Raw genomic sequence first — 138587 nt, forward strand, 5'->3', positions numbered from 1 at the left:
CTCTTCATCCTCCTCCCCAAGCAGTGCCGACACTAGTGGATGGTTGGCAGATGTTGTTACCCCCAAATTGGGGATTTTGGTGATCCATTCCGACCTCTTCTGAAAAAATGGTTGGCGGAGTTTGTTATATTTCTGTTCTACTTTCAAAATCTCACTGGCTTGTTCATTAAGTCTGTCTGTTTCATCTTGTACTTCATCAATATGTTCAGTTGCTTCTTGCTGTTCTTCTTCTCCCTTATGCAACTGCTGAGATGTTGATGTCTTCCCTGACTTGGGGGCAGGAGGGAGTCTCGGTTTCTTCCTTTGAGGCGGGAGTGAAGACTGGCGTTTGGGAGCCATGCTGTGAGGAAACTCCACGAAACCAGGAGAGGGGCACATCTGGAAACTCTGATTGCTCGCTATGCTAATTTTTAAAGCTTCTTGTTTTGAAATACTCTGAAACTTTCTGGAGAAGGTGGTTCAAAGAACTTCAGTAAACCCATCGCTCCTCTTGAGCTCTTGTTAATGTTTTGCCAAGTTTCTTCTATTTTCTGCTTTCATTTTCTCCTTCCCTCCTTGTCTCTTGAGTACACACACTCATATGTGTTATCATCACTGTTGTTTTGAACCGCTTGCCAGTGAGTTGTATAGGTCTTATCTGCTTGTAGTCTGTGAAAGAGCCCAGTCACTGGGCATCGCTGGGAGCCACAGCCCAGTGGGGAATCAGCCTGATGGGGTAGGTGGGGATCTAAGTAGAGTGATCAATTTACTGGGGACACTGGGGGACCCTGTATCTCATGGTTTTCATCTCCTCAATGAGCCTATGGAGTAGGCTGTTTGCATCCCTCAAAAGGCAGGTAACCACCCCCCCACAACTCTGTCGGGGGGGGGGGGTGCCCAGCCAGGGAAGGAAGCCAGCTCTAGTCCCCACATCAGTGAACAGCTCCCATTCAGGGGCTGGAGCTGGGGAAGGGGCTGAATTATCCTGCTGCCACTTCCTGACCACCACTGACCATTTTCAGCAGTGTGATCTCTCTTCAGGAGGACCAGATTCTTGGCACAGGGATTGGAAGTAGGAAGTGAGTCCTGTCTACACATAGTAGGACACCCACACGGGCCCTATTGAGACAGTGTGTTTGGTTTTTCTTTTTTTTTTTTTTTTTTTTTTTTTTAAAGATCTTTTTTTTTTTTTTGTCAGAGAGAAATCACAAGTAGGCAGAGAGGCAGGCAGAGAGAGAGAGAGAGAGAGGAGGAAGCAGGCTCCCTGCTGAGCAGAGAGCCCGATGCGGGACTCGATCCCAGGACCCTGAGATCATGACCTGAGCCGAAGGCAGCGGCTTAACCACTGAGCCACCCAGGTGCCCAGTGTGTTTGGTTTTTCTTGAGTCTGGGGCAAAGTTTTGTCACTTTGACTCCCCAACCCCCCCAACCTCCCTCTTCTCCATGGCTTACTTATTCTTCAGTGACTCTGGCCTCTGGCTTCTGGTTATAATGGATTTTTAAAAAAATATTTAATTAATTTATTTGAGAGAGAGAGAGAATGAGCGAAATGAGGGGGAGAGGCAGAAGGAGAGGGAGAAGTGGACTCTCCAGTGAGTAGGAAGACTGACGTGGGGCTTGATCCCAGGACCCCGGGATCATGACCTGAGCTGAAGGCAGACGTTTAATTGACTGAGCCACCCAGGCACCCCTGCTTATAATGGATTTTGTTGCTGTTTATCATCTGCAGTCTCCCCTTGGGCAGCCTCTGTCTCCAGAGAGGCACTGGGCAGCTGGTCAGAGCACTCAGGTAAATTCTAAGTTGGAGATCCCGTGAACGCAGGAGGGCAGGCAGTGGGACCCACTGGGCCTTCACAGGGCTGGCTGGTTTTATCTACCTTTTACTCCTACATGGTGGCAGTGAGAGGGCCAGGTGCACCTGGCCTCGTAAGCATTCACGAGGAGGTTTGGAACTCCAGGTTGGAAGGTCATCCCACTCGCCACCAAGCAGTCTTTGCCACCCTGCCCAGGGGAACCCACAGCAACGGGGGCTCCAGGTCAGTCCAGGTAAAGCCACAGGTGGGATGGCAAGACGCCTCGGAATGGCCAGATCCTGAGCTCCTCAGAAAATGTCCAGAGGGAATAACAGAAATCATTAGAAGCAGGAATGACAGGAGAAGCCTGTGCAGTGCCGAGGGGGCAAGAGCCAGCCATCTCTTCAAGCTACGGGTGGTTCGAGGGTTATTTCTCAAGGTCATTTCTGAGTTCTTTGGTGCTGACTTTAGGATATAACCTTTATGGAAAATACATTCAAACCTTTCCTGGAATGCTGGGCTCAGATCAGAGACAGATACCTAACAGCTCTAATGACATTTAAATTTTTCTCTTTTTTCTGTTTGAAGCTGAAATTATTAGCAGCTAGTTCCTGGCTGACCTGGAAACATATCTGGAGGCTGCTGGCGGTTGCTGCTTTCACCAACTCTGCGTAGCGTAGGGAGTATCTATCGGGCGTGGGGAGGCAGGAAGGAGACTCGGCCCCATACAGGCCTGAGGTGGAAGGATGGCTCTGTCACGGAAACCTGGGTGACTTCAGGTGAGTCACTGCACCTCTTGGGTCTCATGTTCCTCCTGTATGTGGGATCCAACCCACCCTGCAGCCTTCCCTCTGGGAATTGTCTTAGGCCACCGTACTCCCAGGGCCCGTGCTAAGGCTGCACATCTTCCTGACCTCTGTCCGTGTCCCTTACAGGCTGTGTCCACTGAGCGTCAGTGAACTCAAAGCCCAAAGTGAGATTGGATTTATCACATCAAATCCTGCTTGGAAAGCACAGGTCCATTCGCTGGAGATCTATTCTAGCCAGAGACTTTCCATGGGGTCATTTTACTTAGAATTTCTTCAAATGTTCAGATGAATTAGGGGATAATTTGCATTTTGCGTACAGAGGATTAGCATTCCATTACTTAGGTACTCTTTGACGTTTTTCTAATTGATGGGTAATTTCCTCGATGACATCTTATGACAGCATTTTTACAGATTCCCCATGAGCTCTTTGGAAGAGAACAGTGCAATCACTCAGGGGAGGCCAAAATGAAAGGTGACTTAAAATTTTGGCTGGGGAGAAAGTAGGAATTTGGCACAGAGTTACTTTTGAAAGGGAACCAAACCTTAGTTTTTAATAAAGAAAACATTTCCAAATGATAAAATCTTTTATGTGGTTTACCTTAATTATACCAAAAACCGAAATGTTTCAAAACAACCATTTGGCAGTAAGCAAATGTCATGTCAAGTTTTCTTTCCACAAGGAATCTGTCGCCTTGAGTAGCCCCATATGTCTATGGAGATGGGTGAAGGCTTGAATGGTTAAAACATTTCAAGGAGCACAGGTCTCTGTAAACTTCAACAGGTTCTTGCCTTGGAACACGTTCCCTTTTCTCTGAGCCCTTTGAGAGATACACACCCTTTTCTCCTTAGTTCCTCTGACCCCCTACTCATTTATTGGGCTGATATTTCTTAGAAAAGTATCACACCAAAATTTCTCCCAAAAGGAGAAAATAATTTTAGAATTTGATGGTAGTGATCAAAATAGCCAAACCAGGAGAATTAAATGGCCCTTTAATTGCTCCATCTCTGACCCAAGTCTGGGGACCCTGATCGTTTATTCCTATTGGGTCAGCTACCTTCCTCTTTACAGGCAAAAACCTCAACTGATACGGGTAGAACCCGCAGCACATGCCCCATCAAGATTCAAATTAAGGTTCTACTAAAAATAACCATGCTTTGGGGCACCTGGCTGGCTCAGACAGCAGAGCATGCGACTCTTGATCTCAGGGCTGTGAGTTTGAGCCCCACACTGGATGTAGAAATTACTTTAAAAACAAATTTCTGTTTGGGGTGCCTGGGTGGCTCAGTGTGTTAAAGCCTCCGCCTTCAGCTCAGGTCATGATCTCAGGGTCCTGGGATTGAGCCCCGCAGGGAGCCTGCTTTCTCCTCTCTCTCTGCCTGCCTCCCTGCCTACTTGTGATCTCTCTCTGTCAAATAAATAAATAAATAAATAAATAAATAAATAAATAAAATCTTTAAAAAATAAAAAAATTGAAAGTAAAGACAAGACCTCCAGAAAGACTCTTCCACCTCTCTGGAAAGGTTCTTTTCAGGAACTACTTACCAACTCTTGTGCCATCGAAGAACGGAACAGACTCACGGAGTCACGTGACATGCCTAAAGCAAGCACCAAACTTGGCCTGGAGACCTGCTGGCCACCTGATGACCTGAAAGGAAAGATTTCCAGGAACTGAAGCTGACGACATGGTTTTTCCAAGATGTCCAGACTAGATCTGTGTACCTTTTTCTCACTGTTGCTTCTTCTGTCTCTTTTGTGGCAAGAAAATGCCCTTGTCCATGTTTCCCAAACTCGTAAGGAAGGGGCAACCTCTTCTGTGACTATGGCCTTTTGGAAACCATCTCATCATGATCCCATGACAAGGGAATATTTCACTTGATTTTTCTAAAGGGTTAGAAGGTTCTAAATTCATGAAAGTTTTCTTTCATCTAAACTATTATCTGACTCTGGATTCTTATTCAAATTCATGGTTTTCTGAAATTACATCTTTACAGACGATTATTGAAAATGCATGTGGTTCTAAATAGTTATTTTGAGATAACATAGTGTTGTTGTTGTTGTTGTTTAAAGATTTTACTTATTTATTTGACAGAGAGGGACACAGCGAGAGAGGGAGTCTGACACGGGGCTCGATCCCAGGATCCTGGAATCATGACCTGAGTGGAAAGCAGATGCTTAAAGACTGAGTCATCCAGGCACCTCAGAGATAACAATAGTGTTTTAAAATGTCTTTGAAGTTTTGCTATTTTGCAAAAAGTACATTAGCTGCTGCTCCATGTTTATACCTGCCCCGAATCTTCCCAAACGCACCTGGTTCATTCTTAAGCGGAGATGGCAGGAAACATACGGACGCCAGGTCTGCTGTCACAGGACAGACCTGTGACAACAGGTCTGTAAGTGCCAACGAATAGTTCAGTGGGTTACTTTCCGACCTAGAGTCTTGGTTCGGAACTACGATACAATTTGGAACTGTTATGTTACTACTACTACTTCTTTTTCTCCTTCTTCTTCTTTTTAAGATGTCATCCATCCATTTGACACAGAGCACAAGCAGGGGTAGCAGCAGGGAGAGGTAGAAGCAGGCTCCCTGCTGAACAGGGAACCCGATGCGGGACTTGATCCCAGGACTCTGGGATCATGACCTGAGCAGAAGGCAGACGCTTAACCACCTGAGCCACCCAGGCACCCCTGGAACTAGTATGTTACTTCTTCCATTATGTATAATTGTTTTAGGTTTTGTAGAATTTCAGTGTATGAATTTGGGGGGTGGGGCACAAAACTCCAGACTCCAGCAGCCTCTTTCCTCGCAGCACTGGGTATTGCCAATCTTTTTCATTTTCATCGTTCCACCCGGTGTGTGGTGGTATCATTTCAATCTGATATTATTTTCCTTTGGCTTTTATAACTTTCTGGTGTAGATCTGCTAGTGAAGAATCCTCATGGTTTCTGTTTGGGCTCTTTATTTGGTCTTTATTTTTGAGAAGGGGGAAGGCAGTTTGGGGTCTCAGTTTCTCTGCTCCTTACTGAGTGGAGTTCCTGTGCTTCTCCGTCACATGGATATGAGGTTGGTGCAAAGCCCAGATCCACTCCCTGTCCACGTGGGACCCCCAGCTTCCTGGAGAATCTTGCTGGGAAGTCCTGATTCCTTAGATCTCTGTCCTACGGAGTGTAAGTGGGATCTGTGTGGATCTGCAAATGGGAGAGGGTGTGAGAAAAGTGTGAGGTTTGGGTGGTAGGATATGTTTATGAAACAGTGGTGAGTTCTTTTGTCTGTGCCTTCTCAACAGCTCTGAGACTGGGAATAACACAATTATTCCTTTTTAAAATTAATTAATTAATTAATTAATTTGTCAGAGTGGGAGCGCAAGAAGGGAGAGTGGGAGAGGGAGAAGCAGGCTCCCTGCTGAGCAGAGAGCACGATGGAGGACTTGATCCCAGGACCCTGGAATCACGATGAGCCAAAGGCAGAGGCTTAACTGACTGAGCCACCCAGGCATACCTAATGCAATTATTCTTTATCCCTTTTGCTGTCTGGAAGTTCTCCTTGAAGTCTAATTGTAGGTCAGACTGTTACTGTTTAGAATTTGGGAACGAATATCTCTTTACTGCTGTAAGATAACACTCAGAGTTGGAAACCGACCACTCCACTCCACCTGAACCTCGGGCCTCCTTAATTTGATTCCCACCAGCAACCTCACTTTACCGTCTGAACTACTTAGATACCAGAGGAGAAACAGCGATGGAGGAGTAGATGAGAATGAGGCAGAAGGCCCTCAAATACCCCAATCTCAGACACTCCTCCTGGTGCTGACCCTGGGTCCCCCATGCCCTGGGGAAGCTGAGATTTGAGGGGCGCCTGAGTGGCTCAGTTGGTTAATCAGCTGCCTTCCCCTAAGGTCATGATCCCAGGGTCCTGGGGTCAAATCCTTCATTGGGCTCCTTGCTCAGCAGGGAGCCTGCTTCTCCCTCTTCCTCTGCTCCCCCTGCTTGTGCTCTCTGTCAAATAAATAAAATCTTAAAGAAGCAGCAGCAGCAGCAGCAGCAGCTGAGATATGACAAGGCAGCAAAGAGCCCAACCTTATGCACTTCCTGCCTCTGATAATCAGAACAGGTAGCTCAGTGCACCCCATCATGGCACCGGGGAAGGTGCAGGGAAGTGGCTCAGGCCCTGGTTAGTAAGCCCATGCTCCCAAAGCACGGTTAAACTTTCATCGGTTAATGTGGGTGGCCAGCTTGCTGCTGGATCTCCACCCTTGGAAATGCCAGGAAGCGTTGGGCGGTAAGCATCGGGGAGTTGCCGCTGGAATGACAGTTGCTATTGGAACCCTCTGCAGATAAGGGTCTTGCTTTTGTGGAGGAGACACTCCTGCCCATCTGGTGGCTGGCTTCAGCACCGCGCCCTCCACGCTTTTCCTGCCTCTTGGCAATGTTCGAGGTACAAAGAGGCCAATGCCTGGATTCACCCTCCCCTGTGCAGCGAGACAGCCTTGGCTCTGACGGGGAGCGGGTGTTTACTTCAATCCAGCTCGAGTTCCGCGGCGCCAGGCCAGTCTGGACCTGGAGCGCCCTCTGGCGGTGCTGAGCGGCGGGCCTGGACCTCCACACGCAACGCAGAGCTTTGGCTTTGGTCCCCGGAATGTGCTGGACAGCGCCTGCGGGATGGCAGAGCTCTGAAAATCATTCTACCCCACCCCTCTCCAGGTCGGTCTTGGGAGGTGTGAGGCAGCCTTAGACAGCTGCTAGGATGGGTTTGGAGGGGGGTCCAGAAAGAATCAGGGTGCTGCTAAGGGTGACTACATCAGTGTGGACGTGCGTTGCTGGGCCTGGAGTCTTATGTGTCTTTTTTTTTTTTTTTCTGAACTGGCCACTGCCAAGAAGATCTATACTGGCCTTGCTTGGCCTTTTGATGTTCCCCAACCTCATCACCATCGCCGAGCCGCCTTCTTTCCTGGACATTGGAGCAGGAGGGGTACAACTGTTTTGGGATGCTGCGGTGTCTCCCAGAGTAGAGGGAAGGCTGCCTTTACTGCGTGGAATGTGCATGGGAGGAATTCCAGAAACTTTCTTTTCACTGAAGTCACCATCTCTGGACCCAAAGGTAGAGGAATAAGCGTGGTTTGGTTGTGGGTGACGTGGGGTTGAGCCCTGAAAATTGTGGAGACTCTCCATGGCCTCAGCCTCCAAAGACAACTCACAGGAAAAATACGGAATGGGTGGTGGTGATGTCCACAGTCAGCAGATTTCTACCAGGTGTGAGACAGGGCACAGGATTCAACTGTGTCCTGGGCAAATCACTGACCTTCTCTGGCCTTCCCAGGTAAGCATGGGCCTTCTGGGATGGTTCTGGGGTGGTCACAAGTGTTGAAGAATACAGGAGATGCCGCTGATTATTGGGTCAGTGTGGACATGTCTTAGATTTCAGGCAGGTCCTGGTTTACCCCGGGAGCATCTGCATGTGGGGCAGGTCGGGGTCCATGCTACTTCAGCACTAAGGATTGAACAGCATCCCCAGGGTGGTTGGGCACATCCAAAGCAGAGATGGATAGTGGCCTAGGCCCACCGAAGGTGGCCCATAGAGGCTGACAGCAGAACCTTTTTAGATGGACCTGCGCTTCGGGACCCTGGCCTTGAGGGACTTGGGGGCGACACCTGCACTCACAGGGTTGGGACCTGAGCTCCAGGAGTTACAGACTCTGGGTTATCAAATAAATCCTTTGTAGTGCTTCAAATTACAAACTTTTAAAAACATTCAATCTATTTATTTACATATATATTCTACATAAGTTACAAATCCTCACTTCTGCCACACTGCTAGAACTCCATTTCTCCCTTGATCCTGTTTTCTTTTCTTTTCTTTCTTTCTTTCTTTCTTTCTTTTTTTTTTTTTTTAAGATTTTATTTATTTATTTGACAGGAGAGAGGGAATACAAGCAGGGGGAGTAGGAGAGGGAGAACAGTCTTCCCGCGGAGCAGGGAGCCTGATTTGGGGCTCGATCCCAGGACCTTGGGATCATGACCTGAGCTAAGGGAAGATGCTTAATGACTGAGCCACCCAGGCGTCCCGATCCTGTTTTCCATCAGTAATTCGGAGTTACTTTGTTTTGAAGGTTATAGCTGTTTGTGAATACCTGTTTGTTGGTCTTCCTGGCTAAGTGCTGGGCAAGGCCAGTGGAGGTCGCTGTCAGAAGTGTCTCCAAGGAGGGAGGTAGATACCGGGATGGAATCTGAGCCAGTCTGGAATCTGGTCCCTTCATGTCACCCAGCAAGCCCCAGCCTGCAATCACTGAGACTCTGGCTCTGCTCAGATTACAGACATTTTTACACATGGTCTTTTCTCTGCTTCTCGGCTGCTCAGGACATCAGGCCTGCACATCCACACTAATAGGTGAGGGATCTCAGAGACTGTAGAAGTCACATAGCCAGGGAGGGAATTGAGCCAAGACTCGAACAATTGCTTTGGTCCTACCAGGTTATCTGCAAAAACAATGACAATCATGTGGAGCCTTTATAGTAGTGGAATCCTGAGGGCTAGTGGGCTCAACACAAGGGAGGAGGGACTTGGGAGTGAGAATGACTTAAGGCTGCGGTGGCAGCCCTGGTTGGGCTGGGCGGTGTTAAGGATTTCAAGGAGGCACAGGCTGCTAATGAAACATGACTGTTCCTAAAGCCTGAGGTGCCACTCAAGGCCCATCGCAGTTCATCTATCTGGACTCATTAGGCCAGAATCCCCTCCTTTGGGCCAGAGCTCACTCATCTGTTCCATGACCAAGCCGAGTGAGTGAGGAGCCCGGAATGCAAGATTTGAAGAGGCATTCGCTCTCTGGGCCATGCAAGTGAAGGCTAGCACCGGCAGGACCCTAAGACGATCTCTTCTCCCTCCTGCCACCACTCTAAGCTTTGAGCTCATAGAGGGCAGAGACTGTGCCTGCCTACTGCCTTGGAGCCTCAGCTTTCTTTCCTGAGAGAAAAAGGGCTTAAGCAGGGAAGAGCATGTGTGTGTCACTCAATCTAACCGATTCTGGACCAGGGGCTGGATTTCTCATTTGCTAGATAGAAGCAAACGGAATGTCGAGGGGGAGGACCCAGTGCCCTTGCAAGAATTAGAAAGTCTAAGTCAGGGGCGCCTGAGTTGTTCAGTGGGTTAAACGTCTGTTTCAGGTCATGATCCCTGGGTCCTGGGATGGAGTCCCGCGTGGGACTTCTTGCTCAGTGGGGAGCCTTTTTCTCTCTCTCCCTCTCCCTGCTACCCCCGTAGGGACGACTGCGAGACCTACTCCGGGAAGCCGAAGGATCGAGTGTATCTACTTTCTACTTATCAGGACTGGAGCAATGAGCAGGATCAGTCCGTTGCTTTTGACTGCCGGTGAGTGCTGCGCGCCGATTGGTCCCGGTTAAGGAAGCGAGGAAAAAAGGGCGTGCACGTGGGGACTCCCGGCCAGACTCTGGCGCGTCCCGGGAGAAGAGGCCGTGGAGGGATTATGGCGTCGCTCAATTGCAGCGCCGTCGTCTGCGTGATTTGCTTGGAGAAACCCAAATACCGCTGCCCCGCCTGCCGTGTGCCTTAGTGAGTGCGGGAGTCGTCTGGAAGGGGACCGGGCGGGGCGTCGGGGGTCCGGGCGGGGACCCCGGGAGGGTCCGCGCGACTTCCCGGGCTAACGCGGCCCGTGTTCTCTGTTGTTACAGCTGCTCCGTGACCTGCTTCCGGAAGCACAAAGGTAAGACCCCGGAGTCTCCCCGCGCCCCCGAGCCGCCCTTCTTCTCGCGCGGGCAGCCCTCACGTCCCGCCGCGTCTCTCCCGGCCTTGCCTCCCTCAATCCTCTCGGAGTCCCAGGGGGAATCTCTGCCTGTGAATGCTTCCCGGGACTTGGACCAGTCAGAAACTTCTGCTATACATTTCCTCCCAGAGACCGCCGCCCCCTTCTGCCCCCCAAAATAGGTAACTGCTTTGACCGCCAAAGTCAACCCTAGTGGTTTTTTCTTAGTATTCTCAAAAGCTGCGCTGGCTGCAGTTAACAAGAACAATTTTTTCTTTAAATCCCTGGCTAGAATGGGACGCCTGGGTGGCTCAGTTGGATAAGCAGCTGCCTTCGGCTCAGGTCATGATCCCAGCGTCCTGGGATCGAGTCCCACATCGGGCTCCTTGCTCGGCAGGGAGCCTGCTTCTCCCTCTGCCTCTGCCTGCCATTCTGTCTGCCTGTGCTCGCTCTCTTTCCCTCTCTCTGACAAATAAATAAAATCTTTAAAAAAAAAAAAAAAAAAAAAAATAAATAAATAAATCCCTGGCTAGAAACAACGAGGTAGATCTGTTTACCTTAACGGGAGGTTAGTGTTGTCTAAGTCTATATTTTAACTCCCATCTGGAGCCTCCTCTTAGTCCTCAGGGACCCTTTCCCATGACCTTATGCTGAGTTGACTCTGGTTATTGAAGTGCCTTATTGGTTTTTTGCCTATAGCGTGATCCCCTCTCGGTCCTTGGCCTAGAGGTATGTTTCAAGCTGTACCACTCCCCCTGCTGTTTTTGTTTTTTACCCTAGTATTTCTTGAGCATTTTCAAAAGAAACTTTTCTGTTCAAGATAGAAGCAGAACTGCTTTGCTGAAAATTGGGTTGGGGAGCCGGGTTGGTAAGCTTTGCTCTGGCAGTGCAGTCCTGAGTGGCCCCTCTAAGAACCCCTAGGGCAGTACGGGGCAATCTGGAGCTCTTCACTGTGTGGCCCGGCTGCGGCCAGGGTTTCTCTTAAAATGCACATTTGAGTAATTCACTCCCTTGTTGAAAACTCCAGTCTCTCTAGCAGAGGGAGGTGGTGGTTCTTAGCCTGGGTATTGCTCTCTATATGGAGACACATTGTGAGAATGTTTCTGTTGTGACAGTAGCTGAGGGTTGGGGCACTTCTGGTAATTGGTGTTGGTGCAAATAAACACCCTGTGGAGTGTGAGACCATCTCACACTGTTAAAGACCTTTCCACCCTGAACATCACAGTGCCTTTGATGAGAGACACTGCTCTTGGGAGGAAAGGGCAGCCTCCCGTGTGGCCCTCTTCTGCTCTTGCTTCCTCCACTTGCATCCCAGCCACCTGCCAGTCCTCCCCTGTCAGTCAGCTGCTAGTTGCGTATCACTGTCCTTGCACACGACCCTATTCTTCCAGGGTTCTGGTCCAGCTGTAGACCTCTCTGTCAGGAATGCTCTTTCCACCTGGTAGCGCCTCCCCTTTGTCTTCCAGTCCTCTCGGGTGACATCGATCGGACTCTTATCCAGGTCTCTGGCTGCCATCCCTAAGGCTTAACCCCTTGAGGTGGGCCTGATGACTTTCATCTGTGTCATCCCAGCGGCATGTGGTACATGCAAATTTGGTACCTGAAACTGCTGAGAAAATTGTTCGCTAATTGAAGTCAGTGTGTCACTTAATTCTAGGGAGAGCCCAGCGAGGTTAGGCGGGGGAAAGGAGGATGGGGACAGCTTTCAGGTTCGTGAGGCCTGCTTCTTCCATCCTCTGCCAGGCCCAGGGTTGCTTTTCTCAGTGCTGCCCTTTGATAGGATCCCTCACTTTCTTTGCATACATCTCCACCCCCCCCCCCATCCCTAACCACATACATGTTTCCCAACTAGAAGCTGGCTCGGTGGGGCAGTGTGGCCTTGTCACTAAAGTGGAGGTGATGTGCATCTGTTCATGTCTCTTTCAGAGCAGTGCAACCCCGAAACTCGTCCTGCTGAGAAAAAAATAAGGTCCGCTGTTACGGCAAAAACTGTAAAGCCCACAGAAAACAAAGGTGGGTTGCTTGACTTCAAAAAAACTAACCTTGAAAGGGTTTCAAGGTAATAACTGAAAGGAAAGAGATGTGGGTTGGGACAGGGAGTCAGGAAAGATGGCTTCATTAAGAACAGCTTCCATAGCCCAGAGCACTAGCAGTGGGGGCCCCTGTTGCGTAGTCTAGAGCAGCCTGAGGGCAAGAAGTAAGGGTGTGAGAGGCAGCTGGCTGTGGTGTTTGGGGGAGGGGGACACCCTAATGACAGGAGCCTTCTCCAGTCATGGCTTCAGGTTTCCCACCCTGGGCCTGACTGGAGCATCGGTTCACCTGAGCCAGGCTCATGTGGGAGGCTCCCTTGGCCCAACCTCCCCTTCCTGCTGTTGGGGCACCTCCCAGCTTATTGTGGGAACGCGCAGTCATCCCAGCCATCACTGCAGACTACAGTCTCTCCTGGGTGTCAGGCACCATGCCAGCCTCTGAAGGCAGCCCCTCCTGGTGCCAGCAAAGAGGTATTGAACATTCACAGCATGGGATAGCCTATTTCTGCCCTTTGAGAAACCTCCTTGTTGGGTTTTGGCAATGTCAGAAATTTCTGACTATACTGAAAACAAGGTATTCATGTTAGCAGGTTTTTAACCGAGCACCGAATTTTTTGGCCCCCGACAGGGCTGGAGCCATAGTGAGGAGAGCTGGGGTGATAGGGATTGGAGAATCAGGCTCCTGGCCTAACGACCAGAGAAGCACATAGAACAAGCATGTGAGGGGCGCCTGGGTGGCTCAGTGGGTTAAGCCTCTGCCTTCCGCTCACATCATGATCCCAGGGTCCTGGGATCAAGCCCCACATTGGGCTCTCTGCTCAGTGGGGAGCCTGCTTCCCCCTCTCTCTCTGCTTCACTGTCTGCCTACTTGTGATTTCTGTCTGTCAAATAAATAAATAAAGTCTTAAAAAATGGTTTAAAAAAAAAAAAGAACAAGCATGTGAACACACTAGGGTGCATTTGTTAAACTCCCCAATTCTTGGCTTCACCCTCCTTCCCCAAAAAGAGGAATGTTGGAAAAGTCATGAATTCCAGATAAGGTCATTTTTGTTTTGTCAGTACCTGCTTCCCCTTGCTACGGTCACCGATGTGCACTTTTATCTGTTGGGAGTTGTTCAAGTCTGGCGTCCAGGCTTTGTTTCTAGTCATAATTAGTTGTGCTTTCTGTTCCTCAGATGACGACGACTCTGTAGCTGACTTTCTCAATAGTGATGAGGAAGAGGACAGAGTGTCTTTGCAGAATTTAAAGAATTTAGGTAAGTGTGTATGCTTGCTTCTTCATCAACCACTAATCTATTTAATTCAATGTATAGAGTCTGATTTTTTTTTTAAGTTACTAAATACAGGTGACCCTTGAACTGCACAGGGGTAGGGCTCCCCTTCGTCTACCCTGCAGTTGAAAATTTATCTTCTGACTCCCCCAGAACTTACCTACTAATAGCCTACTGTAGACCGGAAACCTTACCGATAACTTAAGTCAATTAACACACATTCTGTATGTTCCATGTATTACATGCTGCATTCTTACAATAAAGTAAATGAGAGAAAAGACAATGTTAAGAAAATCACAAGGAAGGGAAAATACATTTACAACACTGTACTGATGGGAGAACACTGTGTAGGAGGGGACCCATGCAGCTCAAACCTGTGGTGTTCAGGGGTCCCCCTAATGGAGTGTGGTATGCAGATCCCTTTGGCCACTTGACTCCATAAACACTTGGGGCTTCCGCACCTCCCTGCCTAGAATCCTGCTGGTTTTGTGGGTCGCCAGAGTTCTCCCTCAAGGCTTGGTTCAGGTTACCCTTCCTCACCTTAACTTTCCTTGACCTTTTGTCTTTCTCAGAAGCAAGCACTTTCACCTTTCCATGGGGCCTGGAAATACACCACTCATACTTGATGGTAACTTCTCCCACGCCGGCCTGTAGGGCAGGGGCCTGCATTCACTCCCACCTCCCCCGTGCTTCGTATGTGGTCTGGTCACTCCAGCAGACAGATTTTTAGAGGGACACAGGTGTTCATAACGCCTGGCGTTTTTGTAGGCCCACATGGTCAGGCCTGGGGGCAGTTCTGTGAAGTGTTGTGATGAACAGGCCAATGTGGTTCCTGCATGTGGAAGGTTTTGTTTCCGTCGCCTGAGGCCCACCCTGCCACGCACCCAGTCCCACGGCAGTGAGGCCGAGGGCAGGCGTGGATGGTTTTGTAAACTGTGAGGCAGCAGGCAGATGTCCGTGTCTGTTCATTGCTACCAAGGCTGCAGTGTGAGGGCCGTGTGCTGGCCTTCACAGCGCTCAGACTGTTTGGTGTAACTCTCCTCACCCGGGAGAACCTTCAGGCCCATGAAAAACAACGTGCCAACAAATTCATGTTGTTCTCTGTGTATGTGCTGGTATTTTTTTCCTAGTTGAAATGGCATAAAGTTAAACTTTTATAGGGATGCTGAGAACAAGAATCTGACGGCCTTTAACTGGGAGATCAGCTGCTCTGGTGACCTCACCTTGTTAATGTGGAGCATGGGTTCCATTCTCGGGTTTAAAGGTTTAGGGCATGCAGCACCCTTGACGGGTACTACACTGGATGCATTTAGCTTTTAGCCGTCTCCATCTGTCCCCACTTGAACCCACATCAGCTTTCTCGCTCATTTTTCAGGCGAGTCTGCAGCATTGAGAAGCCTTCTGCTCAACCCGCACCTTCGACAGCTGATGGTCAGCCTCGATCAGGGTGACAATAAGGCGAAGCTCATGCGAGCCTGCATGCAGGAGCCCTTGTTTGTGGAGTTTGCGGACTGCTGTTTACGGATCGTGGAGCCATCCCGGGAGGAGGATTCGTGAGCTGAGCTCCCGAGCTGCTTGCTGGCACGTGCGCGTGCGTTCACCCTGCCTGCGACCCCCAGAAGAGCTAGCGTGGGGCCCTCGGCCACGGTGCTGACTTCCAGGCCGGCTGCACAAGCTCTTTGTCTTCGGCACTGTGGGCGTGGGTTTCAGACAAGAAGAGGATACTCAAGGTGACAAACCCTTGATGGAGGGAGAACTGGACATTCAGATGGTGGTGTTTAGATATTTTAATTTTGGTACAGTTTAGACATCACATGATTGGTCAAGTTTCATACCCATTTGAGTTAAAACTTGCTCACTGTTGCTAAATAAAATCAGGACATGGTAATTCTGTGGTAAATTGTATTCAGCCTTTTGTTACATTATTACATTAAATAAATCAACATATTAAAAATAGGTTTTGTTCCTTTTAAAGGAACTAAATGCAAATATTCTAATTGAAATTTGGGGGCTAATTTCAAGCTGACCCACCTGTTCTGTTTGCAGGGAATTGGGATGCCCCACTGTAGTGATGGACTACCCTGCTGCATTGGATCTATGAAGGTAGTAAAATGGGGGACATCCTCTGTGGTCCTGAGGTTTCTTAGCCCTGATTTGCTAACCAGCCCGACAGCTGTCAGGGCCTGAGATGTAGAGGGGAGCCCCAGGCCCCTAGTGCAGGGGCTGCAACACATTGCTTGGTCACAAGTGCTTGGAGTTGCTGTGGGAGTAGTTTGGCATCTTTGTGTGGATTAAATGTCTTTGGCAAAGCAGCTGGCAGGAAAGGCCTTGTAGACACAAAGGCACCAAAGGATTGCCCAGCCAGGTGAGGCTAGAAGGTGAGAAGAGCTCACCCATGGCCCAGGCTGTGTCTTTCCAGCAGAATCTGATTAAAGCCAGTAACACTGTAGGGTGAGGGTTCAGGGCAGATGTCGGCGTACGGCAGTGGAGACTTCCTGCAGTGGAACTTGATCGAGCCCTAGGGAGAGAGAGAGACTGCTAGAACCCCAGATCCTGGGAGTGCGAGTCCTCTCGGGGCCCCACAGCACCAGTGCTAGAAACGCAGAGGTGTGGACAAGCACTGATAGCAGGGTCCCAGCAGGAGCAGGATTGAATGCAGGCTTTCTGCTCATTCTAAATGAGGGGCAAATTAAAAATACAACATTTCACATCCACTTGGTGTGATGGATGAGCGAGCTCTCTCCTGTAAGAGTGTTGCCTGTCATAGTCCTAAGACTGCTTAAAACTGGCAGAGCAAACAGTCCCACTGCTGTTTATCTGGCTGACCCATGTGTGGTTACGGAGATCTCTAGGTTCCGTTCTACCGTAATTCCTCAGGTATGGAAACTTGCTGCTTCCTTCCTTCTGACTTGTGTCACTTAACCCTTGCTGGGACCTCATGTGGCAGGTTGAGCATTAGCCCATTATGTGTGTTGGCTGAGTCTTTCCCTGGCTGTGTTTTTGTACTATAAAAACAGCTCTTGGACCACTGACTTACCTGCTTGTCATCTGCACAGCTGGAGCAGGAGATAAACGAAGTAATAATTTGAGGAAAATAGGATGCTAACTTCAGTGCTATTTGAGACAATAAACTGTCACCACAAAAAGTGGGACTAATTAGGGGCACCTGAGTGGCTCAGTGGGTTAAGCCTCTGCCTTCGGCTCAGGTCATGATCTCAGGGTCCTGGGACTGAGTCCCACCTCGGGCTCTCTGCTCCACTGGGAGTCTGCTTCCTCCTCTCTCTCTCTCTCTCTGCCTGCCTCTCTGTCTACTTGTGATCTCTCTCTCTCTGTCAAATAAATAAATAAATATTTAAAAAAAAAAAAAAGGTGGGACTAATTAAATGGAGATTTCAGAGGAGAAGCCAGACAGTTTATAAAAGGGGAATGGGGGGGCGCCTGGGTGGCTCAGTGGGTTAAGCCTCTGCCTTCGGCTCAGGTCATGATCCCAGGGTCCTGGGATCAAGCCCCGCATTGGGCTCTCTGCTCAACAGGGAGCCTGCTTCCCTCTCTCTCTGCCTACTTGTGATTTCTCTGTCAAATAAATAAATAAAAAGTGGGAGGACTCTAGAAAATTCTGAGTTGTAATGATGGAAACCACCCAAACCTACAGCCAGCTGGGAAGCTCAGGCTTGTGGCTTCCCTGGTCAGAACAGCTCTTGCCTCAGTCCTGCTCCTGCTGTGGACTCGGGCTTTGGCTCCTGCCTTCTGCAAGGAGGTGTGAGGGACCTAGAGACGTGGTGGGCAGGACTGCTGTCCCATCACACAGCTTACCTGAGGCAGTGCTCGGATGGATGTGACACCAGCTTGTCCTTGCGCTATCTGGACCGGGTAGCTACTGGGGTTCCCCACAGGGAGCTGGAGGCAGGCCCAGACCACCAGCTTTCTCTGAAAGCCTCGGACCCCCACAGTTGCGTTGGCCAGGACCAGTCCCAGGGGCCAGAGGCGGATTATTGCTGCCAGGAGGCTGGTCTGTGTCTGTGGCAGTAGGAAGGAGCCCGTGGGAAGGGGAACTTGAGAAAAGTGTTTTTCTTCCACACCATCCAGTTCTTTCGAAGCAAGGAAGGCCATTCCAATCTTAAAAAAAGAGAATGCCACTTTATAGCTTTCAATCTGTTAGTTTTTTAAAAAATATTTTATTTATTCATTGGACAGACAGAGATCACAAGTAGGCAGAGAAGCAGGCAGAGAGAGGAGGAAGCAGGCTCCCTGCTGAGCAGAGAGCCCAATGTGGGGCTCAATCCCAGGACCCTGGGATCATGACCTGAGCCAAAGGCAGAGGCTTTAACCCACTGAGCCACCCAGGTGCCCCATCAATCTGTTAGTTCTTAATGGAAACCCAAACTATAATAAGATGATCGGAAGGGCACAGGACTGTTGAACAGCTGGATGCCTTCAAACAGATGTGGCCTTGTGGCCAAACATCTTTGTGCCCAAGGCACCTGTGCTCAGGCCTTATATTTGCTACTTTAAAAGTAACAGCTTTTCTCTCTGTCAAATAAATAAATAAAATCTTTAAAAAAAAAAAAAAGTAACAGCTTTGAGATCTACTTGAGAGACTATAAAATTCACCCCTTGAAAGTGCAGAATTCCATGATTTTTAGTATGTGCCCAGAATTGCTGATGCTGCCCTTTCTGCACCCCAGGCGTCCCGGGGGACAGGTGGTGTCCCATGCAGTGCCGGGCGAGCACTCCAGCCCAGGGCCGCTGGGTGCCAGCCGGCCACCACCCGTTCTGCCCACAGGAGTCCTATACTCACTCTCCACTTCCGCCACGCGCGCGTGATGACTGTGGCGGCGGTGTGCAGCCTCTGCACCTGTTTCCGAGCTAACCAGGAACGGATGGCTGGCAGGTTTGCCCAGAGACAAGAAAGTAAATAAAATGTTAGAACTCTGCAAGCCTGGCCCTGCAGCCACGCCCGAGCTGCCCAGAACCTGCGCCTCCTTGGTGAACGGCCAGCCCACGCTGCCGCCTACAGGAGAGAACAAAGGCCCTCAAAAAGCTCTGGAAGGCCACTCGGAGCGTCAGGCTGGGATAGACCTCGTATGGAAGGGCAGCGGGGAGCAAACTCACCTCTGCCTCAGGCACTGCCCGAGGCAGTGCCCAGGGAACAAGGGGGAAATCCTCAGCTCAAGCTACTTATTGGCCTTAAGAATTCATAAACAGAGACCCCACCATGCGCCCACTATGGTAGACTGATCATGTCGCAATTTTCATTTCCTTCTCTTGCACTTTGAGCATTTTCTCGTTTTTTTTACATTCAGAAAAGGGGCTATTCCATTCACTATTAATAGTTTGGATTCTAGAAAACTAAAAAGTTTAAAGACAGATCCAAATCCTGTTAGCTGACCACTGCAGAGTTCTACAGTTGGCTTACACGATTTTTTTAGGCTTGTAAACACAGAAACACACCTGAGGAAGGTGGCATCGCGCTTGACATGCAGTTTGGTATCCTGATTTGAACATCACATTGGAAGAGGTTTTCCATTAAATTTAAAATACTCTTCAAAAAGACTTCTTGGCTGTATTGTAAGTTTGGTTCATGACATAACCATGACTTTACTACGGTCAGCTATGTGGGTGGTTTCTAGTATTTTCAAGGTAAGACTGCTGTGAATATGCTTTCTATGTCTCTTCCTTTGATAAATCAGATCTTCTCAAACTCATTACAAGCCCTGGACCCAGCACATAGTGATTTGTTGTGGAAGCAAAGGAAGATGGCATAAGCCACCCTCTAGGTCTGGGAAAGGGGAATTAAAGGCAATTTTTTAGTCTCTGCTGCCTACAGACAGCAGTGTGACCTGGTTTTCACTGGACTGGGGAGACAATGGGTGAGGTGGGTTGGAATTCGAATCCCAGTGCACCATAGGGTCGTGCCATCCATGTGCTGAGGCTCGGACACAGTCTTGGCATAAGGTTCTGCAGGAAACTCAGATCACGCAGGGTCTGCACACAGGCCCATGCGCCTCCTACCTGCCTGGATGAGCACGGCCGCCCGCCTCTGCCTCTCCTGCTTGCGATGCCAGTGTCGCCTCCAGCTGCCTTGGATGCGGCGGGCACACTGCTCCAGCACCTGGGCGCGTCTGTGTTCCAGAAGCTCCAGCTGGGAGAAGGGGTATCCGCTGAGCGTCTCAGCCTCTCCTCCCATGGCCCCGAAGTGGTTCCAGATCCCGTGGTACTGAGGAGAGCAAGCGGCTGGCTTCGGAGAACTCCCCTCCTCACCATCAACCAGCTTACCATGGAGTCCGTCATGAACACCTTGGTCTTGCCACAGTGAACTGGGGCTGGTATGGCCTTAGCGGGGTCACCAAGTATGGCTGCTGCCTGAGTCAAAGCTGGAAGAGTGTGGAGGATGTCCTGGAGAACAGCTTGCAGAGTGGCCACCTCGGTGCACGGAGACCTTTCTGTGGGATGGGAGATGGAGGTCCCATCAGCTCTTCGTCATCTACACACTTCTGTGGACTTGAGAAACCGGTTCTGGTCTCCCCCACTACTCCACAGGCTTCTCTGCTCCTGTTCTTGCCTCTAACCACTTCTCCACCCTTTTTGGGGGGAGGCATCTGGTGTTCTGAGGCATACAGAAATCTTTACTTGTGGCTGGGCCCTGGGCTGGCCCACAGCCTCCATGCCTGTGGGTTCCCTGGGCAAGCTGCCAAAGGGTATTTGGTGCCTGGACCCCCATCTGAAAACCCAGGCTACTCTACAAGCATGTGTTCCAAGGCCCCAAACATGCTGAGGGCCAAGTAGGGCAGCTGGGCCGTTCCCTCTGCCTGACCCCTCAACTTCCTGCCACGTGAGAAAAGGGCGAACGAATCCCAGTCCCAGGGAGGCCCAACAGGTGCCCCTGCCTGCCCTCCCACAGCGTGCAGGGCTGGCTCCTACAGAGGATTTACCTGAGGGCTCTGACCACCTTTTGCTGCCCAGTGCCTCTCTGGAGACAGAGGCTGCCAAAGAAGACGCCGCAGACGAGAAACCGCAAAATCAACCAGGGGCGAAGGGGGCTTTGGGCATGAGACACAGCAGTAGAGCAGATCACGAAGAGAGGGGAAGGAAAGAAGTGGGGGAAAAGAGTGAAAGGCAAGTGACAAAACTGTGCCCGAGAGAGAAGGGAAAGCAGAACTGTCCCAGGTCTGCCAGGCTCCAGGGCAGGGCTGTGTGTGTGGAAGCCACTGCTGCTGGGCAGGGGCCTCCCACTCTGTCCTTGGCTTCTTCTTCTTCCACCTATGCAGGGGGCTTACCCTGCATGCTGACAACCCCCAAACCGGGGCCACATGCGACCTTCCCTTGACATTAGAGCTTGCCGAGGGCTTTGCAGATGCCTCCACAGGATGACTCCAGGAACCTGGAGCTCAAGTCAGCCCTATGGGGCTCAGCAGCTCCCCCAAACCTCTCTTCCCCACTGGCCAGGCACAGTCTGACCAGTTTCTTCCCAACACTGCCCATTGTGCCCACACCTCTAGCTTGACTCTGGCCAGCATGAATAGCCTCACTCCCATGGCCTGCCATAGGGGCCCCACAGTGGTCTCCAGAAAGCACGAGGCTGATGTCCCTCTCTTCCTCCTCTGATGTGCCTCCATCTACCCAGAGAATAAAGCTTGGCTTCTGTGACATGCCTGTTCTCTTCCTTATGGAGAAGCAACTCTGGCCTGGAGTTCCTCACACACACAGTGTTGTCTCCTGCATGCAGCCCTCCATCCAATTACCTGTCATGTGGAATGTTCTTCACCTGGCCAATGCCATCTGTCCTCAGACACTACTTCCTCCAGGAAGCTTTCCCTGATTCACACTTCCCCAGCACTACCCACGGCATTCTGTACTCAGCTCTGCCTTTCCACTTTCCCTAGTGTTTGTCTTCTTTTAGTTTGTTTCCCCTACTGAGCTAAGAACCAGGAGAGCAAGGCTGTGTTTTCCTCTGCTCTGAATGCCCAGCCCCATCCGAGATGGCTCAGGATAGGAGCTCGGTCAACTGTGGTTGAACACCTGACTAGCACACGGGCCCCACTCACCGGAGTGCCCTTCAGCAGGAGATGGGCTGTGGGGGCCAGAGGATGTGCGAGCACAGAGCCTTCTCAGTACTTCATATCGTTCCACGAAGTTCCGGTGAGGGATCCTGGAAGCCGAGGGAGGCAGAAGAAATGAAGTGACTTCATCTGTGAGCCTGGCACAGAGCTTGGGGCCAACGGGAGTTCCTTGATTTAATCTACTCAACAGTGGAGCGAGGCGCTGCCCTCAGAGTGCCCGCGATGAATGGATGCGGTGTGGTTCTGGAGGGAGGACTGTGGTCATTCACAGAAGCCAGTGGAGACCATTTTAAACTGGGTCTGCTTTTCCTGCCAAGGTGATCTGCCCAAACAGCTGTTCGCTCTTTTCATAGGGAACTGCGGCCTGCCTCCTTCCAAAGGGACTTGCAGGCTTCTCCCCAGCTGGATGGCTCCTGGTGCGTATGCAGTCAGTCACATCTGTGGCTTCTGACCCCAGAGCCTCCCTTGCTTCCTCCTGATTTCTCTGCTTCCCTCCACTGCAACACTTAAACTGCTGGTGACACCTTGTATCTGTCTCTACCTCCTCCTCCTGAGTCTGGCTTCTGTCCCCAGCGCTGTTCCCATGTGCTTCTTCTTGCAGCCGTCAGCAAACACCACGCCACCAAATCTAACAGTCAGTGCTCTGCCTGGCCTTGGGAGGTGCCCAACTGGCCCCCGTCTTCATGCAGTTCTCTCAGCCCCCGCAACCCCCGGAAGCCTGGCTTCCTCCTTCACCCACGACTCCTGCCAAGTTGCCGTTGCTGATTTCTTGTCACCTACCCTCTCTATAAATGTGAATGTTCCTCAGGGAACAGCTTCAGAGCACTTCTCTCTCCCCACCATGACTTCCTCCTTGCTCACGATGAAGACAGATGCTCACGCACTCTAGTTCCCAAAGCTCTGGGCCCTAAGCCTGTCTTACAGCCGCTACAAACCTGATAAGGTCACATTCCTGTCTCTCCTCCCATCCCACCTCCAGCCTATGCCTTCCCCAGACATCCTATCTCAGGGAACTGTCTCCTGATGCATCCATTAGCCTCAGATGGAAGTCTGGAAGTTTCCTGTGTGACCTGGAAGCTGATTGCTCCCCTGCCCACACCCCACGGTCAACCAACCCACAATCCCGTTTGTATCAGAAATGGTACTCCAATTTCCCCCATTTCACTCCATTTTTCATGGCTGCCCCCTCATCTGGGTCACCATCCTGCCTGCACACCAGCAACAGCCTTCTCTAAACATGTCCCTTCTCTCCTACCCCTATGTCCAGCCTCCACACAGCAGCCACAGAGCATAAATGTGCGCACAGCACTCTCTCCTCACAACACCCAGCGGCTTCCAGGCCCTGTGGACAAACTGCCAAGTCCTTGTGGGGTCCATGCGGCCGCTCTCCTCCAGGTCTCTATGCGCCTGTCACGTTAGCATCTTAGTTCCTAAACTGGGAGCTTTGTGCTTGTGGTTTCCTCCCCCAAACCTTTCCTTAACAGAGGCCTGAGCTGTTTAGAGGGGCCCCTCCCTCAACAGCCCAAAGATTCTTTTCTCCCATTAGTCTACCGAGCAGCATTTTTTTGTTTCTTTCCTAGCACTGGTTAACTTTGTACTTCTTGTATGTCCATAGGAACGGATGCCCCAAGAGGCAGAGGCTCACCTTCCTTATTCACTGACACCGGAAACAGTGCCTGCTACAAAACAGTACACAGAAAGTGAACGGATAAACGAAATGAACGAGTGAAGCCTCTTGAGCTCCAGGTTGACCTCTGAAGACTTGCTGCTTTCTCTTCACCTCCACCTCCTGCTCTGGGCTGGGCAGCTCGTCATGCCCGAGTCCCAAGCTCCACCCCAGCACTGGTCCTGCCCCGTGCCTGGCTCGGCCCACTCACCGGATCGGGAAGCCAGCAGCACTGATGTGGATGGTCTCCACGAGGCCACAGGCCTCTAGCTGGCTCAGGACCTGCAAGGGTGGAGACAGGATGGGCACCTGTGGCATGGGGCCAGCAGGTCAGAAATACCACTCCTTCTGCCCTCTGAGGCCTTACCCTGGCCTTGGTAGGTATGAACCTGCAGGCTGTCCAGAGGTGTGGCTGCTGGGGGTATACTCCTTGGGACCTCAAGAAGATCTCCCTGCTAGAAAGGGTCCAGGTGGCCCCAGGTACCCTTATCAGATGCCTGGCTTTGGATGCAGCTGAGGCAAGTGCTGGTCCTGCTTTTGTCTCAGCCCTCCAGCCAGCGCAGAGGCTCTGCCTCACCATGCAGCCCAACCCAATCTGTTTTCTATTTATTTTATATTCTGCGGACAAGAGAGTAAATCACAGCCAAGAGGGAGGAGAGATCATACTGTAAAGGTTCTTCGGGACCTGAGTGAAGAGATCCTGGCCTTCAACTCTAGACCACTTGGCTGTGGGACCCTCTCCAGCACTCTGCAGCACTCAGACCTCATCCACACCACAGAGCTCAGTACCCTGAACAAAGGGCAGCTGCTGGCCGACTGCATTTGTGCAAATCAGCAACAACTTGACAGAAATGGCTGCACTGTGCTGACTCTAAGGCGACACAGGCTTTCAGTGAATCACAAGAGTCACCTGTTCCACAGGGCAGCTTTGGTCTCAGCAGGGCACAGCCAGTGACAGAGCGTCAGATGCAGGGGGACATCTTGACTAGCTTACTGTGCCGTGCACAGACCATGAAACCATACATGACCATGCTGCCAAAGCAGGGAATACAAGACGCCCTCATGTGGGACAGCCTGAGACACGCACTCTGGTTACTCCATTTGGAGGGTAAGTTCTGGCTTTCAATCCCTCAGGGCCTTGGCCAGATAGAACTCGCTGCAAAGCAGCTCCAGCTCTGTGAATTACCTCCTCCTGGAGAAAGCTGTGCGCCTGGCCCTGGCTGTTGGGCTTGATGCAGCGAATGTAGTGGGGCGTCGTGCAATGCAGAACCTGCAGAAGCTGCTCCAGGGAGGCCTGCAGGAGGGAGACTGTTGGTCAGACAGACTGGGGCTGCCGGCGCACATCAGCTGGGCCCTGGTTAGTGACAGCCTCCAACACCCCCAGCGGTCCTCACAGCTCGGAGACGGGGATGCTGTGAGGGTCCTGGGACAATTATGGGACGTGCTCATGGAGTCTAAGCACCCTCCTGGCCTGACCTCCCAATGCTCCTCATCCCCTGCCTCCAGGGATCTTCCTGACCTGCTATCTTACACCTGGCTGGTCTCTGCTCCTCTCCCCTCACCCTCACCGGTGCAATCTTCCTAGAAGAGCACCATCTCAGAAGCCACTGCCACTCATTCAGGCAACAGCTGCTCTCATGAAACCCATCCTGTGTGCCGGGGGACCTGTGCTGGGGTAATGACATGGTCAGTCTGGGGCTCAGAACCCAGGGTCTGACGGGACACAGAGACATGGGGTGGGCCCCCCTCAGTGGGGTGTTTGAGGCTAGGCAGGAAAGTCCCAACAAAATCTGGTCTCCACAAGGTGTTTCCTCTAGGAGGTGATGATCAGGCTGAAGTTTGAAGGAGGAGAAGGAATCAACTAGGGCAAGGGGTATGGAGGGTGGGAGTTTGGGGGCAATAGCAGGGGCAGGGGAACAGGCGTCCCAGGAAGGGGGAGCAGAATGTGCAAGGGCTGAGAGGGGGCAGAAAGCAAAAGGTGCTGGGGTACATGGCCAGTCTACCAGCCAAGGACAGCTGGACTAGGACGCTGGAGAACTGGGAAGGAATGGGGCACAGAGGTTCAAGGAACTATTGCTTGTCCACGATCACCCTATCAGCAGTGGGTAAGAGGCCCTCACTCACACACCCACAAGATCCTAGGCTTTCAATCATGTCAATTATATGTCTCTTTGTCAGTTTCCCATCTCGATCTTCCCTGTGAGGCTACCAACTCCATATGGATGGGATCATGTTTCTGTGACTCATCAGTGGTCCCTAGCACACAGTACCCACCCTGGGAGATGCCTGGTAAATATATGAGATTGATGAGTGAACCAGGCACATATTAGCACCCCCAGACCCACCTTGAACTTGGACACTACAGTCAACACAGGGGCTCTGCTCTGGCCAGAGGGCTCCTCCTGGGCCTTTTCTTCAGGGTCAGTAGGAAAAAGCACCTTGAGTAAGGGGTCCTGGGATTGCTGTAGGAGTCTGGTCAGCTCAGGGGGGACAGGGTCCTATTGGAAAAGGATAAGGGCAGCAGGTAAGGGCAGGTGGCATGCACCCATCTGGTGCGCCAGTCCTGCTCACAGGGCCCCAGAAGATGGCTTCACCGGAGCCCCACTGTGACAGGAGTCATTTCTGGGCAGCTCATCCCTGATTATCAGGGACCTCATGCAGGTAGGCCTAAGAAGTGACTTTGGATTCTGGGAGGATGTTCAGGAGAGAGAGTGCATGACTGGAAACTTCCATGTATGTGCAGCAGTAACTCAACACCTCATTTCATGCAGGCCTCCCCAAGCCATGGCCTGGCCTCACCTTGTTCTTCTCCACCAGGCCTGCGGTGTGGTACTGCACGGGCCCCGCGTAATGCAGCACAACGAAGCTGGGCTCCCGGCTGAGCTTGTTGTGGCCCAGGCTGGGGCTGCCCGCCAGTGCACTCTCGATGCGGGTCTGGAGCTGGGCTGCACTACTTGGCCGATTTAGGCGGCATTCCTGCATGGAAAACGATGGGTGGTCAGCCACAAACACGAGACAGGCTCACCACAACCCTCACAGTCCCCATGCCCTGTGCCTCCCCCGCCAACTGCAGAGCTGTCACAGAGGCATCACAGTGACACTGAGAGGGAAGGAACATAGGGATTAGCAAACCCATTTGGCAGAGGGGAAGACAGAGGCACAGGGGCACAGTATAGTCTCCAAGGCCCCAGAAAGGCCCCACTCTGGTGCTCAGCACACTAGCTGACCCCACCTCGTTTATGAGGGAACAGATGCTGATGGGACTCCCCTCGATGAGATCCAAGCAGGTCTGGTTGTCCTGGTAGTTGACAAATGACCACTCCAGGCCCTCAATTGCATATTCCTCCTAGGGAATAAAAGATGGCAGGAGAAGGCAAACGTGATCTGAGGCCAAGATGGCTCATCCATGGCTGGTCTCAATACCACAGCATATTCCAGAATGGCATCAAAGAAGGAGCGAAAGGCTCCTGGTAAGCCCCCGGAAGAAGCTCTCCACCCCTCACCTGTTGCGCCCTCAGGTAGTGAGCCACAAAGTGCTGCTGCAGCTTCTCGTTGGCGTAGTTGATGCACAACTGTTCCAGGCTGTTGTTGGGAAAGGACTCAAATCCGTACACATCCAGCAGGCCTGAGAGGATGGTGGAGAGCCTATGGGGTTGCTGCCCAGGCAGAAGGAGTATTGGGGGGACTGTGGGAGCCTGGGACAAATGTGCATGCTTGGCAGCCTGGAGATGGAGTTGAATGAGCATGACACCCGGCGGTGGGCACAGAAGACACCCCACCTTGGGGTGGGGCCCATCTCTACTTCATGGCCCCTCAGAATTCAGAGCAGGAATAAAGGCTGAATGAGGATTGAGGGGCGGCCTAGAGAACATTTTCTGTGTCCAATCCAATTTGGAGGGCCTTAATCTCACCAGCCCAGCTGGTATCTAAAATGCCACTGTCCCTTGAGCAAACTTCCCATATTTGAGCTTGACTTCCTCCTCTCCCTGACTTTTCCACCCCAGTTCCAACCATGTTGGCATGTCCCTCAAATCCCTCTAATCTAGCTATCTTGCCTCTCCCCCAACTGCTTTCCTGAGGCTGGACCAGGGTCTCAGGGGAGGAGGGGCCCTCACAGACAAGACACCATCCGAGTCTGCCTGGAGAGCTACCGACGGGTCAGATGTGGGCACCGAGAACATGAGCCATCTTGCCCAGACATTGGTGGCTGAGGACAAGATGGTGCAGAGAAGGGAAAAGAGCTGCCCGGAGTCACACAGTGGACACTATGGTTCTTTTTTTGAAGGAGTGCTCCCAAAAAGGTGAGCCCCTGCTACCTATGAAAGTGGTCCAGGAGGCAGGGTCTGCACAGATGCTGCTATTGATCACGGACACCAGCCAGTCAAACAGCCTGTTGGGATGGGGATGGAGGGAGAGAGGACTCCGGTGAGAGGTCAGGTAAGCCTGAGGGACAGCAGCACTGCTCCTCCAGCCAGGGTGCCATGCTCCGAAGGGCCTGTATCCCAAACCTGGCAACCCCATAGTCGTGCCTGTCCCCTGACAAGACAGAAATCTGTTTTGTCCTGCCAGCACGCTGAACAAAGGACGAGACCCTGGGGCTAGATGGGGAGTGCATCTCCCATCAGTCACTTGGCCAGACACTCAGCTGGTGTCTTGATTAGAAGGGAAGGAACTGATGAGCAGGCCTGCATTAGGCTTGTAAAGAACCAAGTTCATTAGACTCCCCTGCAAAACCAGACCTGTAGTGCCTAGAACTTGAGACCCTGCCACATGCCCCCACTTGATCCCGCAGTGGCCCCAAGTGGCATCCTGTACTCTGGACCATTCCCCCCTACCCCCAAGAAGACAAGGCAGTCACTGTCCTGGGGACACGTTCAGCACTATGTACGGTACTATTAAGGGGCCTCTTACAGTTTTTCTTAAAGTGACTGCTCTGCAACTTACTGCAATCAGGCTCTGGTTTCTGTTTTTGCCACAGGGGATTCAAGTACCCATCTGAGGTACTAGACACAAATGACCAATTGATACAGTAACCCTGTATGAAATGTTCTATTTCATACAGGCTCACTCTGTCTGTGGCCAAAGTCATATTTATCTTATCTGCTCATTTTGCCGTGACTTGACACAAAGGCTTTAAAAGTCTTTGGCTTGAAATCAGCTTTGGGGCAGTGGGAATGAAGTCTCTTGCTGAATGGGGGTAGGCCTGAGCCTAAATGCCACGGGCCATTTTCATTTCAGTGGATCTTATTCCCCCAGTAATGCCTCTTGGGAAGTTCACAAAAGCGGGGGGACCCTCTCTCCCCAGGGCCTTAGTTCCCATAAGCACATGCATATACTCGGTCCCATAGTTTTGGAGGATTCTGGGCCCTTGATACCTTTACTTGGTACCCTGAAGGTTCTCAAAAGCCATGGTGAGAAATCAACCTTACCCACATGGCCAGAGGGTGGAGATGCCCAAATAACCGACCAGGGAAAGGCCAGGACCCCACCTTCACCATGTTCTGGGCTCGCACTTGCGGCACACTATGCTGTGCAAGATAGTGGGCTACACTCTGCCTCCATCTATCATTATCCCCAGGTAACATAAAGACACGAAGTATGAGGGCACATGGAGACAGAGGAGCCAATTCACCCAGAAGTCTAAGCCTGGAACTGTGACGGCCCCAGATTGCCCTCCAGGCCTGCTCCGCAGGCAGAGTCAGGCAGGCTTTCCTCACCCATGGCCAAGGGCAAGGTAGGCTCCTATGCTTTCACAACGAGCTGAATTTCACCCAGACTGTGGCAACTTCCCCAGGCAGAGGACTCTGGAATTAAGGTCAAAGGCCTTGCTCAGGGAAAACCCAGAAGCCACTCCCTGCAGTCCCAAGGATCTGGGAAGGGTCTGGGAAGCATGGAGAAGAATGTGCCTGATTTATCTAGAAGCCTTCACCAGGGACCTAGGCATACTGCCTGAGGGTGCTTGGTCCAGCTCTAGATAGGCGGAGAATGTGGAATGAGGGCAGGGCCTGATTGCTCACCGTGCATAGACTAGTTTGGCCACACAGTCTCTGCGGGTGTCGCACTCTGCTCGGGAACAGGGTTTCCGGAATACCTGCTGCTGCCTGCCTGCCCTGATGGTTCTGATCTGCAGCGTCTCCAGCAGCGGGTCTTCTGGAAGCTGCAGCAGCAAGGCTGATGTCCTGAGAGAGCCTGAGAGGGACACATCACACTCCATCCAAACAGCCCTTCTCACAAGACCACGTGGAAGTCATCACAGTGGAACCATGACCCACCCAACGGGACAGAATAAACCTAGGTTCAGGTGAGTGGGACTTGCCTAAGGCAGAGACATGACTTAAACCCAGGATTCTCGGTCTCAGTCCACACTGACTCATGTGGGACAAATCACTTTATAAACCCTCTTTTTTTCTCTCATCTGAAAGATAGGGACGATGCTGTCTTCCCAGAGATGGGGCAAGGACCAACATCCACAGTTTCATCAAGAGCATCACCTTCCGAATTCCCTCCTCAGGCCTCCCCACCCAGTCCCGCCCACACTAGCCCGTTTCCAGACAGGGTGGGCCCTGCTCCCTGGCGCTACAACCACAGCCCGAGCCCCAGGCCCCCACCCTGTCCTCACACTTGGCATCGCCTGTCAGGTGGCAGGGCTGGGCTTCGTCCTCAGAGTGGGCAAAGCGGATGTTGCCGAGGTGCAGCAGTCCGGCCAGGACCTGAGCGGGCAAGAGAGGACATGGTGTGAGCTCTTTCTCCAGCGCTGGAGCCTCGCCCAGGAAGGGCCCGTCTCCTGCTGAATAGTACCAGGGTAAGAAGAGAACCTCCTAACTGATGCCCCCTGAGAAGGGACCCCACCGGCACAATTCTGTAAGAGTTACAGGCATCACCTTGTTTAGTCCTGTCAACTACCAGTGAGGAATGTGCTGTGATAATGCCCATGACAGAGGTGACAGAGGGAGAAGTTCATACAGGGGTCCTGGCTGGCTCAGAGGAGTGTGTGACTCTCAATCTTGGGATCGTGTGTTCAAGTCCCACATTGGGTGTAGAGATTACTTAAAAAATAAAATAAAATCTTCAAATCACAAGCCTACAGGCCACAGACTTAGTAAAAGACGAAAGTAGGATGAGAATCCAGGCAGTCTGACTTCAGATGCCTCCCAGGGCAGCCAGTAGAGCTCCTAAGTCACCCACTGCCTGTCCCTGTGCCTCCCCTTCTCTAGGGGCAGGCTGTGACAATACCACTGTTACCTGGGTGCCAGGCTCACTGCTGTGTGGCCAGTGGGGGTTTGGTCCTGGCTCCCTCTGGCCTTTTCTCAGCATTGTGGGGCTTCTGACAGCTCAGCCTGGGGTGGAATCTGGGACTGTGTAGTGGGCTCTCTGTCCCAGTCCACACTCTACAGTGGACTGTGCACTCACTGATCCACACGGATGAGTCCCCAGGGGCTACAGAGAAGAGACTCAAGTCCAGCAACTTGAAAGCTCTCAGACCCTTATTGGGGGAGTAGGACCTCCCCTACCGTCCCTGTCTGGTTCCAAGCAGGGGGGTCTCTACATGCTACTAGAGTTGAGGCCACAGCCTACCTTCGGAGAAGACTGCCATGCCCAGTGGGCAGAGGGTCAGGATACTGCAAGGCCAACACTGTTATCCAGAACCCAACTGTTGTCCACTTGCCCTGGTTGTCCCCATGTGCTTTCCCTCTGGCCAAACTCTAGCCCTACAGTGCATATACAGGCCATGACCCCCTCCTGCCTGAGCGGCCCCCATCCAGAGGCAGAGGTCATTTCCCAGTGCACCACCATCTCCCCCGCACAGACTTCGCTGTGGCTGCTGCCAACCCACCCTATATATCCCCGCTGGTGCTCTGGGAGGGTGAGAAGGGAGGCCACTTGTGGGCCCAGCTCACCTGGGTCAACACTCTGAGAGGAGGGAAAAGTGGGAAGTCGGAATACCTACATCTGATACAAACCGTCAGTGATGTCTGACCTAGGGCTAGGGAGGTCACTTTACTTCTCTAGTCTTTTCAAGCATAAAAATGGGAATAATCTCCATATGTGTAGGACTACTGAAAAAAACAAGTGGACTAAGAGGTATGAACATGATTTTAAAAGTCTGTTAAAGTCTGAATACTTTAGACGAAGCTGTGATAGCGTTAGTTCTCTATTCTATATTCTGATCACTGCAGTAGTAACTGACCTAGGCACCTCACCCTCCCCCCGCTGAGCCCCCAACCACTGTGTTAGGTTTTAACCACCGCATCTGTGCAGTCAATCATTGTCCCCTATGCCCTATCCATCCTGACACCCCATCTAGGCTCAGTAGCACAGAGGGTAACTGACTCCTTAGAGGTTGCACAGTGGGGCTTCAAGCCCTAGATCTTCAGAGTTCAGAGAAGGGACCCATGAAAGGGGCTACCCATCCACCACCTCTGCCAAACAGAAGAGATGTGCCTTTTCTTCTAACCTGAAAGATGTTGTTCTGAGCAGGGGTGTCGATGCCCAAATGAAGCATGGCCTCTCTGGTCACCTCGAAACAATCCTCTGAAAAGGAATCCAAGTCACAGCCCAGGGTCAGGACCAGAGGTCAGCAGGGGCATCAAGGGGTGAAGGCAGGCCCTGTGCAGAGGGTGAGTGGGTACTGATGGGCCAGTCCAGGGTGCTGGACAAGGCTCCCCCTACCTTCCAAGGTCCTCTCTGGGTTGGGCAGCCAAAAGAAGGCTGCTCCCTCGGGGAGGTGCCACTGGAGCCTCTCGTCCATGCTGGCTCCTTTACAGATCTGTGGGGAGGAGTGGGCAGGTGGTGGAGGTGAGGGTGTGAGGAAGCCAGGCCTGCATAAGCCCGGGGTTGCCTCGAGAGGAAAAATGCTTTGGTATCACAAGGCTGAGAGGTGAGAGAGCCAAGGCATAGAGCCCAGGACAGGCCCAGGGACAAAAGTCGCAGCAATAGTTCTGAATGTCTCCAACCCGATGCAAAAACAGCCTGCTGAGGAGGCCTGTGGTCTGATGAAGAAAACACGACTCCTGTCTGGGGAGCCCAGGTCCATATGAGCAGGAGACATCCTATCCAGGCTCTGGGGTACCCCAAGCCTGATGGGAGACACATCAGACGTAGCTCTAGGGAAGTTCTCACTCTGCTGGAGACAGGTGCCATTCTAAGAGTCCTTGGTCTGATGAGGGAGACTCAGTCCCAGTGTCAAGGACCTTTTGGTCTGATAGAGAAAGCAAATGCATCTCCAGGTCAAAACCATTCTGGGAGCCAAGGTCCAGCGTGGGGCAGAAGAGTCACGGAAAGTCTGCAGGAATAAGTGGCGGCATCACTGAAAGCGGTGTGTCAGGCCTGGGGCCTGGTGGGCAGAGAAGAGGGCTTGGAAGCTCAGATCCATCTCTACCCTACATCTGGGCAGCTGTGGGCCCAGCTGGACACAAACCTGGTAGAAGATGTGGAAGTTCCTCTCACTGGACGCCTGACAGGCCACTCGTGTTTTCTCCAGGAGGTATGTCTGGACTGCAGCTCCGGTCATCTGCTGGGCCCTGGGCACAACCAGGTAGGCATTTATTAAGGACTTAATGTCTGCCAGAATGCAACATAGCCACTCTCCCCAAAGCTCTTCCACCTAGTCAAAGTGGGTCTTGAGCACTAGGGACCACCTGGCAGGTCCATGGGTGGTCTAGAACATTCCCCTGTGACCAGCTCAGGTGGACAGGGCCAAGGCCTCTATATACCATTTTGTCCCAAGTCAAGGCAGGAACAGAAACCCCTGCTTCAAGCTCAGGGGTGCAATCCAGAGAGGTGGTGGTTTAACTGGAAGCCCCTGAACCAGGGTAGAAGCCAGGAGGAATTCATAGGCCATGATAAGCACACTGCCTCAGTGTCTTTTAGAGGCTGGAGTAGCTAGAATTCTCCAGGTTCAAAGATCACCCTCAGGTTCATTTATTCCACAAACATTACATGCCAGGAGGGGCAGGGTTCTGCCCAGAGGAGCAGCCCAAGCTGGAAGCAGCCCTAGCCACTTTCAGACTCCCCATCCCCGTCCTCCCCTTAGCCAGAGTGGCAGCAGCCATTACCTGTTTAGCTGGAGCTGGATGAACTTCCCAAAGCGACTGCTGTTGTTATTCCTCAGGGTGCAGGCATTCCCTACAGATCACACCTAGGTTCATACCACTCCCCCAGTGTGACCGGGTTCTTATGGGCCGGGATAAGGGCACGTCCCTATCCTCAAGTCACCCAAAAGCCCCTTTATGGGTTTCCATGTCACAGGGGACAGGACTAGGGAATGGGCACTTGGGCTTCAGCAAACGTGTTTCAGGAGGGTTAGAGCTTCTTGGCAACGAACTGGAATGAGCAAGCCTAGCTGGTCAGGGACTGTATTCTTTGAAGGGAAAGGACCAAAACCAACAAGCTGTCACTACTGAGTTAGACAACATCTAGGTACAACAGACTTATATCCGCTCTGCCTCGGGACAGCTGTGGGCCCAGCCAGACGCACCTAGGCTCGAGTCACAACATGGACACTCACTGAAGAGCATTCTTAGACAAGTCCCCTTCTCTGAACCCTCAGGAAACCATATGTAAGAACAGGATTTGAACAAGGTGAGCCACAAGGTCCTCTCTGGCACTCTGTTACATCTGCCTAGGCCAGAGGAGGGGGTGATTCTAACGGAAGGAGCCCAAGGGCACCCTGGGAGGTTGCGGGTCCAAGGCAGTGAGTGATACTCTCATCCTCCAACTCCCACAGATGGACTGAAAGCACTACTCCTCTCCTTGGGAAGTGGCAAATCCCAGGGGAAACAGAATCAAGGTACTATGCAGAGGACACCAAGCTCACCAAAAGCTTCCATGACAGGGTTGGAGTTCAAGATTCGCTGTTCAATCCTCTCTGCAATCTTGTGGCTCTCTTGGGATGTGGGTGAGGCAGCCACCACAGCGTAGAACTTCATCAGGCAGCGGGACGTCCATGTCTGTGGCAGAAACCACCCTGTGGGAGCCATGTCCACATTCCCTCCTACTGTACCTCATGATATGGGGCCCACCAGAGCCCTCTTCTCCAGGCACAATGCTGACCAAATGAGGGAATGCTGAATTCAACTGTGTCCTTGGGCAAGGCAATTCCCCCATCTGTGAAGTGGGGGGTTTTTCACTTCTGCTGCTCCTAGTTCCAGAGGACACCTTTAAGAAATGAAGGAAGCTGGGAGAAGCGACAACCCACCTTGACCTGGGCAGGCTACTCAGTGTCTCTGAGGGCTCACAGCTAAAACTGACCACATCCCCAATGCTCTTTACTCCTTTGTATCAATCCCAATATTCACATGGTTTCATATTCCTTTGGCCTAAAGAACTTTAATATTCCTTGTAGTATAGGCCTACTGGCAATGAATTCCTTCAACTTTTGTCTGAACGTCTTTATTTCATTTCCATTTTTTTTTTAAAGATTTTATTTATTTATTTATTGCGGGGCTCGATCCCAGGACCCTGTGACCATGACCTGAGCCGAAAGCAGAGGCTTTAACCCACTGAGCCACCCAGGTGCCCCTCATTTCCATTTTTTAAAAATTAAAAAAAATTTTTTTTAAAGTAATCTTAAAGTAAAATTTTAAAGTAAAATATTTTAAAGCAAAGCTCAGTGTGGGGCTTGAACTCACAACTCTGAGATCAAGAGTTGTATGCTCCACTGACTAGCCAGCCAGGCATCCCTTGTTTTACATTTTTTAAGGTATTTTGGTATTTTTCCTCGTAACAGAATTCTAGGTTGACAGATATTTTTTTCTTAAAAACAAACAAACAAACAAAAAATGAAACAAACCTCAACCCCAACTTTCTTATTTATTAAGTAATCTCTATATGCCCAATGTGGGGCTCAAACTCATAACCCTGAGATCAAGAGTTACATGTTCTACTAACTGAGCCAGCCAGGTGCCCCAACAGATACTTTCTTTCAGCACTTTTTTCTTTCTGCACTTTAAAGATGTTGCTACTACCTTTGGGCCTGCAGGTTTTTTTGCTTATTTGTTTGTTTTTGTTTTAAAGATTGGCTGACTTATTTTTTGAGCGAGAGTGAGAGAGAGCATGAGCAGGATGGGCAGAGGGAAGGACATAGAATCTGAAGCAGATTCTTTGCTGAGTGTGGAGCAGGGCTTGATCCCACCACGCAGGGCTTGATCCCACCACCCTGACATCATGACCTGTACTGGAACCAAGAGTCAGATGCTCCACTGACTGTGCCACCCAGGCATCCCTGGGCTTGCAGGTTTTGAAAGATGCCCATTGTCACTCTTATTTTTGTTCCTCTTTCCATAATATTTCTTTTTTGCTGGTTCCCCTAAAAGTTTGCTCCTTATGTTTGGTTTCCAGCAATTTGTTTTCTTTGTATTCATCTGCTTTTGCTTTCTGAACTTCTTGGATCTGTGCTTTTCATCTTTTGTTCATTGTGTAAGGTACAGCCTCTGATCCATGTGTTCTCTTTCTCCTGGTGCACCAAGAACAACTATGGTAGCCTGTGGGCTACCGTACCACAGCTCTCAGATGTGCTTCTCTCTGTTTCTCAATTTGAATTATTTCTATTGATTTACTCTCAAATTTACGGATGTATTCATCTGCAAGTCTGGTCTGTTGATAAGCATGAAACAATTATTCATTATACTTTTATTTTTTATCGTTTTCATTTAACTCTTTATAGTTTCCATATCTCTGTTAAAGAATCTTTTCTGGAGCCTGACAAGCTTATGAGAAAAGTTGTGGACATTCAGGGTCCCACAGGTTTCAAAAGCTACCTACAGTGAGGCTCCCTGGTTGACAATCCTATCTATAAACATGAAGATTCTAATCAGTTGCTTAATGAAGCATTTAAAGCCTTATTCTTAAATATGAACAGAAACTTAAATATGAACAGTGATCATCAACTATTTGATAAACCTCTTTTATACAAATGACAAATATCACAACAAATGAAGGAAAAGGAACTAGAAGGAAACAAAGTCAATGCAAGGAGCAGAAGACAAAATCATGAAGTATCCTCAAAAATAAGATACTGAGGGGTACCTGGGTGGCTCAGAGGGTTAAGCCTTTGCCTTCGGCTCAGGTCATGATCTCAGGATCGAACCCTGCATCGGGCTCTCTGCTCAGCATGGAGCCTGTTTCCCAGGCCCCCCTCTGCCTGCCTCTCTGCCTACCTGCGATCTCTCTCTCTGTGTCAAAAAAAAAAAAAAAAAAAAAATACTTGGGGCGCTTGAGTGGCTCAGTGGGTTAAGCCTCTGCCTTTGGCTCAGGTCATGGTCTCAGGGTCATGGGATCGAGCCCCGCATCCAGTTCTCTGCTCGGCAGGGAGCCTGCTTCCCCTCTCTCTCTCTGCCTGCCTCTCTGCCTACTTGTAATCTCTGTCAAATAAATAAATAAAATCTTAAAAAAAAAAATACTGATATGTGAAATAAGACCAGGATGGTGGGGCAGTAGGGAATAATATTGAGAGAATAAGAGAGAACTCTCAGAATTAACATTTTTTTTAACAAAAATCAAAAAAATTGGAAGGTAGAGAATATCTCCCAGAAGGTAAAACAAAATATTAAGAGACAGAAGAACAAGTAAGAAAAATAAGAATATTAGATAATTAATCAAACTTCTTTCTAACAGGAGATCCCAAAAGAGAGAACAGAAGGGAGGAAATTATTAAATTGTTAGCTGTAATACAAATTTCCCCCAACAAAAGAACAGGTTAAAAAAATCCACACAAAATATCCAGCATAGCAAATGAAACAAAACAAAACAAAACAACCATACCAAGACATAGCACTGTGAGTTTTACTACCTATGAATAAAAATTAAGACTGTAAAAGCTTTTGGAAAAACAAAAACAAAAACACAAACAAACCAAAACACTAATCACCATTATGGATTGGGACTCTCAGTCACAACACTCAAAGAACAGAGAAGGAAAAAACCTTATAAATTTGGAAAGAAAATGGTCTCCAACCTGGAATTATAAAATCCAGCCAACATATAAAATTTGAGGCAAAATAAACATTTTCAGAGGTGCAACAACTCAAAAATCTGCCCACATGTACCTTTTCCAAGAAGCTACTAAAGAACATGTTCCATAAAAACAAGGCCGTTAAGAAACTGAAGCCGCAGGCTCCAGCAACAGGTTTTCTGGGGGCAGGGGTTTGTCATAGGACAAAGGGCAATTGGGGGATCCCGGAGTGAGGCAGAGAAGCTCCCAAGTAGTAACTGTGTGGCAATACCCACTGACAGCCACCAGTCTAGGTGGGAGCCAGAGATCTGGGAGCTCTGGGAAGAACATCACCAAGAAAAAAAAAGGATCTGATGTTCTGGCCAGTGGACAGGTGTTATGCAGCTTTGGTGATAGGTTTAGTAGTAACTTAATAATAGGTATACAAAAACTAAACAAGTGAAAAAAACAGGGCGATTATGAAGTAGAGGGCAAGTAAAATTATATAAGAAAGGACAGCTTATTATACTGCTTTGCTATGAGCAATATATACATGGCTGTAATACTGCATATTAACTAGAAATTGTGACATTTATGTATCTGGGGGCAGAGAAATAGGGCTAAATCTTTATCATACCTGAAAAATGAACGATAAGGTAAAAAAACTGAAAACTTAATAAAAGGATGTTGTTTAGAAATATGGATGCGGGGTGCCTGGGTGGCTCAGTGAGTTAACCCTCTGCCTTCGGCTCAGGTCATGATCTCAGGGTCCTGGGATGGAGCCACGCATCGGGCTCTCTGCTCAGTGGGGAGCCCACTTCCCCCTCTCTCTCTGCCTGCCTCTCTGCCTACTTGTGATCTCTCTCTGTGTCAAATAAATAAATAAAATCTTAAAAAAAAAAAAATACTGACGCAAATGCCCAAATAAAATGCTAGAAGATGTGAAAGTTGTTGCCTCTGGAAGAGAGCGACAGTCTTTGTAGATATGGGTAGGGCTGCTGTTTTTTTGTTTGTTTGTTTTTTGTTTCTTAATTTATTTATTTGACAGAGAGAGAGATCACAAGTAGGCAGAGCAACAGGCAGAGAGAGGGGGAAAGCAGGCTCCCTGTTGAGCAGAGAGCCTGATTCAGGGCTTGATCCCAGGACCCTGAGATCATGACCCTGAGCTGAAGGCAGAGGCTTAACCCACTGAGCCACCCAGGTGCCCCTACTGTTTTTCTTTGTAAGCCTTGCGGTATTGCTTTTGAACTATGTAGTTATGCTACTACTTATTAAAAATGAACTTAAAGGGACGCCTGGGTGGCTCAGTGGATTAAGCCGCTGCCTTCGGCTCAGGTCATGATCTCAGTGTCCTGGGATCGAGCCCCGCATCGGGCCCTCTGCTCAGCAAGGAGCCTGCTTCCCCCTCTGTCTCTGCCTGCCTCTCTGCCTACTTGTGATTTCTCTCTGTGTCAAATAAAATAAGTAAAATCTTAAAAAAAAAAAAAAAGAGCTTAAAAAATATATATATAGACCCAGCAAAAGACCATAGCGACTGCTCAATAAAGTTGCTGACCTCCGGTGGCATGGGTTTCAGGCCAGGTCCGCCTCTGCTCCCCAGAGCAATTCTGGAGGACGATGCGCTTCCTCTAGGAGCCTGGTATGAGCCACTGCACTGGCCACTTTGAAAGAGCTCTTGAAGATCTTCTCTGCACCCAAGTCCAAGCTGTCATCCCTGCAGCTTACTATTTTCACCTGTTTCCTTGTCTTTCCCAGTGGACTAAGAGCCTCCCTGGAAGCCGTATGTTGCATTTTTCATCTTTGTTCCTTCCCCTGCCATTCTTTTTTTTTTTTTTTTTTTTAAAGATTTTATTTATTTATTTGTCAGAGGGAGGGAGAGAGAGCGAGTACAGGTGGACAGAATGGCAGGCAGAGGCAGAGGGAGAAGCAGGCTCCCTGCCGAGCAAGGAGCCCCATGTGGGACTCAATCCCAGGACGCTGGGATCATGACCTGAGCCGAAGGCAGCTGCTTAACCAACTGAGCCACCCAGGTGTCCCGTCCCCTGCCATTCTTTAGTGGCTAGCCCACAGCCTAGAAGCTGGCAGGTGCTCAGTGCTCAGCAATTCTCTCACATGTTAAGTATAGGCAGAGGCAGTTTATGGTCTAAAAAAATCCCTTGTGATGGTAAAAGCGTTGTGGAAAGGGTGGGGTGGCTGGGTGAGCCTTGGCAAGAAGGTGATGAGGTCTGGCCTGGTGGCCTCCTCTGACCAGCTGTGCAACTCCTGAACCAGCCCGGTGTAGCATTCTGTCTCACCTGTTGTGGTTTGGGAACCTGGAGCCACAAGACTGCATCAAATGATTCTGTCCTTCCGTACAGCTGGCATAATGCACAGTCCTTGCCATCATGGCCAACCCATGTAGTGGGTGGACTACTCCGTTAAACCTTTTCCCACCAGTAACCCCAGGTACTTCTAGAGTGCTGCCACGTGCTAAGTGTGCCACCAAGTGCCTACGTGCACTGATCCATTTAACTCTCGTAGGAGTCCCATGATTTTCAAGTTGGTCCTCCTATCCCTGTCATGTTACAAATCAAAGAACTGAGGTTTGCAGAACCTCTTAACCATATTCTGGAATCCCCAACAGCTGACTTTTGTTTCCAGTGGTGTCAGCGCAGAGACCTTTGAGGAGAAAAATGAAGACTGAGAGAAAAAGTATCTCACCCAGTGTTATGTGGAAGAGCCTGGACTAAAACGCTGTGTCTTGACTTCCTGCCTTAGCTTACCACTGCACGCTGAGTCCCTGCTTTAGCCAGCCTATCTGGGAATGACTAGGCAGCAAACGACTCCACAAGGAATGACCTCCTTCTTCTCTGCCCACCCCACCAGTCAAAAAGTTGACAGGGTAAGAAAGAGGCCCTCCTACCTTTCCAGCACCACTCTCTCCGCTGACAATGATAGATTGGTTGACTGGCTCAATCAGGCTCTTGACGTTCCTGTAGGTCTGTTCACCCACAGTGAAGATGTGGGGCTTCAGTTTCTAAAACATCAAGGGGTGAGAGGCCACATAAGGGAACGCCTGTCTCCAAGGAGTGGTTGATCAAATGACGGCTGAGAGGGGAGGCTGCCAACAGCAGCGCCAGGTTTCCTCTAGAAAAATCCCTTGGATATAACAGTGTTAGACCCAACTGTGGGACCCCTATGATGGCTGTATCCACTCACCTTCTCTTAGTATGGAAGCAGTGCTGGCCTTTACCAGTTTATAACCTTAACACTTTGTCCTCCCATTTTATCTTACCTTATGTCTTATTCTTATTCTGCTGCTTATTATTTTGTGTTACTGTACTCTGCAGCATGCAAAGAACTTTCCTATAAGTTACTGCCTAAAAAATCTATCCATTAGTTGGATAGCTAATCCTATTTTATGGATGAGAAATCTGAGGTTTGGAGGTGTTAAATAACCTTCCCAAGGCCACTCAGCAAGTAATTGTAACCATGTGACTTGAATTTCAAGGCCACTATTCTTTCCATTTACAAATACTAATTATCCTCAATGTGCTAGGCATTAAACTGGGCACTGGGGAAACAGGAAACCATGACATGGCTTTTGCTTTTGAAGAGGCTCTCAGTGAGATATGGGCTCTCAGGGAAGACTCAGACACTTAACCATGCATGAGCTTCTGGGGGGCCAGGCCATCTGCACAATGCCTAGCCAGCCCGGCATGGCCCACCCAGCAATCATCATCTATCCACAGATTCCTGGAGAGAAGGCACTGCTGTGGATAATGACAGAGCCTTCCCTCTCTGCACCTGCCTCTGCCCCAGCCTCCTCTTCCCTGGACTGTTAAAAGCCTCCAACTGTTCTCCCTATATCTTTTTTTTTTTTTTTTGAAGAATTTATTTATTTATTTGACAGACAGAGATCACAAGTAGGCAGAGAGGCAGGCAGAGAGAGAGGAAGCAGGCTCTCCAATGAGCAGAGAGCCCGATGTGGGGCTCGATCCCAGGACCCTGGGATCATGACCTGAGCCGAAGGCAGAGGCTTTAACCCACTGAGCCACCCAGGCACCCCTGTGCTCCCTATATCTTGTTTGACCTTTCTGAACTTGACTCCCCCAGCTTCCAGAGTAATTATCCCCATGGCAGGCTCCAGTCAGTCCCTCCACTCCTGGGGGAGCAGCACCATGGATATATTGCACCTGCTGTGCTGCTTCAGACCCTTCGCCAGCAGCCCTGGATTGTCTCATCTTCCCATCTCATCTGCTGTCTCTCTCCTTGACAGTAACCTTCCTGCCAGCAAGTTTGCTCTTCCCTCTCTCTGAGGACATCATGCACTTAAACACCAGCTAGTTTATTTGCTGCCTGCTCCAACTCCAACCCCACCAGAATTTATTCCTCTCATTCCTCTTGGAGGAGAGGAACAAGTGCTGAATTTTCTAGGGCCTTCCTTATTTATTCTCCCCCCTCAAAAAGGTTCATTAAATACACAAATATACCTTCATAAATCTGTCCCTATTAATAACGTCACAAACAAGAAAAAAAAATCCGTTATTCTATCTTTTTATTTTAGGTTCCAAACTCAGTTAAACAAATATTTATTTATATCTCATTTTGCACCTGTCCTGTATCCAGAATTCTTCAATCCCTTGGTGGGCAGGGCTGTGGCACCAGCAAACTCTGAATGACCGCATGGCTGGTGAATAGATGGATGATGATGGGGAAGCTGCAAGGAGGCCTAGGGGATATGGCGGAGCCCTGAGGCCCAGGATGTGGCTGAGTCTTACCTGGGGCTGCGGAGCAGCATGGTACTCTCTCATCAGTGCTGGTGAGTAGAGCTGAGGGACGGGCTTGAAAGGGTTCAGAGCGACCAGGGTGCAGCCAGCATTGGTGTAGAATATGTCTGCTGCGTACCGAGCCTGCAAACACCTCAAGACTGAGGCAGAGGCACTTTTAGCAAAGTCTGGCTCAAATATAGACACAACTGCCCACACAAACACTGGCCTAACAGTGCTACTAGCAATTAGCCAAGTGCCTTTAGATCCCAGCAGCTCCCTGATGAATAGGTACAAGATCTAATTAAGATGAGCCCCAAATCTGGAGCAAAGTCTGCCCTGGGGAGTCTGTGTGCAGCTGCCAGGCAGAGGTCTGGAGCAGCCTATCTGGCTCGAGGTCCTGCCTGCCTTGGCTTGACCAGGGAAAGCTGTGCGGACTACCCACATCATCTCCACGCTCTTGGAGACGGCACCTTTTTTAAGATTTTATTTTTAAGTAATTTCAATACCCAACACGAGGCTCAAACCCACAGGCCCAAGATCAAGAGTGGCACGCTCCACCAACTGAGCCGGGCAAGCACCAAGGGCTGTTTTGGAGACGGCATTGTTGAGGAGAGGGAGGCCCATACCTGTCTCCAGTGTCACAGGATTCACCTTGGTGAGGTCATCTAGCTGGTGCAGCGGGGCTTCCCCGCTCAGGAACTCCTGCAGGTCTTCTCTGAGGGACTCCCCACCTTGGGCACCAGAGCCTGAACTGTGACCATTAACCTGAGAAGCCATGAGAAGAGGGCCATGAAAGCTGGGACTGAGACCAGCTGGCAGTAATACAGGGGTGAGGGCCTGAAGAAAGAGAACAGGCTTCTACTAACATAATCTGGTTAGATTCTGCCACATATGTTCAGTATGTTCAGTTCTGCTACATACTAAGACTGTGAGCCTGGTTAAGTTACTTAACTTCTCTGAGCCACAGCTTCTTTATTTGTAAATAAAGGAAAATAAAACCAGTTTGCAGAGCTACTGGACAGAAAAATAAAGAGACACCCAAAGCACTTAGTGCCTGGCACACAGTGTGTACTCAGTAAATGAAAAAATGCTATCCCCTCTCCTCTGAATGAGTGCCAGCTTCCAGGCTGGCCAGCCACCAGCCTTACTGGGCCTGGTAGGGGTGAGGACCAAGGTAGGGGACTGCTATAGGGGATCACAAACCATCCCTCCCCCAGGAAAAAACCATGGTTTGGGCGTTTTTTGAAAGAGAACATTTAGCATGTGATAAAAAACCAGCTGTGACGTAGCCCCATGCCTTCATCACCTGGCTCTCTGGGCTTAAATTTAGCCTGGCTATTTAGTTAACTTCCTCTGCCCTGGTCCACTTGACAGGGAGCCTGACTTGGAATTGGATGAGGTTAAGAATAGGCACCAAGGGGAAAAGGCTGTTTCTCTTTCGCCTGTACGATCCTTGATGCCAACACTTTCCACATGTTTCTTCTTTCCATATTTCTCATTTTTCCTCTTATCTCTCTGGAGACTACAGTGAACATGGGATGGGGAATAGAAGACAGTAGTACCTGGCTGAAATCTGCTTTTGGAGAAGGGAGTCCATAATACGACTGTGTAGGTTTCAATGAGATTAGTGAACCCGAAAAGTTCAAAGTTCCCAAGGTGGTAAGTGTTATTTGAGAGGCCCAGCAACAAGTTTCTTTCCAAAGATGTTGCCTGTTCTCTGAATGTAGGCCTACCATAATTCACAAGGTAGGCTCTTGGCCTCTAGGATAAATGCTGAGGTCAGACCATGGCTGGAACCATGCAAATCACTCTACTCTGGGGATGGAGGGGGGGAAATCACAAGCCAAGCCATATTTTAAGATCAGCTCTGATCCAACTAGTTAGGCAGCTGAGTATAATAGTCAAGAGCCTAGACCTTAAAGCTAGATTTTCTGGATTTGAATTCTGATTTTACCACTTACTAGTTGCATCATGTTATGTAAATTACTTAAAACTCTCTATGCTTCAGTTTTTCTCATCTATAAAATGGGAATGCTGATAGCACCTACGTCAGACCCTAATAAGCACATCAAGGATTTAGAGAAGGTACCTGGTATATGCACCCAAAGTTAGTTATTATTATTCTTTTAAAAACAGCTCTTCTTTAATTAGGCAATGATATATCAAGGCCTGAAAAGCACATACCTCTTTAGCCTGGAATTCTTTTAGAAAATGATGCTATGTAAAGGCCATAGGAATATTCAGTATATATTGAGCTATCTATAATGGTAAAAAAATTGAAAACAACCCACATGTCCTAATGGTGGACAATTTATAGTATATCCTTATAAAGGAATAAAGCAGGTTACAAAAAAGTATGATAGCTTCAAACATTTTAAAAATATATACTTAGGGGGAAAAAGGATATTTTCTAAAATGTTATCTCTGGGTAGTATACTTACAGGTAATTTTAATGTTCTTGTTGCTTATATTTTCCACATTGCTTATGGTGAATGTGACCTTGAAAAAGTCACATAACCTCTCTGACCTGTATCTCCAAAATGGGGATATAGTAGCTCTGTACATGTAACACTGTAACCTACCTGAGGACTAAACAAAATTATTCACATAAAATGCTTAGACTAGTACCTACTACTTAGGTGGGGCTCAACACAGAGCAGCTGCCAGTATGGTTATGATGAACATTACTGCTTTTTTAATAAGAAAAAAAAAAAAAGTTAAACACAAAAAAAGCCCTGAGCAGACAATTGTCCTGCCAGCTTCTCCCCAGTCTCAAGCTCATTTCATAAGACAAAAGTCTGGAAGATGATCAAGCAGTAGTGTCTACCAGGGCTCCCTTGAGGCTGGATGGCTTTCCACCTGGTTATCCTAGTAAGTCTCAGGCACTTACCTGCCTAGGACTCCACCAGACTGTGAGCTCCTGGAGAGCAGGGATCACCTTAAACATCTGCCTCAGCCCAGTGCCTGGCCACATTTTGTAAATAAAAATGCAGCAAATATCTATCTACTGGCATTCTCTTTGGAGTGAGAGCTGCATGAGAAGGATGATACGGATAGGAGATGGGTGATTTGGACTCCTGAAGGCCTGGGGCCACAGTAGAATTTTTAGAGAGGCAGAGGCCTGGCATAAGGGCCACAATAGCAACCTCTCACCATGCACTTCATGATCCATTCATCAGACTCCTATATTTCCATGCAGATATCTTCACCCACATTTTGCACTGACACCTCTGCTTGGACTGCTTACTTCCCTTCTCCACCTAGCTAATTCCTACATATTCTTTAAGGTTCAGCTTCAAAGAATACCTCCTCTTGGAAGCCTCAGACCTTCACTGTACCTCAACAGTTCAGGCTGGCAGGGACATCTCTCAGGACTCCTTCCCTGGTTCAGGTTTGTGAAGTCACCAAAGTACTCCAAGGAGTCCCCTCCCCATCCCATCTTACCGTCCCATCTTACTCATCTCAGAAAAAAGGGCTAAAGACCACAGTAAGAGAGATTCAAATCAGGTATCAAGAAAAGCCTCTCAATGACAGGTGAAAGGCACTGGAGTGACTGGGTGAAGAGTGAGAAGAAGAAAGACCTTTAAGGGATCTTTCCCTTCCTTCCAGGTCAGGGTAAGTAGAAACGTCATCCAGCCACCTAACTGACAGGTGGGAAGTGCCTTAGATGCTTCAGGGCCTAGGTTACCTAAGGGTGACATTTTACCTGCTGGAGCATCCTGCCTCAGTGTGGTCAGCCAGGGTTCTGGGTCACAGGCACGAGGAGTGCTATCCACCTGGTCATGGAGGCACAAGTTGGAACATAGGTCCAGCAAAAGGCTCAGTTCTGGAGGAATCTGAGATGAGTCACCTCAGAGCCTATGACATGAGAGAGAAGACAAGGGCCAAACACAAGTGAGGGTTTCTTCAGGGTGACTCACTCATGCTCCTCCCACCAAGCAAGGGGAATCAAAACAAGAATCAAGGCGAGCCTGGGCAGAGAGGGAAAGTCTGTCCTATCCCTTGACAATTAGGGAACAGGGGAAACTTTTATGAGAGCCTCCAGGGGCTCCCCAGGCTCTTCAGGGCCAGTTTTACTAGAGAGGTTTGGGGTGGGGCTGCATATGTTCTGAATCAATGCTGTGGAGGATGGAGATACTGGGAGACAGAGAAGTCTCATGCCCTACCCTCTCCAGTAAACAGAAAGATCCTATTTTTGTATAGCGAGTAATTGATAGACCAGGGAGGCTGAAGTCAATTCTTGATGCTCTAGGAAAGCAGTTGTGTGGGAATAAAATCACAGCCCATTCACAGAAAAGCCACTGATCACCTTCCTGGACCACCTTCATCCTTCATCTTGAAAATGGAGGTAGTAAAATCTACCTCACAAGGAGTAGTTGTGAAGGTCAATGATGTCATGGAGTATAAATCTGAATATTCAGTCAGAGGGGAAATATCGTTATTACTAGTAAGGACTACAGAGGATGGATAATCCATCTGGGGACACTAGTCAGGAAGAACAGTCCAGTGTCAACTTTAAAAATGCAAAGATTTCAGAGGAGGAAAATCTGAGAAGGGGGTATTGTGAGGCTATACCAAGGCCAATCTCTGAAAATCTGTTAAGAGACCCTAAGACTTAGAATTTCCCAGGCATTACACCTCCCTGGCAAGGAAGGATGAGGATGAGGGGTGTCTGTAATGGACTGACCCTAGCAGAGACTTCTTTGAGGCTCTGAATATATCTAGCATGTGAAAGACTTCAGGGATAGGGACTTCATACAAGCTGGAAAAAGGACAGAGAAGAGCATCAGGAATGTGTTGGGCATATTCACCTTGGACATTGACCATATGGGGACATGACCACATAAGGGACAGCCATGGAGAGGGCAACCCGAGAGTCAAGGAGAACAAAGCTCCCTCAACTTGAAGCTCATTTTAAAAGAGAGGATTAGGGGGAGCATAATAGGTAGTGGAGTTAGAAATCAAAGCCCACAACTCCTCCAAGACAGATCACAAGAGCTCTCTAAGCCTTATTCCGTTTACTTGTTTGCAAAAAGGAATACTAATACCTACACCTCAGAATACTGAGGTAAGGATCAATTGGGCTAGTACCTCAGAGAACGCTTTGCAGATGTTGGTTATGATGATGCAGCCTCCGTACCCAGCCAGAGTCAAGTCAGATTAGAGCGGTTTTCTCCAGTTCTCCCAGCTTCGCGGTTACCAGCCAAGAATTTCTGGAAAGGGTGTGACCACTGTGGACAGAAAGGAGACGGTAACACGCAGATGAAACTCCGAGTCAGGGCAAGAGGCAACCTGATCACTAGCTCCTCCTCCTCCTCCCCAGCTAGTTCGTCCCCGGCTTGGAGGACAGTGGGAGGGCAAGCGAGAAGAGCTGGGTAAGGGTCCCGGGAACCCAGCTGGACCCGCCCCCGGGTTCCCAGCGGGAACCAGGACTCCCTCTTTGGACGAGGTGCCCGCCGGGACTAGGGCTGGGATGCCGCTCCGGAAGCACCTGGTACGGGGAGAGTGTGTCCTTCCCAGGAAGGTGGATGTGACCCCAGCCAAGGGCGCGGCTGCCCTGACGCTTATCCGGGCCAGCAGCCCCTTCCCCGGTCCAAAGGAGTGAGACAATAAGGGCAGGAGACGGGACTCAGCCTCCCAGCTGAAACCTTTTCCCGACCCCGGATCGCCGCCTGCCACCAAGGTGGAGAGGTGGAATGGGGACCCTGAAAGGTTCTCTTTCTAGGCAAGGGCCAAGAGCTGAAATACGAGACAGTCAAAAAGGAAATGAGAAAGGGTAGGCAAAGGCGCTTTGGAAAAAGGAGAGGAAAATGCCCCCCGTTCCTCAGCGCTCCGGGGGCAAACCGGCCTCCTCGCCCTTTCGGGCTCGCGAAGCGCTTCGAACCTGGGCTGGGGGTGACACTCACCAGTCCCACGGCCCGAGCCGCCGAGTGCGCGGCCCTCGCCAGGCGCGACTGGAAAAGCAGGCTGGGAGAGACGGCGGGAAGAGCCCGGGGAGGGGAGGGAAGAGGAGAGGGCGGGAGCGAGCCGGGGAGGAGAGGAAGCCGGGACAGCCAGAGCGCACCGGCCGGCCGCCGCTCGGGCCCAGTGGCCTGGAGCCAGCCGGCTCCTCCCCCGGGGCGGGGCGCGCACTGGGCTCCGGACGCACGTGGCCCGCTCTGGATGCCGGGGTCGGAACTAGGGGCTCAGCTGGGGCAAAGTATTTCGAGAACCTGGGGTAAGATGGGGTTGAGACGCTGGTCTCCCGTATTCCCGTGGGAGAGGCGCGGGAAGCAGGGCCTCCAGAGTCTCACAGGGCCTGGGGTCCTTCGGTAGAGGACGCCGTGGTGGAACACTGAGCCGGGCCCCCTGACCCCACCACTCTGAGAGAATCGTCGTGAGGTTCGAGGGGCGGCGGTGGAGCGCGTGACACGCCTGCTCCGGGCTCCTCTGACGGACCTGGGCGCGGCAAGCCCACCACAGGCAAGAATTGGCGCGCGGAGCTTAAGCGTTTGGGAAACGAGCTCGGGTCCTGGCAGGGGCGCGCGCGTGCGCGGAATCCGCCGGCCCGGAAGCGCAGGCTGCCCTACGTCGGCCGGAAGCGCGGCTCGGGAGGCGGAAGTGGGTTGCTCTTGCATGGCTCTGCGGCTGCGGTGGGAGTCAAGCAACCCGGGCCAAGTAGACCGCCGGCCGTCAGGGCGCCGGAACATCGAAGGCATGTGAGGTGTAAGGGACGGCGCGGCCGTGGCGCGTGTCCGTCAGGACAAAGACTCCTTTATTTCTAAAAGCCAGACGATTCTGATCGGTTTGTTATCCTGTGAAATTATTGCTGGCTCAGACAGGCCGTCAGGCACGCATGCATCCATTTGTTCTACATGGTTCTGGTTTAGTCAACAAACGTGTTCTTTCTGTGTGCCCCTTTAAAGACTTTGAAATATGAGAGAGGTGTTTTACAGCTCTTTGAAACCACGAATACTAGCGTGTGCTCTACATCCAGGCCTTTCCTGGACGTTCGCCCCTTCCCGAGGATTAGCATCCACTCTACCCATCTCCACCCTAACCTGAAAGCATGACTGTGAAGGAGGTAGGGAGCAGCCCGGGGCTCAGGATGTAACTGGAGGACTAGTATTTTGTACTGGAGGCAATGGGTTCAGAGAGGCTGTACACACAAACCAAGGTCTCCAACTCCAGCGTGTATTTAAGTAACTTCTTTCTCCCTGTCCTCTTCTGATTTGACTTGAAGTCATTAGTTTTGTTTGCATTACAAAATTTTAATAGCATATTATGTTTGTAATAAAAATTCATTTCTCTGATTCCATTTTCAGGATTTATATCCCAAAGTAACTTTCTTTGAGAGTCTGCCTTATATAGAGGATAGCTACAGCTCATTAACCAGTAATTTCATACTATTGGTATGACATTCCTACCCTTTTTAAAAGATTTTATTTATTTTGAAGATTTTATTTGACAGAGATCACAAGTAGGCAGAGAGGCAGGCAGAGAGGAGGAAGCAGGCTCCCCGCTGAGCAGAGAGCTTGATGACAAGGACCCTGGGATCATGACCTGAGCCAAAGGCAGAGAGGCTTTAACCCACTGAGCCACCCAGGTGCCCCAAGATTTTATTTATTTACCTGAGAGAGAGTGAGATAGAGAGCACAGAGGGAGAAGCAGACTCCCTGCTGAGCAGAGAGCCCTAGGCAGAGCTGGATCCCAGGACCTTGGGATCCTGACCTCCTGAGCCCAAGGCAGACGCTTAACCAACTAAGCTACCCAGGGGCCCCTCCTTTTTTTTTTTTTTCTTTTTTTTAAAGATGTATTTATTTACTTGAGAGAGTGAGAGCACTGGTTGGAGAGGGAGAGAGAATTTCAGACTCTGGGTTGAGCACAGAGCCAGTGGTGGGGCTCAATCTCAGCAGGACATGAATTGAAACCAAGAGTTGGATGCGTAACCGAATGTGCCACTGAGGTGCCCTGACATTCTTATCCTGAGGTGTTAGGCTTCTTCCCACAATCCTTGGAAGGGGAATCACAAATTCTATTTCCTGCCCTGATTTGAAATCATTAGGCCTAAAGTTCTGCTGTGAAATCTAGGAATAAAAGCAAAATCAGGCCCCTGGGTGGGGCAGGCGTTTTAAGGACCAGACTCTTGGTTTCATCTCAGGTCATGATATCAGGATCTTGAAGTCGAGCCTCCTGTCGGACTCTGAGCTTAGTGAGGAGTGTACTTAAGTTTCTCTCTCCCTCTGCTCCTACCTGCACACACGTACGTGCTAATAAATCTTTATAAAGAGTAAAATCAAGTCCTGTACATATATATGCCTATTCCAGAAGAACTTTTCCAATGCATCCCTTTGCTCATATTTTCACAGGAAGAAGAAAAAATGTCTCAAAAGCAGATGAAGGAAGCTTTTGTCAGTAACCACAATGGAACCAGTGTGCTTGAAGTCACCCAGGGCCTATGCTTACCTGCATTCTGTATCCTGTGCAGAGGGCTTCTGATCATTCTCTCACAGCACTTGTGCTCTTCACATACCTGGAGAACTAGATTCTTCACTGACTTTGTTTTCCTAATAGTTCCCCTGGTGGCCACTTTGACCATTTTGTCTTCATTTGTCCTCCTTGAGCACCTTGCTGTAATTATCCTTGGGGCAGGGCTATTCTATCAAATATACTGCAGGAGAACTTGCTGTGCCAGAATGCCTGTCCAGAAAATACTTGAAAAATTCTTGAAAATTGGTCTAGAATCAGAATACGTTCCAGCCATCTCTTGTTTCCGTGTAATTAACAGTGCATTTACTGCTATTGCCATTTTGGCTGTGGACTTCCCACTTTTTCCCAGAAGATTTGCCAAAACTGAGCTCTATGGGACAGGAGCAATGGATTTTGGAGTAGGAGGTTTTATTTTTGGGACTGCAATGGTTTGTCCAGAGGTTAGGAGAAAATATACTGACGGGTCCAGATTTTATTATCTTACAAAGTCATTGTACTCTGTTTGGCCACTAGTCTTCCTAGGAGTAGGACGATTAGTCATTATAAAATCCATAGGCTATCAAGAACATTTAACTGAGTATGGAGTTCACTGGAACTTTTTTTTTACCTTAATAGTTGTGAAACTGTTAACATCACTGCTTTTAAGTATTTTTCCTCTAAATAAATCCTGGATTATGGCCATTAGCATTATTGTGTTATACCAGCTAGCCCTTGACTTTACCCCACTGAAAAGGTTAATTTTGTATGGCACTGATGGCAGTGGCACAAGGATTGGTTTATTAAATGCCAACCGAGAAGGAATAATCTCTACTTTGGGATATGTGGCAATTCATATGGCGGGTGTGCAAACAGGGTCATATATGCTTAAAAAAAGATCACATGTCAAAGACTGGGTAAAAGGAACATACCACATTCTGCTGACAGCTATTAGCCTCTTCATATCTCTTTACATAGTTCAGGTAAATGTAGAAGTAGTATCTCGGAGAATGGCCAATTTAGCCTTTTGTATTTGGATAATTGCTTCTAGCCTGATACTTCTTAGTAGTTTATTACTGTGTGATATAATTTTGAGTTTTGCCAAATTTCTAATTAAAGGGGCTATAGTACCATGTTCTTGGAAACCAATCCAGTTATCTGCCACAAATAAAAAGCATTCAGAATCTCTAGTCTCTGAAGCTGAAAGAAAGGAACCCAGTCTTTGTTTAATCACAGCTATGAACAGAAACCAGTTAATTTTTTTCTTGCTGTCAAATATAACTACTGGTTTGATCAACCTGTTAGTAGATACATTACACAGCAGTACCTTGTGGGCCTTAATTGTGCTCAATCTCTATATGTTTACCAACTGTTTAATTATATATGTGTTACACTTGCAAGATAAGACTATAAAATTTTGGTGACCAATGTGGGTACAAAGTACCTGTGTTACAAAAATATTACTTTAATGAGGGAGAATATTAAATGTGAAAAAAATGGGCTTTTGGCAACCCAGTGTTAAACATATTATAGAATTGAGTTTCAATCCTCCATAATAGTAGTGATGCTTACTGTTATAGTGTATCTTAACACCATGTAATTTTAAAGAAACTGTAGTCGTGACACTGAAAGATTAGAGGGTGGTGGGGAGGAGGAGATTCACTCTCCATTTTATATCACAAACCATTCTATATTTTTTTATTGTATGACTTCTATAATAAAATTTAAACATCTCAGTGTGATCACGAAATTGTCAACTTCTTAATTTTTTTTTTTTTTAAGATTTTATTTATTAGAGCACAAGCAGGAGGAACAGCAAGCAGAAGGAGAGGGAGAAGCAGGCCTCCTGCTGAGCAGGAAGCCTGAGGCAGGGCTTGATCCCAAACCCTGGGATAATGACCCAAACCAAAGGCCGACACTCAACCAACTGAGCCACCCAGACACCCCTGTCAACACTTATTTACTGCTCAATTTTAACCTTTTAAAATAGCCCAAGTATAAAAAAGCAGGTGTTGATACATCATCAAATACCTATTATAAAGTCAGAAAACAAATGCTCCAAAGAATGGACTGAATTGTACGATGTAGTTTACATGCCTAGTAATTATAAGACAATAGTTTTACTTTGAGACTAATATTTAGCCAACTCTGCTACGAATAACCAGGTTTCCCGATACCCTGGAGCTTGTAATCCAGTGGGGAAACAGACACCGAACAACCATTATAAACTGTTAAGTCATTAAGTACAAGTTATCCAGAGTGTCAAACCAAGAGTTGATCTAGTAGAGTCAAAGTTTTCCCCTCAGATGATGATGATGATGATTTTTTTCTTTTAAGGTAGGCTCCACACCCAGCACAGGTCGGCGGGAGGGAGGCGCAACATGGGGCTCAAACTCAGACTTTCAGATCAATACCTGAGCAGAGATCAAGAGTCTGAGTCTCAACCCAGATACACACACCCATGGATGTTTTTGTTTTTTAGCTAGAGCTGATGGATAGGATAAGGAGTTAAAATGTGGTAAGAGAAGGGGTAAACAGCATTCTAGCATTCAGCAAAGGTCCTGAGTTGAGAGGGAAAATTGCACATCTTGGAACTCAAGGCTGGAGCTCAGAAAAAGGTAGAGAGGGTGGGTAATAAGCTAGAGGGCAGGCAAGGACCATATCAGACATACCTCATTTAATCTATCATGTTAAAGGGAAAGAGAACCTGTGAAAAAGTCAAGTACTAGGCTGCTTTTTTTTTTTTTAAGATTTTTATTTATCTATTTGATAGAGATCACAAGTAGGCAGAGAGGCAGGGGGAAGCAGGCTCCCCGCTGAGCAGAGAGCCCGATGTGGGGCTCGAGCCCAGGACCCTGAGATCATGACCTGAGCCGAAGGCAGAGGCCTAAACCACTGAGCCACCCAGGCGCCTTAATATAATGATGGCTATACTAACATTTAATATCCTACTGGGAATTTGAGTCATTTAAAAATTCTAAGCAGAACTTTGAACCAGCTGTTCAAAACTAAGATTTAAAAACCACAAAATCCTTAGTTTCCAATTATAATGCTCCCTGTATATTGTTTAAAGTGGGCAAAAAAGAGGGGTGCCTGGGTAGCTCAGTTGGTTAAGGGTCCTACTCTTGATTTCGGCTCAGATCTCGGTATCAGGGTTGTGAGTTTGGGCTGGCATTGGGCTCCATGCTGGGCACGGTGCCTACTTAAAAAATAAAAAATAAACTAAAAAAGTGGGCAAAAAAACCCTAAAATCTGCCTTTCTGTTGTGTTCTATTTTCAAGAAAAAATCTGATCTTTGCAGAAATAGTGAAGGGTCAGAATGCTCAAGTTAATTTTATACTTGGTAAGGAACCTGGATTATTTGTATATTGTAGGTAGCTCTTCCTCTTACATTACATTTTGCATTTGTGGTTTTAATCAGTTGCCTCTAAATTAGTTAAGCATTTGTTTTATTCCCAAAATTGTTAAATAGTCATGTTATTACACTAATTAGCTTACTTCAATTTGTTACATTGATGATGGCTAATTTAGTATTTATGTGGCATTTTTGCCAACTATAATCAATGATATTTGGAGTCAATCTATTATTGAAAGGAATTTTCTCTCTAAAGAAATCAGTATGTTGAGCAGTTATACAGCTATTAAAACAAAAATCAGATTCTATTTTCAATTAAAAAGATTTTTGAAATTTAACCAGTAAGATTATAGCCTATCAATTAAGCATGACTAGGAAAGGTGATTGGTTCTCTTGCTATGTCAGAGTGATTAATACCCGACGACCTATCTGTTTAAAGCATTCAAAGGAGGGCTGAGGAGACTAAACATACTGTTCTCTCATTTAAAAAAAGTAATTTATTTGATGACTGGATGAATATGTTGTCTAACTGGCCTGCTGCTTTTCGGTAACTGCTCCTTCATCTTTTCTAGATCTTAAATCTCTCTCAACAAGTTTATGTCTCACAATTATGGATACTGAATCATAAAGGAACAAAGTGTACTCTCTGTTTTTTCTACCTCCAGTTATGAAAGTCATATAAGAGAAAGCTAAGGAAACAGCATTCATAAAAACAGAAGAATTAGTTTAAAAATTCTGACTTGGTTCTAGTTTATAGAAAAGATCATTTGACATAGATTACTGAGCTCCAATGTACCACGTATAGGTGCTAGGGAAACAACAGAAAATAAGACAAAGTCCCTGCCTTCAAGGGGCTTATTTACATTTTAACTTGAAGACATTATTTTCCCTTAAAAGAAATTTTTTTTCCATTTGAAAAAAAAATTTTAAAAGATTTTATTTATTTATTTGATAAAGAGAAAGAACAGCAGGGAGAGGGAGAAGCAGACTCCCTCTCCCACTGAGCAGGAAGTCTGATAGGGGACTCGATCCCAGGAACCTGAGACCATGACCCAAGCTGAAGGCAGACACCCAACTGACTGAGCCACCCAGGTGCTCCCTTTGAAAAATTTTAAGTGGGGAAAGTATTTGCAGACACAACAAAACTTCCCACTGTCAGCTCATGGGAAAGAAATCCAAATTCACAGATTCTGAGATTTGGACAACCAGGGTAATTTAAATAACATTCTGCTATTGATTTTACTACCACACAAAACAACATGGTTATCATAGTGAAAACAACAAAAGGTATTCTAATTGGCTAATTTCTTTTTCAATTATCAATTTTTTAAAACAAATTTTAAGCCATCTCCACACCCAAAGTGGGGCTCGGATTCACAATCCTAAGATCAAGAGTCACATGCTTCATGACTGAGTCAGCCAGGTACCCCTCAACTATCAGTTTGTTTGTTTTTTTTAAAGATTTTATTTATTTATTTGACAGAGAGAGATCACAAGTAGGCAGAGAGGCAGGCAGAGAGAGAGAGAGAGGAGGAAGCAGGCTCCCTCGATCCCAGAACCCTGAGATCATGACCTGAGCCGAAGGCAGCGGTCTAACCCACTGAGCCACCCAGGCACCCCAACTATCAGTTTTTGAGGACAGATAAGGGAAGGGGATAAAGAAGGAAGAATATAACTTGGTCTATGACTTTATCCTACTCATGACCTCCAGGAAGTGACTTATTCCCATGACTTTAACTTTACAAAAACTGGAGCTATCTACCAATATGTATCAATAGCTTGTGTTTAGAAGAGGACATTTTATTTTTATTGAGCATTGTCCAATATGATGTATAAATTATATAAAATCATATTTTGCTCCCTAGGAGTCTGTGTATAATCTATGAATACAGAAAGTAACATAAGGCATAAATCGGTACTCATTTCTTTTAAACGTAGGTTGCTTGGAAAATAGTCCTATCTCTTTTATGCTTGAGTCTTGTGGCTGGCTCTCGCACACTGGGAATCTAATAAGAAAAAGAAAGGTATTTTGTTGACAATTTATTCTCTCTCCATCACTCTAGGTGCTACTAGGTACCAGCAAAATATCCTTTGCTGTTGATTGTGTTCTCCTGGCCTTTCAAATCCTTCAACATTGCCTCTCACAATGGCTGTATCGAAATTTAAAAACAGGCAACAGCTGGCTTTTTTATGTAGTAATAACTTATTTTGTCGATTAAGAGTTAAGCTCTCTAAAGGCAGATGCTTAGTCATGAAATAATTCCTGCAGCAGTCTTGGTTTTAGCAGAAGCTAGACCAATAGTGAAGATGAGTACCTGCTCGAAAACTAAGAAGATAAGATAGTTAAAACCTCTAAAAATTGTTTCTCAGTGAAATAATTTTCTAAGCATTTCTCCTCAATATTTATCATATTTAGAGCACCCAGGCTATCACCTTACCTCCTTATGAACTTATGTAGCAAATTAGCCACCTTTATAACCTTACAGTGAGTATTCACTAAGTATCTATGTGTTGTCCAAAGACATGAAGCAGCATGCTCAGTGGATTTAAAAGACAAATCCAGGGGTGCCTGGTAGGCTCAGTTGGTAGAGCATACAACTCTTCATCCCAGATTTGTGAGTTTGAACCCCATGTGGGGTGCAGAGATTACTTAATAAAAGACAAATCCAAATCAGGGAAAGTAACCTCAGATGGAAAGAGACTGCTGTGGTACCATTATGTTTTTTTATCTGGGTTTTCATACCTTTTCTAACTTAAGATTCAAATCCCCCAGGGAGAAAACTCTGTTCTTTGCTAGTACCCAGTGCATACTCAATAACCAGAGTTCTTTAAATTAGCACCTATATATTGAGCTTGTCATTTTCAATGTCCTTTACCAACCACAACCCAAAAGAAGTTTAAAAGATATAAAGTAGGTACATTAGTATTTTTAAAAGGCCCTTTAGGTCTTAAAAGCCACAGTACTCTTTTTTTCTTAGAGGAGTATTTTTACATAAAACACAAGATTCTCTCAAAAGCCCAAAGTTTGGTTATGCAGTCTCACCTGTCAGATGCGGCATGCTCGTCCTACATTCCTTTTGGAACCAAGCTAACGATCCCGTGTTCTGCTCTCCAAACATGGCCAAAAGACACAAATAGTAAGTACTTGCGGGATAATCACACCTTTGGGACTTAACAATGGCTCTTCCAGTTTATTATGTCACCTAACCTAACAGTGACAACACAATGTCAGAAGGCAACATGGCTAAAGATGCACTGTGGGGTTTTGTGTTGTTGCGAGTCTAAGATTTCAGGTGATGACGAAAACCCTTTTTACAGATCAGTATCACCGCTCTAGCCTATTCTACCAGGAAATACAGATCTGTCATCAGGATTAGTTAGTTGTAAAGCAGGAAATGGATCTATCCCTAAAATCATCAAGCCTTTCATAGGCAAAGTACTTCCCAACGACTGTTTTGGCTTTACAACAGGCTTCCCAAAGCCTTCAAGGTAGGAAAGGAGTACGCAGTGGCACGCAGAGTGCGGATGAACTGCCTCTAACAGCGGCTCTGCTGCTCAGCAGAGAGTCAGAGACAAGGGCCTCTGGCCCGTCCCAGTACTTTGCCCAGGGAAATCCGTGTCCCGAGTCCCTAAGTTAATATTAAATCAGCCCAAGAAGTTTCTCTGGGCAGTGCGTGGACCAGCCTCTCCTCACACAGTCTTCCATCCGCCTCTAGTGTAGCAACTACAACGCAAAAGCATCCGCACTCCGGTAGTTTCCCTCGGCGGGACCTTGACGCAATCGCAGGCAAGGAAGCAGTGATGCGGCGGGCTCCGGGTGAATCGGGGTGTTCAGGAAAAGCGGCGTCAAGTACGTGGAAACCAAGCCTGGAGTTTCTCGCTCATCCGCCAGACGCTCGTCTCCCCTTCCCTCACTCCCGCTTTCCGCTCCCACTGACCCCTGGAAAGCGCCTCAGCTCCTCCCCACTTACCGAAGTCCTCCCAGGGCCTCGACCCTCGGGTGGGCCCGGAGTCTGATCGGCTCCGCACCCTTTCCGCCCTCAAGAGAGCGGTTCCCAAGCCCGCGCGGCAGAGGGACAGAGGTTCGGGCCTATTCACTCCTCCTGGCAGCCCTATTTCGGATTTATTTGGGTAGCTAGACTCAGAGGAGGGGGTCGACTACGCGTTCGAGATACCCAAGGGAACACCCCCACCCCTCCAGCAGGGTTTCGAAAGAGGCGACCCGGGAGCGGCTGTCTACAGTCTCGCGAGAGGAGGCGGGGCCCCGCCCGGAGTTCTCGGCCCCTCCCTGCCCCACCCTCCCCACGTCCCCCGCCCTCCCTCCCCCACTCCCCGTGGCGCGAGCGGCTGACTGAACCTGGAGAGGAAACGGCATTCGGAGCCGCGCTCCCGCCCAGGCCGGCCCTGACGCGGGCCTCGTCAGCCGGTAACGGGGAGCAGAGGTGGGGGTCAGGGAGGCGACCACGAAAACGGTGAAGGTCAGAACCGAGGAGCCTCCTCCGAGAAGGGTGAGGAAAGGGTCTGAGCCTCCCTCCACAGACTCCGCAGAGCTGAGGCGGGGTCGACCCCTCCCAGGGGCGGGGTCGCGCTGGGCAACTGCAGCCCTGGGGACTGACTGGGCGGGGCGCGCCAAGAAAGGGGAGTAAGGGGTCAGCTGGGGGTTGAGGGCTCCCCGGCGGCGGGAAACAGGAGGTGGGCTGTGGAGCTGAGGCCGTGGGTGGGGTCCTGGAGCTGGGACTCCGGTGACGGGCTGGGGAAGCCCCGGGGCCAGCGGGTCCCTTCCGCCTCTCCTTTGGACCCTGACTGGAGGCCGGCGGGGGTGGGGGCTGGGGAGGGCGAGCGGCGCGAGGGGGCGGGTCCCGGCGTTGCTCGGCGCTGATTGGCTGAGCGCGTGTGGAATCGGGTGATGGGAAACGCAGCCCGGCTCTCCTGTGCCCTCCTGCTCCTCTCCCTCCCCCCTGTGGCGAAAGTGCTGCGCGGCGGCGGGTGCTTACGCTCGCGGGGTTTGGCTGTTGCAGGCAGGAGCTGGGAGGAGGCGGCAGCGGCAGGAGCAGCAGCGGCGGCGGCGGCGGCAGCTGGGAGGAGGTGGTGACGGTGGCAACGGCAGCGTCGGGGACGATGGCGCGACTGGTGGCAGTGTGCAGGGACGGGGAGGAGGAGTTCCCCTTCGAGAGGAGGCAGATTCCCCTCTACATAGACGACACCCTCACGGTGAGCGGGCCGGGCCGGGCCGGGCTCGCCGCTCCCCTGGCAGCTGTTTCCCCTCCTCCCCCTCCCCCAGGCCGAGCGCTGCGCACTGGAGAAAGAGTGTGTTGCAACTCCTAGGCGAGGCCTTCTCTCCGGCAGGCCCCACAAACTCGCCTTTGCAGTGTGTCGCACGGTAACCTCTGCGGGCCCCTGGCCCAGCGCTTCGTAAGCATTTCGAGCCCCTCTCGCCAGATTTCCCTTCCTTTTTGAACCCTCTTCCTTTCCCCCGTGTCTCAACGAGGCGCTGCTTTTGCCAAAGCACGCGCCTCGGAGTGGGGTTTAAGGATCTTGGGCGTTTAGGGCCTATCCTTTACAGAATCCACCTACCCTCGGGGAAGCTTAATTATCTGGAAATGTCGCAGCTGCCACTGCTACCTGTGTATTTTTTCTCTCAATACTGTAGCTCACTACAGAAGCTTAATTACTTAGGGCGGAATGACATGCTCTCGCACAGTAAAGATTCCACTAAAATGATTTGGTTTCATTGTAAATAGTGTCATATTGCTTAGTACATTAAAACTCTCCGAAATGATTGTATTGGTAGGCCATGACTCTTCAAAATGGGTTTTCTTGGCAGTAGTTGTTTTTTAGTTTGCAGGTAACGTTTTCTTCTTCTTTTTTTAATAAAACAAAATTATTAAATGAAGAGCATTATAAAAAGCTGATTGCTCATCTTTAGTGTCAAAACCCACTTCTGGGTAGTTTTCTTTTTTAGAGTTGATGGTAGTACAGCATTACTGACCCTCTGCCCTGTGTTGCTGTACTATTTCCTTTGAAAGGAAATGGCAGAAATTTGAATTGAATCTGAACAGGAAATGAGTGCAGTTGCTTGCCACTATTTCTTAAGAAATGAAATGAACCTTTTCTGAATATCTTGAAATTTGCATTTTGATGATGCTGAAGCTTTGGGTTATACGTTGCCTATTTTGATAGGTGTAACTCAGTCTCTTCATTTTATTACCTTTGCCTTTTTGCTTTTCAGAGGTAGTTCTGTTTTGTTCTTGAGTATTTTTTTTGCAAATATCTATTGAAGTTTTTTCAAATTTTATATAAAATGCAAGTCATTGTAGAGCTGCCACTCTATGCCTTTCTGTTTGCCAGTCTCAATTAAGACTTGATTGAGCTGCAGTACTTTTAAAAGGATTAGAAGAGCGATTTGGTGACTTAATTTGTTAGAACTTTTTATGTGAAAGCATCTTTTTTTTCATGGAAAGAAAGTGCATTTTTTTTCCCATGGTAAAAATGATTTGGCCTGACATAAAGGTAAATAGAATTTGTGTTGATGCATTAGAAAGTGCTTGTATGCCTTGGTTACGATTTGCGTATTTTTTACATTAAAAGTATAATGGAGTTGTATTTTAAGTTAAAAAGAAAAACTAGCACTTTGATCAAATTAAATGATGCATTTCTCCATTTGAAAACTCCTAATATGAGTTCATTTGTTACTTTCTTCTCTTCCTCTTACACACTTTTCTAGAGCACATAATTTGGTATCAACTTCGTTTGATTATTGTCCCAGAATGCCTTTGAAGTTTAAAAACCAGTGGGTTTAGACATAAGATTACTTTTGAGTGTATAATATCAAAGCATAGGGAACGCCAAAATAAATTTGCATATTTATAGCATTTTAAGAGATACTTAGTGACACTTTCTGACACTTCCTTATGGTCACATAACCACCTTTCCTGTGAGTGCAGCATTGACACATCTGTCATATAGCACTTTAAAACAGTGGTTGTTTTTATACTCTGTTCTCTGTACAATGATACTGATTTCTAAAATTTTCCATGGAAAAAAATGTAACCTTGCACTGTGATACATTATTGTACTTATTTCTCTTATTGGACTGAACTTGGTGGTTGAATATTCTTTTTATAGACTTGTGACCAAGGCCAATAAAATCTAGGGTCATTTAATTTAAATATCTCAAAATAGCATTTTATTTAGGAAAAGGTGCAGTTTTTCTTTAGAAGGGTTTTTATCACTAGGAATGAATGGGACTATTTATTGCTTTGTCTTGGAACTTGTGCATAGTCATGGAATGCTTAGTGAAATTTCTTGTCAAGAGTGTCTTATATTTAGGGAAACAACTTTCTTTCAGAACTTTTTATTAACTACTACTCAGAAGAATGCAGAGCAAACACCTGTTGGAGAAGAGGGAGGGAAGATACCTGTAGCAGAAGTTTATGCTCTGCACTGGTCCACTAATAGTTTGATGGCAGTGTATCCCTGAAGTTAACATTTGGTCTGGTCTTTGTTCTTAGGGTTAATAGGTAATGCGTTGAAAAAACGTGTGATTTTTATTTCATGTAGTCTTAAAATCTTGTTAGCGCCTTCTAGTTAAGTCTGGTTACAGCTTTCACAGTTCAGTTATAAATGTTGTATCGTTTTAGTAACAGAAAGTTGAACCCTCTAGCCTTAATTCTACTGGTGATTTTAGGTTGGATTTGTAAAATGAAATTGAGAAGCTTGTATGGGAGGAAGTAGTCTCCTCTTTTATGCGGTATGTTAAATCCACGTTTAAGATTCATTTGGGGGGCGCCTGGGTGGCTCAGTGGGTTAAGCTGCTGCCTTCGGCTCAGGTCATGATCCCAGGGTCCTGGGATCGAGTCCCGCATGGGGCTCTCTGCTGAGCAGAGAGCCTGCTTTCCTCTCTCTCTCTCTCTGCCTGCCTCTCTGCCTACTTGTGATTTCTCTCTGTCAAATAAATAAATAAAATATTAAAAAAAAAAAAAAAAAAGACTCATTTGGTAACTAAATGGGTTTGAATACTTGAGTACAGGTAATATAAGTGTATTTGAGAAAATCCCAAAGAAGTAAGTTGGTGGAATATTTAGGAAAGTGGTACACTATGTGGCCAAAATGCTTTCTGGTGTTACTGGAATTGTAAAATAGCAAATGGGCAGAATATGGATTTTATTTTAGAGATATTTTTGGAGAATTGCAATTTTTAAGTAGTATTTTTAAAAATTGAGTTAAAATGTATACCCTTTTTAAAATAATCTTGAAAAATAATGATATAACAAAGAAAAAAATTATCCTTACTTCTACATCCCAGCGAAACCTAATTATAGCATTTGCTATAATTCTACTCATAGACACTTAGATGCAGAGTTGAGATGTATTGTCTACTGTAACAGTTTATATCTGGCTTTTTTTCACTAAATGTAATACTGAGAACATTTGTTCTTGTCATTCTTAAGTAGCTTTATTGGCCATGTAATAATTTGTTGTGTGACATCCATAATTTAATCATTATTCCTTTGTGGATATAGGGGTGATTCTGCTTTTGACTATGAATAATACTACAAGAATATAAATAATGCATAAGTCTATGCATTAAAAATTTTTTCCTCAGGCTTTGGAAGTACAGTTACTGGATCAAAGGAGAAGAGCCTTTTGTAAAGTTCTTGATACATAGTGTCACATTGCTATAATATTGCTTGGAAGCAGTTTACTCTCCTGATAATTCAAATGATCTAACTGGACCAGAGACTCTGATAATGGATTTTAATGGAGACATCAAAAGATGGTAGCATATTCACTTGGGGATTAGGTGTTTAGCATTTTTAAATTTAGTACTTAACGTTTTCTTTTAACTCTTAAATATTTAATTGATTTTACCAAAGGTGATAGATGTTACAAATAGCTGTGAGGATAAAGTGAAAAAGTAAAGCTACAGTGACAATGACTTTTAATAAAGACAAATTTAATATTGTTGGTTAGAGATTGTGAGAATGTGCTAAAAACAGCTTATTTGTGGTCAGGAGAAACCAGGACAGATATTTAAGAGTGAAAGTGGGTAATGGATTCAATAAACTTTATAAAGCAGTAATTGCAGGACAATTACTGGTTCTATTTTTGGCCAGCTAGGGAAAGGCAACCTCATCATGAAGCAAAACACTAATGATTCCTCTGTGAAACCACACCTGAAATACTTTTCATGACTGTCTTCCTTTAGGTAACCTAGAATCTGAAGATTAAGTCAAGGAAGTGGTTTTAAAGAATTGGAAAAAATAGTGCTATTTTCCTCTTTGCCTTCCCTTTTTCCTTTTTTCTTATTGTCTTCTCTCAGTGTTAAAGAGCATATAGTGACTGTCTAGAAAACACCAAGGTAAAAAGCCATTGTCCTCAGTGTTTGAAAGGCAAGAACAGAATAATTTAGTGTGAGTGCAGAGTTTGTAATCAGGGTGGTATAGAGTAAGTACAAGAGAAAATTTAGTATTATACAAGCCAGTGAAACCCAGGAAAGACACAGTAATAGACTTAATCTTGACATTTATTTCTGCTGGTTAGGGGAAAATCAAATGATCTGAAATGAAGATATAAAAAATTTTTTAACCCTGTCCTTTGTTGTACCTTTTAGAAATGATTCCTAGGGCGCCTGGGTGGCTCAGTGGGTTAAAGCCTCTGCCTTCGGCTCGGGTCATGATCCCAGGGTCTTGGGATCTAGCCCGCAACGGGCTCTCTGCTCTGCAGGGAGTCTGCTTCCTTCTCTCTCTCTCTCTGCCTGCCTCTCTGCCTACTTGTGATCTCTATCTGTCAAATAAAATAAATAAAATCTTAAAAAAAAAAAGAAATGATTCCTAAAGCAGGTATTATCCATTAAATTGTATTTTAAACATCAGCCGTTAGATCTCAAAATGTTAGATTTGTTCTTTGAGCTCTGCTTTAATTATTAAAACAATAAAACATATTTGATAAGAATAAAATTTCATTTATACAGAGTCAGAATTTAAGATTTTACCTATAAACCAGACTAGAGAGACCTTGATTTGGTTAAATAAGAAGCATTCTTTGAATGTTCCTTAAATTGGTAGCTTTGATCTTAAAATAGTACAGGTAATTATCTTAATTTTTTTATGGTGGCAATTGATATGTAGTAAAATGGTGTATATTTGTATCAAACAAGTGAGAATGCAAATCAAGGTGTTAGTTGCTTAAGTGGTAGATTTGGACTGACCTGCAGTGTTGTCTTGAGTTTATGTGGCTTTAAAAGTTTATCCTATACCTTTTTTCTGACTCGACAGTTCAGTTTCTTTGTATTTTAAACCATGTAGTGCTGACAAAAAACATGGGTTAACTGTACAGTACTACTAACTACTTTTATGTTTTATATGTTTTCATGGACCAGGATTTCTAATAATGGGATTATTAAGTTTTTTAAAAATTTGAGTAGATTCTGTTAAATATTAAGTATAGTGGACAGTTTGGATCATTAGATTTTTTTGCCTACTTCTGTCATCCTCACTTGTTCATTTAGAAACACCTTGTTAAAGCAGACCAGTGACCAGTTTTGCTTAGTACTAGTGGTTAACATACGAAATTGCTTAGAACAACACCCAGTATATATGAAGTTACACTAAATGTCTCTATTATTACTACTGCCAGTCTTTGGAAATACTATTAAGACTGTAAGAGGGAGGACTAGAGAGAAGTCAGTAAACCTGAAAATTGGTAATTGATCCTTGAACCTATAAGATTTGGACATAATGGTCTATGTGTGTGGAAGAAGAAACTTCCAGAACAATAAAAGCTCTTGAGATGGAAGCATGTCTCTGAATTTGGTATAGTGAACATAGAATTGGAAGCAAGGAACACTAACTTCCCCTTGGTAATAAACAATATATGTGCATTGTAATAAATTTGGGAAAGGTAGGAACACATGAAGGAAAAAGTCTTACCTTTTCACTCTGTAGAGATAGGCCACATCTAACACATCATGTATTTTCTTTTTCTGTAAGAAAGTACCCACCTAAAAACATCTGAATCATTTTGTAATGCAGCTTTTGGTTCTGTGAAATACAGTGGTGTCCTGAATTGTTGAGTTCTTGGTATCCCTTTGTCTCTACTTCACATATCCTGTATTCCCCCCACATCAGATCAAGAGAAGATCTATCTGTTGTTTATACTTTATTGTTAGTCCTTCACGTATTGTTAGAACAAGCATGTTTTAGGGCTGTCATTTCTAATCTGGAAGAAAAAGAATGGTCACGTCTATTAAGAAAGCAGATTTTTGTGGTGCTGGTTGTTGAAGAAGGAATCTTTTTAAGATCATGTTCAACTGGTTGGGGCATTTTTAGTGTTTTGTTTTTGCCTCAAATATATCTCTTTATCATGACTTCACTCTTTGGGTATGTAGGAGTTTGTGGTCCTTGTCATCTGGAAATAGAAGTTGTCCTAGCACAGTATGTTTAATACCTTTAACAATGTTTTAGTTAAGATATAAATGTGTTACTTTATTTCATTGTTTTGAAAGGCATACTTTTTTTGCTTGTACATTTTACCATCTCTGAAACTGGGATGTTTCTTTTATATGGTGATGTCTAACAGTTACAAAGTCTTTTTCCTAGTGGTATGTGACTGTGGTACTTTCTAAAATGAGTGGTGTCACAGATCAGTGACATGTTCTAATTAGTGATTCTCCATTATCTGAAATGCAGAAATATCCTTAAGCTTTATATCCCTCTTCTGGTAGGGAATTTTGATAATTGAACAAATATCTCTGTATTCCTTTTGTTCCTGGTTAGAGCAAACATTTAGTATATGCCAGGTATTTTTCTGAGTTTTTCATATATGTTGTGTGATCTGTATGTGTATGGCCATTTGCATAATAATAATTAAGAGGAATAACTCAAAGTATGTATATTTAATGTAAAATATCAGGCTGTTTTACTTATTATTATTGGCCATTAAATGTAATTTAATCTTTACAGTCTACTTTGTGAGAGATATTAAACATTATTACTTAATCTCATTTTACAAATGAGGAAGCTGAAAATCAAACAGGTTAAGTAACTTGACCAGATTTATGACATACTTGTAAGTGGAGGAGCTGGGATTTGAACTCTTGTTTGTCTGACTTCAGTGTCCTTGCTTCTAATGATTATACCATTCCTGCCTTTAGAAACTTGTGGGTGGTGGTGGTGGTGGTGATTGTCTTAGCTTCTTTTGACAGGGGGCAGGACTGGGATGTACTAATCCTGCTTTAGGGATCTATTTTTGTCCTCAGAGTGTATAAAATAGTTTGTAGCACATGTTCAAAGAGGATATAGTAATTGATTTTCATTCTTTTGCATATTAAGATGGTGATGGAATTCCCTGACAATGTTTTAAATCTCGATGGGCATCAGAATAATGGTGCACAACTAAAGCAGTTTATTCAGGTAATATTTTTTCTAAAATTAATGTTTTAAATGGTGTGTGTGTGTGTGTGTGTGTGTGTGTGTGTGTTTTGAAGAGTCATTTCAAAATTTTAGCTTTAAATATTAATATCATTTTATCTGGGGCTCTCTGGGTCTTAAGATTGCACTGAAATTGTTTTCTTTTAGTATTGCTACATATTTGTGTACTTGTTACTATATTTATGCACTTGTTATATGAAAGAAATTTGGTGGTATTGTGTTGTACATGCCCCTTTGGCTTTACTTTCACCAAGCCATCTTTCCCTGTTTTTGAAAGACGGGGTATACAACTTTTCATTGAGAACTTGTTGGTTTTCTTCTGTAGTGGTTGTTTTGTTCAAGTAAAAAAAAAAAAAAAATCCTGGTACTGTGAACTTCATGATTTGTATTTAATTTTTAAACAGTATGATACCTTATAAAATCCTGTATATAATCAAGATAATGGAAGGTAAATTGTTGCTGTACTTCAAAATTCTGTTTCTACTTTTGGAGAAAACTTTGAATGAAAGATTAATGGTAAATATGAGGAAATTCTTTGGAGTATCTTATCCATCTTTTCTGGTAAAGCTAGAAACACTATTTGTAGTATAACTGTAACTCCATCCAGATAGAAGTTATTTACTAGAGTTTTGCCCATTTCTCTACAGCTGAGGTTCTCAGTTATTTTTCTACCTTGTCATAACCAACAGATAATATTTATATGCACCACCCTGTTAGTTACTCACTGCAGGCTTCTTACATAGGTTTGATAGGCCTTGTTCTCTCCCACTAATCTGTAACACACCTGTCCATACCTCCAGGTTGAGAATTGCTGCTTTGCATGAGCACCATCCTAACTTGATTCTAGTAGCTAAATATAGTGTTCTTGTTAAAAATTGAGAGGAAGACATGGCAAAGCTGCATTCCATCTTTTTTCTTTGTTTGAAAATTTTTTTTGAAAATTGTATTTGTTTGCAAGAGGGAGCTGAGATAGCGACAGAGATAGCAGGAGAGAGCACAAGCAGGGAGGAAAGGGAGAAGCAAGCTCCCCGCTAAGCAGGGAGCCCTCTGTGGGACTCAATTCCAGGACCCTGTGATCATGACCTGACCTGAAGGCAGTTGCTTAACCAACTGAGCCATCCAGGCGTTCTAAAAATTTTTTTATTTCAAGTGAGTGTACTAAGCTTAATAGTCTCTGAACAAACTGAATTTCCAGAGGCAGGGCTTCTTTTTGTATGCTGAGGCATGTAACTGCTTAGCCCTGACATCCTCCCAGCAGAGTTTTTTAGACCTTAGATGCTAGAACAGAGGGCTTTGTGGAGCAAACTCAGTACAGCGTGGGCAAGGCCGACTTGTTTTTCTGACTCAGTTTCAGATAGAGATGGCAAGCCCTGCCCATACTGTACTCACTACACAAGGACAGGAACCAGAGTAGTAATAAAGAGAAATTTTATGTCTTTTTTAAGGACTGTTCTTCATTTTTCTCTTCCTCTTTCTCAGCGACATAGCATGCTTAAGCAGCAAGATCTAAGTATTGCCATGGTGGTGACGTCCCGTGAAGTATTGAGTGCACTTTCTCAGCTTGTCCCATGTGTTGGTTGTCGTCGCAGTGTGGAGCGCCTCTTTTCCCAGCTTGTAGAGTCTGGAAATCCTGCACTTGAACCCCTGACAGTAGGGCCCAAGGGAGTCCTATCTGTAACTCGAAGCTGCATGACTGATGCAAAGAAGCTTTATACCTTATTTTATGTACATGGGTAAGTATAATCAATAGGGGTTAGATGACTTAGTTAAAAATTTTAAACTTTGCGACAGTGGTGGCTCTTTTACTAAATTTGGTAGGGGCAAAGCTTGAGTCCAAAATCATTAATTTTTTAAAAGATTTTATTTATTTATTTGACAGAGAGATCACAGGTAGGCAGAGCAGCAGGCAGAGAGAGAGGTAGAAGCAGGCTCCCTGCTAAGCAGAAAGCCCAGTGAGGGGCTTGATCCCAGGACCTTGGGATCATGACCTAAGCGAAGGCAGAGGTTTTAACCCACTGAGCTACCAAGGCGCCCCCAAAACCATTAATTTTATTGAATATCTTCTGTGTGCCAGTGACTATACATATTGTTCTCATATGGAGAGAGGCAGGCAGTAGGCAAATGTATGATTTGTCAGGTAAGTTATAAGAGAGATGAGAATGTTTGGGTGAATTAATATGAAGGATGATTGGGGAAGGCTTCTATGATAAAATGACACTGAGTGTAGACTTTAATGAAGTGAGTAAATAAACCATGTACATATCTGCAGGAAGGCACAGAAGGAGGAGCAAGTGTCAAGTTTCAAAGTTTGGAGTTTTCCTGACATGTTTGAAGAACAGTAAGGAAGCCATTATGGCTGGAGCCAGGTGATTGAAGGGAATAGTAATAAAAGGCCTACTTATGTAGTGCCATCCTGAGTTTTTGGTTATTGTTGGGGTTTTGTTTTGTTTTGTTTTGTTTTTTTACTCTGAATAAGATGGGAAGATTTAGGAATGTTTTGAGCAGAGGAGTGACATGGTCTGACTTGAAGTTTGGCTTACTTTGACCTCTGTGTTGAGAATAAGTGGAAGGATGGTGGAAGGGGAAGAAACAAAAGCTATTTAATAATCCATGCGAGAGATGGTGACCAATGTGGTGGTCACAGAGGTAATAAGAAATGGTTGGATCCTGGGTATATTTTGAGGAATGAGCCAGTAGAATTTTTGGATAGATTGGCCATACAAGAGGACATCAAGGATGATTCTCAGTTTTGGGATCTAAAGAGCAGGACCATTGGTTTCCATTCACTGAGGTGGGTAAGAATGGGAGGAGCAATTTTGTAGAGCTCACTTTTGGACCTGTTAAGTTTGAGATACCAATTAGGCATCCAGGTGGAGTTCAGAGAGGTCTGCTCTGGAGATAAAAATTGATGTCATCAGCACATATGTAGTATTTGAACTGTGTATAAACTACACACACACTCACACACATGGACATAATTTAAATCTGTGAGATGTGAGATGGTCACCAAAGTCTGAATATAAATAGGAAATGAGAAGGGGTCTGACAACAAAAGCCCTAGGCTTTTCTGTTTAGAGGTGGTGGTAGAGAGAATTTTTACTCTCCTGAGAAAAGGCTTAAGGGTTTTTGAATGGAAAACATAATGTGATTTTTGTTTTGAAACGATCACTTCAGCTGCTGAGTGAAGCCTAGAATGTAAAGGCAAAGGATGGGAAGCAAGGAGACCATTTGGGAGGTCAGCTATTGCACTTGACTAAGCTAGAGAGGCGAGTTGGAAATGGATGGTAATGGTGGAGGTGATAAATGATATATTTCTGGGTAATTCAAAAGTTAGAGTTGATAGTCTTTGCTGATTGGTTGGATGCAGGGTGGGCTATTAGCTGTAGGCATTTCTGTATTTGCGTAAAATTTCTGTTGATGGTTCCTCATCAAGGATCGTGTTTATTTAGATATTGTTTGAACAGGGCAAGATTGCTGAGAGGTAGCAGTCAGTCATAAAATATTTGAGTGTCAAGTGCACTGCTAGATACAGCGCAGATATAGGGATGAACAAGGCGGATGCAGTCTGGGGGAATGAGTACATTGAAAAGAACAGGTCTCTTTCAACATACTGACAGACTGGGAATGGACGGGAGAAGACAATTGTACGGATTCTTCTCGGTTAGAAATTGATGAGAAATTTTCAAGGTAAGTGATGTGTCTATAATACTTGAAATACACGTTTGCACTAAAAGGTAGTAAACAGAGATTTTGAAAATTCTGAAGAAAAATGAATATTAATCAAACTTTTAATGATTTATTTTTGATTAGGTCCAAACTTAATGACATGATAGATGCTATTCCAAAAAGTAAAAAGAACAAGAGATGTCAGTTGCACTCCTTAGATACGCACAAACCAAAACCTTTGGGGTAAGTAAAATTGACTGTCAAGATCCTTAGTAATTGTTAAGATTATAAATGCTGATTGTATTTAGTGAAACAAACAAACCAGTTAGTTTTGCTTTATCAATTAGTTAACACTGTAACATAGGTTAAAATAAATCTGTCTCCTAATTCTGTAAGGCCTTTTTGCATTGAGATTGTGTAGGGTCTCAGTATAGATTTGATTTTTATTTTGGAGTTATTTTTTTTCTTATATTAAATATGTTTCAAAGGAAGGAAGTTGAGATCTTTATGAAAATTTATTTAGCCAATACTGAGTTTTTCAAGGTAGTGACATAATTCTTTGATCTGTATAATAGTCATAATGTATAAATTATTGTTCTTGTCTTTCTTATCTCTAGGTCTCCCTAATTTATCAAGGATTAAAAAAAAAGTCTTGGATTAGTTGTAACAATGTGTATTTATGTAACTAATTTGCAGTTTTGTTCTGGTTAGGTGGTACAATGTCCAAGGCTACTTTTGCCCTCATCTCCCAGCACATTATTACATTTGCCCCCCTACAAAATTGCTTTAGGTTGGGGGTGGTTAGGAAAAGGTATTGAATTTGAAGGGGGTGCTTCTAAGAAGTACCTTGTGTTTTGAGGAGAATGGGATGATATAAAACAATACTGGATTGCCTTTAAAAAATTAGTTTTTGAATATCTCATGAGTAGTGCTGCTATCATTGTTGTATAGATCTTTTCCTTCCTGATAAAAGACCTGGATGACTAATTGGTGGTATGTTGATAATCTGTTAGCAAGTTTGTTTGTTTTCCTATACTCAGGAACAAAATCTTAAAACAATTTTATTATGAAAACTGCCTAACGTATAGGGAAGACTATTCAGCAACCTTCCTTCCTACCAGATATCGTCACCCTGATTCAGTAGTGTTATTAAGATTTGTCACATTTGTTTTATTTATCCATCTTTTTCTTTGCTGAAGTACTTTATTTTTTTTTTAATTACTATTATTATTTTTTTTGCTGAAGTATTTTAAAACAAGTCCCAGGCATCACACTTTTTTGCTCCTGCGTATTTCCACATCCATCTCTAAATACATGGACATTTTCTTTCATAATGACACTGCCATTATAACACTTAAAAGAGTTAACTATAATAATCTGATACCCAAATTAGATTTCCACATTTTTCTCTAAAAGTGCCTTTTTAAAAAATGGATTTGTTAGAATCAGGATCCAGACTGAACCACAAAGTATATGGTACCTAATGTGCGAGTACTCTGAACCTGCAGTAAAGCTCCATACAACTTAAAGTGGTTATCGAAAGAAAATTATTTTACACAACTGATTTACAAATCTCTTTAGAGAATTCCTATCTTTCAAACGTAAAATTCAGTCTAGTTTTCTCATTAAGACAGTAATGACCTGAATGACCTGTTGGCTAAAGCCACAAGAGTAGTAACCTACTGCAAAAAGCCTGCCTTCTGATTTTCTTGTTATGAATTTTCTTCATTGCGGAACCAAAAGAGCAACAGATAACCTCAACATCTTACATAGCTGTTCATTGGTACCTTCCTTCAAAGAGCAGTTCTTCTACCTTTGCTCCAGGTTCCATTTCTCAAGTGACTGCTTTATCAATTACCCACTTGTGTTAAATTGGCATACAGCTCTGTTTTCCTATCTTTCAGTTTAAAAACAGAAACAAACCTCCACAGACTTCACATTCCCCTTCAGCAACAGCCCCACCGCATGGGAAGCCAAATGTTTTAGAAGGTTGTTTGCTGAATTATGAAATCAGTGAGTTGATCTTGAGCACTGTCTCCTAAGGGAGCTTCAGGTACTTCAGGTATTTCCACACTCCATATGGATAGCAGGCCAGGGAGTACAGTGTGCTTAGCCGAGACTCCCCCCTCCTCCATTTTGGATGGCTACTGCCATTGTATGATACTGTGACTCTCCATTTTACACATTTCAACTGTTTATCCCCCCCCCTTTTCTGTTTAGACACTCTCCAGGGAAGTGTTAACAGTTGATTAGGTTGAAACCTAATCAATGGCAACAGTCCAGCTCAGCCTTCTTTTTGAAAGTATTCTTGTATCCATGCAAGTAAACCCAAGTTATTGGCTGCTTGGGAGTAAGTTTGAGATCCTGAAGAAAAGTCTAGGCTACAGTCGTAGGCCTGTAACCGAAGACTGAAGATTATCTTAGAGAATAGTATATAAAGTCTACCTAGAGAGAGAGTAGAGTAAGAGAGAAGAATGCTGAGGAATTCAACGTATTGGTAGAAAAGAATCTAGTAAAGAATCTTGAGAAAGAGTGGCCAGAGAGGTAGAAGGAAGCCAAGGGAAAAGAGTGTTAGCTGTGTTGAATGCTCCTGAATCATCAAGGACCCAGAAGTGTCCATTGGATATAGCAGCACTGTGGTAATTGGTGATCTTGATGACTAGATCTGTGGTTGAGTGGAAACAATCCAGATAAGAATGGGTAGAAAAGTGATTGCAATCTAAGGTTATGGTGGATTAAGCTATGAGTGGAAAGTACAGGAGTGGAAAGACTTCTTTTTCAGAAATCTTGATCTTGAAAGGATGGAGTGATAGAAAGTCGAGAGAGGTTATAGATAAAGTCTTAATTTTAACTGTAGCATTTTTTTAGAAGTATTTCTTGGATTAATGCTCTTGTGTTCTGATGATATAATAATCATTCCCCACACTGATTTCATGAACCTTTTCCTGAATTATGAGAACTTGAGTTTGAGAGTTAATCAGTTTTAGGAAATTATGGATCGCTCACGCATGATTAGAAAGAGAGGAAATAAGGGGATAGAGAGTTGAAGGATAGAACATGGAAGATAGCAGTTGTTGAGGTCTTTGTTTCAAATTAGGGTGCTGAACCTTGCTTGAGGTCTTGTTTCAGGGAATAGGGAGCTGAATTGTATGGATGAACTTAAATAGTGGGCAGGGAGTTGAGAAGTACCTATTCAGCATATAGAGAAGGTTAAGTAAAGATTCAGAGGTTTTTCCATCTCAAGCATCCAAGGTAACATTTCTGGGACTGTAGGCAGACCTGCAGAGGAACAGGCAGGAGTCAGTTGTTCAGAATCATGAAATATCAAGAAGACTGTCATTGAATGGAATATAGATCCACATTTCTTTTGGAATGTACATCTGCCAACAAAGCAAAATGCAGGACCAACGCCACACTGAAACATGTGGGGGAGGGAGAGTCTGGGAAGTTTTAGTAAGTTTTTAAAAAATTACTTATATAGTACTTATTACTGATAAAGGCTGTGTAAAATGTAAAATGTTCCTCTTAGTGTGCTGTGTTTATTTTAGTAAATGTAAAATTTTATTGTAGTTAATGTAAAAATGTATTTACCATAATTAGATTAATCTGATTTTTTTTTCCCTCAGCTAATTATAAATGTGAAGGTACAAAACATTGAGTTTTGTTGCCATGGATTAGATATAAAATCACATTAAGTAGAACAAAACTTACTAGAATTTTCAATTTGTGGAAGATTGAACAATTTTATAGATGAAAATATAATTTCTTTTAGCTTTGTTGACTTTAAAGCATTCCAAGTAGATTTGCTTATAAAATGCTTAGTATCTAATGAGTTGGTATCTTGATAAATGTAAATGTTGTTAAATTGTGTCAGATAAACTTAATAGTTGAGCAGAAATTTTTATATAAAAGTATGAGCATACGTCTAATATTTTAATATGGCTAAAATGAATATGTAATTATATACAAATTTGTAAACTTATTATACTAATATGTATTAAAGAGTTCATGATTTTAATTTAGACTATAGAAATTATTCCTTCAGATTATCTGAGTGTCACTAAGCTTTGTACTATACTGTACTACAGTGAAGGGAGCAGTAGCAGTGTCAGTTCAGAGAAGTTAAGTACAGATAAGAGAAGTAGTGAAGACCACAGGAAGGACAGCAAGTGTAGGATCATTTTCCATTATGGACCTTTCCAGGGAACAGCCAGGTAAAATCAAGCAATCCTTTACTCTGCCTTTTTTAATGTTTTAATGTTTATCTAGTCCTCCTTTCACTAATATGTGTTTCTTTCTGCAGAGGTTGTTGGATGGACGTATGGGAACTAATGTCCCAAGAATGCAGGGATGAAGTAGTTTTAATCGACTCTAGTTGTCTTTTAGAAACACTAGAAACTTACCTGCGAAAACACAGGTGAGTCTAAAGGTCATTGCTATATAGTTGGAAGGTGCTGTAAGTGCTCTCTCAGTTATCCAGATTGACCTCTTACCTCCTTCATATAATAGCACTCCAGTCTTCCCATTAATACCTGGTGCTAGGCAGAGCTTAATATTAGGATAAGCATTTCTTTATGGGATGACTCTCAGTGTTAGCCTTCTTGTGTTGAGCCAGCATCTCCTCTTTTTGTATTTTTTACCTGTTGGTTCCACGCCAGTGAAGTGTACTTAGTTGGGGAAAGTACTGAATCACTTTAGAAACTCTAGTATTCCTTGTTTTTATGATAGAAGCATTTCATGTTGTCATTTTCAAAATTAAAGTTTAAATTAGTGGTTTTCATTTAGTACTATTTTGAATGATTTCTTCTATAATCATTTGTCAAGACCTAAAAATAGAGTTGGAATTTGTGTGGTTCATGTACTGAAAAAGTAACTTCAGGTTTTTCTTTTTAGAATACCATTTTATAAAGGAATTTTCTCTTTTCTTTTCTTTTCTTTCCTTCTTTCGTTCCTTCCTTCTACATTTTATTTATTTGAGACAGAGAGTGCACAAGGAGGAGACGGACAGCGGGAAAGGGAGAAGCAGGCTCTCTGCTGAGCAAGGAGCCCAATGTGGAGCTCCATCCCAGGACTCTGGGATATGACCTGAGCTGAAGGCAGATGCTTAAATGACTGAGCCACCCAGGTGTCCTACAAAGGAATTTTCTAAGTGTCATTAGCATTTGGAAATTTGTAGGTAGGGAGAGTGCAGTAGGAAAGGAAACTGGTAAGGGAGCTGTCTAGAGATGGTATTCTAGGAGGGAGCTGTACTCTTTTAATGTAAATTCGTCACATGTTTGGTGTTTGGTTTTGTGTTCTTTGACCTGGGACATAAATACATACTTACTTTAGGGATACTTGAAAACATACGTGAATGATAAAAACTAGGGTTTATCAAGATTCATGTTTATATGGCAATGAGCTAATGACTTAATCTGCATACTAAGTTTATTCAGTGTTTTTCTTTTTTCAGTTACAAACTTCCTTGTTTATTTGCCTTTTTGGTTGATTATACCCAAGAGAGTAGAGAATATGTCAAGTATTTGCAGTTTTGTCAGAGAGGGATTATCCAGACAAAAAACATTTAAATATGTAGGTCCATTATAGATTGCTTCCTTTTTCAATATGAATTGATCCCTATATTCAACATTAATTGGTCCATCCAAAAGATAGCTTTTTGGGGTGATAAATGACTAGTTATAAGAGCTAATGTTTAGGAGTTTCCAGTAATGGTTGTAGATATTTCCTTTATTGGGGTGGCAATATTTTAGGGCTCTGAGCAGGTGGAATCTACTTAATAACTATCTGAAGGGTGGGGAGAAGTATGATTAAGAAAGATTGCTTTGAATCTGGGTTCTACTAATTATAACTTTGTACAAGTTACTTAACATTTCTATGCCTTCTTTTCTTAAGACAAAAATAATGATAGTACGGATTAATTGTAGGATTAAATTTGTCATGGGGATAGACGATACACAGTCGGGCTTACTTAGAACAGTATGTGGCTGGGAATGTAAGCTAGTGCAGCCACTCTGAAAAACGGTGTGTAAGTTCATCAAAAAGTTGAAAATAGAGCTACCGTATGACCCAACAATTGACTACTGGGTACTTACCCCAAAGATACAGATGTGTGATCTGAAGGGGTACCCAGCACCCCATGTTTATGGCAGGAGTTCCACAATAGCCAGATGTCCACATCTGGCTAGGTTCCACAATAGAACCTAGATGTCCATCAGCAGATGAATGGATGGAGAAGATGTGGAAGAGGGGGATGGGGCACACATGGTGGAATATTATGCAGCCATCAAAAATGGAAATCTTGCCATTTGCAACAACATGGGTGGAACTAGAGGGCATTATTACGCTAAGCAGAGTAAGTCAGAGAAAGACAATCTCTCTGATACATGGAATTTAGGAAACAAGTCAGAGGATCATAGGGGAAGAAAGGAAAAAAATGAAACAAGATGAAACCAGAGAGGGACACAAACCATCAGAGGCTCTTTTTTTTTCTCCTAAAGATTTTATTTATTTTTTTGACAGAGAGAGACCAGGAGAGACAGAACACAAGCAGGGGCAGTGGGAGAGAGAGAAGCAGTATTCTGCTGAATAGGGAGCCTGAAACCCGGCTTGATCCCAGGGCCCCGGGATCATGACCTGAGTTGAAGGCAGAGGCTTAACGATTAAGCCACCTAGGTGCCCCAAGAGACTCTTAATCTTAGGAAACAAACTGAGAGTTGCTGGAGGGGTGAGGGGATGGAGTGGCGGGGTGTTGGACACTAGAGAGGGTATGTGTTGTGATGAGTGCTGGGTGTTGTATAAGACTGATGAATCACAGACCTGTACCCCTAAAACAAATATTACGTTGTATGTTAATTAAAAATAATAATTGTAAAAATATATAAATAAAATGTGAATGTATTATATATAATATTTTAAAAACCCAATATCTGGCATATAGTAAGGACATTAGTGAATGTTTGCATGCCAGATTTGCAAATGCTTGTTATTCCTATGTATCTAGTTCTTGTTTTAGGTCCAGTTTGAGTTTTTGAGGTATGTATAATAAAAATTTGTTGGGGAACTAAGGTGGCTCAGTCTGTTAAGTGTCTTGACTCTTGATCTCAGCTCAGGTCTTTATCTCAGGGGTGTGAATCCAGGCCTTATGCTGGGCTTGGTGCTGGGTGTGGAGCCTACTTACAATAAAGATTTTATAACACTGGCCAGTTAAGTATTATGGTAGTAAATTATTAGAAATAAAGTGTTAAACTATGAAACCTCTGCCTTAAAAATTTTTTTTACTTTTATGTGCAAGTTTTCTTTTTGAAAACAGAAAAATCATTTTCATTCTTATAGCTTATATATAGTATTTTTAAGTTGCTGTTTACTTATGTTACTTATGATTATTACAGATATTAAAGATTATGTACAAAGATTAAACTACTATGAGGATTTAAAGTTAGTAAAATAAGAGCAAAATATTTTCAAGTTTTATTATTGCTGCTCTATGACATCTAACCATTTATTTACCTGAAATTGTAAACTTAATCTTTTATAACTCAAGAACACAGAAAAATTTGTTATTTCTGCATCCAAGTCTTTATTCTCCCCCCTCAAGGGGAAGACTTTTTTTTATTGTAGCAAAAAAAAAAAAGTAAGTTTACTTCTTAAACAGTTTTTAAGTGAACATTACAGTGTTGCTAACTGTATGCACGTTGTTGTACAGTAGATCTCAAGAATTTTTCATCTCGCATGATTGGAACTATACCCATTGAACAACAATTTCCCCATCAGCCCCTTCTCCCAAGCCCTGGCAACCAGGGTTCTGTTTTCTGTTTAATGAATTTGATTATTGTAGATACTCACATATGTGGAATCATTTGGTATTGGTCTTTCTGCGATTGGCTTATTTCACTTAGCATAATGTCCTTAAGAGTTCATCCATGCTGTAGCATATGATGCAGAATTTTCTTCTTAAAGCTGCGTAATAGTCCATTTATGTATGTACTGCATTTCCCTATCAGTGGACATTTTGGTTGTTGCCCCTACATCTTAGCTATTTCTACAAATGCTGCAATGAATGTGAGTGTGCGGATATCTTTTTGAGATCCTGTTTTCAGTTCTTTAGGATATATACCTAAAAATGGGATTGCTGGATCATAACGATAGTTCTGTTTTTAAATTTTTTTAGGAAATGCCATACTCTTTGCCATTATTGGCAGCACTATTTTACAGTTTCAGCAACACCAGTATCAAGGGTTCCAGTCTCTCTACATCTTTGCCAGCACATGTTGTTTTCTATTTTTTTTTAATAGTGGCTATGCTAAATGTATATAAAGTAGTATCCAGTGGTTTTGATTTACATTTTCCTGAAGATTAGGAAATCATCACCTATTCAGTGCATGAAATTTTTCTTCCAGTGTTTTCTTCTGGGAGTTTTGTAGTTTCATGTTTTACTCTTTAGGTCTTTAGTCCATTTTGTGTTAATTTTTGCATATTCTGTGTTTTTTGAAGCATTAGTGCCTCAGTGATTTAACTTGTCAGCATTATTGCTTGTGTTTACTAATTGGGCTTAGGGACTCTATATTAACATGTATTCATTTCAAGAAACAAATGTGTGAATCAACTAATATGTGGCAGTATAAGGGTAAATAAAGTAAGAAGTGTAAATTGCAAATATAGGAAGATAGAGGAAGGCTGAATTCTAGTTATGGGAATTGCAGAAGGCATCTTTAAAGATGGACATGATTTAGGCAGATGGAAAAGGATGCGGAAAGGGGTGGGGAGGAAGCAGAAGAAACAAGACTTTGAAGTAGGGACATAATCTGTTATGTTCACGGTAGTCCATTGTCTGTATGGTATGTGTTCAGGAGCAGGGTAAATTGTCTAGGGGGAATTGGAAAGAAGACCTGTAAGAGATGTAAGAAAGATGTAAGAAAAAATTGATACCAGTTGGCTCCACCCTAAAAGAGGACCTAAGAAGAAGTTGGAGGTTAACTGAGGTTTTCTTCCTGGGTGACTGTATGAATGGTGATGTTCTTAATAGTTTTGTAAGGGAACATTCATGTTGCCCTTGGTTTTGGAGAGGAAGTTAAAACATGTTACCTATTATACATCTGTGATGTCTCCCATTTTACAGTATGGGTTTAGCCCTCAGGCAAGGGCAGAAGACTTGAACAAGAGCTGTAGAGGTAAGAGGTATACCTGTTGGCTGAAGCCATTGTAACAGAAGAGGCCAGCTAGGGAGATGAATGAATATAAAGAGATTAAAATTTCCTCATTCCGCCACAGCTGATCTTCTCAGAGATACAGTTATTAATTTTATCTTTTTTTTTATCAGACTTAAGTTCTTTCTTGTTTCAGGAAATCAAAGCTAAAGAAACAAGGTTCTGTTTTTCTTTCTGATTGAATAATATTTGGTTTCTAAAATAAAATGTCATCATCCTCTATGTTCACATTCTTTTTTTTCTCTTCTACACTTTTGTAACTGAAATTTAGACTACATTTCTATGTATATGTTATCGGGCGCTTGGGTGGCTCAGGGGTTAAGCCGCTGCCTTCGGCTCAGGTCATGATCTCAGGGTCCTGGGGTCGAGTCCCGCATCGGACTCTCTGCTCAGTGGGGAGCCTGCTTTCTCCTCTCTCTGTCTGCCTCTCTGCCTACTTGTGATCTCTCTCTGTCAAATAAATAAATAAAATCTTAAAAAAAAATTTAAAATCTATGTATATGTTATCAATATTATGATTATATATTGAGAAACATGCGTTTTTTTAAAAGAAATTTGACTTTTGGGAATTACTAGTAAACTAAAACTACATGTGCCACTTTCTTGCCCCTACCCTCTTTCTTATGTTTAACTAGTAAGATATTAAAATGTCGTAGCAACATTTGGATTCAGGTTTACGGAATGAAGGTGGCACAACTGTTTTTAGAGGTTGAAAGGAGTGGGATTCTTGAGTCACTTGTTTGTGGCTTCTTGTTTTCATGTGTCTGTCTCATTTAAGAATCATTTATTTGCAAATGGAGATCTAGCTATACTGTAATCCCTAAATTTGTATTTCTCTTATATGTGTATGTTTTAAATGTGTGTCTGGAGGATTTTTTTTTTTTAATGCTCCACATGGTAGGGGAGTGTCATTGTCTAGTACACTGTTAACGAGTTTCATGAAATAATTATGCAGCTAGTTCTTAATTTTGAAGTTTTTCTTTTCAACAGGTTTTGCACTGATTGCAAAAATAAAGTCCTCCGAGCATACAACATCCTTATTGGTGAACTTGATTGCAGCAAAGAGAAGGGCTACTGTGCTGCACTTTATGAAGGCTTGCGGTGCTGTCCACATGAACGGCACATACACGTTTGCTGTGAAACAGACTTCATTGCACATCTCTTGGGTCGTGCTGAGCCAGAGTTCGCAGGAGGGTATGAGTATGTAATTTGCTAGAATGGGCTATCTAGCGCTTTGCTTCATTTTATTACTGAAAGTTTATTTCCATCACCTTTTGCCTCAGTACATATGATATATGTATAAATTAAAGTGTGCCTTTGAAGATTCTGCTTTCTTTAAAGTATGCATTTGACTGAGTAAAAATAGGGAGAAAGTGTTGTGTGGTGTTCATTTCAGTCCTCTGCTCCTTGTTGCTTGAAGTAGATAGGCTTTTTTTTTTTTGCTTTCATTATTATAGATTATCATTTTCATCAGAAAATGATTAGAAGGGATTTACCCCCTCCATCCATGCATTTCCATGTTTAAATTTTGTTCATAATGATGGTTTTTGCATAGGAAGAAAGGTCTTTGCGGCAAGGGGTTAAATACTTAATATTGAGTGTAATTCATGAACTGTGTATATTATTACTGAATTGTATAAGAACCTAAAATTTTATCTCTGGCTTTGTCATGAAAATAATATCTGAGAAAGGTGTTCTAGAATAAATTGAATCCATTTTCCTTTGTGTTTTGTGTATCAGCTCTCATTTGAGTGCCTACTTTCTGCTAGCCATTTAGAACATGAAGACTTACAACTGAAATTCCGTGAACACTTCTACTGAAGACTAGCCTGGAGGGCTTTTGTCCATGATTGAATCACGTTGGCATTTCTCCATTCCCCCTCAAAAAAAAAGAAACAAAGCAAGTAGGCATTTGTTAAAATTGGAAGGTGAAAGGAGCTGTCATGCCTACCTGTGAGCTGGACACATATATAACTTCTCTGTGCCACAAAATAATCTCTCTTCAGGGCCAGTTCCTGAATTATCTTATTTTTAGCAATATTAGGACTGATTCTGCTTGCATGTGTATTTCTTATTGGTTATATACATGTGTGCTTCTATGTTTATATGTATATTGAATTTGAATGTATAACTGGCTTATTACATATGCAAATTGTGTTTTAAAACCTGAACTTGAAGTTTATCTGTCTCTTAGTGTTTCAGTAAAGGGTATTAGGAATTATTATGTATGATTTATTCTCCTTTACAGGCGAAGAGAAAGGCATGCTAAGACAATAGATATAGCTCAAGAGGAAGTTCTGACCTGCTTGGGAATTCATCTTTATGAAAGACTGCATCGAATCTGGCAAAAACTACGAGCAGAGGAGCAAACATGGCAGATGCTTTTCTATCTTGGTGTTGATGCTTTACGCAAGAGTTTTGAGGTAAAAACAGTGGGCTGCTTCAGTGTCTAAGATTGCTTAGTCACATTATTAGACTGAATGTTAATATTAAGCTGCCAGTCTGATTTTACCTCAGAGGCCTGTGATCCAGTCATAGTGTCATGTATCTGAAGGCGTTCAGGGAGGGGAATTGGAATTTAGAAGAGGTTTGTGGATTTTTCTTTGTTTTTCAGTCCTCTTATTCTGCCAGCTTTGGTTTTTAGACTTTCAGAGTAGAAAACTGAAGTTTATGATTATTTAGCAAGATGTTGCTATCAAATATATCTAATGGAAAGTTAAAAGCAACCCCAAAATAAGCAACAAAATTAGAAACTTTTTTTTTTTTTTTTTACAGATTTTATTTATTTATTTGACAGACAGAGATCACAAGTAGGAAGAGAGGCAGGCAGAGGGAGAGGAGGAAGCAGGCTCCCTGCTGAGCAGAGAGCCCGATGCGGGGCTCGATCCCAGGACCCTGGGATCACGACCCGAGCTGAAGGCAGAGGCCCCAACCCACTGAGCCACCCAGGCGCCCCCAAAATTAGAAACTTTTAATGAGTCTCAGCTTGCCTGCCGATGTCCAGTAGCTTCTTTATATTGCTGGTATTGGGTTTAGTGCTTATGATTTGGTAACTTTTTTGAGGGGGGAGTTCTACACTGTCAGCACATAAAATATTGGCTAGTGAACATTTTGTTACATTCTAGGGCATGTTCTTAACCCTAACTGGGTCACAGATCCCTTTTGAGAATACTATGAAAGCTATAAACCCTTTTTTCAGAAGCACATCCATGAGCTTTAAACATTGTTCTGGGGAGTCTGAGGAGATTTGTACTGGTTCTTGGTGAACACATTCCTGTTTCCTTTTCTTTCTGTATGTTTGTGACTTCAGAAACTAGATCATCTAATCAGGTTAAATAGTCTTCTCATTGTGTGAAGAAATGAATATTTACTCTGCTGTGTTAAAAATTTTGGAATTTGAAACTAGAATATTGCCAGTTTGGAATAAGAGTGTGTGTAAGTCTGCCTTTCCTGTTGGGATTCATGGTATATTCACTTGCTATGGATTTTAAGATGTCGTCATTTAAAGTATTAAAATTGAAGATTCTTTGTGGGGATGCCCTGTAAAATTGCAACATGAATTACCTGTCTGTGTGTGGTATCATTTAAAATTAGCAAGTGAGGGGCATCTGGGTGGCTTGGTCAGTTGAAGGTCTGACTCGTGATTTCAGCTAAGGTCTTCTCACTCAGGGTCATGAGTTAAAACCCTGAGTTCAAAAAATCGAATTAGCAAATGAGAATTTCCATGGAAAATACAGGAAGTTCTGAACAATATTTATTCTCAATTTTGTTTTTTAATAGATGACTGTGGAAAAAGTACAGGGTATTAGCCGATTAGAACAACTTTGTGAAGAATTTTCAGAGGAGGAACGAGTAAGAGAACTCAAGCAAGAAAAGAAACGCCAAAAACGGAAGAATAGACGAAAAAATAAATGTGTATGTGATATTCCTACTCCCTTACAAGCAGCAGATGAAAAGGAAGTAAGCCAAGAGAAGGTAATATTCCATAATTTTGACTCATTATTATGTAGTATTGCTTTTTGCTAGATTTTGGCATTTTTACCATGCTTTTCCAGAATGTGACGAGCTGCAACTTGTATATTGGCTTTTTTCCTACTATAATTGGTAAAAGCCAAAATTTTTAATGTCATGTATTCTTTTTATAATATTCAGTAGTTATCTTTGTACCCGATCTTAGTGTGTTGTTAGATCAAATGGGGAAATTAACTCCATGCATGACCTAGAGCAGTTCTTTTTGGTCTCAGGACCCCATTGAATTCTTAAAAATTACAGGGCCCAATGTGCTTTTTGTTTATATGGATTATACTTAACCAAAATTCACTGTATTAGAAATTAAAATGGAGAAATTTAAAATTATTTTTAAAAATAAGCCCTTCTATTATGTTAACATGAATAATATTTTTTTTAAATGTCCCACCCCCACTCCCCCCAAAAAAGGAAGTGAGAAGAGTGGCATTATTTTATATTTTTGCAGATCTTTTTAATATTTGGTTTAAAAGGAATTAGATGGATTCTCAGATCTGCTTCTGCATTTAGTCTGTTTCCATATGTTGCTTGGTTGAAGCATATGAAGAAAGTCTGGTCTCAGAAAAGGGAGGAATATTTTAATATAAACTTTTTCAGATAGTTGTGGCTGTTCTTCTTTAGCATTACAACTCAACAAGAGGTAGTGTCTTAAAGATTAGTTATGATACAGAACCTGGCACCTATCAGTGACCTTTTCATAACTTAGTTAAGTTAAAGTCCATTAGTCAGTCTTGCATTTTGAATAGATCTTTTACTCATGCATGAAATTGGTCATTTGAAAGATATAGATATACTGAGTTACGCAGATCTTGCCAGATACTGACATTTCTTTACATAATATCACATAATCATGTTAAAAGCACTACTGATCTCATTAGAAAGATCTTTAAGTAGTGGGACACTTCAAGCTTATTGTGCTTATTTATATAAGTTTTCAAAATTCTGATCGTGATTTGAAAGTTTGAATTTTTAATCACTGACCACAAATACGGTCCATTGTTTTCCTTGAGGTGATGGGCTGACTTCATTTTTTGAGAAAATGTCTTTTTAAGTGTCTAAGTCTGAATAACCACAGTTTGTCTCTCATTGTTTGAAGCAGAATTGATGTTCCAGGATAAAAAAAAAACACCTGGTTTAGTTCATAACTTGAACAGTTGCTCAACTGCTCTTCCTTGAGAAGACCATTGTACTTTGGTATGCAGCAAGAGTGCTTTAATTAAAGCATACTTCCTCTTTGTCACATACACTATTAAAAAGGTATATACTCATGAATTGATACTTAATAAAAATATTTTAAAGTCTTCATCAAAGACATTATTGAGTATCCACTTATTGATTTCCTAAGCATGCTTTGTCAAGTAAGGAATATAGTAACCATTAGTACACTTTGATTGCTACTGCTTTTATTTGTGCTAAGTACTAGCAACTTTTCCCCACCATTGCTTTTGTGCCATCAGTGTGTCAATACAGTGGAAAATAGCAAGTCACATCTTATATCTGGATGAAAATAGTTTTGACCTAGGGAATCAGCAGACTGCACTTTGAGAACTACTTTCCTAGACTTTCCTGATACCATTAACTCTTAACTTGCTTTTAGTTGTTTCATACTCTTTATCAGTGGTTTAGTGATTTTTTTCATGAGAATAATTTTTTCAATTGTTAACCTCCTAGCTCCTGTCTAATTGGTTGATGTTAAGGAAATTAAAATGTATCCATTATGAAGGTAAGATTTTTTACTATCTCTTAATATTGATCCTTAAAGGAAACAGACTTCATAGAAAACAGCTGCAAAGCCTGTGGCAGCACTGAAGATGGTAATGGTTGTGTAGAAGTCATTGTTACCAATGAAAATACATCCTGTACCTGTCCTAGCAGCGGCAATCTCTTGGGGTCCCCTAAAATAAAGAAAGGTAACCAGATACAGTTTTGTTTTTTTCTTTTTAAGATTTTTATTTTTTTATTTTAGAGCACGAGTGAGTGGGGCGGGGGGGGAGAGAATATCCAGCAGACTACGTGCGAGAGTGGAGCCTTATGTGGGACTTGATCACACGATTCTGACTCTGAGATCATGTTGACTCTGAGATCATGTCGAGAGAGAAAACTAAGAGTCTGATGCTCAAGTGACTGTACAATGCCTCTTTTTTCTTTTGTATGTAGATTCCACGCCCAGCGTGGAGCTCCAACATGGGGCTTGAACTCAAGACCCTGAGATCCAGACCTAAGCTGAGATCAAGAGTCAGGCACTCAACCAACTGAGCCACCCAGGGGCCTCTACAGTTTTTTGTTTTTTGTTTTTTAAGATTTTATTTGACAGAGAGGAGAAGCAGACTCCGTGCTGAGCAGAGATCGCAATGTGGGGCTCAATCCTAGGACCCCAGGATCATGACCTGAGCCAAAGGCAGATGCTTAACCAACTGAGCCACCCAGGTTTCCCCCTACCCCAGTATTCTTTCTTTCTTTTTTCTTTTTTTCAAATGTAAATGGGACACCTGGCTGGCTCAGTCGGTAAAACATACAACTCTTGGTCTTGGGCTCATGAGTTCAAGCCCTACGTTGGGGATAGAGATTACTTTAAAAAACAAACAAACAAACAAAGCAAAACTTGAAAAATAAAATAGATATAAGAAGTTTTAGAGAAAAAAAAAGTTTTAGAGATCCTGTAACTTAGACACTTAATATTTCCTTTTTCTTGGAGTGCCTGGATGGCTCAGTCAGTTATTTTCTGATGAAAACAAAAAACTGTAAGCTCCTAATCATGTTTTTGTTACTTAATTCACTCTCTGTTTTCAGTAAGCCATCAATTTTGAAATTTTTCTGTAGTTTCCAGTTGGTTCACTCTTTGTGTAATGTGTTTATTGGTATCTTAATTGTAACTCTGAACTGATTGATTCGCAGGCTTATCACCACACTGTAATGGTAGTGATTGTGGATATTCATCTAGCATGGAAGGGAGTGAAACAGGTTCTCGGGAGGGTTCGGATGTTGCCTGCACTGAAGGCATTTGTAATCATGATGAACACGGTAGGTTCAGATGAGCTTCCCAATTATTTCTACTACATGGCTGATTAAAGCACATGAATAAGAGATTATGGATTTCTACAGGTGACGACTCTTGTGTTCATCACTGTGAAGACAAAGAGGATGATGGTGATAGTTGTGTTGAATGTTGGGCAAATTCTGAAGAGAACAACACCAAAGGAAAAAATAAAAAAAAGAAAAAGAAAAGCAAGATGTTGAAATGTGATGAACATGTAAGTTAAAATTCTTAAACCTTTGCTGTTGAGAGGAGAGCAACCGATTTTCCTTGGAGTGGCAAGTCTGAAGCTTAGTTGCTGGTATTTATTATTATTTGAGAATGAGTACCTTTAGAATGCAATTCCCAGGGTGCCTGGGTGGCTCAGTGAGTTAAGCCTTTGCCTCCGGCTCAGGTGATGATCTCAGGGTCCTGGGATTGAGCCCTACATCTGGCTCTCTGCTCAGCAGGGAGCCTGCTTCCCCCTCTCTCTGTCTGCTGTTCTGCCTACTTGTGATTTCTCTCTCTAATAAATAAATAAAATACTAAAAAAAAAAAAAAAGATTGCAGTTCCCATCAGTTGCTCATCTTGTGAGTTTTGTATGCATGTGTGTCTGATGTGGTCATTTGACCAGCAATCCATTTGAGTCATAAATCCAGTTCATTCTTTTCATAATACTTGTATGTATGTATGAATGAGAGAGAGCAAGAGCACAAGTGAGGGGCAGAGGGAGAGGGAGAAGCAGGTTCCCCGCAAAGCAGGGAGCATGATGAGGGGCCTGATCGCAGATCTCCAGGACAAAGACCTGAGCTGAAGGCAGACAATTAACCAAAAGAGCCAGCCAGACACCCCATTTTTTGTAATGCTTTTAAATGAGTTAGCTCTGTAATCTTGAGCAGTTTGCTGGATGTTAGTTGTCCCATCTGTAAGGAAAGACAGTCCCTATCAGATTAAGTTCCGAGAAGATGAAATGAGATAGATGGTATTAATGGGATAGCATAGCATCTGGTATGTAGTAAGCGCCTACTGAATGCCACCTGCTGCTGTTACTCCCCATTCCTTCTAAAAAGTTAACACACTATTAGTTAATGCACCTTCCCCCCGCCTTATTCATTTATTTATTTTTAAGATTTTATTTATTTGACAGATCACAAGTAGGCAGAAAGGCAGGCAGAGGAGTTGGGGAGCAGGCTCCCTGCTGAGCAGAGAGCCCAATGTGGGACTTGATCCCAGGGCCCTGGGATCATGACCTGAGCTGAAGGCAGAGGCTTATCCCACTGAGCCACCCAGGCGCCCCTTTCCCCCTTTATTTAAAGAGTAATTGCTGTAATTTCCTCTCTTTTTACCTGAGACATCCTTTGCTGTGGTTCCAGATCCAAAAGCTTGGAAGCTGTATTACAGATCCAGGTAATCGAGAGACCTCAGGAAATACCGTGCACACAGTGTTTCACCGAGACAAGACCAAAGATGCACATCCTGAAAGCTGTTGCAGTTCTGAAAAGGGTGGGCAGCCACTGCCTTGGTTTGAGCATAGGAAAAACGTACCACAGTTTGCAGAATCCACAGAACCGTCATTTGGTCCTGATTCCGGAAAAGGTGCCAAGAGCTTAGTTGAACTCCTTGTAAGTAAGGATATCTTAACTGTGAATAACTGCTCATGGGGTACAGAAGAGGAGGGCGCAATATTTGAGAATTTGAAGTTGGGACTGGGTGGGGGAGCTTTTAAGAAATTAAGGGCAGTCTTTTGGGTTTTTTTTTTTTGTGTGTGTGTGACTTCATTTCTGCTCTTCCCCTCAACGAGTTATGCAACTGCTCTAGAGCACATTTTCTTGTCCTCTTTTGTCTCTGAAGATAGGAGAGAATAGTTGAGAGAGGGGAATAGAGTTAGCATCATGTCCAGGAATCTGCCTCCTTGGAGAAAGTTATTTGTAAGCAAACTGCCTTTCTGAGTGTCAGTTTATTATGGCCTGCCTTCCAGACCAGGAAAATATGTAGAATCTGAACTAGAGCCCACTCTTCTAGGTTACTTCCTTTCAGTTTATATAGGATAAAGGCATAACTGAACTTGGAAAATCTTTTATACAGACTTCACATCTTGATACTTCAGATGAATTATGCCTGATTATGAGCAACCCAGTACATAGTGTGGAGCTTGGAGGAGGGGAAGAAAAGAGAAGGGTGTTATATCTTCAGTATAGTAGTTCGGCTCCTAATGGAACCAGATTCTATAGAACAGGGTTTTTTTGTTTGTTTGTTTTTACATGGTGGTTAAATTTCAGAAGTTTTTAAAAGGTTATATTTTAATCTCTACTTAATTTGTAGAGATAAAAGTTTCAACATAGGACCAGATGGTTAAAAACCAGATCAGTCTGGTTATTTAAAATTTAGTAACTAGTTGTAACCATCTCTAGTTAGTAATTTTTTTTTTAAGGATTTTATTTATTTATTTGATGGAGATCACAAGTAGATGGGGTGGGGGGAGCAGGCTCCCTGCTGAATGGAGAGCCCAATGCAGGGTTCAATCCCAGGATGCCCTGGGATAATGACCCGAGCCGAAGGCAGAGGCTTTAACCCACTGGGCCACCCAGGTGCCCCTAGTCAGTCATTTTTTAAGACAAAGACATGTCGGTAGTCTGTCAGGCTCATAGGTGTTCCAGGACAAATTATAGATCCAGAGTTTCAAACTGAGTTGAGTTGGATTTTATTCTTATTAGTACTTTCTAAGACAGAATGACATGATGCTTGTTCTGTAAACAGTCCAATCAGAGACTTTATGTGACTAAATTGAAATTAAAAGGCTAGACTGCCTTAATTTTTAGCTGTCCTCCATCAGCATAGTATTTGGCATTCCTAAAATAAGTCATGATCTTAACTACTGCTTTAATTTGCAGGATGAGTCTGAATGTACTTCAGATGAGGAAATCTTTATCTCACAAGATGAAATACAGTCATTTATGGCTAATAACCAGTCTTTCTACAGCAATAGAGAACAATACCGACAGCATCTGAAGGAGAAATTTAATAAATACTGCCGCTTAAATGATCACAAGAGGCCCATTTGTAGTGGCTGGTTGACAACGGCTGGAGCAAATTAAATAAATAAAATAGCTCTGTCTTTCAATGAAACACTCAAGATGACTACTGCGCCTTCTCTTTCAAAAAACTCTTAATTTAGTGACTTATGGCAAAATTTTATCTTAAATCAATGTGATTCTTTCTTGTTTTGGGAGACGGTGGAGGTAACCTCATTAGTTTGTTCTTTCTTCAGGCTTGTGTCTTTAGTTGCGTGGCTGCGCAGGCCTGCCATATGATTTAAGCCATCTCTCTTCATTAAATGTTTCTCTTCCTGTGAGACTTACTAAAGCAACTTAGTGGCAAAAAGTAATGTTGTACTTATACTTCTGTACAGAAATGACAATGAGCTGAATATATGGTTTTACAAAGTAGACATCCACTTGAGAAATGTTTGGATGTAATGTTAAAGCGCAATGTGCAAAATTTAAAATAAAGAATATTTATTAATACGCATAGTAAAAATTGGTGTACATGTTTCTACTTAATGTGTGGCAGTATTTTAATATTTGCCACTTTTGAACTCGGTACTTGGCCACTGTTTATATCAGATGAACTGCTAATGAGGATAGAGATACAGATTGTTGAGGACAAAATTCTTCCCTTGACCAGAGTTGACAGCCAAAAAAGCAGTTTTCAGTCTTGTGTTTTGAAAGAATAAATTTGCTGCGATAGCTTTAAATAAGCATCTTTCTCATGACATTAATTGCTATTATTAAAAATTCCCTGATACCTAACATAAAGCACCTTAAATTCAGAGATTCGTATTGAACTAGAAGAATGGAAACAGAACTTGGCAGAATTTCCACCAAGGGTTGCCTGAGAAGGAATTACTGTAGCGTGTAGACATGGGACTAGAAGGCTGCACCCAGAGCTAACCACATTGCAGTGTGTAAGTGCATGCTCCTTATCTGGTTTCCAACAATAAAGTCACTATGGCTTTACAGTTTACTGCTTCCACAGCTGTCTGTGTGTAATGAAGGAGAGAAATTCCCCCAGGACTAGCATTTGGCTGCCATTTAAAAAAAATGGTTGAGTCCCTAGTTCAGTAAACACATGTGCTTAGAGCTTTGTGTCTGCATGTTGATAATACTTGGTGGGTAGCAGGCAAAGAGTGGCACAGTACCTCTCTGTGCAGTGGGGTTGGAGTCAATTTTATGGGCTCTCTACCATTTAATCAGATTTCAGGTGGGCAACAGCAAAAACTTAGATTTAATTTTTATAGATGGTGGCATTTCTTTGATACACCCCCTTGGTTGCCATTTCAAATCTAAGTGTTGTGTAGGGGTGGGGCTGAAGTAATATGAGACTCTCTGACTTCTTCACTTTCATCCGGGAATCCAGAAAAAATGACTAAGGATCTCCCACAGCCCCAGGGTCCAAGCCCAAACCTCTCTCCGCCATCTTTGCAGTCTAGTTTTCTCTTGAGATTGCTGAAAGCAAGGGCTGGTTTTATTTTATCTTAATCTTTATTCTTGGGCCAAGCACATGAGTACTTGGTGAATGAATAAACCAGCCACATTTACTGCTTATACTATTGCTTGCAGTGGCAGGATTCCTTAGGCAGAGGTGTTTTTTCTTTGGAAGGATGGCTATATTAAGAATGCAGAGGTAAGGAAGGCAGTTTCCAGAGCTTTGATGGAACATCCTCAGTAGTTAGAGAGCAAAGTGAACACCCTCTGAGCACAACCAATAGCCCAAGAAGAGACAAAGGGGAGAATGAAATGAAGGCAGATTAGGAGGAGCGCATTCCCTGGCCTAGGACTGGACAGTTTAAAGTCCATGCTTCACCCTTTTCTGTCTCGTATAGTCATTTATAAAATAAAAACTAATTAGTATCTCATAGAGCTGCTGTGTATATTTGCTAATATATTTAAATTGTTCATAAATGCCCATTACACAGCGCTCAATAAATACTAGCTATTGCCTTAATCTCTGGTATACATAGTGATCATTTATTTCACTGGGAGTGGGAGCGCCTAGGACAGTTGGAGACAGTAGGCCAGTAAACGTGTACTTGGGAGTATTTCCACTATTAACTTTGCGTTCTCATTCTGGCAACGGCGAGGGATCAGGTAGGGTTGAGAGTCTCTGAACGTACCTGGGCTGTGATAGCGTAGACATTCCTCCTTTCCTGGGCTGAACCCTTCCCATCAGCCACCGGGGGCGCTGGAGTCACCTTAAGTGTGCGGCCTGGGGCCTGGAGCAAGCCCCGGCTAAAACCTCGGTTTTCCTGCCCCTATGGGAAGCAAGACCTTAAGGTCCCGGGACCTTCCCGCGCCGCCGGGCGCCGCGGGAGACGTGGCTTCCCACTTAACTCCAGGCTGGGGGCGGGGTTGGCCAGGCCGCGGACGTCACCGGCTGGATGTGGCGGGTCGCGGGAGAGCGGAGGGTGGAGCCCCAGCCCCGGGCCCAGCGGAATGGAGGCGGGTTCGGGCGCGGCTCGGAGCGAGGTAGAGCGGCTGCTGTAGCTACCTCGGCGGTGATCGAAGAGCGGCCGAGCCCCTGGGACCCGTGGCGGAGGCTCCGCGATCCAAATGTCCGGCTCGCGGAGCGAGGTGGGCGCACGGCTCGGGGCCACCGCCACGGCTGGCATGGAGCGGTGGCGGGACCGGCTGGCATTGGTGACGGGAGCTTCGGGGGGCATCGGCGCGGCTGTGGCCCGGGCCCTGGTCCAGCAGGGACTGAAGGTAGTGGGCTGTGCCCGCACCATGGGCAACATCGAGGTAAGTCCCCGCCGGGGAGAGGGTAGTTATGGGAGGCGTCGTTTCCGTCGCGGTAGGGTCTGAGCGGGGGTCTTTCCTTGCCCACCACCCCAAGGCCATTTGCAACGGGATCAGAGTGGGAGGGAGGGATACCTAGTAGGACAGGCCTCTCCCTTCCCATTTATTTAGAAAGTCGCGTCTTTTAAGGAGCCCCTACCTACTCCTAACAGCCTCTACTCCCGTGTACCAAATCTCTGAATACCTGGCATCTTTCTCCCTATCTGCCTGCTCCGGTAGGCTGAGGAAACGGGAAGCCAAGGAGAAGGAAAGGAAGCTCTCTGGTCGCAGGGGCTAAATTGGCTACTGGTTGTTTCCTCTAGTCCCCAGACCTGACCCACAAAGTAGAGCAAAGTGGCTCTTTTTTTTTTTTTTTTTTTTTTTACCCAGGACTGAGGGTGGGGATGGGGTGGGAATGGAGCTTCTCCGAAGAGACTTGCCCTCTCCTCACCCCCAAATTTGAGGATTAACCCTTACTCAGGGGGATATTTACAGATAGACTTTTCTCCAATTTCACTGTCCTAGGTGGGACTGAGTAGGTGAAATAGGGCAAGGAATATGTGAGCCGTGAGGGGACAAAGTAGTGTGGAACTGGAACTCCCGGTTTTTCTCTTAACCTGGGGTTAGGAGCCCCAAGATGGGAGTGACAAGAGCTCAGAGAAAAATGATATCAAGTTGGCCATGTTGTAACCGGAAGGAAGAAGATGAGAAATTTCCATCAGGGTCATCTTTAGATTTGTTCCTAGCAGGACTCACTCTCTGGGTTTGGGTCAGTGCTTAGCTGAAGATGTGGGAGTGAGCACTACCTTCACCATTGCTCAGAGTCCCTGCGGAAGGAGGCCTTGGGTGGGGACAGAGGGAGAAGGTGTACTGGAAGGAGGACTGTCTCCTCCCCTGCTGCTGACCAAAGGTACACTTTATAGCTAGCTGCCTAGATAGTCCCAAGGTCACTCAGCCATACCACTGCCCTACTCTACCCCTCCCTTTCTCTTAATATGAGGATCTCAGGGCCCAGGCCCTGCCTTGGAGCCTAGATGAGCAGACCAGGACTTAGACTGCTGGATTCCTTAATTCTAAAGCCCTGCTGCCTTCTCTTCCTCCTCCCCCACTCCAAACTAGCCTGGAAGGGGGGGGGGGGGCTAATCTCCAAGGGGATCCCAGGCTGCTCACCAGCCTCAGGGTGACTCCTTTAATGAGGGGGACATGCCTGTGCTGTGAGGGGATAGACATGGTTTCGGGTCATTTCTGAGGATAAATGAGGGCAGGTGGGACAATGAGAAGGCAGTGACAGGGAGCACTATGTCCCCAGGCCCTCCAATTTGGCTTTCCTGTGGGGATTTGAGTCCGGAGACGGGAGGGAGAAGTTGTATGCCAGGGGAAGGGAGAATCCCAGGCTTCCTTAGTTTGCTTTTATTGATGGATACTGAAACAGAGTTTGAGTTCTGGCCTCCGACAGAGAGAAGCCCTGTCTCCTGAGGTGACTGTGAGTAGGTGAAAGGGGGGTCAAGGGAGCCTTCTAGTCCCAGAGGACCATACCTTTTGAACTCTAGCAAAGTGAAAGCAGAAAAGAATCTCTAGGTCACCTGATCCAGCCCTTTATTCCCATCTCGATTTGGGGAGGAAGGGGTTCGAGGCCAGGGCAGTTGGCCCAGCTGCCCTTCCTCTACAGCACCTCCTACCCCCAACTCTCTTCTTCCCACACAGGTACAGTCACCTTCACGAGGCTCAGGCACCCAGCCACTGGCCTCCAAGGCCACATAGCTTGGTTTCTTCCTGCTTCTGAATGACCCCATCCCTCACAGCCACCTCCTAGTGGCTCTGCTTCCTCTAGTCTGTCTCTCGGCTCCTCAGTGTGCTGAGGTCCCTGTTGATACACTTGGGCTGCTCAAGGTCACCTGCCACCTGACTTGCCTCATTATATCCCCCCAAATTTTAGGGTAGAGGATGGTACCATGTGGGACAGAGGAAAAGATCTGTCTCAACTTCCTCCCCTTTCCTAGAGGTAGGGCTAGGGGAGACTGGCAGTTGGGCCCAGCTTGAAAGCCAACAGGCTGCACTCTGGACGGAGGGGGACAGCTCAGACCTAGGCCTTCTGGGAGCAACTAGAGGAGGGAATGGAGAGGAAAGAATCCCCAATAACTCGGTTTATCAGGATATTGCTCCATTGACGATCTCAACTCCCCTGGGTGCCCCTCACTCTGGGGGACTTTAACTAAAGAGGACAATTAGTTCCAACATCATCTTGGACGGGAAGATGGAGTGAGCAGCTCACCGCAGTTAGCCCCCTGTTGGGTTTCATAGGAGCTGGCTGCTGAATGTAAGAGTGCAGGCTATCCTGGGACTTTGATCCCCCACAGATGTGACCTATCCAGCGAGGAGGACATCCTCTCCATGTTCTCGGCCGTCCGTTCTCAGCACAGTTGTGTGGACATCTGCATCAACAATGCTGGCTTGGCCCGGCCCGACACCCTGCTCTCAGGCAGTACCAGTGGCTGGAAGGACATGTTCAATGTAAGAGCTGCAGGCCTGGAGAGAGGAGCTGGGGGTAGGATGGGAGCCGGGGCTCTGTGAACCAGAGGGCTACTCGGGGCGGGAGGGGTGGTATCTAGTGCGAGGGAGTTTCAGGTTCCTACCTGGGGCACCTTGACTCCCCCATCTTGCTTCTTTCCCTACCAAAGGCAGAGGGAGTGGAGGAGTAGCATATCTTTTCTGTTCTTTTTCCCTTTGAGCCCCTTAAAGGAGCAGTTTTTAAAGTCCAGGCTGATTTCCTCCTACTGGAAGAAAGGCTTAGGGAAGAGAAGTGTTTATTGGATGCCCTCTTGTGTCAGTACCATGCTAAGTGCTTGGGAACATGGTCTTCCAGGAAGCAAAGGAGCCAAAAGATAGGAGACGAGGTTCTCGCCCAGCCCTGCCAGTCACTGTATGGCTTCTGGCCTCTATGAGCTGCAGTCCTGTTGCGTTTAATTGGGGTGAACACACCTATACCATCAATATCTAGGGCCCCAAACTCCATTTATCCTGGGGCTGGGTAAATATGTAAATGAGTGAGGTGGGTCAGGTGGAGTCTGCAGTAAATGGGGGAGCATATGGCCAAGTACAAGGGTAGCTGCTGATGTCCAGCATCGCCGCAGCAGTGCGGTGTGGGGCTAGTGGGACCAGATCCTAGGGTTTTTATAGGACGTCCTGCCCCTCCCATTTTCCAAAACCTCAGCTTCCTAAAGGGGAGGATTTTTTCCTTAATAAAGATTTTTTATTTATTCATTTGAGAGAGACCGAGTGAGCAAGAGCATGAGCAGAGCGGGGAGGACGGGGAGAGGGAGAAGCCGGCTCCCTGCTGAGCAGAGAGCCTGATGTGGGGCTTGATCCCAGGATCCTGAGATCATAACCCAAGCTGAAGGCAGACACCTAACCAACTGAGCCACCCAGGTGCCCTAGGGCAAGGATTTCTGTCTGGTTTATTCTCTGTTTTGTAGCCTCAGCCCATAATAGATATTCAGTAGATACTCAGTAGATATTTTTTGAGTGAATGAAACCTTCCAGCACATGTTGGGAGTGAAAATAATTTTTTATTTTTATTTATTTAAAAAAATTTTTTTTAAATTTCGTATGGACCAAACATAGTTTTCAGGACATGGGTTTTTCAACCTGTAGACAATATTAAGGGGCAATATTAGGGTAAAAAAGTATTCTGAGAAGTTGAAAGCAGTGTGTGCATGGGGACACATCTTTTCATGCAGTTGATTTAGCATCTAAAAGGTGCGTCAGCCTGGAAATGAACAATGAAAATTGGAACAATGAGCAGTGAAAATGAGGGGCACCTGGGTGGCTCAGTGGGTTAAAGCCTCTGCCTTCCATTCAGGTCATGATGCCAGGGTCCTGGGATCAAGCCCCTCGTTGGGCTCTTTGCTCAGCGGGGAGCCTGTTTTCTCCTCTTTCTCTGCCTGCCTCTCTGCCTACTTGTGATCTCTGTTTGTCAAATAAATAAATAAAATCTTTTAAAAAAAATGAGCTGTGAAAATGAGGCCTTCTGAGAGATCTGAGTTGTGGTCCTCACCTGCAGGAAGTAGGTCTCTAAACCTGGACCTTAACTTCCACATCTGTAAAATGAGAGACTTACATCAAAACCTTAAGACCCTTTCAGCTTCAACATTATATAAACCTGTTAGGATTGTCTTCCAAGACATCTCTACCCCCACCCCACCAGACTTCGGAGAATCACTACCCCCGGTCCAGGGAACATGTTTCTCCCACTCTGTGTGTCCTCATGGTTGAGTCCTCTGCAGAAACATACATTACTCAGAGGCCCAGAAACAGGGCTGAAAGCCTCTCGTGAAGCAGGTTCACGCTGGGAGTGATCTGTCCCAATGCCCGGCTCTGATACCTTACCTGATGTCCTGGCTGGTCTTGTTCCTTCTCAGGAGGAGAGACATGAGGACCTGCTGAAAGCTTGTCCTCATGGGGGGAGAGGGGACACTTGGCAGGAGCTTCAGGCCTTTGTTTCATGAAGGGTAGGGATTTGGGTCACTTCTGGCAGAAGCCATGGAAGACAGAAAGCCCCCATATGCTTGGGGGGGCCCCTTGCCGTCCTGTGACCAAGGACCCCAACCCCTAAAAAACCTCTGTGCCGAGTCTGTTTTGAGATGGAACAGAGGGTAAAGGAAGGTGCAAAAGGAAGGAAGGTCAGGTCTTCTCTTGCTGGAGTCGCAGGGGAGGGGACAGGAAGGGAGCAGAGAGGGTCCTCAGTAGGGTGGGGAGAGCCTAGGGTCTGTGCCTAAGGACAGAGATTTTTACAGGATCTTAGGAAGGATTGTAGGCTTTTTAAAGAGAGCAGGGCCAGGGACATAGACCCAGAGAAGAGTAGGGCGTTTGGGGAGGAAAAGGAGCTGGTTCTCTAAGGCAGATATTCTACTGTTTGCAGAGGAGACAGCCAAGACAGGGAGGTTTCTGGGGTCGTGCATGGGTTTGGGGGTTTCCATTCCTGTTTACAGAAACTGGAGGGAGAGAAGGTCACCTTGGGAGAGGAGCTGCACTGCGGTCAGCTGGGGCTGGTGGCTTTAGGGGGAGAAAGGTACCCTGGAGCCATTGGTGGTCTCTGATAGGCCCTGGACACTGTTCTGGAATGCCACTCCCCTGGGCGGGAGGTGCTCTGCGGCTCTATTACCTGCTCAGATGTGCCCAATTGAGATGGAGATGCTGGAGATGCCCCATTGCCCTCCCTGGCCTGCAGGTGAACGTGCTGGGCCTCAGCATCTGCGCCCGGGAGGCCTACCAGTCCATGAAGGAGCGCAAGGTGGATGACGGGCATATCATTAACATCAACAGGTGAGGCAGGTGGCCAAGGGCTAATGCTCAGATCACCACTCAGCCACTGAGCCAGCTGATCTGCTGCAGCTCATCTGACCTCTTTGGGTGTCAGTTTCACGGGTGGTAAAGTAGGGACTGAATACCTGGTTAACAGCCAAATGGCACAGTTACGGGAAGGGACAGAATAGGGTATATCGAGTGCTGGCCCCTCGCTGGCCTTCCAGGGAGCACAGGGCTGGCAAGAGCGGCTGGCACCCCAGAAGCTACCATAGCGGGCCCCCAGGGTGGCCTCCAGCGGGAGTCCCGGGCAGGCTTCCGTGTGGCATCCCAGTGGCGGGGCTGCCTGACGCAGCAGCAGGGGCCTTGGTTGCCATCAGCGGCTTCACTCTCTTCTCTCCCTCCACCCAGCATGTATGGTCACCAAGTGTCACCCCACTCCGTGATCCATTTCTATAGTGCTACCAAGTATGCCGTCACCGCACTGACAGAGGGACTGAGGCAAGAGCTTCGGGAGGCCCAGACCCACATCCGAGCCACGGTGAGGGCTCGGCCCAGCCCTGCTGGGGACAGGGTGGGCGCAGGCCCTCCCCACCCTGCATGCATGCTGTTGGGGTGCACTGCTTGGACTGTGAGGGGCACAGTGCTGTGCTGCCTTGCATGACCCTGCCCAGTCCTTGCCTATGAGCGCGGCGGGGGCTGACCGGAAGGGAACACAGTGGGGGAGACTGAGGGAGGAGAGTAAGGGGCATGGGAAAGCATGGCTGGCAACCCAGACTCTGAGCTCTTTCCTCGAAGGCCACAGGACCCTGGGCAGCTCACTCAGCCCCTCCAAGCCTCAGCCTTCTCACTCGTAAAATGGAGACAATGACCCCTACCTGGCTATGATGTTTTAAGGGATACTGTCGTAAAACCCTTAACCTGATATGGGGTCTGTGGGTGGCAGGTGTCACTATGATCATCACAGCTTGGGGAGGACAAGGTGGCTGCTGGACATCGGGTAGCCATCTTGGGGAAGGAGGGGGCCCGGCTGTCTCCATCCTGCCCTCCCCAAGGCCTGGCTTCTGACTGGATGGAGGTGGGGCTCGGCTTGGCCTCTGAGCAGGTCCTCTCTGTTGGTGCAATGCATCTCTCCAGAAGTGGTGGAGACACAGTTCGCCTTCAAACTCCACGACAAGGACTCTGAGAAGGCAGCTGCCACCTATGAACGCATAAAGGTGGGCCCTCTGTCTGGGACGGATGAGCCACTCACTCCCTCCATAAAGGCAGAGGGAACCCTGGCCTTCAGAGCACACCCTTCTAGCCAGCCTGTCATCCCTCCCAGAGGGCTGGGTTGGGGGTGAACACGCTGGAAAGGATGTCAGGGGTGGGAGGTCCCTTCTGCTTTCACATTACCCCTTTGCTCCGGTGCTTTCCAGTGTCTCAAGCCTGAGGATGTGGCCGAGGCTGTCCTCTATGTCCTTAGCACCCCTCCACACGTCCAGGTGAGTCTGGTCTTGACTGCCCCCACCCTGGAAGAGCCTCGCCATCTCAGAGGAGGACAGCAGGGAGGCCTGAGGGGGTGGGGAGAACGTCCTGGCTGCCTTAAGCCTTGTGCCTTCCAACAGATTGGAGACATCCAGATGAGGCCCATGGAGCAGGTGATCTAGTTTCCTGTGGGGCGCTCTGCCTTCCCTCCCTGCCCCTTATAGCTTGGCTCCTGCCTCTGGATTTTAGGTGTTGATTTCTGGACTCCTGGATTCCGTTTCCTCTCCCCACCCCACCAGGGCCTAGAAAACTCGAAGTTTTTATATCTTATCAAATTGTTCCCATCACAAATATGAACAGTGAGCTGGGGAGAGGAGGTGGTGTCCCTGATTATTTTACCTGTTAACTCATTCTCGGTCCCCTTCTTATGCTCCGTGGCCTTTGTTTGCTCTCTTCCGTCTCTTCCTTTTGATCTGGGGAAGGGATTGTGGCCAAAAGTGGGGCTTCCCCCTGACCCTCAGCAGGAAGGTGGCAGAGAGAAGCCCTCACCTTCTATGGGAGTGGCTATCCAAAGCTCCAGCCTTCCTCCTCTCCTGGCCCTACTGCTCCCACCGCCCCCTTCACTTCCCCCATCCCAGTTCTCCAGCCCAGTCTTGGCTTCTTGGCTCCCACCGGGGTGATCACTCCACACTGTCTATGGCAGCTGAATACCCGGGCCTGCCTCCCAAGTGGATTTCACTGTGAGAATTAAAAAAGAAAAATTGCAACAACCTACCTTGGCTTCTGGAGTGTCTTTCAGTTCTTCCTCCTTGTCTGTGATTGGGGGCGGTTGTGCCTCAGAATTTCTTCCAGGTGAGTGGGAGGTTGGGTGGATTTGGGGCATCACTCCTGGAATGTGGATTATCTTAGGTAGCAGACGTGGGTTTGGGTTGGGTCTTGAAAATGGGTAGGAGTTGGCCAGCCAGGAAAGGGGACAACAGTGGACACCAGGGTAGGAGTCTGACTGAGCAGGCAGTGTTGTGGGAACCACACGGAACAGACACACTGCGTGGGTGAGACGGGGCTGGAAAGGAAGCTCCTGTCGGGATCAGCCAAGTGCCGAGCAAGGAGACTACCCGTGACCCCTGGGCTTATCAGCTGGCGTGGGACAGGCACAGAGCTGTCACTTAGAGAATCGGCCGCCACGGGATAGCTACTGCTGGGATCCCGCTGATGGATGCTGAGGGTTTGACAGGGCAGTGGAGAGGCTGAGATGCAGAAGTTTCTAAGGAAAATCACCAACACCCGGGCGGTGGGCTGGATGTGGGGAGGGAGTCATTCCCAGTGATCTCATTGAACACCTGGCCTTGAGTGTGGCGCTCCAGCTCCAGGGGCCTCTTAGGACCTGGAAGGGCGCGGAATGAAGTGGCCAGTAGGGGTGGCTCTGCCGGCTGCGGGTACAGGTGGGGCCGATGCTCATCCAGCCCTGTGGGAGGCGCTGTGGGCACGGCCTGGCGGCCGGGCTTGCGCAGTGCGTCTGCGGGCAGGGGGCGGGCCGCCTGAACCCGGAAGTGCGGTACCCACGTGGGAGGCGGGGAGGGGCCGCTGTGGTTCCGCTCCCTGGTTCTGGCTAGTCTTTTCGATTGAGTCCAGACTATTGGTCCCCTTATCCGTATTGGGGAGCCGGGAGCGGGCACCGGCGGGAGTGAGCGCTCCTGATGACGCTGCAGGGGCAATGGCCATGGCACTGCTCTGGGCCGTCGGGGTCTCGAGTTGGGGTTGTTCGGGTCGCCACCTCGCGCGTCATTTCTCCCGAGCTGCGGGGCGTGAAGAGCGGCCAGGCGGGGAGGAGCTGAGACGCCTGCTGCTGGATGACCTGGCGCCGACCCCGCGCTCTGAGCGGGGACAGGAACTTCTGTTTGGCCTGTCCCCTTGTCTCCTGGCCCTGCGGGCCGCCCGTCGCCGCGTGGCCAGACTCCTGCTCCAGGCCGGCAGGTCCGGGTTGCAGGGAGAGCGGGCCGAGCTGCTCCGGGTGGCAGAGGCGCGGGACATCCCAGTTCTGCGGCTCAGACGGCAGAAGCTGGACGCACTGTGCCGCTTCCAGGTCCACCAGGGCGTTTGCATGGAGGTCAGTCCGCTGAAGCCTCGGCCTTGGACGGAGGTCGAGGAGGCGAGGCCAGGCGACGACCCCCAGCAGCTGTGGCTCGTCCTCGAGAGGCTCCAGGATCCCCGCAATCTTGGGTCCGTGCTGCGTTCTGCTCACTTCCTCGGAGTGGATAAAGTCATCACCACCGGGAGAAACAGGCACGGTCGTCCCTTAGGACCCATGTGCCCCATTTGGGGGCGCAGCCGAGTTTCTAAGCTCCTTGATCCCTCAGCCAGGCCTCCCCATCGTCAGAATTCTCACCCATAACCCTTGGGGGGCCAGGGGAGGGCAGGGCACCGGGGTTGAGATTTCCCAGCTTAAAGTGGGTCGTGGGGAAATTTACAGCTGCCCGCTCACTCCGGTAGTCAGCAAAGCCAGCGCCGGGGCTATGGAGGTGATGGACGTGTTCTCCACCGATGACCTAGCCGGTTTTCTACAGGTAATGGTGGGGAGAGGGGCAGTGAGTAAAAGAACAGAAATGAGCCAAGCTCGGTCTCTGCAAGGGCACTCATCCAGCCGCTGATGGAGGAAGGGGGGGATGTTGGCATCGTTCCCTACGCCCTTCCAAATCCCTTTGGGAAGGGAGGGATCCTGGAATTTTCGAAATTATAAATAGAGGAGAATCTGAAGTTAGAGATTTCCTAGCTTCATTCCCTTTACCTCACTCCTTCCCCAGGCGTACTTCTTGCCCCTGAGGCTAGTGTACCTCAGAGCCTCACTGCCTTCTCAGTAGGTTGTCAGGAAATGTTTTTTGTTTTTGTTTTTGTTTTTTTTTGATCAGCTGTGGGAAGCTGGTGGCCAGGAGTCCTGCAGTAGGGGCCCAGCTTGAAAGGGTGTTTGAACAAGGACAGACTAATCTATGCCTTTTCCCTCCCCCTGTCCCCACAAAAAAAATAAAAAACCCAAACAAACCACCACCAACAACAGCAAGAAACAGCTTTGATATCCAGGAAGGGGTAAACCTAAGAAACCCCACTGCTGGTCCAGGTTTCCGTCTTCAGCTGTGCTTCTCTTGTTGGACACAAGGGGGCAGTCTTGCCTTGCATTTGGCGGCTTCTTTGACCAGCCAACCCCCTCAAGGCTTCCAGGCCCAGTCCTTGGATCTGTTTCCTTATGTGTTCATTTGTTAGTTTCATCCAGTCTCAAGGCTTTAAATTCTATTTCTACTTGGATGCCTCCCAGGTGTACATCCTAGCCTGGATATTACTCGTGAGCCCTAGATTCAACAGCTGCTTTTGTTATCAGAGGGGCATTTCAAACTCCCCACTTGAAATTCCCCATTTCCTTCTCTAGGCTTGCCCAGCCCAGGCAAGGGCAACTGCATCCCTTTGTTTAGACCTGGTTTGTTCCAGGCCTAAGGTTCCAAAGGTTTGTTCCCTTTGTTTAGCTGTGGTGGCCTTGATTCTTCTTTCTGCTCTCCGACCCATGGCCCACCTACCCGCAGATTTTTTTGGTTTTACTTTGAAGTTATTTTTGTATTCCCACCAAGCCTCACCATTGCTTCAGCTCCCACTCCTGCCTCTCTTGCCTGTATTAGTGGTGAAACGACCTCACCAGGCTTCTCCTGTTGGCTCTCAACATAGCTGGCAGAGTGATTCTGTTGGAACATGTCAGACCATCTTACCTCTGCTCAAAACCTTTCAAAGCCTTTACAGCTCTCCCAGAGTAAGAGCTAAAGTCCTTCCAGTGGCCTTTTCGGTCCTGCCTTAGGTACCCCTTTGTTTCCCTCTCCAGTCCCAGCTGCTTCCTCCCTGCAGGCCACCACCTTGCTGGTGTGCTGCTCCTCACACATGTCCCATAAGCACCAGCCTCTCAGCCTTTGCATTTACTCGTCTCTGCCTAGATTCTCCTTCTTCCTTTCTTTTTTTTAAGATTTTATTCATTTATTTGTCAGAGAGAGAGAGAGAGAGGTGGAAGCAGGCTCCCCGCTGAGCAGAGGGCCCACTGTGGGGCTTGATCCCAGGACCCTGAGATCATGACCTGAGCTGAAGACAGATTCTTAACCCACTGAGCCACCCAGGCACCCCTGCCGTCCAGTGTCACCTCAGTGAGGCCCACCCTAATCACCTTTCTGCTGGGTGGCTGGAATTTTGGCCTATTTCGTTCCCTGCCCTGTCCCCAGAGTCTAGAACAGAGCCTGTCCATTCTAAGGGCTTAGTAACTATTGACTGAATTGAGGGATCAGTGACTATACGGGCAAGTCCAGCCCCTCGCCTGGGGCTCTGATGGAAGTTTGGTGAGCTAGAACTTGATTTTTTTTCTTTGTCAGGCCAAATCCCGGCAGGGCTGGCTCGTGGCTGGCACAGTGAGCTGCCCCGGGCCTGAGATTTCCCCGTCCTCTGATATTCCCATCACTAGCTGCTTGGAGTTCCTCTGGGACCGGCCTACTCTCCTAGTGCTGGGTAGGTAGTTGGCCCTGCTTTTCTGTGTTCAGATGTGCATGTTCCAAGCACCTGTGTGTCCTTCTGGGGCCTCCTTAACCTGTGTCTCTGTGCCCTGCAGGGAACGAGGGCTCTGGCCTGTCCCTGGCAGTTCAAGCCTCCTGTCAGCTTCTCCTTACCATCCTGCCTGGCCGCCAGCTGCCTCCTGGACTTGAGTCCTTGAATGTCTCCGTGGCTGCAGGTGAGTCTCCTGTGGCCCGGCTTTCTGCCCTCTGATCCCCCACGCACAGCTCCTTCACCCTAAACAAGTTTCTCTTTCTCTGTCTCAGTCACTTTCTGTGCCAGAGGGGGGAAGTGTATCCTTTTGAGGATAAAACAAGGGACTGCCAGCAAGTGGTCCTTCCTTCTCTCCATGCTCTCCCTTCCCCTTGGCCTTTTTGTCTGTTGGTGCAGGAATTCTTCTTCACTCCATTTGCAGCCAGAGGAAAGGTTCCTCTGGGGAACGGAAGAGAGAGCACCTTCTCCAAGACCCCCGAGAACCCTCCACCACATCAGAAGGGCCTGGACTGGCGCAGCACCCAGGACTGTCCTCAGGATCGGAACAAGAGAGGCAGAATGGGAGCTGACTTGGACTGAGTTGTGTGTGCGTGAGGGCACACATACTCTCACCGTCAAATGTGCTGGAGTCTCTTACCCGAGCGTGCACCCAGGCTCCTGTTTACTAACCACTGTCTTGGGGGGCAGGGAGCTCTGCAGAAGAGACCAGAGGAAGGTTGTCTCCTGTTTTGATTTTGGCCTTGTGGTTGGAGGTGGCGGCTTGTTCATCTCCAGGATGTCCTGGGCCCTGCCTGGATGTCAAGACATCAGAAGGGAATCAGGCAGGCCAGTCCAAGTGTCCTGTTCCTCTTGAACCAGTGTGAGAATGTAGAGAGAGGCCCGGGTTTCTCTTGTGGATGAGACAGGTACAAATCCAGGCTCAAACCCTGGCCCAGTGGGGGCTTCCTCCTTTTGCGCCTGCCTTGCGAGGGGTCTTTGTGAAGATCAAATAAAATCACCTGGGCCGCTGTGTCCTATTCCTCCACTAGGTGACAGCCTCGCTCTTCGATCCCCAGTCTCCGTGGCAGCCTGTGTGGCTACCTGGGGAGAAGCTTGGCCATGGCCCCCAGAGAGGCAAGGGAAAGATTAGCAAACGCCTCTCTCCTCCCTGGCCCTCCAGAACCCCTCCCCAGCGACCCATCGGTGCACTTCTGAGAAAGGAACCGATGAACCCCAGAACTGGCCTTTGGACCTGTGAGGTAGTGAGCGCAGGGTTGCTGTCAATTGTACAGGCAGGTTTGGTCCTCCTCCGACAGGGTCCCGTAAGTGGAGCAGAAGCCCCCAGCACAAGCAGCTTAGAGCAGTCTGGCTGCACATTGGAACCATCTGGCAAGCTTTCAGAAACAACCGACACTGGGGACCCACCCCCAGAGAACCTGATGTAAATGGTTGGAGGGCAGCTTGGATATCAGGATTGTTAAAGGTCCCAAATGTGTCTGCTGTGTAGTCCCGGTTGAGCACCACTGGAACAGGGTTTCTGGACCTCGGCAGTCTTGACATTCGTTGTGATGGCTTGTCCTGTGCACTGTAGGATGTTCAGGCTTCTCCCTCACTGGATGCAGGTGGCATGCCCTGCCCCCTGTTGTGACAAGCAAACATGTCTGCAGACATGGCCACATGCCCCCCCCCCCCCCAGGACACAGTTGCACAGTTGATCCTAGTTGAGAACCACTGCTCTGGAGCCTGGATCTGGAGGACGACAACCCAAGTTCAAATTCTGATTGCCATGTGACCTTGGGCAAGTTCCTTTCCCACCTGAGCCTCAGTCTCCTCGTCCAGAAAGAGGGTTCACCCTACCTTCCCGAGTTGTGCCAAGACAGGGCAACGTGAGCTCACTCAGCGCCCCCTTCACAGTGATGCTCAGTAAATTGTAGCTCCCTTTTCTCTGTGGAATGAATTTATCTTGGAATTTTGGTGGGGATGTCGGTTTAGAAAGACATTAAAAGAGCTGAAGATTGCTCTCAAGTCAGAATTTTTTGTCTCAAGGAAGAGGAAGAAACTCTTCTGTAAAACTCTACAGATCTCTCTACCACATCGGACCCCTTGAGCTGTCCGGCCTCAACTCCCACACAGGTTCTGACTTCTCCTGGCACAGTGCAGCTTTGGGCATGTTAATGGCCTCCCCCATCCCTGCTGCACTCCTGGCCATGGGCCTGATGTGGTTCTGAATCTTGGCTACACCGTAAACAGGCTTGAGGGTGTGCATGGCAGTGGTGGCGGTTGGGGTGGGGGGGGCACCTTTACTGTTCCAGATGCCCAGAGGCATCAGGCTAATGTGATCAGAATCTCTGTGGAAGGAGACTGGTCCCATGTTTCTTCAAGCTCCCCAGTTGATGTGTGGACACCACCAATGTGCTGCTGGGGTCAAGAATCACTGGTTTTCGAACCGCCTTCTCATGTCTAAGAAACCTCTGTCTAAATCCTCTGCCCCCGTGCTTTTGAGCGCACGTCTGAAGGTTTGGGCCAGTTGACCTTTCCTCTGTCCCTAAGGTTGTCAAGGAGGTGCTGGGTTCAGCCCCAGTTCCGTGGCTTCTGGCCTGGACAGCTTCCTAGCATCTGTAGGATGGGGATAGTGCCCTCAATGCCTGCTTCCGCTGGCCCCTCCCCAACCAGGATCTGTAGAAATGAAAGTTTCAATAAAATGCATTCTAGACACCCAACCACTGCTCACCCAGGACCAGCACCTGATAACACAGACGTGCATAGAACCGCTCAGTTTACGTGTGGAGTTGCCCGGACCACGGGATCCCTAGGTAGTTCGGTCACATGTTACCGTGAGTGTTTCTGTGATGGGGTGTTTGGATGAGATGAGCATTGAAGTTGAGGGTGCCTGTCTGGCTCAGTTGGAAGCACATATGACACTTGATTTCAGGGTTGTAAGTTGGAGCCCCATGTTGGGTGTGGAGATTATTAATAAACAGATTACTAATAAACACATTTTAAATTGGTAGATTGAGTGAGGCAGAGTGCCCTTTCCAGTGTGGGTCGGCCTCATTCAATCAACTGAAGGCCTGAACACGGGCCAGAGAAAAAAAGGGGGGCGCTGGCTGTTCCCTGACTAAGAATTCTTCCCTCCCTCTGGAACTGAAACGAGCTCTTCCTGGTCTGGAGCCTGTGGGCCTTCAGATGGGAACCACATCCTCGCTCTCCCGGGGCCCCAGCTTGCTGACTCACCTGGCAGAGCCGGGATTTGCCAGGCTTACAATCCCAGGAGCCAAGTCTTCAGAATAAACGAGCAAGCATGTGTACACGTGGATGGAGATAGGGGTATAGATACACACCACTGCTCAGCTCCGAGTCTCAGGAGAATCCAGACTCCTGGGCTTGAAGGAAACGAATGGAGATGTCGCGGTACAGGTACACGAACAGCACAGAATCGAGCTCTGCTCTCTACGGCCAAACCCAGCCTGGAACCTAGATGGTGAGGTTGGGACTCTTCGGGGTTCCCAGCCTGCTCTCCTGCCCACAGACTCCTGTGTAGTGTCTGGATCAAACCAGCTTTGGGCATGCTGGGTTCATCAGCTTTCTGGTCCCAGGAGTCTGAACCATCTAGAGGGCCACTCCCAGGGCTACCAGCCATGCAAGGGGGGCTCTTACTGCTTCATTCCCTGGGCCAGCACCCTGGATGGCCTCTGGGAAGGCAGGTTCACTGGAACCAAAGGGTATTGAGGCCAGAATTACCCACCGAGCACTCATCGATATGTAATTCTGTAAACCAGGCATGAAGGCAGAGAGAAAGCACCTGAGGCCCCAAGGCCAAGGATGGTGGGGATTTCCTTGGGGTGGCCTCCGGGCCTGCCACAGAGTAAGCATGGGGCGATACACAGGCCCCGGGGAGGCTGTGGCTCCCGCTATGAAGGGGGGCTGGCTGGGGGCCTATCCCCTGGAGGCCATGGTCAGGATGAACCCAGAGAGGAGTAGGGGTGGTAAAGAACAAGACCCTGGGTGGTAGTGCTTGCTTTGAGCTCCAACTCTGACTTGCTAGTTGCATGAGTGTGGACATACCCTTACCTTCCCCGAGTCATTATACTGGGGTGTGGACTCCAGGAGCTCGCCCACGCCCGGTCCTGGAGGAGTGGGGCAGCTGTTCTTGCCCCACCCGAAGGCACTGGCTCTGCTGTGCTACCAGCCTGGCCTCAGTTTCTCCAGAGAGTCCAGGGCCTGTTCCAGCTGCAACACACGATTTACCCCTGAGAGCAGCTGGAGGGAGTCGGAGAGAGGAGGGAGTTAAAATGACATTGGCAAGATCTTCCTTTTTCGGGGCTCCCCAGCCAAGAGGGGAAGGGGCTCAGAAGGTTGGTATTCCAGAAGAGCCGAACTGTGGCCAGTACCTCCAGCCCCCTGCAGGGCTGGAATTATTTTTATTTTTATTTTTTGGCAGGAGGCTAAATTGCCAGCTCCCTCCCCCAGGCTGAGGTCCTAAATGAGACCTTCCCCCATCACTCTGGCAGGGCCAGGCGCCAGGGATCCCCACAGTTTGTAAATGTAATCAACCTTGAGGTCTCCCGCTTCCACAGGTGCAATTAGCATGCCCATCTGCTAATCCCTGATTAATGATGTTTACAAACATGGGACTCCAGTCCGCTCTGCTGTCGGAGCTGCTCAGCCCCTCCCTCCAGGACCAGAGGCAGGGGTCCTCCTAACAGCACCCCCCCACACACACACAAACACACACTACCTTTAGGCCAATGTCCCTCCCTCTCCATCCCCTTCCCCAGGCAGTGGGCAGAGCTGGAGGTCCCTCCTTGGAGCGCCCTGGCCCAACTCTCATTGCTCACAAAGGAGAAGAGGACCCGGAAAGAGCCGGCTGGGAGAGTATGAGGCTCAGTGGTGGGACTAGGATCCTGCTCTTCCCTCTTTCTCCCTGGTTCTGGAATCTCTGGATACAGGGTGGGCTCTCTGCCTTTCTTCACCACGCCAGCTCTGGCTCAGGTGCACACACACGTACAGGCCTCCCTGCATGGAGATGGGAGCTCCCCACACCAGGGCGTGCCCCCCCTACCCCCTGTCCCAAGGGTTGGGCTCCTCTGTTTCCAGACAGGGGAACGTTACTACTCAACCCACCTTCCTACTGAGGACCTCGTGGGTCCATGCCCAAAGGTGCAGTAGCAAAAGCAGTTAGAATGCAGATTTCTGAGTCAGACAGTCCTGGGTCCAAACATTAGCTCTGCCTCAGGCCAGTCGCTTAACCCAGTGGAGCCTCAGTTTCTCCACCTGTAAAATGGAGACAAGGATGGTACCTACCACACAGCTCATTGACATAATTCATTACTGGACTTAGGAAGTGGACTTTGCACAGTGCATGGGACACAGTAGGTGCTTAATAATGGGAGCTTTTCACTGTGGTGAAAATGATGATGATGGTAAGATGGTGATGGTGATGATGAAGAAGGGAGGCCTCTGAGGCTACAAAGATGCCCAAGAGCTTCCTCTTCTCCCCGCACCCTCCTCTCTGGGGAGAAGGGCAGGTCCCAGCTCATTACTGGTGGGGGCTAGGGTGGAGGTGTCAGATTGGAATCACTCCTGGGTCTGTTCACAGCTTCTCTGTTTCATTAACACCTCCCTGGTGGTCTTCAGCTCATCCTACTGGGGGAGGTGCTCCAGAAAGTTCTACCTGCCCCTTCTTCAGCCGGAGCTCAGTGTGGCCCTCTCGGAGGTCTGGACTCCCATACACACAGAGAGGGTTTTATGTGGCAGAGAGGTGGCCACTGGCCAGGAGGCTGTCACTGTCCTCCCCACCCCCATCCCCCACCCCCCAGTCCTGGAGGCCTGGTCAGGGGACACAGTACCTGAGGCTCCCCCTTTCTTTTCCCTCCCCCATCAATCTGTCCCCCAGCCGCAGGGCATCCTGATCTGGACACTTTCTTCCTTTCAAACCTGTGCCTCTAGGTGAGCAGCACAGTCTTGGGTTTTAATCCTGGTCCGCCTTTTCCTAGTGGAATGACTTCTTCTCTAGCACACGCAACTGCTTCTATCCAACAGGGTTACCATCCCTGTGGTGGGGTAGCACGGGGCCCAGGAAGCTGTGAACGCTCAATCATGGCAGCATTGTTGCTTTGCAAACACACCTGCTCTCTGGATTATCTTTCTAAACCGCAGAACCTTGTTTAGCCGCCTGCCGGTGGGGGTGGGGGAGCCGCCACGTTTAGAGAAGCAGGAAAGGGCGAAAGCTCTGCCCCAGTTAATTGTCCCAGTTTCTTCCCCAGACTGGGAAAAGGAATGGGGCTGGTCGGTGAATTAGGACCAGGAGATTTAGATCTTGAGCCCTGGGAAGGCTGCTTCTAAACCAGGTTCCCCCTCCAGACACTCCAAGAAGGATTCTTATGGAAATGGCAGTCCTTCGCCCCCCCACCCCCGCTGTGCCCCCTCAGCCACCATATTCCATTTCGAGGACACTCTTTACCAGCTGTGGGCCAGCCCCTCCCTCCCTGCCCCGCCCCGCAGCTGACTGAGCTTGGCCCTCCCTGCTTTCTCCTGCCACCTCTACCTCTCCCCTTCCCTTCAGACTCAGGGGCTTTTTTCTCCCCCCACTGAGGTTTGTGGGTGTCTGAAGAGAGATTCCATGAAAAGTGTCACCTTTTGTAATTGATCCATAGTCTCAAAAAAATATCAGTGGGCTGAGCAGTTTCCCCTGGAAAGGAGAAACCAAGGCACAAGTCCGCCAGCCAGGAGGGCGGCAAGACGGTGGGGCTTGGTTCCTTCTTGCAAGTAGCCCTTTGACCCCCCTCAGACCTCTGAAAGCCCCTCCAACCTCTCGGAGCCCCCTGCCCACTCCCGTCCTTTACGGAGCCGGGCAGGAAAGAGTTTTCCTCCTGTTATATTCCCTGGTGCCTGCCCAGGGCCAGGCACACACAGAAGGTTTAAAAATCACAAATGAACACGGGAATGGGTCCTGAGGTTGGAGATGAGCTGCCTGCCTTTCTTCCTCTGTTGTCAGCTGCGGACAAATCTTAGCACACCTCCAGCTGGCCCTCCCCTCCCACTTGCGGAGAAGGCAAGACGCAAATGGTTCCCCAGCCGCAGCTGCTCTTGATTCTCTGAAACAAAGGAGCTAATGGAGAGCAAGGCGATGCTCTACGGAACCCCTTGGCCCTTGGCCCTGCTGAGACCCATCTGTATCCGGGTCTTGCACAGATGCCCTTCCCGTAATGGGGGGGACTAGTGGTGGGTCAGGCACAGCGAAGGGCTGGATCTTGTTTGCATCAGAGTCCTGAGGCCAACACACATACTTCCAACAGTCTCGCTGTGGCGGGTATGGGACCCTGAAGCCGTGCATGTGCAGCAGGATGATGATGGTGATGGGGACAGTGATGGTGCTAACGTTTATCACGTACTTACCATGTGCTAACGATTTTACAAGCCTCGTCTCATTTAATCCTCATGAAGGTTTGGTATAAGCACTGTTACTACCTTTGATTTATGGATACGAAACTGGGGCCCAGAGAGGTTAAGTAACTTGCCTAAACTCACGCGGAGGCAATCAGAAGGGTTTGGAGGGGGTGGGGGATGGAGGGTCGGGAGCTGGGCTTGGCAGGAGAGGACCTCCAGCTCAAGCATCCACCAGGAGGCCTACAGCTGGGGAGGCCAAGCCCAGTCCGCACACAGTCACCCCCCCCCCCCCCCTACCACACCCAGCCTGCCCCCCCTGCAATACCCCCAGCCCCTCTCCCTGCTCCACCTCTCCCGAACCATCCCTACAACTCTCCCCACTCAGCTGTGGGGTATATGTCCCAGCAGGGAGGCCAGAATAGGCAGCTCGGAGTACCAAGGGGTGCAACAAAAGAGCCTGAACTCTCAGAGACCCCAGATAGGTTTTAATCCTGGCCCTGCACCCAAATTAAAGGCTCAGGCCTCGGTCAACTTTCTTAACCTCTGAGCTTGGTGTCCTTCCTATAAAAAGGCATCAGTAACTTTTCTCCCAGGGTTGTGCTGGGGTTTGAGAAAAGATGCTCGTGGTACATAGTAGGCCTTCAAGGACTCTTCCTTGTCCACCTCTTCCTTGCTTCTCAGGGGCCTCCCTTCTGGGTCTGTCTCCTTGCCCTTCCTAGCTTGGGATCTGGAGCCCCTCTCTCAGCTCTGCCTGTTTCTTATGATCTCTGGACTGTATGCATGTCACTGGGGGCTCCCTGTTGCTGCTCCCTTTCTGGGGCTGTGTCTCCATACCCTGTCTGTCCCTCGCCTTGCCTCTCCCCTGGCTTCTGATACCCTGGGGGCTGATCGATGGCAGCCGCTGGTTATCGATTGGGGTGGGCGTCCAAGTGTGGCTGCTGGAGGCCGATATTGATGGACAAGATTGGTGCCTGGGCTGCTTGGAGTGGCAGTTGGGGAGCCTGGGGCTGCAGGGGATGTGGGGCCTCCCCTCCCCTGCCAGGACCTGGGAGTGGGAGTCCTTAAAGCTGCAGACCCCACTAGCTAGGATGTGAGTAGAGGATGGAACAGAGGGCCTCTGAGGACGAAAGGCCAAGGCTTGGCTCATGCTGTCACGTAACAAGATTTATTGAGCACCTACTATGTGTCAGCTGGGGCTACAGCAGTAGCAAGTCAAAAATCAATAAGTAAAATTATATAATGTGTTATGCAAGAAATAGAGCAGGGAAAAGGGGATGGGAGTGCAGAGGTTGGGGGAAGGTGACATTTTAAATGGGTTCCTGAGGGGTAGGGTTCCTTACAAAGGTGACCTTTAAGTAAAGACCTGAGGAGAGGGAGGGAGTGAGCCATTTGAGAGCATTCCAGGTGGAGGAAACACCAAGGAAGAGCAGAGACCCTCTGGCAGGGCCTGCTTAGTGGGCAATGGGCTCCCAGAGAGGCGAGTCTGGTGGGAGTGAGGTGAGGAATGAGGAAAGCAGGAGGGAAGGGGTGTGAGATGGGACAGGAGCAGGGGCTGTCCAGGGCTTGGGCCAGACGGTCAGGCCCAGGCTGACAACTGCCCCAACTCCAGTCTGAGAGGCCGGAGCAGCTTTCACCAAGGGAAGCTTCCAGAACATGGTTCTGCCGCTTCTGCAACTCCATGCCTAGAGTTTCACACCAACGTCCTAGGCCCTTCACTGCTTTGTTAGTGAGAGAACGCTCCCAGTAACCTGGTTAGATTCTCTCACTCCCTGATGTACAGCTGAGGACGATGAGGCTCAGAGACATTTGTCAACCTGCCCCAGGACACACAGGAAATGGCAGGGCTGGGATTCAAGTCCAGTTCTGTCTGCTTCCAAAACCATTGCTCTTTCCGTCTCTTTTCATTACCGTCTTAACCATTTTTTTTTTTTAAAGATTTTATTTATTTATTTGACAGAGAGAGATCACAAGCAGGCAGAGAGGCAGGCAGAGAGAGAGAGGGGAGGAAGTCCCGATGTGGGACTTGATCCCAGGACCCTGAGATCATGACCTGAGCCGAAGGCAGCGGCTTAACCCACTGAGCCACCCAGGAGCCCCCATTTTTTTTTTTTTTAGGAATTTTATTTATTTGAGAAAGGCAGGAAGAGTGTGTGCAGAGGTGGGTAGGGAGGAGCAGAGGGGGAGGAGAGCGAGAGAATGAATCCCTGAGATCATGACCTGAGCCGAAACCAAGAGTCAGACCCGTTCAACCAGCTGAGCCACCCACACACTCCTTAACCATTTTTAAGTATAGAGTTGAGTAGTTTATTCACACTGTTGTGTAAACAGACCTGCAGATCTTTTCCATCTGAAACTGAACAGAAGCTCTACATCCATTAAATAGTGACTCCCTGTTCTCTCCCCCAGCCCCTGACAACCAGCGTCCTGTTTTCTATGTATCTATGTACACGACAACTTCAGATACTCAGACAAGTGGAATCATTTGTTTTTTTATGACCCGCTTGTTTCATTTGGCCTAATGCCTTCGAGGGTCATCCAGGTGGCATGTGACAAGATCTCCCTCCTTTGTCAGGCTGAATAATAGTCCACGGCATGTATATACCGCATTTTATTTATCCACATATTGGCGGATGGACGTCCGACTTGCTTCCATCTCTTGGCTTGGTGAATAGTTCAATGAATGTGGGAGGGCAAATCCCTCTTTGAGATCCTGTTTTCAAGTCTTTTGGGTATATACCTAAGAGTACTGTATTCTATTTTTCTACAGTAATTCTATTTTTTAATTTTTTTAAAAGATTTTATTAATTTATTAGACAGACAGAGATCACAAGTAGGCAGAGAGGCAGGCAGAGAGAGAGGAGGAAGTAGGCTCCCTGCTGAGCAGAGAGCCCGGTGCAGGGCTCGATTCCAGGACCCCAGGATCATGACCCAAGCTGAAGGCAGATGCTTGACCAGTGGAGCTGCCCAGGCGCCCCTCTATTTTTAATTGTTTAATAAACCTCCATATTGTTTATATATTTTATCCTTCTACCAACAGTGCGCATGGGCTCCAATGTCTCCACAACCTCCCCAACACTTGGACTTTCTTTCCTCTTTTTTTTTTTTTTTTCTTTTTGAGAGCACAAGTGTTGAGGGAGCAGAGAGGGAGAGGTGGAGACAGAGGGAGAGAGAGAATCTTAAGTAGGCTCCACACCTAGCAGGGAGCCTGATCTCAGGACTCTTGAGATCATGACCCCAGCTGAAACCAAGAGTCAGATACTTAACTGTCTGAGCCCCCCAGATGCTTCAACACTTGTTACTTTCTGTTTTTTTGTTTTGTTTTGTTTTGAGAGTAGTCATCCTAATGGGTATGAGGTCATATCTCGTTGTGGGCTTAATTTCTTTAATTACTAGTGGTGCCGAACATATTTTCCTATGCCTGTTGGCCAAGTGTGTATTAACCTTGATGAAGGTTGAAGAAATGGTTATTCAAGTACTTTTCTCAATTTTTTTCTTTCTTTGTTTTAATTCCAGTAGAGTTAATATACAATTTTATCTTAGTTTCAGACGTGCAATATAGTGAGTCAACAATTCCATAATCACCAGGTGGTCATCATGACGAGTGCCTTCCTTCATTCCCATCGCCTACTTCACCCATCCCCCAGGCCTCTCCCCTCTGGTCGCCATCACTTTGCTGTCTATAGTTAAGAGTCTGTTTCTTGGGGCGCCTGGGTGTCTCAGTCAATTAAGTGTCTGCCTTCGGCTCAGATCATGATACTGGGGTCCTAGGATCGAGGCCCACGTTGGGCTCCCTGCTCAGCGGGGAGTCGGCCTTTCCCTCCTGCTCTGCTGCTCCCCTGGGTGTGTGTGTGCGCTCTCTCTCTCTCTTTTTTAAAAGATTTTATTTATTTATTTGATAGAGATCACAAATAGGCAGAGAGGCAGGCAGGGAGAGAGAAGAGCAAAGAGCCCAATGTGGGGCTTGATTCCAGGACCCCGGGATCATGACCTGAGCTGAAGGCAGAGGCTTTAACCCACTGAGCCACCCAGGTGCCCCTCTCTCTTTTAAATAAATAAAATCTTTAACAAAAAAGAGTTTATTTCTTGATTTGTGTCTTTCTTGCTCATTTTTCCCCCCTTTGCTTATATGTTCTGTTTTTTTTAATTCCTCATATGACTGAAATCATATGGTATTTGCCTGTCTCTGATTTCTGTCACTTAGCATTCTGCTGTCTAGCTCCATCCATGTCCTAGCGAATGCGTTCGTACAGTTTTTAATGGGGTCATTTTTTGTTGTTGTTTTCTATTGAGTTGTAGGAATTCTTTATATATTTTGCATATTAACCCCTCATCAGATGATGATTTGCAAATGTTTTCCCTCACATTTCCCCCAGCCCAGCCCATCACGGAGAAAAATCAAATCTCATTAAAGGCCATTGATTTTCCTCCAAAATGCTGTGAGTACACTTTGAGGCTTCTCAATGTTACTGCTGGGCTTCTACCTTCAGCCCCTCAACCGCCACCATAGCTTCCTCAGGGAAATTGAGTAGTGCGCGGCTGGGCTGCCATAAGAGTCTGCTGGAGCCCCCTGCCCACTCCGGGCCTTCACGCCGCTGGACTCTGGACATGGAGCTGGATTCTGGGGAGTGAGTATTTCTCTATCTGGCTGTCCCCTGGTTGCAGGGCCTATGCAGGGGGGGATATGTGTTTCTGTGTGTGTATGTCTGTCCTGGTGTGTTGGTATGTGATTTTGTGTGTCTGTGTGTGTGTGTCCATGGGTGTCAGTGGTGTGTCTTTGTGCACCTGTATGTACTTATCTTTGTATATGTGTGTGTCTATAAGCGTGTGTGTGTGTGTGTGTGTGTGTGTATTTGCATGAATGCAGTGGGGGCTGGGGGTCTTGGTTTGCATTTGAGTTCTGGATATGATGCTGCCCATGAGACAGCCAGCCTGGGGAAGAGGAGGGGGCTTGACTTAGGATAAACCCAAGATCTGGTTCTCTTCCCAGGGGCCAAGGGCTGGGTAGGCTTCTGGAGGGGGCACAGGCTTCTTCACCCTCTTCCACTTAGCCCTACAGCCCCTTGTCATCTTGGAAATGGGGCGTCGTGGGGAGTTGGTTGCAGTATTAGGTTTGGGGTTTGGGGGCCAGAGAAAAGATTCACAACCTAATGTTGGAGGGAGGTCGTGAATTCTGCCCCCGCCCCTCCAGTCTGAACTAAAAACCCCAGGGGGGTGTGTTTAGAATTGAATCAATGTATATTCATCTGGTGAATCTGGAGAGAATAGGTTAGGAGAGAAGATTGGCAGTGAGGGTGTCAGGGAGGGCATGTTCCCAGCATAACGTCAAATATCAAGGTCAGCCTTAATGGGGAAAAAATGTCACAAACAGGGGCCTTTTGGCTTTTGTGGGGTGAAGTGACTTTCGGCCTGGTCATAGGCTGGGCCACTTGCCTCCAGCGCACCTGCCAGGGCAGGAGGTTAGCCATGATGCCAGACCGGCCTTCTAAACTCTGGGACACAGCTGAGCTACCCCAGGGAGCAGCCTCAATGAGGCCTCTGATACATTTGGGGGTGGGCTGGTCCCTGGGTATGTGCCCTCAATGACGTCTTGCCTACCGCCCCTACCCCAGTCCTGCAAGGCCTGTCATGTTCATGGATGTGAATGCATGTTCTCCCAGAGGCCTGTGCTGGGTAGCTGGGAGCAGCTCTCCGGGTTCTGGGGACAGGCCAGATTTATGGCGCTGGGAGAAATATTTAGGCCTGAGACAGTTTGGTTGTGTTAATTATGGAAATCTAAAGATAATCTATATTTAATGCTGAATTTTGTCAAATTTGCTAAAGAATTAGGGGAGCGTGTGCAAACAGTGACACTTCAATGAAGAACAAGGTGCAATTAAACTCTGAAATTTACAGTGGAATAATTGGAGAGCATGACAAATATAGTTATCAGCGGCAACTAATTAGGGGTCTGCTCGAGGTTTCTGGGCTTGATTAATCTCGCCTGGATGCTAATAAGTTATGCTGGGCAGCTGATACCATTTGTCGCCTCCTACTTTCTACCCTCTCCCCAGCACACACTTGGAGGGTGGGGATGTGGCCAGTTCCTTCCAGGCCTCTGTACAGCCAGGCCTGAAGGGGAGAATGGGGCCACCACAACTCCTATGCAGAGACCACTCCCCTCCAAGTAAGGATGGCAGGAATACCTTGACCCGCCCGTTCAGGCATCCTGGGCTCTCACTTGAGGCTTGCTGGGATTGGGGGGACAGAGGGTTGGGACTGAGTTTTGGGGTCTAGCTGAGCCTCAGTGGGTCAGGTTTGTTCCCTCCCTATTGACATATAGCCTGATTCTGCCTTTCACTCCACACCTCATGGGAAGGGGCACTGAGCCCCTGACTCCGACCCAAGAGAGATCCATACAACCCTTCCTTGGCCAAACGCCCCCCTCTTCTTTCCCTGCCAGGTCTCGGCTCATGTTCCTTGCTGCTGTTTGTGGTCAAGCCTTAGATCCATGGATCTAAGTTTAAGGCGCACTGGCGCCATCACCCAGCTGGAGTGTGGCCGGTTGATACCCTGGGAAGGGTCCGGCTATGAAGCCTGAACCATCCCTTTCCTCTCTCTGTCTCTCACCTCATCTCGGATTCTGTCTTCTGACCCAGAAACCTCCCTCAAACCTGCTGCCCTTGTCCCTGCGCCGCAAAATCCCATCCTGGGAGTCTCTCTGTGACTAGTTGGCAAGAGGGAGTAACCCGTCAAGATCTCTCCTCTCCACTGCCCACCTTTTGCTCAGAAGTTCTCCAAACTGTCAAGTCCCTCCTCCTGGGGACCCCCAGGGCTGGGGGCATCTGCCGGCCGTGTGCACTCCCCATCCTGCCTTTGCTCCATGTCATTTGGCACAGCATGGGGACTCCAGCCGGCAGCCTCAGGGGAGGTGAGTGAATCTAAAATGGGCAGTTAGAGGAACTGCTTCCTTGAGAATGTCCTCAGGGACATTCCTCATCACTCGTGCCCCCTCAAAGCAAGAGTGTGAGTGTGTGTGTGTCATGGAACACTGAGACCTTGATGTGGTTGGTGGAGAAGATGGCTGGGAGGGGTTGCAGGAGGAGGACAGGGGCTTCCAGAAGGCCTCTCCCTGGTATCTGAGCCAGAGTGGTCCTACTCCTGGAAGAAGGCGTCATTGCTTCCTGGAGACTTAGTTTCTCTTCCTGCTTGTGGCCTGAGGAGCTCTGAGATCAGACTCACCTGGGCTTGTGTCCTGGTCTCAGGGGCCTTGGGCTGTTGCCAACTATGTCAAGTCTTGAATTCCTCCTTGTAGAACAAGGATAATTACTTCAGGGCACTGATCCGTAGGGTTACCGGGACCTCTAGTGAAAGGCTAGGAGCTGAGCAGACCCTCAGGGAATGGGACTCCTTCCTTGTCACCCCTCTCCTTCCTTCTCGCGCCCCCCCCCCCACACCTGCCCTTCTCCACCCCTTTCTCTCCCTTCTGAATTCCCTGTGGTTTGCACAGTTGTCCCAGTGACTGTGTCAGACTCCTCCACCAGAGGGCGATAGATACCGTGGGCACAAGCAAAACGGACCCAGAACGGGGCGGGGGCATCCTCCTCGGGCCTCCCTCTGCTCTGCAGTCTCTTGGACGTGAGGGCTGGAGGATTGGAGGTCAAGGAGCCTTTTGTTCCCTTTGCGGCACAGATAGCACCGTTCGAGATTTGGGTGAACATTAGAGAACAAGCTTCTTATGTTGGTTGCAGCTCCCTTCCCCATCACTACTGCCATCCCAGGCCCTGAGGGCAAGGCTTAGTTGGCCCATTTCACAGATGGGGAAATGTGTCTTGGTCATTGCTTACTTTTGCAGAAACTGGCAAGTCACAGGTGCAGAATGCATTGGATAAACCAAGGCTTGGAGCACAATTGGCGAGGGTGAAGTGGCCTGGGTGGGGTGGCGGGGGGAGTTGGGACACAAACCCAGGCTTCCCTAACTTCTCAGTTAGCAACTTCTTCTCTGCCCCAGGTTTTCCAATCAATCAAGACCCTGGTCTTGATTGTCACGGTCACAGCTCCTGGTTCTGAGGCAGCTGCAAATGGGAACTTAGGCTTCAGATTCCAGCTTCTAGATCTTTAGGGGCTGTGTGTCTGTGGGTAGATCACGAGCTCCTTGGAGCTGCTGTTTTCTGGAAGATGGTCAGGTGATGCTCAGTCCCTTCTTTCATGGTGATTATGGGATGAAATGAGATGTTGGATGCAGGGGCCCCTCTCCCTTAGGATGGGCTCCCTGTGAACCTCAGCTGGAGGTTCCCCCCAGGGACTCTAGGTTTGTCACTTGGAGCAGGGAGGGGGAAGGCAGATACCCGAAGGTCCTGTTCAGCCTCTCTCTGAGGGGAGAAGAGAGATCCGGGGGTGCCTTTCTTAGGAACCTCCAGCCCTTGCAGCTGCTGGAAGTGATCGGGCTCTGTCACCATGGCAACACGGGCCAGCCGCCTGCAGAGCCTTCCCGTGCCAGCCGCCTTGACCTCACTTAGGATGATTACCTTTCGGCAAATAAAATAATTGTGTTAATAAAGAGGCTGTTCGTCCCCTCATCCCCCACCCCGGTTGGCCTATTCCCCATCCCCACCCCAGCCCCTGGTTTCCCCCACCCCATTACCCCTAGCCTGTGGGATGCCTTACTCTTAAATAAGTTGTTGACTGAGATCCTGACTGGGTTTTAATTTTTGCTGATTTTAAACCATCTCCATCCTCCCTTTCTTGCCTTCTGCCTCCTTGCCCCGGACGTCTTTGTTTCAGTTGCACAGCTGAGATAATACGACTCTTCCGTCTTCCTTCGACGTGGCTTTGAGCACCCACTGGGCCTCCCAAGCTCACACAATAATAAATTCCACTCACTGTGGGCCTGCTGTGTGTTACAACCTTTACAAGTTCTTTCACAAATGTCCTCTCCTTAATCCCGGTGACAGCTGTGCCAGTCAGAAGAGAAGACTGAGGCCCTGGGGGAGAAAACTACTTCTTTCTTTAAAATTTTATTTGTTTATTTTTAAATTGGAGTAGAGTTGACACACAATATTCTGTTAGTTTCAGGTGTGTAGCATAGTGGTTCGACATCTCTGTGGGTTACGCTGTGCCCACAACAAGTGCGTCTGCCATCTGCCACCACACTAGTGTCATACCACTGACTCCTCTCCCTGCGCTACACCTTTCATCCCTGTGACTTATACATTCCATAATTGGAAGCCTGTAGAAAGCGTTCATTTTGACAGGGCCAGAAACCTGGTCAGGCCTCGGAACTGGAGAACAGGCTCTCCTACCAGTGTGTGGCCAATTGGCCTGGAACATACAGTTCAGCCCCTGGCTGGCCACTGGGCTGGGCTTCCAGGGGGCCAGGGAGAGAGGGACTTAGCCACAGAACATGGAGCTGCACGATGCCTTATGACCCGCACTCAGAGAGCAGGAGGATGATGGAGAACCAGCTCGGGGTGCTGTGGAAGCAGATGTCACAACGGAGACCCCAAGGGGGATGAGGAGGACAAAACTGGCGGTTGGGGGGCCTCTGGTAAGCGGCTGCCACTTTGGCGAATGCCTCATGTTTGTCATCGCATCGGAGGCTCATTATGAGCCCATGTTACAGACGAGAAAAGTAAGGCTCAGAAAGCTCAGGTGAACTTTACCGGGTCACACAGCTGGTAAAGTGCGAGGACAGAAGCCCAGATTTGCTTGACCTTTCTGCCCATGCTCAGTGCTTGTTTTACTCTATCAGGCCGCCTGCCAGGTGTGGGAAGGAGGGGGAAAGGGAGAGGCAGGGAGGGAGAGAAGACCACAAAACAGGCCGAGCAAGCACGGAGCATAGTCACCGTACACGGACGGGGCCGCTTGGATGGTTGATGATGCTTTAGCCACCGTTGGACAGTTTAGGTTCTTGTTACTATACTTGCAGAAGAGTGGTTAACAAAGTTATAGCTAGGAATAGTGTCGGCAGTGTGGATTTGAGGCCCTTCGTAGCTGTGAGTCCCAGGCTAGAAACCCTTCAGCCCCTCATTCCCCCCAGAGGTTGTGCCCCAGACAAAGTGAGCGGACTGGCCAAGGCAGGCGGGGGACAGGGCGCACGCCGAGCACACTAGGTGGCGCTCTGATATTGGTCAATCCTCCGAGTGCCGGTGGGCAGGGCCGAAGTCCCTCTCCCTGGACCCAACAGCGGGGGGGTACGGCTGGATGGCCAGTCGCTGGAGAGGTCAGAAGCCAGCCTGGGGGGTCGGGGGCACTGTTCCTCCCAGTCATGACTGCTGGTCATTCCTGGGGCCTCAAGCAGGGGGCCTGACACAGTAGCAGTGGAAGGGACATAGGGACCAGAGGGGCTGTGGAAAGGGGACGTGGGGGTGCTGGTGATGGGGTGCAGCTTGGCAGTGTGTGGGTGACCCTGAGCCGCTGGGGGCATGGGGAAGGCTGTCCTCTCATTGACCGCTAAAGCCCAGGCTTCCAAACCCAGGGTCCCCCTAGAGATGGGACTTGCCCAGATCACCTGCCTTTGGACCGTGGGGGCCAGGTTCAGAGGGAAGCTGGGGACACCAGGTGTGTGTAAGCCTCCAGCTACTACTGAAGGAAGCCTGGAGAGATATTGGCAAGACATGAGCCCAGGCCCCAAAGACCTGGTGTCCTTCCCATGTGACCGTGAGGGAAGTCTCAGGTCCCTGCTTCATTCTTGGTGACACAGGCATTATTTTCCAAGTTGCCGGGACACACTGAAATGAGGTCATACAGGCACTCACAGCGCCCAGCATGGGGCATCTCTCTTGTCTCCTCAGTTTGTGGAAGTGGCATCTTGGGCTCCTCAGTGCCTGCAGGCTTGGTCAGTTCTCAGTGATGTTGACTGGTTAATGTCTGAGGGTGAAGGCAGCTGGAGCTGCCAGTGTTCCAGAGGGGCCTTCAAAATCTCACCCTGTAGGAGACCATCTTCCAGAGACTTTTGCCCTCAGATTTTTAGCATTCCCCTCCCCCCTTGCAGGCCACTCTCTGCTTGTCTGGGGCTCCATGGTATCTCCCCCCGCAATCTCTGGGGGGAAGGAGGGAGAGGGGCAGACTTGCCTCTGGGCCTCTTTTCCAGGGCTCCCCACTTCCCTCCTAGCTGGTACAGGTTGGGAAAACTGAGGCAAGGGGGAACCACGGAGACAAACCACAAATCCCTGAATGCTGGTAGGTGTGGGGAGCAAGGGGCTGAATGATGTCCTACCTCCTTGGGGAACTCCGGTGGGGGTGGGAGGTGGAGGGGTCTTCACCCTAAACTCCCAGGAAAGAGGTGTCAAATGGTTGGCCTGAGATCAGTGAGGCGCTTGGAGAAAGGATAGGAAGAGTCTAGGAGCAGTAAGTTGAGGGCAAGGGCAGTGGGGACAGACTTCAGGGGACAAGCATTCTGCAGATGTTCATCGAGACACTTTATGTGGGCCTAGGGCTCCTATAGGGGCTGGGGGCTCAGGGGACCCAGCCGGACACAGTCCCTGGGGGAGGGTCCAGCAGAGGGTCGAGCAGAATCAGGCTGCTCGAGGCTTGACTCCAGGCACTTAACACCCTGAAGTCCCTGTTTCAGCGTCTGTAAAATGGAGATCAAATGTCTTCCTTGTGGGACTATTGTGGATGTTGGGCACAGGTCTCGAGGGGTGGCGCATTTAATGGTGGAAACTGCTGAGCTCTCGGTTGGGACGAGGGCAGTCCCTAGCTCAGAGACTGGGACCGTAAGTAAGTTGCTCACCTTCCTTGAACCGTGGGTTCCTCCTCTAAGAAACGGGTTCACACCATATGCCCTGCCCACTGCACAGGACCCTGTTGTGGGGCTGAAACCCACTGAGAGGATGCCTGGGAAGGGTGCATGTAAATTGTGTGTGTGTGTGTGTGTGTGTGTGTGTGTGCGTGTGTAAGATCCCAGAATTTGTGCCCCGTCTACCCTGCGGGCTACCCGAGTGGGGAGAGTTGACTGTGGATGTGCAGTGCCCTGCCGGTTCGTGTCAGGACGTCTGTTCTAGATCCCCAGGGCTAGCACTGAGGCCCCGGTGGAGACGTGGAGATGAGAGCCAGCCTGAGAATTTGCAGCATTTCCCCCCAAAGCCTAGGGAATCCAGAAGTAAATCTCAGAGATGGAGATGGGATCACCCCTCCCCCCACTCCAGCTCTGGGCTGAAAGCTGGGCAGGACTGTCTGCTGAGGTCCGGAGGGGTCCTCTCTCCCTCTCTGGGTGTCCTTTTCTCCGTGGACCCTTCCCTGCCAGGCAGAATTCCTGCTGCCTAGCTACAGAACAACAAGGAAGAAATAATACAGTGGGCTTTATCCCAGAGGTTTTTGATGTCTGCCTCCTGGCTTTTCACATAGATGAGAGGGTTCCTGTCACCTCTTTGCCACATTTATTAGTGCCTGGGGCTATCCAACCCCTACCTATCGCACCTGCCACCCAGCTGGCTGAATGGTGGCCCTGGCCACGGTTCAGCTTGGACTGGGACTGAAGAAGGAAAGAATCCACAGAGGAGACTCCCATCTGAGAGACTTAGGATTGTGGGCAGCCCCCCCCCTCCGCCCCTTTCCGGGGAAAAGAGCTGTAGGAGGCAGTGTGGTCGAATGGGGAGAGCCCGGCTGGTGGGGTCAGGGAGCCTGGGTTCCAATCTCTACCAGCTGGGGGGTGTCTCAGGCGAGATGACTGGAAATAGGACTCACCCTAGAGGGTGGACAGGCAAACATGCATGAGACCACCAGAGTGAGGGGCCTTCGACTGTGAATTCTAGCATCCTCGAGAAAGGGTCCCTTAACTGGAATTTGGGCAATTTTGTGCCCCCCCCCCCATCAGCTGCTTTTCTCAGCTCATTGACTGATGGATTAGGTGCAAGGCATCACAGGAGCCAGCAAGGTGCCATCCAGTTGGGGGATAGGATGTGAGTAGAAAATCCCAGAGTATGCTTCCTTCCCAGGACAGCATAGGAGAAAAGGAGCTCTTCTAGCTAGGGGATTCCGAAAAGGTCTCATAAAAGAGGGAGTGTTTCTCAGATGACTCCAACTGCTTGACCGGTGGAAAGCCTGGGGCCAGAGTCAGGAAACTGAGAACAGGCTGCTTTCCTAGAGCAAAGTTTAAGTGACGTGAAGCTGAGCGGGAGTTGTGGCAAATTCCCGGATTATTAAAACAAGAGTGCACTGTGTCAGGGAAGAGCACCGGAGGCTGAATTATTTGGAAAATTACTAAAATGTTCTTTCAAATACCTGGATCCGCTCTGCTCCCTCAAGGTGTCCCACTTCCTTTTTCCTTCCCTTCCAGAATAACAGACTTTAAAAAAAAAAAAAAAAAAAACTCTTCTTCTTCCCCCTCCCCCTTGGCTTCCCATCATGTCCTTAACCCCATTTCCACACCTCCAAGAAAGAAGGTGGCATAAGAGGAAGATTGGGGGGAGGGTGGAGATAGGTGGTCCCCAAACTGTCCTGCGAGAATGAGGAGGGGTTGGATTGGGTTGGAGGTGTCCGAGCCACATTTCATGCTTAGGGCCTTGAAGGCAGGTACCTGGGGGGAATATCCTTTTCTCTGCCAGAAATTCTCAGGTCAAGTAATTTACATTCAACTGGGCTCACAACACTCTTTCGTTCTTTTTAGGATACCAAAGGAAGGGGGTGGACTTTGGCTAGCAGAGGTGGAAGAAAGAAGGGGAGGAGGAGGGGGAGGAGGCGGGCCAGTAGCCTGCGGGCAGAGCTGCCCGCTTTATTTTTCTTGTTCCTAGAGCAGGGTGGGAGAGCCTGTCCCTAACCCACAGCAGGCAGCAGGCAAGAACACAGGCTCAAGTAAAAGGCAACTTGGACCCTTTTCCCTCCCTGCTTCTGGAGCCTTCTCCCTCTGATTCCCAAGGCAAGTCCCCGGGGGACTCCTAGGGGACCCCCTGTGCTTCCCATGAGTTGCACAGGGTTGGGGGGATTTTTGTTTCTTCTCATTTTAGACTGAGCTTGGGACTTCTCATGCACAGTTCCTGAGTGTGGCTTTCATACTCTTTGTGGGACATGGGGTAGGTAGAGAGCCCACATTCCTCTCTCTCCTTTCCTTCTTCCAGAGCCCAGCTGGTCTTGGATGGGCTACCAGTCCTCTAAGGGAACCTTCCAAGGGCCAGAGCCTGTCTTCCCAAACGAGGTCCAAAAGAATCTGAAGAATTTAATTTCTACATGTTCACATTCGGATCAGTCCTCTCTGAGGTATCACTGCCTTCAGGGGCATTTTTGTTCCTGAGTACCTAAAAGGTCCTGAGCACAGGGACCTGATTTGAGCCTTTTCTCCACCCTTGGAGTAGGACTGCAGATCTCCCTCTACAAATGGAATGCCTGAGGCTCCTGAACACACTGTTAACCACCAAGGCTGGATTAGAACCCAGCTCCTCCCTTCTCTGATGCAGGGCTCTTTCCCCCGGGGCGTTGTGTGCCCTGCCTGCCCATCCTCTGGGTTTCCCGCTTTCCCCTCTCATCCAAGCCCATCGTCTTGTCATTTTAATGGCCACATGGTGTCCCATCATGTTGCTGATTGTCACTTTGGTCACTCTTGTAGGGTGAGAGGTGTCTGATTTCCTGTGTAATAAATACAACTGCTGCACCTTTCCAAATTACATTTATCATTTCTGTCACCCCCCCACCCCAAGTTTCATGTGTAGGTTCGGGATTGGCGCAGGCTCTGCCTCTCCACCGGGGCTGGGGTGGTGGTCGGTGCTCGGTGTCCTGACCCAGAGTGTGCCCAATGCAGAGCTGGCTGGCAGCCCTCTCTCACGGCAAAGTCACCTGCACCCAGAAGAGCTTACAACCACCCCTCTAGGAGCTGGCGTGCCCTTGTGGTATAGCCTGGACCCACTTCCCCAATAATAGCGAAGCTCCTCGGCATTTCTCGGAGCCAGCACCGCATTAAAAACCAAGGGCTGAAGTGACCCTGAGCATAAATCTGCCTCAAACACTGGCCAGGAAATTTAACATTAGCTGAATGGCCAATGTATCAATAGCAGGCTTAACTCGGAACTGCTAATGCATTTCCCAAAACAGGTAACAAGATTTAGAGACGGAACATGGTTAAATGGTATAACCATAAAGTGTAGTCTTTAGCCATAACGAATCTGTTTGGTCTAAGGCACACATTTTATGAACCACAGAGGGAATTTGGGCAAAGGGATCTGCTGTAGGAAGAGACCCTCATTTCAGTTCAGCGGAAGGGAGGGTTGTGGTTCAGGTGGCGGATGGGGTTGGGAACACTTCTGGGGTGTGAGGCTCTTATGAACTGGCACAGGAGGGAAGCAGAGGACACTGGTCACTGTGGACGGATGAGGAGGGGGCAGATCTTCCCAATTCAGGGGGAGGTGAAGGCATAGAGCAGAAAGGGACGTGCCTGGGGTCAGGAATGGATTCCCGTGGAGTTCCAAGCATCTGAGCCAGGCTGCCTCCTGGTTTTGCAAAGCATGGATATTAATAAGGGTGATTAGTAATCATGACGTGTGAATAATAAGGGGATGGTTAATTGTCCCGGTTATGATGAACAGCAGTCACTGGGAGAGGGTGGGGGAGTTAGAACCCCCGACACACACACACAGTCACATGTGAACTGTTCTTGGCTGCTGCTTCTCCGTCCGCAAAGCCAGCAAGCTAAAGGAGTATTAGTATTTTTAAAAAATGGAACATAAGAAGACAGAATTTTAAAATTCATTTATAATTTCCCTTTATATAATATAAAAGGATATATATTCCCAGTAGAAAATTTGGAAAATACAGAAATACCACGAAGGAAAAAAAACCAGTATAAATATCTTGATGTCTATTCTTCCAATCTTCTGTGTGTACATAAATATAGCCATAAACTATTTTTTAAAACAGAACCAAACACAATTGGATATTCTGCATGGTATTTAGTAACTGCTTTTTTTTTTTTTTTTAAGATTTTAAAAATTTATTTGACAGTCAGAGATCACAAGTAGGCAGAGAAGCAGGTGGCGGGGAGGGTAGTAAGCAGGCTCCCTGCCCAGCAGAGAGCCCAATACGGGGCTCGATCCCAGGACCCTGAGATCATGACCCGAGCCGAAGGCAGAGGCCTTAACCCACTGAGCCATCCAGGCGCCCCATCTTTTTTTTCATGTGGACTTCCACATCGGATTAGTCTTTGAGAATATGATTTTTTTTTTTTTTAATGAAAGGAACAATATTTTGGACAAGGAAGATCCCATTTGAAAAGAAGTACATCCTTTCCTGTCTCTTCCAATTGGAGAGGCTGGGAATCTTCAGGACTTGGGGGAAGGAAATAGTGTAGGGCAGAGTAGCTCAGTGGGGCCCTGTGGGGGGTGCAAGAAAAGGGGCAGTGCTGTGTCAGAACTTGAGCTAGGAGGAGGAAAGTCTCTTCTGAAAACATACAGGACTTCTGAACTCCAACATGGGGCCCTGCTAGGGAGCTTCCAGACGCCTAGCTGGTGTCCCCATGAGGTAAGGTCAATTTTGTTGTGGCCTCAGAGGTCCTGTTCTCAAGAAGAAGCTTCCAGAGGGAGCCACAGACTCTCTGCCCCATGACTGGGCCATTGGGGAAAGAACAGCTTCTGGTTTGATGGAGATGGGAGATTGAGTGTGATTTCACCCTTCCTAAAAATGGGAAAGCACATAACAACAAATGTTGGCCTGAGCTCCAGGGCTTTCCCACCTACACCACAAAGCTCAGCCCCTTCCCCAGAGCTCTGAGGCCATCTACTGCTATCTCTGCATTGCTTATGAGCCCCAACCCCAGCCTTCGTGGACGGAAGGAGAGGGATACCACAGGACCACTGCTATGCATACTTGGCACTTTTTAAAACTCTTATACCATTTTCTTTTTCTTAAAAATTTTATTTATTTATTTGACAGAGAGAGAGAGGGATCACAAGCAGGCAGAGAGGCAGGCAGAGAGAGAGGAGGAAATGGGCTCCCTACCAAGCGGAGAGCCTGATGCAGGGCTCAATCCCAGGACCCTGAGATCATGAGCTGGGCGGAAGGCAGACGCTTAACACACTGAGCCACCCAGGTGCCCCTCTCATGCCATTTTCATTCAGTGTTCATCCACTCCATAAATGAGTGTTAGCCACTATCTATTTCATGAGCGGCATTCCCAAAACCTGCTGGCTCTACGTCCAGGCGCAAGGTGCTCCCCCCTCCGTCCTCCATGTCCTCATCTGTCAAGTGGGGCTCTTATAATGGTACATATCTCATAATATTGATGGGAGGAATAAGATGAAATAGTAACTGCAAATCGAGCTTAGAACAGTGCTTGGGACAGGTGCTCAGTAACTATTAGGTGTCCTCACCACTGCTCCTTCCGTTCTGTGTCAGGTGCTGTGGATGAACAGATGACTAGGATGGGGGCACCTGGCTGGCTCAGTCCATACAGCCTGAGACCCTTCATCTCCAGCTTGTGAGTTCGAGCCCTACACTGGGTGCAAAGATTACCTAAAAATAAAATCTTAAAAAAAAAAAAAAAGGTTGGGGGCACCAGGGCGGCTCAGTCAGTTAAGCACCTACCTTTGACTCAGCTCTAGTCATGATCCCAGGGTTCTGGGATCAAGTCCTGTGACTGGCTCCCTGCTCAGTGGGGAGTCTGCTTCTTTCTCTCTCCCCCTCGCCCTCTGCCCTTCCCCCACCCCCTCTCTCCAATAAATAAAATAAAATTAAATTAAATAAAAACAAAGTTAAACAAAAAAAGAGATGACTAAGATGCCCGAGACACAGGTCCTGCTCTCAGGGGGTACAAAATGAGCAGTAGGAAAGCCCTCTGGTCTGAACAGTGGGCTCTGGGCACCCCAGAAGACTGTGCCTCTTTCCGGGGGAGTAGGGTTTTGACAGTCAGCCCCCGGCTGCACCCCCATGCTCGCTCCCAGCTGTGGTTCCCCCCACACATGGCTCCCCAAGACCCGACCCAGTGGGCAGCTTTGTCCAGTCTTTAAAAAGCAAGGCCAGCCCCTCCCCCCTAGGTGCCCTCTGCTGTGGCAGCACGGAGGTTGTTTGGAGAGGTGACAAAAAATTAAAATTAAAGCTAAATTAAAAAGAAGATTCCCATTTCCTCTCCCCATCGCACTTTCCACCTTAATTTTATCGCATCTTCCTTCTCGTTTTATTGACTTTTAGAAGCATTGCCACAAGATTTAGTGTGGAGCAGGAGGGGAGGTAATGAATGTGGAACTCCTCTCGCCTGCAATCTATGCCGCCAGGGGGGTGGGGACTGGGGGGGAAAAGGGGGGTTGCCTCTGGGTGTGAAGTTCCTAGGGGCAGGGACCCTCCAACACCACAGAGCTGGGGGAGAGACCCCCCTAAGGTGGGGGCGATGGTTGCTTTCGGCTTTTGTCCCTTTCCTGGGCCCGTCTCCCAGTGACCCACAGAAAGAGAATCCGTCCTAACTGTTCTAATCCGTGTGGAAAATAGAAATCAGAATTTACAGTCTCCCTGGGCGGGCTTTACAAACAACTCCAGAAATCTCCCCTCCCTCAAACTCCACCCATATTTCCTGGGACGAAGATTCCCCACCCACCAAACAGATCTTTATTTAATTTAATTTTATTTCATGCTCTGTTGGTGCAAGGCAGTTTTTCCTCCTCTCACCACCCTCCTTTCTTCCTCTATTTATTTTTTTGCTGCCCCCCTCCCCAATCTCTACTATCATTTTCACCCACCCACAGCGACGCTGGGTATTTTCTTCTGACCTTAATGGCCCCGGTTTCCCCTCAGTATTTAAGCAGAACAACATAGAGGTAAGTGGCAAATAAACAGCGGTTCCTATTTACGCAGGCAATTTCGGTTGATCGTGGAGAGGCTGCCTTGAAATGAACTCCGCCGCTGTCTGCCGCGGAGGAATGCCGGCCAGGCTCGGAGAGCCACGGGCTCCGTACCTCCCATTACAGTCCTTCCCGGTTATATGCCCAGGTGCCACTAGAGGAGTGGGTGGGTGGGTGTGGAGAGCTGGTGCCCAAAGGGTTTCTTTATTATTTTTTTAACACACCCCTCCCCCTTCTTGGCCTTGGCCTTTCACCTCCATAGGCTGGAGGTTCTCCAGTGTGGTCTTGGCCATCAGTATCAGAGTCACCAGAGAACTTGCTAGAAATCCAAATTCTCCAAACATCCCATCCCAAAAAACTCTGGAGGCCGGACCCAGCAATCTTGTGTTTTTTTGTTGCTGTGTTTTTGTTTTTAAAACAAAAATAAATAAATAAATAAAAATAAAAATAATTTTATTGAAGTGTAATCACAGACTATGAAATTTACCTGTTTTAAGCATACTGTTCAATACCTTTTGAATAAATGCACTGAGTTAGGCAGCAATCACCCCAATCCAGTTATAGAACATTTCCATAACCCCAATAAAATCCCTAGTGTCTGTTTACAGTTAATCCCTTCCCCACCCCAGCCCTAGGCAACCGCTTATCTACTTTGTGTCTCCAAAGATTTGTCTATTCTGAGGGATCTTTTCAGTCTGGCTTCTTTTACTTAGCATAATGTTTTGTTAATTGTTAACAGCTTCATTGAGATATGATTCACATTACCATACAACTCACCCATTTAAAGTGTACAATTCAGTGGCTTTTAGTATATTCACAGAGTTGTGCACCTGTCACCACAAGCAATTTTAGAACATTTTTCATGACCCCAAAAAGAAACCCTGTACCCCTTAGGTGTCACCTCCAAATTCCCCTATCCGTTTGCCCTAGGCAATCGCTAATCCACTTTCTGTCTCTAATAAATTAGCCTATTCCATGTTGTAGGGCCTGTCAATAGTTCAGTCCTTTTGGACTGCGAATAGCATTCCATTGCATGAATAGGCCACGTTTTGTTTACCCATTCACAACCTCATGGACTTTTGGGGTTGTTTCCAGTTTTTGGCTCTCCTAACAATGCTGTGAAAATTCGGTGCATCAAGTTCTGTATGCCTGACCATAAGAAATCTGCATTTTAATCTGATCTTGCTGAACTTGAGAACCACTGTGCTAGGCCTCCTCCCCCATCTCTCTTCTAGATCTTTCCTGTACTCTCCCATCTTCCTCCACGAAGTGCCCTTCTTCCAGGGGTTTCCTTTTCTCATCCCCCAAGCAAACATTCATGCAGCACTTACTAGGTGTGCCTGGTTTAGGTTAGGGTGGGCCAGAGGCTAACAGGAAAAGAGTAGATGGGCGCTTTCCTCCTTCATTCCCAACATCCTGCAGAGCAGGCCTGGGACCCCCTCCCACTGGAGCCCCTCCCGCAGCTCAACTCTGTCCATCCACCCATGCCCCTTCATAGCTCCTCAGAAAAGCGGAGTATGCTGGACCTGCATGCTGGGTCTAACCTACTTGCGCAAGTGTGATTGTGTACATTTCCTTGACCTCTGCTGCCTCTACTTGCCCAGCGGGTAAAATGGGCACACTAGGGCTGACCTGCAGGGATGCCCGGATCATCACTGGATAGTGTGCGGATGGCGTCTATTGCTCCCCATCCTCAACCCCACTTTTCCACTGAAAAGTAGTTTGGGGGTACTCAGGAGGTCAGAGGGTCGACTTGAAATCCCTCCGGCTTCTACATCCTGCCTTGTCACCTGCTCCTAGTCCTTGGTCCTGCCCTGGAACCCACTGCCACCTCCTCACTTCACCCTTCGGCAGCCGCCTCCAATACCGCCCTGTTCCGGGCCCCTGCGCCTCAGCGCTGCCGGCTTCCCGCACCCTTCCCGGGAGCTGGAGCCACGCCTGGGCGCGCGAGGCCGTGGGCTCTCCTAAAAAATTTTCCAAAATACAGGGTCTTTTGGAACCACCGGGTCCAGCCAGGGCTTACCGCGCGGAATGCGTCTCGGCCTGGGATGGGGCCCGTGTGCCTCCACTGACCGGTGTCTCAGGAGCCCTTGCTGGATGCCCAGACCCCCTCCCCGAATGTGACAGTGTCCAGTTCTCTCGGCCGGTTGTGAAACCAGCCCGCGTCCCGCCCGCTGGGACGACGTCTCCATCAATGGGTTCCGCTGCCGGGGAGAGGGTGAGGGTGGTGGGTGACCTTGGCTCTCGCCCCTTGCCCCTCGGTGTTTGTTGCTCCCCTACTCCTTGCCCTTCGGACCCCCTCTCAGGGATCGCTCCTTTTCCTCCCAGGCACCCCGCCTTCCTCCTGCGCTCCCGGGCGGCGAGCAGAGCTCGCGGGCCGCACCTCCCGCCCGGCCGTAAAGCTTCTCATTAGCGTGTTTGTTTTTATTGGACGCACAATCACCGTAATGGGCGCCGGGCGCGCTCTCTAATTACAGCTATGAATATTCATAGCGCGGGGGGGGGCTCCCAGCGGGGACGGGGAGAAGCCCGGGGAACACGCGCGCGGGGGCCTGGGCGCCGGCGGAGGTGGGAGGCGTTGGTCTCGGGCGCCCCAGAGCGCAGCTCTGGCTTCGGAGGAGGGCAGAGCCGGGAGGGTGCGTGGGATCACAGCCCCGGCTCGCTTCAGGCGATCCCCGGAGCCCCCAAACCAAAGCACCAACATCCCCCACGCGCAGGGTCTTTTCTTAATTTTCGTTTCTTTTCATTTCGGCTGCTTGGCAAAGTAAGGATCTAGATTTGGGATCTAGGGATGACCCCACCGCACACTGCGGACTCCTTGGCGCTTCCTACTTCCCTGACCTCCACCTAGGTCAGAGGGTTCTCTCTGTCTCTGTCTCGGTCCTCTGTGTCTCATTTTGTTTGGGCTCGGTAAAGGGGAGCGTGTGCCTTGTGAATTAAGAGATTTAGTCACTTGTGGAATGACTTTATTTTATAGCGACTTCCTCCCCGACTGAGTGATGTTGCATGCATTGGTTGTATTTATAACTTAATAGCTTTTCTCAATTTTATTATACTTTTTATGATACTTGTGGCTTTATGGGACTTCATAATTTTTCTCAGATTCATTAAATTCAGCTGAGGGTGGAGCTAATGACAAGAAGCAGGTACGGGATTACAAGACGACAGGCTAGCAGGTAGGGTGCCGCCCACCCTCTCCACCCCTCCCCTCCCCTCTCCTCCACTCCCCTCCCTTTCCCTCTTTTCTCCTCCCCTCCCCAAACACTTGGCTTTTGCTGGCTGCTGGTGGTGATGGTGATGGTGATTGGTCTGTGAGGTGATCTTGGCTTAGTTTCTCATCCGGGGGCTGGGATTTTCGAAGAGAACATACCTGTAGAGCGCCCTGTCCAGAGTTAGCCCACCTCTGCTCATGGACTGTGATCTGACTTGGGTCCTCTCATTCTTTTCAGTGCTAATTCCTAGAACCAGAGACACTTCCAGCCCAGATGGCCAACCTTCCCATTTTACAAGTGAGGAAACTGAGGCCCAGAGAGAGGCTAGTGCAGAATTAGGAACGGCAGACCCCGGTCTCCCTAACTCCCAGCCCAGGCCTCTTCCTTCTGGTGGTCTCTTCTGACTCAGCAACAGCTTCACACTCTTGAGTTTAGCTCCCAATTTCCCTCCTCCTCCCAAACAATACCACCTGTTAAGAGCCTCAGAGAGAGAGTATCATTCTAATAGTTAACAATGGGGAGCACATGCCTTCTGTCCTTGAGTCCTCACAGCGGCCCCCACTACACTAGCTACTATATTTATTTCCATTTTACAGATGAGGCAGAAGAGACACAGTGAGGTTAGAGTCCTTTGCAGTGACCACACCTGTGCAGTCAAAGCTCAGTAGATTATTTACAAATTTTTCCTGATGCCTTTTCTTTTTGTTGAGAGGAGGTGGGCGGGAAAAGCAAGTAGTCTGCTAGGCCCTCAGGACCGGCTCTCTTCATTACTGAGCTGTGATCTTGGTGGAGGGAAGAGGTGGCAGAGGAAGAGATAGGTCAGCTGGGGGTGACCCCAGAGACCCCGCCCCATGTCTCTGTCACTCTGGGAACCTCTGGCATCTAGGAGGGTAGCCGCTACTCTTTGTGAGACAGAGTTCCAGTCCCCAGCCCTGCTCGCAGACTCCCCGGGGGGCCTGCACGCCTCTTCTACGGTCCGTCAAAGCTCCAACACACTTACATATGAAGAAATGCTGAACATGGTGGCCAAAGTGTCATCTGATTTACATTCCACAAGATAACACTTCTAACTCACAAAAGACGGTGCGTGTAATTGTGCCTCTCCCAAAAGTCATTTCAAGACTGAGCAAATGATGAAGGTGAGATAGGCTGCATGACATCAGGCTTTCTGTCCCTTGGTTTGTTCCCCGCTGGAGCTCCAGACTGGAGGGCGGTGCTTGGCACACAGTAGGAGCCCCAGCGTCTTTGCTGCTCCACTGATGCTGGAAGGGTATCCCCACGGCCCGGCTGCAAGGGGCCCCAGGGAGGCTGTAGGAGAAACCCCTTCTTGAAACCACACTGCAGAGTCCCTGTGGCTGTCAACGTATTCCATCTAGAGATCATGACAGATTGAGACCTTTGGTGGCTTTGGGGCCGGAGTGCTGGGGCCATGCTGCCCTGCCCCCTGCCCCACCCCACCCTGCCTCTTGTCCCATACCAGCTTTGGTGCTGCACACTGCTTTACTTCCCTGCCCTTCTTCGGGCAGGATCTGCCTCCTTCAGGGAGTCTTCCTGGACTGTACCTTGCCAACCCATAAACTCCTGACCCTGTTGCTCAAAGAGCCCCTCTCGGTCAGAGTCTCCAGACTCTTGGACTGTGGACCTCAGTGGGGGAAGGAGCCCAGGAATCCTTGCAGAGGGACCTTCTGATTCCCACACATGTCTACTGTTGCAGCCAACAGAGATTTAGTCTCGTTTATGTCTATGTTTTTATTTTTTTCCCCCAAGAATATGGTGATGAGTGAAATTAAAATTCCTTTAAAAGTGTGCCTGGATTTACCATAGCTGTGAGCCATTAGGCACTTTCCCAGCTTACAGACGTTTCAAGGTAGAACCACGAGTGTTCTTTTGAAGCTGGTGGGGTGTCCAGTAACTTTGGGATGCTAAGGAAGATCTTTGGAGTCTGGAACGGTGGACGGCCCTGCTCAGAGGATGCTGTCTTGTTCTGTTCGCACCTGTCTGGCTCACTACTCACGGGGCATGGCCCCGCTGAGATGTGCATGCGCTCAGAAAGCATGTTTGGTTTCTTGGATGAAACTAGCAGAAATGAGCCCTTGGAAGGCAGTGAGTGGAAAGGGTGTGGAGTCAGGGGGCCTGGGTTTGAATCCCTGCTCTGTTAACTAGTGAGTCATCCTGAACCAATTCATGGCCTCTCCAAGCTTCGGTTTCTTCGCCTGTAAGATGAGTGGAATGAAACCCAGCTCCAAGGGGTGGTGATAACTTGGGGGGGGGTGGGGGAATCTTATAAATTATAAAGTGCCAAATCCAGTGTCATGTGGTAACCGTCACCCTTAACGATTTCTTCACATGCATGCCAGGGACACTCCGCAAGGCCGTTGGATGAAATAGGAAACATAGACCAACCAGCCAAATGGAAAATGAACGGGTCCCCCCTCCCCCGCTCCCACCTTGCCGCTCCCCCACTCCCTCCCCCAGGCTGGAGCGAGAGAGCCCAGCGTGCCCCAAGCCCAGCTCTGCTTGGTGCCTCCATTACAGACCTCAGGTACACGGCCCTCAAGATGCATTTGTAATTTTTATTGTTATATCTTTTAATTTTATTTTGCTCTCCCTGCTGTCTTGAGCAGGGGAGATAGGGAGCTGGTATTTATGGCTGCTCCTGCGACCTACCTCTTAGAATGTATGTATCAGTTAATTTAATCTCTCCTGGTTTTATTTAAACTGTTTTCCTGATTCACTCTTCATTCTCCATCCGCAACCCCTCCTCCCCTCTCTTCCCAGCCTCTTTTCTGAGGCTGTTTCTGGGCTCTGTCCCTTTCCTCCTCCTCCTCCTCCTCCTCCTCCTCCTTCTCCTCCCCTCCCACTGTCTTTTTCCCCTGCTCCCTTCTTTTCTCCCTCCTGCCTTGACTCTGGCCTGAGCCTTTCCAGCCCCGGGTTCTGGAGGGTGAGGAGGCCTCCTACACTGAGATTTGCTACAGTATTTTCCTGGTTTTTCTCTGTCTTGGTCTCTCTCTCTCTCTCTCTCTCTGCCCCGGTGCCTGATTGACATTTACAAATTACCCAGCTGAAAGTGTTCAATCCCTGACCCGCCTGTTTCTGTTCAGCAATGAGTGAGATTTGCAAGCATTTTGTCATATAATTACTGCAAATCCCTTGAAAATTTCCACAACAAGGGCCAGATGAATGGTAATTTGGGGGCCTCCAGCCCCCAGTCGCTGCTGCCAGACCACAACGGTCTGAGGCCAGAAATGCAAACCAGCCCCCGCATGTGTGTGTGTGTGTGTGTGTGTGTGTGTGTACACATTTTGGAGGGGGTTGGGGGTGGTGGTGGTGGGGGGGCTCTCTGGTCATTTTGTTTATTTCCCCTAGAGATTTCTGGGAAAAAAAAACTTGAACGGCACAGACACACACGTTTCTCCACTTTCTTCCTTGTGGTGTGCCTGCTGTAAAATATTTGGATTGGGAGATTTATTTGCTTTACACGGGTGTATTTGTGCTGATTTTATTGTATTGACTGGGTGCATTTTTTCTGCGTTCTACTACAGTTTTATTGTGTGCCAGTCTCGGGCATACATCACCTGCATTGTTTTCTGCAAAAATTACACCCCGTTTCACTGTGTCTTGATAGGACTTACTACATTAGTACCTAAGTGGGGAGATTTGCTGTTGCCATAGCTGTCTCACCGCCTCTGCCCTCCCCCGACCCCGCATCTGGGCAGCACCAGGCACTTTGGGCTAGACACTTAGTCACTTGGCTTTCTTTGGCTGCGCTGTGGCCCCTGGACCTGGGCTGGGGGATGGACAATGGAGGAGGTGATTGAGTTGGCCATGGGGTCATGTGGTCATGGGGATTGAGGATGGAAGAGGTCATGCCGGGCACTTTGAGGACCCCATCCTCAAATAGGAGGACCCCGTTCATTTGTCTGTGGTTTTTTTTGTTGTTGTTGTTGTTTTGTTTTTAACCAGGATTTGTTAGATTCATCCCTGGAGGGTGTTCGTGGGCCTTTCATGGTCTCTCCTGGGGATGAATGAGCATGATAGAGACCACGAGCTCCTTGCATAGGCATAGGGTTTGCCTGATATCTTATGGGATAGTTGTTCTCCCTAGTTTACGGATGGGGAAATAGTAGCATGGAGAGACTGTGGTGCCTGGCCCTAGGCCACACACCCAGCAAGTGGTGGGTGGAGATTGGAGCCCATGATGGCTTAACTCCAGGGCCTGCTTCTTACCCCTTGTGGAGTCCCAGGAGGAAGGAGGCGTGTACCTGGGACAATGACTTAAGGCAAGGAGGGTTAAAGCTGGGAAGGATCTTAAAGCCATCTTCTCCACCTTCCTGAAAGATAGGGAAACTGGGGCATGGGGCCTTTTGTTGGTGGATTAAGTGGAGGGGCTTATTTTCCTTCTCCTGGGACTGTGTATAGGGTTGGGGACTGACTTCTGTGTTTCTGTCTGATCTGCCTGCCCACTCCATGGTGTGAGAGTGTGTGTGTGTGTGTGTGTGTGTGTGCGCGCGCGCGTGCGCGTGCACATGTCAGGAGAGGGCAGTGAGAGCACTCCATATCCTAAATCAGCGAGTGAGATAGGTCACCCCTGCTGTTCCCCAACGTGCCTGTGGCCCTCCCTCTCAGTTTCCCTACCCTGTGGGGCCTGAAGCCACCTCTTCTGTGACAGTGTTTTATGGGGGGCTAGTGGATAGATTAGGGTCTGCCCTGTTCCCAGATGTCTTCTCATTTGCACCCCCTTGCCCTGGTGGTCTGTGAGCACAAAGGAAATGTAAAGGATTGATTCTAACATCTCAGCCCCTCCCCCCACTCCATACTACCTTTTTTTTTTAAGCCAAAGATTATATAATTAAATTAAAAGAAAGTGTGTCTTCTCACAAACTGTATTTCCTCACGGTAAAGTCCCATTTTTGAGGCGAGGTTGTAATATCATATCTAGAAATGTTTTCCTTTGGGTATGAGCTGTCTCTTCCAGTTAATTGTTTCTACCAGCATATTAGGAGCTGGGAAGAGCCGCCCCCCACTCCAACCCCAGGCAGCACCTTCAGAAGGAAGCTGCTCACAGCACAGGCTGGGGCTCGGCTGAGGCTGGGAGAGGTGGCCGTCCAGGGGGCAGCCCTGAGAGATGCTCTGGTCACGGGGACCCCGGTGGATGGGGAGACCTCTGCTCCTCGGCCCACAGAGCTGCACTCTGCCCTCCTGCACACACCTGCCTCCATGGGTGACGCAACCCCATGCCAGAGACATGCTCGTACCCACAGACATCACAAACAGGGAGGCAGACGAACTGCCCATTTTAGACACTGACTCAGTTATGCAAACAAAGGCACACAGGCCCTTTACATGGAGGGCATTGTTGCAAGTGTGTGTGTGTACATATATAAGATAGATTATATATATATATCTTCCTATCAAATTGAAATCAGGTCCTGGCTTTGGAGTCAAGAAACCAGATGCCAGCCTTCTGTGTGACCTCAGGCAACTCCTTTCCCTCTATGGGCCCAGTTCTCTCTCAGTAGGGGATTCACTGGCCCCAAGTCCCTGTGACCCTCCTTCTCTCTACTAGGTTGTTTGCTTCTCTCTCAGGCAGAAAGTGTCTCTCCCTCTTCCTGACCTCTAGCCCCTGCTCTGTCTTGGGACACTCAATGTGGCCACACTTCCTCTGACCAGTCTCAGTCCCCAAGGCCTTTCCTCCCAATGCCAAGAACCCTGTGGTGTCCAGAGGAGAGCCCAGCACAGGCCATGAGGCTGGGAAAGTAGGCTGTGGGTGAACTGACCATGACTCTTCTTCTCGACAGCTGCCAAGGCCATGAGCAGACAAGCCTAAAATCTGAGTTTGGTCTAGAAGCTGTACGGGGTCTCCTGGGTACCCCCACTTCACTCCTGACCCTCCTCTAAGAATCTCCATGCAGTGGAAAGGTGAGATATCT

General features: G+C 47.7%; 7 protein-coding genes across 27 annotated transcripts in view; 5 read left to right on the plus strand and 2 right to left on the minus strand.

Moving 5' to 3' along the window:
• The window catches only part of LOC132003541 (protein SET-like), a 1499-nt gene extending 1160 nt beyond the window's left edge, over window positions 1-339 (minus strand). For both annotated transcript variants that reach the window (XM_059379074.1, XM_059379073.1), the window contains exon 1: window positions 1-339. This exon is cut by the window's left edge and continues 74 nt beyond it. In XM_059379074.1, coding sequence (XP_059235057.1) covers window positions 1-339 — 339 coding nt within the window.
• Window positions 340-7157: 6818 nt separating this feature from the next.
• On the plus strand, window positions 7158-15522 carry ZNHIT3 (zinc finger HIT-type containing 3). Of its 4 annotated transcripts, none has more exons than XM_059381031.1 (8): window positions 7158-7280; window positions 7455-7896; window positions 8935-8964; window positions 9835-9942; window positions 10263-10294; window positions 12260-12346; window positions 13539-13619; window positions 15010-15522. In XM_059381031.1, the coding sequence occupies exons 2-8, from the start codon at window positions 7802-7804 to the stop codon at window positions 15189-15191; spliced, it is 615 nt and encodes a 204-aa protein (XP_059237014.1). In that variant the 5' UTR covers window positions 7158-7280; window positions 7455-7801; the 3' UTR covers window positions 15192-15522. The 4 variants fall into 4 exon arrangements, with proteins under 4 accessions (XP_059237014.1, XP_059237013.1, XP_059237015.1 ...); XM_059381030.1 differs by having other exon boundaries at window positions 7458-7896; XM_059381032.1 differs by lacking the exon at window positions 8935-8964 and having other exon boundaries at window positions 7458-7896.
• On the minus strand, window positions 15404-58081 carry MYO19 (myosin XIX). Of its 6 annotated transcripts, none has more exons than XM_059381014.1 (26): window positions 57813-58081; window positions 47133-47272; window positions 45748-45899; window positions 42668-42806; window positions 42051-42199; window positions 40193-40306; window positions 34177-34309; window positions 33416-33485; window positions 32779-32881; window positions 32031-32127; window positions 31816-31892; window positions 29980-30070; window positions 29378-29549; window positions 27677-27750; window positions 26864-26985; window positions 26593-26706; window positions 26160-26336; window positions 25706-25858; window positions 24547-24654; window positions 23572-23642; window positions 21680-21783; window positions 19911-20077; window positions 19647-19776; window positions 18433-18518; window positions 17448-17750; window positions 15404-16152 (listed from the first exon to the last, which is right to left on the minus strand). In XM_059381014.1, the coding sequence occupies exons 3-26, from the start codon at window positions 45757-45759 to the stop codon at window positions 16024-16026; spliced, it is 2895 nt and encodes a 964-aa protein (XP_059236997.1). In that variant the 5' UTR covers window positions 45760-45899; window positions 47133-47272; window positions 57813-58081; the 3' UTR covers window positions 15404-16023. The 6 variants fall into 6 exon arrangements, 5 of the variants coding, with proteins under 5 accessions (XP_059236997.1, XP_059236996.1, XP_059236998.1 ...); XM_059381013.1 differs by lacking the exon at window positions 57813-58081 and adding an exon at window positions 47948-48119; XM_059381015.1 differs by lacking the exons at window positions 45748-45899; window positions 47133-47272; window positions 57813-58081 and having other exon boundaries at window positions 42668-42818.
• PIGW (phosphatidylinositol glycan anchor biosynthesis class W) lies at window positions 47327-52228 on the plus strand. Of its 6 annotated transcripts, none has more exons than XM_059381023.1 (2): window positions 47327-47535; window positions 50390-52228. In XM_059381023.1, the coding sequence occupies exons 1-2, from the start codon at window positions 47515-47517 to the stop codon at window positions 51908-51910; spliced, it is 1542 nt and encodes a 513-aa protein (XP_059237006.1). In that variant the 5' UTR covers window positions 47327-47514; the 3' UTR covers window positions 51911-52228. The 6 variants fall into 6 exon arrangements, with proteins under 6 accessions (XP_059237006.1, XP_059237009.1, XP_059237008.1 ...); XM_059381026.1 differs by lacking the exon at window positions 47327-47535 and adding an exon at window positions 48158-48258; XM_059381025.1 differs by lacking the exon at window positions 47327-47535 and adding an exon at window positions 48170-48503.
• On the plus strand, window positions 56891-89718 carry GGNBP2 (gametogenetin binding protein 2). Of its 4 annotated transcripts, none has more exons than XM_059381020.1 (14): window positions 56891-57691; window positions 58860-59052; window positions 66174-66254; window positions 67752-68005; window positions 70083-70181; window positions 74242-74355; window positions 80132-80341; window positions 81390-81564; window positions 82922-83116; window positions 84930-85077; window positions 86063-86188; window positions 86270-86418; window positions 87555-87803; window positions 89073-89718. In XM_059381020.1, the coding sequence occupies exons 2-14, from the start codon at window positions 58960-58962 to the stop codon at window positions 89274-89276; spliced, it is 2097 nt and encodes a 698-aa protein (XP_059237003.1). In that variant the 5' UTR covers window positions 56891-57691; window positions 58860-58959; the 3' UTR covers window positions 89277-89718. The 4 variants fall into 4 exon arrangements, with proteins under 4 accessions (XP_059237003.1, XP_059237005.1, XP_059237002.1 ...); XM_059381019.1 differs by lacking the exon at window positions 56891-57691 and adding an exon at window positions 58206-58349; XM_059381021.1 differs by lacking the exon at window positions 56891-57691 and adding an exon at window positions 58207-58349 and having other exon boundaries at window positions 80132-80335.
• Window positions 89719-91431: 1713 nt separating this feature from the next.
• On the plus strand, window positions 91432-99548 carry DHRS11 (dehydrogenase/reductase 11). Of its 3 annotated transcripts, none has more exons than XM_059379421.1 (7): window positions 91432-91979; window positions 94317-94526; window positions 97243-97337; window positions 97728-97856; window positions 98440-98533; window positions 98735-98800; window positions 98924-99548. In XM_059379421.1, the coding sequence occupies exons 1-7, from the start codon at window positions 91791-91793 to the stop codon at window positions 98963-98965; spliced, it is 825 nt and encodes a 274-aa protein (XP_059235404.1). In that variant the 5' UTR covers window positions 91432-91790; the 3' UTR covers window positions 98966-99548. The 3 variants fall into 3 exon arrangements, 2 of the variants coding, with proteins under 2 accessions (XP_059235404.1, XP_059235403.1); XR_009400276.1 differs by having other exon boundaries at window positions 91434-91979; window positions 97728-97857; window positions 98454-98533; window positions 98924-98948; XM_059379420.1 differs by having other exon boundaries at window positions 91434-91979; window positions 97728-97857; window positions 98454-98533; window positions 98735-99548.
• A 786-nt stretch (window positions 99549-100334) lies between these two features.
• MRM1 (mitochondrial rRNA methyltransferase 1) lies at window positions 100335-104370 on the plus strand. Of its 2 annotated transcripts, none has more exons than XM_059378997.1 (5): window positions 100335-101066; window positions 101254-101347; window positions 103178-103310; window positions 103411-103530; window positions 103743-104370. In XM_059378997.1, exons 1-5 carry the CDS (start codon window positions 100498-100500, stop codon window positions 103913-103915), a joined length of 1089 nt encoding a protein of 362 aa, XP_059234980.1. In that variant the 5' UTR covers window positions 100335-100497; the 3' UTR covers window positions 103916-104370. The 2 variants fall into 2 exon arrangements, with proteins under 2 accessions (XP_059234980.1, XP_059234981.1); XM_059378998.1 differs by having other exon boundaries at window positions 103768-104370.
• The last annotated feature ends 34217 nt before the right edge of the window (window positions 104371-138587 follow it).

The sequence above is a fragment of the Mustela nigripes genome, chromosome 16, assembly GCF_022355385.1.
Source record: "Mustela nigripes isolate SB6536 chromosome 16, MUSNIG.SB6536, whole genome shotgun sequence".
Taxonomy (NCBI): Eukaryota; Metazoa; Chordata; class Mammalia; order Carnivora; family Mustelidae; genus Mustela; species Mustela nigripes.

Bases quoted from the DNA above. Each gene is read 5' to 3' on its own strand.
- MYO19 (XM_059381014.1), bottom strand. The intron at 30,071-31,815 runs GTTAGAAGAAAA...TTGCCCGCTCAG, and splicing joins CTCAGAACAACATCTTTCAG to GTCCTGGCCGGACTGCTGCA. The intron at 21,784-23,571 runs GTGAGTGGGCCG...CTCGGCTTCCAG, and splicing joins GCTGCTGGCTTCCCGATCCG to GATCCCTCACCGGAACTTCG.
- ZNHIT3 (XM_059381031.1), top strand. From the start codon at position 7,802: ATGTCCACAGTCAGCAGATTTCTACCAGGTGTGAGACAGGGCACAGGA. The intron at 9,943-10,262 runs GTGAGTGCTGCG...CTGTTGTTACAG, and splicing joins TCCGTTGCTTTTGACTGCCG to CTGCTCCGTGACCTGCTTCC. The intron at 12,347-13,538 runs GTGGGTTGCTTG...TCTGTTCCTCAG, and splicing joins AAAGCCCACAGAAAACAAAG to ATGACGACGACTCTGTAGCT.
- DHRS11 (XM_059379421.1), top strand. From the start codon at position 91,791: ATGTCCGGCTCGCGGAGCGAGGTGGGCGCACGGCTCGGGGCCACCGCC. The intron at 97,338-97,727 runs GTGAGGCAGGTG...CCCTCCACCCAG, and splicing joins CATATCATTAACATCAACAG to CATGTATGGTCACCAAGTGT. The intron at 97,857-98,439 runs GGTGAGGGCTCG...TCTGTTGGTGCA, and splicing joins CAGACCCACATCCGAGCCAC to ATGCATCTCTCCAGAAGTGG.
- MRM1 (XM_059378997.1), top strand. From the start codon at position 100,498: ATGGCCATGGCACTGCTCTGGGCCGTCGGGGTCTCGAGTTGGGGTTGT. The intron at 103,311-103,410 runs GTAGGTAGTTGG...TGTGCCCTGCAG, and splicing joins GCCTACTCTCCTAGTGCTGG to GGAACGAGGGCTCTGGCCTG. The intron at 103,531-103,742 runs GTGAGTCTCCTG...CTGTTGGTGCAG, and splicing joins GAATGTCTCCGTGGCTGCAG to GAATTCTTCTTCACTCCATT.
- GGNBP2 (XM_059381020.1), top strand. From the start codon at position 58,960: ATGGCGCGACTGGTGGCAGTGTGCAGGGACGGGGAGGAGGAGTTCCCC. The intron at 70,182-74,241 runs GTAAGTAAAATT...TTCTTTCTGCAG, and splicing joins CACAAACCAAAACCTTTGGG to AGGTTGTTGGATGGACGTAT. The intron at 86,419-87,554 runs GTAAGTTAAAAT...CTGTGGTTCCAG, and splicing joins TGTTGAAATGTGATGAACAT to ATCCAAAAGCTTGGAAGCTG.
- PIGW (XM_059381023.1), top strand. From the start codon at position 47,515: ATGCCGCTCCGGAAGCACCTG. The intron at 47,536-50,389 runs GTACGGGGAGAG...ATATTTTCACAG, and splicing joins TGCCGCTCCGGAAGCACCTG to GAAGAAGAAAAAATGTCTCA.